This window comes from Hordeum vulgare, chromosome 7H (genome assembly GCF_904849725.1).
Source record: "Hordeum vulgare subsp. vulgare chromosome 7H, MorexV3_pseudomolecules_assembly, whole genome shotgun sequence".
Lineage (NCBI taxonomy): Eukaryota > Viridiplantae > Streptophyta > Magnoliopsida > Poales > Poaceae > Hordeum > Hordeum vulgare.
Genome location: NC_058524.1, coordinates 261843617 through 261987795, shown reverse-complemented (window position 1 = coordinate 261987795; position 144179 = coordinate 261843617).

Genomic DNA, 144179 nt, shown 5'->3' with positions numbered 1-144179 from the left:
TTAGTGAGTGCACACAAGGTGTTTGATCTGTGGTTAGGCTACCAGATGGATTTCAATGGCTATGAAACTTAACAGGATCGAATAATAGATGAAAATAGGCTTGCACACCAAATTTGGGATTTGCTGAAGAAGTTTACCAATGTAGACTTGAAAAACCCTAGAAATGGGCAGAAATGGGTTTCTCCTTAGAACCATATTCAGATAAATTCCCACAAATGCAATATTTGGTGTAGGGGCATTATTTGAGCATTAAGGCATGCCCAAAAAGTTTGAGGTCAATTAGAGAAACTTTATAATGTAAACTTTACCAAAGCCATAAATCAACAGAGAGGGTTTTGAGGGGCTTAGGAAAAGTTCCTCTATTGTCCTTGGTGCACCACTTGGTATGGATGCCTTATTGGAGTATTGGAAAATGTCCACCAAATTTCAGCACAATTGGAGACACTTCACAATGTAGAGTTGCTCAAATTTGATTCTCGACAGATAGGGTTTTAGAGTCATTAGGGGAGCCAAATCAACTTGGATTGAAATGAAACCTGGCAAGATCATCAACAATATCATAGATGACATGCTAGAATTTTACTAGAATTTGTTGAGTATATTTCTTGTTGAAATATTCCAAAAGCTTGAAATAGGCAGGAATGGTTTTGGAGAGATTTGCCCTATATTTTGAACATGACCATGTGTTGAAACTCATATATATGGAATAAATATATCCACTGAGTTCCCTAAATTTTCTTAAATATTTTGAAGGCAATAAAAATAACTTTTCTCCATAGGAGACCATTTCTGGCCTCACAGAAAGGCTTTTAAATAAAATAATAAAATAACTTTTAAAATAATAATGTGGTGGTTTTTGGAAGACATTTTGATAATATGTTTTAAATAAAGTAATTGGTGCAACAAGAAATTCCCTAATTTGAAGACTTGCAGTACAAACCACATCTGAGGGGTTTGAAAGTTTAATTCAAAAAAATGCCCTTTGGTGAAAATAATATTTTGTGAAAATAGATATTTATCCTAAGCACATGGCATAATCATTAGGCAGGAGATCTTGGGATGAGGAGGTGATTTGGAGAATGGCAAGGATAAATGGGGATCAATCACATGCATTCAAACAAACAGGCAAACAATTAGTCACTCCAAGCATCACAAGCTTTCACAAAAAAAGTTAATTGGTCCTAAATTTTGAAATAAGTTAATTAATCAGGAAAGCCAAAAACTGGGTGTGACAATAGGATAGCAATAAGTTACAATACTGGAATTCTATAAGGATTAATTTCTCTTTAGTTGTAGTGAAACATTTTTTCATTGGTAAGTTTTGACGCTTTCTTTGATCCAAAGGTTATGAAAATTGCATATACTGATCTCTCTAAGTTCCATTGGATAGCAATATGCATTTTCTTTATATGTTCCATTTGATAGTCAATTGAGGGTTTCTTGATCAATCCATAGGATATGAAAATACCATCGGATAGGAATATGTTACAATATTGAAATCCTATAGAGATCAATTCATAGGATATGGAAATTGCATAGAATAGCAATATGTTCCATTTGAATCGTTATGATAAATTTCTCTTTAGTTGTATTGAAACATTTTTCCTTGTTGCAGCAGTATGTTACATTTGTTTCATTTGAATTTGTTGATGTTGCACTAGTGAAAAGCATTGTCCCGAACTCAAGGACTTCCTCGCAGCGGCATACATTTCACTAGCGTTGACATATCGAACGACATGACGAATTAGAGGCGCAGCTTTGGTATTGAGATACCAGCTCAGTGCCACATTGATCTGCAAGGCCTATTCCAGTTTGATTCTCCAATTTCTTCAATGGCTCAAATGGCAGTCGCCTTGATCGATGAGGAGTACCATGATATGAAGAAGGGTTTCCCGAAGTCTCAGCACAAGAAGTGGGGGAAGAGCCCACTTGAACCTATCAACCTTGAGTATGCAGCAAAAGATTCATACGTTGCATACGAGTTGTACCGCAAGATTAGTTTTGTGAGATATGGCCAGCGTCACCTCGCAGAACCAGCTTTGGGACATTCTGATTCAGATTAAGATTCAGACGAGTAGCGTTCAGAACAGAGAACACTTGTATATATATGTATCCTAGCTATTATTATGTACTGCTTGCATGTATTATTATGTACTGCTTGGACCAATTTATATATATCTAGTTTCTGTTTGTGCCATTATATAGAGTTTCCAAATTTGAATGGTTATTTATCCCTTTCTTTATTCATTACCACTTTAGGTATTGTTGTGAACTAATTCTTTATTCATATTGGTGTAATATTTACTGTATTAAAACTTATCCATGGTTCATACCCCCTGATACAACCCACAGATTCATCGATATAAGCAAACAACACAAAGAAAACAGAATCTGTCAAAAATAGAATAGTCGGAAGTAATTTGTATAATTCGTATACTTATGTAACTCCAAAAATTAATAAAAATGAAGACAATCTAGGTAAATTGTATATGAATGTTGTGTAAAAAATTGAGATCAAAATCACATTCCGGTGAATTAAAAAAATTCATGGACTGAGGTCGAAAGTTTCTATTTTTTCAGCAAAATTAAATAGCAAACACCGTCACTACTGGAATTTATAATTTTGCCGTCTGCCATGGCTGACGGCAAAGGGTGGAACCACGTACGGCAAAGGCTTTGCCGACCATCAGCAAACGGAAAAGTAGACGGTAAAAGAAATCCGATGAAGAGGTTCTTTGCCGTCTTCTTTTGCAAAGCGGACGACAAAGAATCTTGGCCACGAGGGTCACACGACAAATTAAATGGGATGGCAGATCCACCAACGGTTCCGTTAAGTGTTAACGGCAGGCCTCCCCTCTTTGCCGTCTGCCCTCCCCCCTTTGCCATGAGGGGGCTGACGTTAAAGGGGGAACCAGCCCCTCTCTCTCCCCTCTTTGCCGTCTGCCCTCCCCCCTTTGCCATGAGGGGCCTGACGGCAAAGTGGGGAACCAACCCCTGTCTCTCCCCTCTTTGTCGTCTGCCCTCCCCCTTTGCCATGAGGGGGCTGACGGCAAAGGGGGGAACCAGCCCCTCTCTCTCCCCTCTTTGCCGTCTGCCCTCCCCCTTTGCCATGAGGGGGCTGACAGCAAAGGGGGGAACCAGCCCCTCTCTCTTCCCTCTTTGTCGTCTGCTCTCCACCCTTTCCCATGAGGGGGCAGACGGCAAAGGCTGAAAACAACCCCTTTTTATTTTATTTCTTATCATATCCAGCAATTTTCACAATAATCAGGACATATATATATATATATATGACAAAAATAAATTTGTTTCCGTACTCATAAGCATATTAAAATAACTTTCATCCATAGTACATACATATTATGCAAGTTGCAACCGTACAAAACCATATATTACACCAGTTTCATCCACATGCATACAAAGTTTCATATATATCCATATACTACAATAGTTTCAATACAAGCTTCCGTGAAGCCATGGTACAAGAAATCATATTCAAGCATTCCATCAATATAATCCAAGCTTCCCAGCAAGTGAATGTAATCTGCAAAATGATAAATAAGAAAGTTAGAAGAAGAATACTAGATGAAGAAGTATATATAGGTTATTTCGGAGAGAACTTAGCTATGTATAGGCCATTTAATAGCTAAGTTAGGTTGAATAGGTCATCTTGGAGCTACATAGCCTTATTATGTCATTTAGGAGAGAACTTAGCTTAGTATAGGTCATTCTAGAGCTAACTTGGATAAAATATCTCATTTTGTAGCCAACTATGATTATTAATCCATTTTGACCTTATTATGTCATTTTGGAGCTAAATTAGTCATTTTAATGATCTAACCAAGGTTCTTATGATGTTTTTACCTAACTATGCTAATTATGTCATTTTGGAGGATAATTAGCTAAGTATGTCTTCGTTGGGGAAAATAACCTACGTAGAAGAAGAAAGAGAAGAAGCAAGAAGAGAAGAAGCAAGAAGAGAATAAGAAGGAGAAGAAAAATAAGAAGAAGAAGGAGGAGGAGAAGGAGGAGGAGAAGGAGAAGGAAGAGGAGAAGAAGAAGAAAAGAAGAAGGAGAAGAAGACGGAGAAGAAGGAGGAGGAGAAGAAGAAGGACGCCTTCTCCTTCTTCTCCTCCTTCTCCTTCTCCTGCTTCTTCTCTTCTTCTTATCTTCTTCTTCTTCTTCCTTCTTTTCATTTTTCCTCTTTCTTCTCCTCTGGTCCCCTTCTTCGGGCTAAATTAGCTAATTATGCCTTTTTGGAGCTAATTATGTCATTTTGAGGAAAATTAGGTAAGTATACGTCATGTTTTATTAAATAGACCATTTTGGAGCTAAGTAAGCTAATTATGTCATTTAGGTGGAATCCTAGCTAATTATAGGTCGTTTCGGAGCTACTTGGGTAAAATATGTCATTTCGGAGCAAACTATGCTTATTAAGCCATTTTGGATCTAGCTAAGCTAATTATAGGCCATTTAATACCTAAGTTAGGGGCGAATAGGTCATCTTGGAGCTACGTAAGTATTATTATGTCATTTACGAGAGAACTTAGCTAACTATAGGTCATTTCTTATTAAATAGGTCATTTTGGAGCTAACTAAGCTAATTATGTCATTTAGGTGGAAGCCTAGCTAACTATAGGTCGTTTCGGAGCTCACTTCGGTTAAATGTATCATTTAGGAGCTAACTATGCTTATTAAGCCATATTGGAGCTAAATTGGCTAATTATATCATTTAGGTGGAAGCCAAGCTAAGTATATAATATTCATGAGCTAACCAAGGTTCTTATGCCATTTTGAGCTTATTATTTCATTATTTAGCTAAATTGGTCATTTTAATGAGCTAACCAAGGTTCTTATGATGTTTTCACCTAACTAAGCTAATTATGTCTTTTTGTAGGATAATTAGCCAATTTACTCTTTCTTGGATGAGTCTAAGCTCCGTAGAAGAAGAGAAACAGAAGAAGCAAGAAGAGAAGAAGAAGTAAAAGAAGAAGGAGGAGGAGGAGGAGGAGAAGGAGAAGAAAAGAAGAAGGACAAGAAGAAGGAGAAGAAGGAGGAAAAGAAGAAGAAGGAGCTTCTCTCCTCCTCCTTCTTCTCCTTCTTCTTCCTCCTTGTCCTTCTCCTTCTTCTTCTCTTCTTCTTCTTCTTCCTTCTTTTCATTTTTCCTCTTTCTTCTCATCTTGTCCCCTTCTTCGGGCTAAATTAGCTAAGAATGCCTTTTTGGAGCTAATTATGTCATTTCAAGGATAATTAGCTAAGTATAGGTCATGTTTTATTAAATAGACCATTTTGGAGCTAACTAAGCTAATTATGTCATTTAGGTGGAAGCCTAGCTAACTATAGGTCATTTCGGAGCTAACTTGGGTAAAATGTGTCATTCCGGAGCAAACTATGCTTATTAAGCCATTTTGGATCTAGATAAGCTAATTATAGGCCATTTAATACCTAAGTTACGGGGAATAGGTCGTCTTGGAGCTAAGTTAGCCTTATTATGTCATTTAGGAGAGAACATAGCTAAGTATAGGTCATTTTCTATTAAATGTGTCATTTTGGAGCTAACTAAGCTAATTATGTCATTTAGGTGGAAGCCTAGCTAACTATATATATGTCGTTTCGGAGCTAACTTGGGTTAAATATGTCATTTTGGAGGATAATTAGCTAAGAATGCCTTTTTGGAGCTAATTATGTCATTTCGAGGATAATTAGCTAAGTATATGTCATGTTTTATAAAATAGACCATTTTGGAGCTAACTAAGCTAATTATGTCATTTAGGTGGAAGCCTAGCTAACTATAGGTCATTTCGGAGCTAACTTGGGTAAAATATGTCATTCCGGAGCAAACTATGCTTATTAAGCCATTTTGGATCTAGCTAAGCTACTTATATGCCATTTAATACCTAAGTTAGGGGGAATAGGTTATCTTGGAGCTATGTTAGCCTTATTATGTCATTTAGGAGAGAACTTAGCTAAGTATAGATCATTTTTTATTAAATAGGTCATTTTGGATCTAACTAAGCTAATCATGTCATTTAGGTGGAAGCCTAGCTAACTATATGTCGTTTGAGAGCTAACTTGGGTTAAATATTTTATTTTAGAGGATAATTAGAGAAGTATATGTCATTTTGGACCTAATTATGTCATTTCGAGGATAATTAGCTAAGTATATGTCATTTTTATTAAAACACTAGAAATAACACACCATTATCATCATCACGGCGGTGAAGCACGGTGGCTCTGGTTTGTTTCACCTTGAGAAGGCGGCCCTGGAGAAGGCTCCACTGTAGAAGGGTCATGCAATGCGTTTCGGGAGATATTCTGCACCAAACATCGTTTGCAATGTGTCGTTAGCATGAGGACACTCCTAAGATCACTGCACTGAAATGAAACTCACCGTCCCTGCCATGTTAATGACTGGCATCGCCGGAGGGACTTGGACGGTCTTCTCGCACATAGACTGTACATTTGGTTTCCACAAGTCAAACTTTTTAGTTATTAATGAAATGGACATTAAAATGCAAGATTTTAAAAAGTATGAAGAAGAAACTTACCACGAAAAGCTCGTATATGGCCCTGTTAGACACATCATTCAGTGCCCTCTGCCTCCACCAATGCAGTCGTCTTCTCCTCCAGCTCCGTCATCTCCTTATCCTTCTCCGCCATAACCTCCTGCATTGCCTCTCTCTCTAACAGAATAGCAATCTACAACACAACTCATTGTTAGAATTGTAATCATATTGGTTCCAATGCACAACATAATGTGGAATTATCTGCCGGAGAGTGCTAGGACAACATATAAGGCCGTCTCCAATGGTGATCGAGCCATGGGGCCTCCCGTTGCCAGCTATCATCACCAGCTCTGGATCAATAGACCCCTGATACGTCTCCAACGTATGTATAATTTTTTATGGTTTCATGCTATTATCTTGTCAAACTTTGGATGTTTTGCATGCCTTTTATATATTTTTTGGGACTAACTTGTTAACTCACTACCAAGTGCTAGTTCTTGTTTTTTCCATGTTTATGACCCCTTTGAGAGGAGATTTTGAAACCGAGTCCAAACGGAATAACATCCGCGAAAAGAATTTTTGAATAACAGAAGAAGATCGGGAGACTTGAGAGCCAAGGAATGGTGTCCCCAGGGGCCCCACAAGCCCCCACACCGCGACCAGGGGATGCCGCGGCCCACAGGCTTGTGGGCCCCCTGAACCTCCTTTACCCTAGGTTTTGCGCCTATATATACCCAAAATTTCCACAAAAAATCACGAGATCATCGAAAGTACTTTTCCGCCGCCACAAGCTTCTGTCTCCGCAAGATCCCATCTGGGGCACGTTCTGGTGCCTTGCTTGAGGGGGATTCGGATACGGAGCGCTTCTTCATCAACACCGTGACCTCTCCGATGATGCGTCAGTAGTTCACGATAGACCTACGGGTCCATAGCTAGTAACTAGATGGCTTCTTCTCTCTATTGGATCTTCAATACAAAGTTCTCCATGATCTTTTTGGGATCTATCCGATGTAATCTTCTTTTGCGGTGTGTTTGTCGAGATCCGATGAATTGTGGATTTATGATCATATTATCTATGTATCTTATTTGAGTTTCTTCTGATCTCTCTTATGCATGATTTCATATCCTTGTAATTCTCTTCGAGTTGTGGGTTTTGTTTGGCCAACTAGATCTATGATTCTTGAAATGGGAGAAGTTCTTGGTTTTGGGTTCATACCGTGCGGTGACCTCACCTAGTGACGGAAGGGGTAGCGAGGCACGCATCGTGTTGTTGCCATCATGGGTAAAATGATGGGGTTTTCATCATTGGTTTGAGTTTATCCCTCTACATCATGTCATCTTCCTTAAGGCGTTACTCTGTTCGTCATGAACTCAATACAATAGATGCATGTTGGATAGCGGTCGATGTGTGGAGTAATAGTAGTAGATGCAGAAAGTATCTGTCTACTTGTCTCGGACGTGATGCCTATATGTATGATCATTGCCTTAGATATCGTCATGACTTTGCGCGGTTCTATCAATTGCTCGACAGGAATTTGTTCACCCACCGTGATATTTGCTATTTTGAGAGAAGCCTCTAGTGAACACTATGGCCCTCAGGTCTTCTCCACACCATATTTTCAGCCTTACACTTTTAACTTCGTTGCACTTTCCGCCTTTGGATCTCACTTTGCAAACAATCTTGAAGGGTTTGACAACCCCTTTGAAGCGTTGGGTGCAAGCTCGTTTGTGTTTGCGCAGGTACTCTGGACTTGACGAGGCTCTCCTACTGGATCGATACCTTGGTTCTCGAACTAAGGGAAATACTTACAGCTCCTTTGTTGCATCCCTCTTTCCTCTTCAAGGGAAAAACCAACGCAAGCAAGTCTCCGTCAAAGTGTCAATTTCTGGCATTGTTGTTTGAGAAGTAGCAAGAGGAATTTCTGGCACCATTGCCGGGGAGGAAGATCAAGTCAAGAACTCATCCAAGTAGGTGTCGCAAACTTATCTCTTGCATTTACTTTGTTTGCCAGTTGCCTCTCGTTTTCCTCTCCCCCACTTCACCAATTTGCCTTTTCCGTTTGCCTTTTCGTTCGCCCATTTTCTTGCTTGCTCTTTGTTCGCTTGTGTGCTTGCTTGCTTGCCGAAGTCACCATGAATGAAAACACCAAACTTTGTGACTTCTTGAATACTATGAATAATGATTTTATTAGTACTCCGATTGCTCCCGCCACTAGTGCGGAGTCATACGAAATCAATGCCGCTTTGCTGAATCTTGTTATGAAAGAGAAATTCTCCGGCCTTCCTAGTGAAGATGTTGCATCCCATCTCAATACCTTCATTGAGCTTTGCGATATGCAAAAGAAGAAAGATGTGCATAATGACGTGATAAATTGAAGCTTTTTCCTTTCTTGTTGCGAGATCGCGCATAGACTTGGTTTTCTTCTTTGCCCAAAAATAGTATCGATTTTTGGGATAAGTGCAAAGATGCTTATATATCCAAGTATTTTCCGCCAGCTAAGATCATCTCTCTCCGTAATGATATCATGAATTTCAAGCAACTTGATCATGAACATGTTGCACTATCTTGGGAGGGAATCAAATTGATGATTAGAAATTGTCCCGCTCATGGCTTGAGTCTTTGGATGATTATTCAAATATTTTACGCTAGCTTGAATTTCGCTTCTAGAAATATCTTGGACTCGCCTCAGGTGGAACGTTCATGAAAATCAAGTTAGGGGAAGCCACAAAGCTCCTAGAAAACATCATGACGAACTACTCTCACTGGCACACTGAAAGGTCACCTACTAGTAAGAAGGTACACACTATAGATGAAATTAACTCGTTGAGTGCTAAGATGGACGAGTTAATGAATTTGGTTTCTAGTAGAGGTGCTCCTTTGGATCCTAATTATATGCCCTTGTCTTCTTTGACTGAGAGTAGCAACGCTAGCTTGGACGTTAATTTTGTTGGTAGGAATAACTTTGGCAACAACAACGCTTTTAGAGGAAACTATTTTCCTAGAACTTTTCCTAGTAACTCCTCTAACAATTTTGGCAACTCCTACAACAACACTCATGGAAATTAGAATAGATTAACCTACGATCTAGAGAGTAATATCAAAGAGTTCATCAACTCTCAAAAGATTTTCAATGCGTCCATAGAGGAAAAACTACTCAAAATTGACGATTTGGCTAAGAGCGTTGATAGAATGTCTAGTGATGTTGATGCTTTGAAAGTTTGATGTGATCCTCCCAAGATCAACATGGATGAAACTTTGAAAGCTATGCGTGTTTCCATGATTGAGAGCCAAGAAAGAACCGCCCAAATTCGTACAAGACATGAATGGCTTAAAAAGGCGTTTTCCTGTGATAAGAATCACGAAGATCTTAAAGTGCTTCATGTGACTCCCATTGAATCTTTGTTTTCTTGTGTCAAACCTAATGATTATGGGGCTGGATATGAATCCACATTGGTTGAAAAGTTCCCCAATGATTCGGAGTCCATCTATCTTGATGCTAAAAGCATTGAAAGTGGAGTAGAAGATATTAAAACTTTGAGTAGTAATGAAATTAATATGATGAATTTGAAGGAATTAAATTATGATAGTTTCTCCTTGATTGAATGCATTTCTTTGATGCAATCCATGTTAAACTCTCCACACGCTTATAGCCAAAACAAGGCCTTTACCGATCATCTCGTCAAAGCTATGATAAAATCTCTTGAAGAGAATCTTAAATTGGAAGTCTCTATCCCTAGAAAGCTTCATGATGAGTGGGAACCTACCATCAAAATCAAAATAAAAAACTATGAATGCAATGCTTTGTGTGATTTGGGTGCTAGTGTTTCCGTGATTCCAAAGTCTTTACGTGATGTTCTGGGTTTTAATGAGATTGAAGAGTGTTCTTTTAATTTGCATCTTGCTGATTCTACTGTCAAGAAACCCATGGGAAGGATCAATAATGTTCTTATTATTGCAAATAGGAACTATGTACCCGTGGATTTCATTGTGCTTGACATTGACTGCAATCCTGCATGCCATATTATTCTTGGTAGACCTTTCCTAAGGACTATCGGTGCTATCATCGATATGAAGGAAGGGAATATTAGATTTCAATTTCCTTTAAGGAAGGGCATGGAAAACTTTCCTAGAAAGAAAACAAGATCTCCTTATGAATCCATGATGAGGTCCACTTATGGTTTGAGCACCAAAGACAACGATACGTGATTCTATCACTTTTATGCCTAGCTAAGGGCGTTAAACAATAGCGCTTCTTGGGAGGCAACCCGATGAATTTATCTTTTTCTTTCTGTTTTTTTGCGTACACACCATCATAATTATGTTGTGATTGTGTTTTTTGTGTTTCTTTTTGTGTTTGAGCCAAGCAAAACCTTCAGGACTAGCCTTGGTAATGGTTGTTTGATCCTGCTAAAAAAAGACAAAAACTTTTTGCTCACGAGTTGATTTTTCATTTTTATTCAGAAAGATATTTTGAGTTGATTCTTTTTTCTTCTGGTTTATATGCCTTTTTCCCAGGAATTCGTATTTTTTCAGATTTTTTGAGATACCAGAACTATGCGAATTATACAGATTGCTACAGACTGGTTTGTTTTTGACAGATTCTTTTTTGTTGAGTTGGTTGCTTGTTTTGATGAAACTATGGTTAGTATCGGGGGGTACTAGCCATGGAAAAGTGAGAATACAGTAGCCCCACACCAATATAGATGGAATTCAAGTTTGCTACAGTACCAAAAGAAGTGGTAGTTAGTTTTCTTGTGCTAATGTTATCAAGAGTTTCTGTTTAAGTTTTGTGTTGTGAAGTTTTCAAGTTTTGGGTGAAGTTCTCTTGGACGATGAGATACGGAGTAGAAAGAGCTCAAGCTTGGGTATGTCCAAGGCATCCCAAGCCAATTTCAAGGATACCAAAAAGCCTACGCTTGGGGATGCCCCCGGGAAGGCATCCCCTCTTTCGTCTTCAATCCATCGGTAACATTACCTGGAGTTATATTTTTATTCACCACATGATATGTGTTTTTCTTGGAGCGTCTTGTATCGTAGGAGTATTTTCTTTTTGTTGTGTCACAGTCATCCTTGCTGCACACCTTTTTGAGAGAGAGAGACATGCACTCATCATGATTTTGCTAGAATGCTCATGGTGCTTCACTTATATCTTTTGAGCTAGATACTTTTGCTCTATGTGCTTCACTTATATCGTTTAGAGCACGGCGGTGCGTGATTTTGTAGTTGGCTTATGCTATGAAAGTAGTCCCAAAGGTGATAGGTACCCAAAGAGGATACAAAAACCTCCATCTTCATGTGCATTGAGTAGAAAGAGAAGTCTTGATTCCTCTCAATTAGTTTTGAGATGTGGATTTGGTAATATTAAGACCTATGTTAGTAGGGTGTTGTGAATCTAGAAGTACTTGTGTTGAAGTTAGTGATTCCCGTAGCATGCTCATATGGTAAACCTCTATGTTAGGAAGTCGGAGCATAATTGATCTATTGATTGTCATCCTTTGTGTTGAGGTCGAGATCGCGCGATGGTTAACACCTACCAACCCTTCCCCTAGAAGTATGCATTTAGCACTTTGTTTCGATTACTAATAAAAACTTTCACAACAAGTATGTGAGTTCTTCATGACTAATGTGAGTCCATGGTATAGATTCACTTTCACCTTCCACCATTGCTAGCCTCTCTAGTGCCACGCAATTCTCGCTAGTACACAAACCTACCATATGCCTTCCTCAAAACATGCACCATACCTACCTACGATGGCATTTTCATAGCCATTCCGAGATATATTGCCATGCAACTCCCACTGTTCCGTCTCATGACTTGTGCCCTCACTCTCATATTGTCATTGCATGATCGTAAGATAGCTAGCGATATGTTTCATCGTCATACGCCAAGCTAGATCGTTGCACATCCCGGTACACCGCCGGAGGCATTTCCTATAGAGTCATCGTCATTTTGAGCTTTGAGCTATTAGTAAATAAAATTGTGATGATCATCATTATTAGAGCATTGTCCCATGTGAGGAAAAAAAGAAGAGCCCGAAAGAGCCAAAAAAAGAGAAAAGAAAAAAAAGAGGCCAAGAGCCCAAATAATAAAAGAGAGAAAAAGATATAAGGGACAATGCTACTATCTTTTTCCACACTTGTGCTTCATAATAGCACCATGTTCTTCATGATTGAGAGCTTCTTGCTTTGTTACTACCATATGCTTGTGGGAATCTTCATTCTATAACTTGGCTTGTATATTCCAATGATGGGCTTCCTCAAATTGCCCTAGGTCTTCGTGAGCAGGCAAGTTGGATTCACACCCACTAGTTATCCTTTTGATCTTTCACATACTTATAGCTCTAGTGCATCCCTTTTATGGCAATCCCTACTCATTCACATTGATATCTATTAATGGGCATCTCCATAGCCCTTTGATACGCCGAGTCAATGTGACCATCTCCTCCTTTTTGTCTCACAACCACCACCACACTCTATTCCACCTATAGTGCTATATCCATGGCTCACGATGATGTATTGCGTGACAGTTATAAAAGGTTTGAGAAAGTAAGGATGCGAAAACAATTACTTCGCCAATATCGGGGTTGTGCATGATTTACATTAGTTGTTTGAGGATGATGGAGCATAGCCAGACTATATATTTTTTTTGGGATAACTTTCCTTTGCCTTGTTATTTTGAAAGTTCATGATTACTTTGCTAGTTTGCTTGAAGTATTATTGTTTTCATGTCAATAGCAAACTATTGTTTCGAATCTTACGGATCTAAACATTCACGTCACGTGAAAGAAATTGCAAAGGACAACTATGCTAGGTAGCATTCCACATCAAAAATTCATTCTTTATCACTTCCCTACTCGAGGACGAGCAGGAGTTAAGCTTGGGGATGCTTGATACGTCTCCAACGTATCTATGATTTTTGATGGTTTCATGCTATTATCTTGTCAAACTTTGGATATTTTGCATGCCTTTTATATATTTTTTGGGACTAACTTATTAACTCAGTGCCAAGTGCCAGTTCCTGTTTTTCCATGTTTTTGACCCCTTTCAGAGGAGATTTTGAAACGGAGTCCAAACGGAATAAAACCCCCAAAAAGAATTTTTCCGTAACAGAAGAAGATCGGGAGACTTGAGAGCCAAGGCAGTGGATCCCCAGGGGCCCCACAAGCACCCACACCGGGGCCAGGGGGGGAGGTCGCGGCCCACAGGCTTGCGGGCCCCCTGGACCTCCTTTGCCATAGGTTTTGCGCCTATATATCCCCAAAAATTCCACAAAAAATCACGGGATCATCGAAAGTACTTTTCCGCTGCCGCAAGCTTCTGTCTCCGCAAGATCCCATCTGGGGCACGTTCTGGTGCCCTGCCGGAGGGGGGATTCGGATACGGAGGGCTTCTTCATCAACACCATGGCCTCTCCGATGATGCGTGAGTGGTTCAATACAAATACGAGTCCATAGCTATGACCTACGGGTCCAGAGCTGGTAACTAGATGGCTTATTGTCTCTCATGGATCTTCAATACAAAGTTCTCCATGATCTTCATGGAGATCTATCCGATGTAATCTTCTTTTGCGGTGTGTTTGTCGAGATCCGATGAATTGTGGATTTATGATCAGATTATCTATGAATGTTATTTGAGTTTCTTCTAATCTCTCTTATGCATGATTTCATATCCTTGTAATTCTCTTCGAGTTGTGGGTTTTGTTTGGCCAACTAGATCTATGATTCTTGCAATGGGAGAAGTGCTTGGTTTTGGGTTCATACCGTGTGGTGACCTCACCCAGTGACAGAAGGGGTAGCGAGGCACGCATCGTGTTGTTGCCATCAAGGGTAAAAAGATGGTATTTTCATCATTGGTTTGCGTTTATCTCTCTACATCATGTCATCTTGCTTAAGGAGTTACTCTGTTCGTCATGAACTCAATACACTAGATGCATGCTGGATCGCGGTCGATGTGTGGAGTAATAGTAGTAGATGCAGAAAGTATCGGTCTACTTGTCTCGGATGTGATGCCTATATGTATGATCATTGCCTTAGATATCGTCATGACTTTGCGCGGTCCTATCAATTGCTCGACAATACTTTGTTCACCCACCGTGATATTTGCTATTTTGAGAGAAGCCTATTGTGAACACTATGGCCCCCGGGTCTACTCCACACCATATTTTCAGCCTTACACTTTTTGCTTCGTTGCACTTTCCGGCTTCGGATCTCACTTTGCAAACAATCTTGAAGGGATTGACAACCCCTTTGAAGCGTTGGGTGCAAGCTCGTTTGTGTTTGCGCAGGTACTCTGGACTTGACGAGACTCTCCTACTGGATCGATACCTTGGTTCTCACACTGAGGGAAATACTTACTGCTCCTTTGCTGAATCACCCTTTCCTCTTCAAGGAAAAAACAAACGCAAGCAAGTCTCCGTCAACGTGTCAGTTTCTGGCGCTGTTGTTTGAGAAGTAGCAGCCCCTCGCTCGGGTTAAAGTCCTCCCCTTTCCTCGCCTTCCCGTCATCTCTATACTTCACGATCTTATGGTGGGAGGAGATGTTGGTGAAGTTTTATGGATGCTCGAGGTCAAACTCAGAGAATGCCTTGACCTTCTTGTATGAGGCAGTATGGGCCATCGCATATAGGTCGTACATCTTTGGCACCTCCATCTTATTGTGACGCGCCTAAAAGAGAGAGAGAGGAAAATTGTATTAGTAAAGGGCTCAAGATAGCATTAAGAATGAATTGCATGAGGCATGAAGCAAACCACATACCCAGTTCTCGCCAAATTGGATTAAGTTGACGCTTCCTTGATGGCGTGGCACACCAACCATTTTGCCACGCCTCTCCTTGGCGTTGTTGTGGCTGGCCTCCCACGTTTCGGAGCACCACTGATCCAACAAGGCCTACCAACAATCCATCTTATCCACACACCATCTCGGGGGCACCTAAGTTAATAAAGAGAAATTTGAGCGCGTAAGAACCAACTCAAGGAAACTAACTACAAAGCCTTAATAATATATAATTACCTTCATGTAATGCTCCTTCTCCATCTTAGAATCACGACACTTCGCCTCGTCCTTCCTAATATGCCGCGTGGCATAGTAGTCTCAAACAGCCTGCACCCGAGCCTCGTGCCGAAAGTTTTGAAGTAGGCGACGACATTCGGTTTCGATAACCTTTGCCGCGTCCTGCTCGTATCCCTCCTCACACCTGTAGTAGGTCTGCAAACGAGACAACACCAATTAGTACAATAACTAGCTATGGTTGACTTATAATTGTGTGAAGGACAAATTACCCAGAACTGTCAGATCACCATGTCGGCCCTCGTGTGGCACGAAACACCGTCGATCTCCACCTCCGGCGGGGCCGGGGCACCCAAGTAGTGCTCTCATGTCATTCGTACCTCTCGCTCCCGACGGGGCATCGTAACAAACCCTGGGAAGTTTTGACGGCAAAGCACACCAAGGACGCTGTTGGGCTTGCGGACACCCTTGGCAACAATCCAACCCCTACGGTTGGACAAATTAAAGCCAAAACATTAGATATTTGAGAAAACGTGAAGGCAAAAGGTTAAATAAGAGTAAATTAACTTACTTGTCCCCATTTGGCTTAATCGACCACCTCTGCTCGCGGTTTGCCGGCACGAGCGGGAGCCCCGAACTACCACGCTGGTAGACGGTAGCCGCCTCACTTAGCTCCTCGTCGCTACCAGCATGGCCACTTGGCTCAACCCAGGTATCCCGGTGGGTCTCTGGGATGTACCGTCATTCCTGCTTTGCTCCGGAGTCGCCCGAATGAAGCCCCTGGGACAAGTGTCTCGTGGGTTGAAGGCTCGTCGACCTGAGGCTCGTCGACCCGAGGTTCGTGAACCGGAGACCGTGTAGCCTCCACCTCAGAGGAATCCACCCTAGAACTCATGTGCTCAGGTGAATCAGCTTGGGGTGGTGGCGGAGACCGTGTAGCCTCCACCTCATAAGGCATGGCAGCCACCGCCCTACCTCTCCCACGGCCACGTGTACCTTTAGTACAACATAAATACCAACATGAGTAATAAAATTTATATAAATACCAATATGCATACAACATGAGTACAACATAAATACCAACATGAATACAACGTGTACCTTTAGTACCTCTCGGCTTCGCGGGGGGTCGACCTCCCCTCACGGGGGGCGCTCCTTGCAGAGTAGAGAGCAACGCTCTCCGAAGAGGCGAGGCAGGAATGGAAGTACCCATCCCACCACCCGCCGACGAAGAAGGAGCCGCGAAGTGCTCTCGACCCTTTCCCACCATCTTTGAACACTTGTCATGTAAAAGAGTAAATGAAATTAGTACAACAAAAATACCAACATGAGTAATAAAATGTATATAATTCAAGTGTATCATCGTCATAAATACCAACATGACTAATAAAAGTTGAATATATAACATGAACTCAAAATTTATATATAGTAATAGTTGAATACCTGACATGAACTAATAACAATCGTGCTCGTCTATATATGCTTCGGGGTCAATAAATGCATCATGATTATCACTATCATCAATGAATGCATCATCTTCATCACTATCAGAAAGAACATGTGGAAGGCGACCATTATGTAATCAGTCAAGAAGTGACAGGTCATCCGCAAGAGTAACCTCTTCTTCTTCCATCTCTTCCTGTTCTGGCTCAGGGGTTAAGACGGATTCATTGTCGCTGTCTACTTCAGTGTTCTTGGGTGAAGTAGAGCGGTTCTTAAAACGTTTCTTGGACATACGTGTTTCTTCGTAGAATTCTCCTTCATATGTGTTTGGGTTAATGTGAGGTTCGTAATCCTCTTCATTAGGGTAGGTCGTCTAAAATGTGGTGGCACTTCATAAACGACATCCCAACCTTTGAGATTTGGATCAGTCTGGCTGGCCCACGGTAGATAGAAAACTTGTGTCGCCCGTTGAGCCGTAATATAGACATCGGGAACATCTAAGTGGGTGTTTTGGTTGATTTCGACTAGTCCTATATGTTCATGAGTCCTTCTAGTGTCCCTCGGCTCAAACCAATAATATTTGAAGACTACGACGGTCGGTGGGTTTTCACCATAGAATAGAAGTTCATAAATTGCTTCAACTCTTCCGTAATACTCGGTGCCTCCTTCACCGATAGCAGAGACAGAACAATTTGTAGTCTTTAGGTCGGGCATAGATAGCTCTTTGCCAAAGGTACGAAAGTGATACCCGTTGATGTTGTCTTTATCAAATGAACGGACCTTATAGTCAAAACCATTAGCGAGTTGTCTCAACTCGGCGTCCCTAGACTCTGCATCAGCCTACAAGTTTAATACGAAAGAATGGATGCATTAGCCGCAAATTAGACCAAGAAATCAAATGGGCCCTTAATGGTAATTAATTACCCTTTGTTTGAACCAAGAGATGAAACCGGGATAGTCGCCTCCATGCTTTGCGAGAAGCTCATACTCTTCGACGGAATCCGTATCGATGACGGCTCCATCCGAGAATTCGGCGACGTATCGACTATATCAAATATCCGGGAATAAGAGTAGTTCAAAGCAATTAGAAGTTGCGGAACAATAATTTACCGAGAACTTACTCGATGTACGGCCGCACTTCTGTTAGGTTGGTGAAGATATATAATGAAATGTTCCGCCATTCTTCGACATCCAACGATTTCCCTTTCGAAGTACCGGATGGTGCGAGCTTACCTTTGAATAGGCTGTGGCTGGATCAAACTTTTTTTGGATTGCCATCATTGTACCGAGGCTTCGGGTTATGCAAATGATGATTTTTGGCTTCGTAGTGTGCTGTCACGAAGTTTGCCACCTCCTCAGTAATGAATGCCTCGACCATCGATGCTTCAATTCTACGTTTATTTTTACACTTAGCTCGAAGCGACTTCTGCATCCTCTCAGTTGAGTAGCACCATCGATTTTGAATGGGACCCCATTCTTGCCTCGGTAGGAGATGCAAAATCAAATGTTGCATTGGATTTTGAACGGGCCCCCCATTCATGCCTGGTCACGATATTTTCTAATATGCAGATCAACTCCGCCGCCAAATCTTCCATTTCATCTAGCACGCCAGGCGATAGTTCTTTCGCACAAAGAGAACGGGAGAAATAGCTCAGCTCTACCAGTACTAGCCATTCATCCTCAGGGATAAAGCCACGCAACATCACCGGCATTACTCACTCAATCCATATTTGCCAATCATGACTCTTGAGACCAAATATTTTCCATTTCTCAAGACTCGCTCCCCTCTTTAGATTCACAGCATACCCATCGGGGAACATCAACCGCATTTTCACCCACAATAGCATTTCCCTCATAGATGGCCTTTCAAGATTGAACCATGCCTTTGGATTCGCTATGATTTGCTTTGCTTTACGTTGTCGCAAGTTTTGCAACGGTCTATGACATAGAGCCTCCAGTTCAATTCTAGCCTTTGGATTATCTTTTGACTTCCCCTCTATGCCGAACAATGTACCAAAAATGGCGTCCGCAATATTCTTTTCAGTGTGCATCATGTCGATGCTGTGTGGGCAAAGGAGGTCTTTGAAGTAAGGCAGATCCCATAAGCATGACTTGTGAGTCCAGGCGTGTTCTGTATTATAACCTTTGAAGTATCCTGGACGCAAAGGATCAGGCTTGAGAGCGATTAACTGATCAAGGGTCTGTTGGACTATCAACGCAGCAGGTGAAGTGTTTTTGACAACTCTACCTTTGATGAAATTATTCTCGTCTTTTCTGAACTTATGGTCAGGATCCAGGAATTGTCTATGCATGTCGAAGCAAGAAAACTTGCGACCAGCCTGCAGCCAACGGAACTGAAGAGCTGCCTTGCATGTGGTGCACGGGAACCTTCCATGCGCACACCACCCAGCTAATAGCGCAAACGCCGGATAATCATGCGTCGAGTACATGTACCACACATGCATTTTTAAATTTGTTTTGGTAGCCGCGTCATAGGTCTTGATCCCATTATTCCAGGCTTCTTGCAACTCATCCTTAAGCGGCTGCATTTACACATTCATATTCTTCCCCAGATAGTTGGGCCGTGGAATTATCAACGTCGGGAAAATGTTCTTTCTTTTCATAATCTCTTCGGGTGGCAAATTGAGTGGAATGACAAATACAGGCCAACAACTGTATTGTGCTGCCGTCTTACCATACACATTGAACCCATCCGTGCTGATGGCAACTCTAGGTTGCCTTGGATCTTTCGATTTATCCTTATGTAATGCATCAATGTGCCTCCACGCAAAACCATCTGAAGTGTGTACCAACATCTTGTTCCCATCCGCATCTAGTTCGGTTCTTTTGCCCAATTTGTGCCATGTCATCTGTTTGGCCGTCTCTTCGACCATGAAAAGACGTTGAAGTCTAGGTACGATTGGCAGATACCGAAGAACACTAATGGGGATTTTGGTCTGATTCTTCTGACCCATACCGTTGTCTACCACAATATACCTGGAAGAATTGCAAATGGGGCAATAGTTCAAGCCCGCATACTCAAGGCTAAATAAGGCACATCCATTCTCACAGGCATGTATCTTCTCATAGGCCATCTTGAGTACACGGAGTATTTTCCCTGACTGGTACAGGTTTGCAGGAAGTATATGGCCTTTTGGTAGAAAGCGTCCAAATATCGCCATCATCGCGTCGTAGCATTCTCTGCCTAGGTTGAATTGAGCCTTCACAGCCATTACTTGTGCGATGGCATCCAGCTGACAATGCTCAGTCTGCACATGCAGAGGACGTTTTCAAGACTCCAACATTTCATAGAAGGCCTTTGCAGATTCCTCCATCTCATCGTCCGAATCCCGAGCATCATCAAAGTCTTGCACCATGTCTTCAATCCCGGTACCATGCTCGCCGGTGCGACGACGAATCACCTTAGCTCTGGCACGTTGGTCAGACTCACCATGAAAATTCCACACCGTATAATTAGGCGTAAAACCCCACTTCTGCAGGTGTTTACCCATTTCAAACTCTGTCTGCTTTTTCCAGTTGTCGCAGTTGGGACAGGGCCACCATGTTTTTTGCTGGCCATTTGCAAATGCGACTCTCTCAAACCCCCTGGTTTTTGTTAACCATTCATGGGTAATGTCTTTCTGACTAGGGTGACCAGTGTACATCCAAGCATGATCACTCATGTTGCCTAGATACCTATCAACGCACAAGAAAAAAATATATAATTCATCATCTATATTCATATGCTAATCAAGTTTGTTAGTTTTATTACGTCCATGCAACCTACACGCTAATAGGTAAAGATAGGTCTTAATCCCACTCTAGTACGTGTAGATTGGGTTCGTTTTCCCATGCTCTGCTCCAGATGCAACGCAGAATTTCGGCAGCACCTTCCCGCTGTTCTCCTGATACACGTCTCCGCAATAAGCAGAGAGGATGTGTACCCGGAGAACAACAGGGAGGCACTAAAGAAATTCTGCATCGGATCCAGAGCACAGCATACGGGAAAATGAACCAAATCTACACATACTCGGGCTGTCCATGGATAATGTTGGACAATTCGAAAGGATGGCGGTTATAAATATTGAAGAAACCTATAGCTAGCAAGTTTCATCAGCACGAAGACCGGGACAGAGAAAATTAAGGGGGTAGGAGGAGAAGTCATTTGTGCTCACCAACAAACGCAGGGGCGGAGCTCGTACAACGCACATGGAGGTCGTCGAACAACTGCACATTGAAATTCACAAGATCAACACAAATATGATGTTTTTATAATTAACATAATTAGAAAATATGTGACCTAACTCATAATTTAGAAAACTATGACCCCGTGGGCCTCTAGAAGGCCGAAAGCACCTTCTCATTCAACAATAAGTAGAAGAGGTGTCGGGGGTCGGGGCTTAGTGGTGTCGAGGGTCGGTGGTGTCTGGTGTCGGTAGTCAGGAGTCGGGTTAAATGCGTCGATGGTCGGGGGTCAGTGTTGTCGGGGGTCGAGGGTCACTAGAGTCGGGGGTTGGGGTCTTTTCGATCAGCAAGAGGCCAAAGAGGTGTCGGGGGTCCGGGGTTGGGGGTTAGTGGCGTCGGGGGTCGGTGGTAGGGAGTCGGGGGTCCGGGGTCGAGGGTCAGTGGCGTCGGGGGTCGGGGGTCAGGGGTCGAGGGTCACTAGCGTCGGGAGTCGAGGGTTAGTGGCGTCGGGCATCGGGGGTCGAGGGTCAGTGGCGTCGGGAGTCGAGGGTCAGTGGCGTCAGGCGTCGGGGGTCGTGGATTAGTGGAGTCGGTGGTCGGGGGTCGGGGTTCATTGGTGTCGGGCATCGAGGGTCGGGAGTCCGGTTAAATCCGTCGATGGTCGGGGGTCAGTGTTGTCGGGGGTCGAGGGTCACTAGAGTCGGGGGTTGGGGTCTTTTCGATCAGCAAGAGGCCAAAGAGGTGTCGGGGGTCCGGGGTTGGGGGTTAGTGGCGTCGGGGGTGGGGCGTAGGGGGTAGGGTGTCGGGGGTCAAGGGGCAATGGCATTGGGGGTCGGGGGTCGGGGGTCGAGGGTCAGTGGCGTCGGGAGTCGAGGGTCAGTGGCGTCGGGCACTGGGGGTCGAGGGTCGAGGATCAGTGGCGTCGGGAGTCGATGGTCAGTGGCATCGGGCGTCGGGGGTGGGGGCTTTTTGGAGTCGGGGGTCGGGATTCGGGGGTCGGGGGTCAGTGGTGTCGGGCGTCGGGGGTCGGGAGTCGGGTTAAATGCGTCGATGGTCGGCGGTCAGTGTCGTCGGGGTCGAGGGTCACTAGCGTCGGGGGTTGGGGTCTTTTCGATCAACAAGAGGCCAAAGATGTGTCGAGGTTCCGAGGTTGGGGCTTAGTGGCGTCGGGGGCCGGGGGTAGGGGGTCTGGGGTCGGTGGTCGATGGTTAGTGGCGTCGGGGGTCAGGGGTCGGGCTCGAGGGTTAGTGGCGTCGGGAGTCGAGGGTCATTGGCGTCGGGCATCGGGGGTCGGGCGTCGAGGATCAGTGGCGTCGGGAGTCGATGGTCAGTGGCTCCGGGAGTCGAGGGTCAGTGGCGTCGGGCGTCGGGGGTCGGGGGTTAGTGGAGTCGGGGGTCGGGAGTCATGGATCGGGGATCGGGGGTCAGTGGTGTCGGGCGTCGGGGGTCGGGAGTCGGGTTTCAGTGGCGTCGGGGGTCGGGGGTCGAGGGTCGGGGGTTGTTGGCGTCGGGCGTCGGGGGTTGGTGGCGTCCGGTGTCGCGGGTCATGGGCGGGAGGTCGGGGGTCGGGGGTCATGGGCGGGGGGTCGGGGGTCGGGGTCCTCTTCTTTCTTCTTCTCCTCTCTCTTCTTTTTTTTCTTCTTCTTCTTCTTCTTCTTCTTTATCATCTTATTACTATTATTATTATTATTCTTTTTTCTCCTCCTCCTCCTCCTCCTCTTCTAACAGTAACCTAATTAACACTAAACTAATAGTATCCTAATTAACCTAAACTAACAATAACATAATTAACACTAAACTAATAGTAAACTAATTAACCTAAACTAACATTAACCTAATTAACACTAACAGTAACCTAAACTAACAGATGCAATGAAATGAAAAAAAGAAAAAATGGAAGAAAATGAACTCACCAAAATGAGGGAGGAGGTGTGGTGGTGGGGGAGGAGGGCCGCAGTAGTGGACGGGAGGGCCGCGGGGAGGGGGTCGCCGCGGGGAGGGGGTCTCCGGTGGTGCTGGAGCGAGGCGGGGCAGCGGCGGGGGCGAGTGAGGTGAGGCCGGGAGAGAGAGACAGTGGGGGGGAGAGAGATAGTAAGCGAGGGGGAGGTGATGGCCATCATAGGGCGGCCCCTTTGCCGTCCGCCCCCCGACGGCAAAGGGCCCCATGGCAGACGTCAAAGGTCCCTGGATGGCAAAGTTTGCCTTCCGTCGGACACGGCACCCATGGGACCCACCCGTCCTCATTGCCGTCTGCCCTGGGTCTCTTTGTTGTCCGCTGGCAGACGACAAAGGGCCAACACATGGCAAATAGTATGTTTGTGCTACTGCGTCAACAGACCTTCCCTGGTACGGCGCCAGGAATCCTGCTGCTACGGCTAAGCCTTTAGGGACTTCCTTGGCAAATATTCGAAGGATTTCCTCGCGGCCTTGGAACCTTGCGTTGGTGTTCCCTTGAAGAGGAAAGGGTGATGTAGCACAGCGGCGGTAAGTATTTCCCTCGGTTTTGAGAACCAAGGTATCAATCCAGTGGGAGGATCTCATCCAGTCACAAGTACATGCACAAACACAAAGAGCTTGCACCCAACGCTATGAAGGTGTGGTCAATCCCTTATAGATTGTTTGCAAAGTGAGAACTGAAAGCAACAAAGTAAACAAGCAAAGTAAAAGTGAAAGTGGAAACGATAGTTGTGAATAGACCCGGGGGCCGTAGTGTTCACTAGTGGCTTCTCTCATGAAAGCAAGTAGATGGTGGGTGAACGAATTACTGTCGAGCAATTTATAGAACCGCGCAAAGTCGTGACGTTATCTAAGGCAATGATTATATCTATAGGCATCCCGTCCAAAAAAGTAGACTGATACTTTCTGCATCTACTACTATTACTCCACACGTCGACCACTATCCAGCATGCATCTAGTGTATTAAGTCCAAAAGAACAGAGTAACGCCTTAAGCAAGATGACATGATGTAGATGGACAATCTCATATCTGCGATAAAAGCCCATCTTGTTACCCTTGATGGAAACAACACAATGCGTGCCTTGCTGCTCCTTCTGTCAATGGGAAAGGTCATCACACGGTATGAACCCAAAACCAAGCATTTCACCCATTGCAAGAATCATAGATCTAGTTGGCCAAAAATACCCAAGACTCGGAGAGACTTACAAGGATATCAAATCATGCATATAAGAAATCAGCAAAGACTCAAATATAATTCATAGATAATCTGATCACAAATCCACAATTCATCGGATCTCGACAAACACACCACCAAAGAGGATTACAGCAAATAGATCTTCATGAAGATCATGGAGAACTTTGTATTGAAGATCCAAGAGAGAGAAGAAGCCATCTAGCTACTAACTACGGACCCGTAGGTCTGAAGTAGACTACTCACGAGTCATTGGAGAGGTGATGATGTTGATGTAGAAGCCCTCCAACTCCAAAGTCCCCTCTGGCACGGCACCGGGAAGAGTCTCCAGATGAGATCTCGCGGAAACGGAAGCTTGCGGCGGCGGAAAAGTGTTTTCATGGACGCCCTTATTTTTTCTGGATTTTTAGGGAATTTATAGGACAAAGAGCTAGGGCAGGGGAGCGCCAGGGAGGCCACAAGCCTGGTTGCCGCAGGCCCCCCTGGCCACGGCAACAAGGCTTGTGGGCTCCGTGTGAGCCCCCTGCCTTGGCCCTCAAGCCTCCTAATCTTCTTCCGTTTTGGTAAAATTTATTTCGGGGATTTTATTCCGTTTGGACTCCGTTCCAAAATCAGATCTGAAAAGAGTCAAAAACACAGAAAAAACAGGAACTCGCACTTGGCACTGAATTAATTAGTTAGTCCCAAAAAAAGATATAAAAGGTAAACAAAACATCCAAAGTTGACAAGATAACAGCGTGAAACCATCAAAATTATAGATACGTTTGAGACGTATCAAGCATCCCCAAGCTTAACTCCTGCTCGTCCTCGAGTAGGGAAGTGATAAAGAATGAATTTTTGATGCTTTCATGCTACCTAGCATAGATGTCCTTTGTAACTCCTCTTATGTGACGTTAATGTTCAGATCCATTAGATTCAAAACAATAGTTTGCTATTGATGTGGAGACAATAATAATTCAAGCAAACTAGCAAGGTAATCATGAACTTACAAAATAACAAGGCCAAAAGAAAGTTATCCCTACAAAATCATGTAGTCTGGATATGCTCTATCATCCTTGCACAACGAATTTAAATCATGCACAACCCCGGTATTGGCCAAGTAATTGTTTTCACACCTTTACTTTCTCAAAAAAATTGAACTCTCACGCAATACATGAGCGTGAGCCATGGTTTTAGCACTATGAGTGGTGTGGAGTGTGGTGGAGGTTGCAAGATAAACAAGGAGAAGATGATCACATTGACTAGGCATATCAATGAGTTGTGGAGATGCTCATCAATAGATATCAACGTGAATGAGTAGGGATTGCCATAGAAATGATGCACTAGAGCTAAGAGTATGTGAAAGCTCTTAAAGAAAACTAGTGGGTGTGCATCCAACTTCCTTGCTCACGAAGACGTAAGGCAATTTTGAGTAAGCCTATCATCGGAATATACAAGCCAAGTTATATAATGAAAATTTCCCACTAGCTATATGGTGGTGACAAAACGAGAGACTCTCAATCATGAAGTTCATGGTGCTTAATAAGCACATGTGTGGAAGGATAGTAGCATTGTCCCTTCTCTCTTTTTCTATCATTTTTTTGGTGGGCTCTTTGGCCTCTTTTTTTTATATATATTTTTTTGTTTTCATTTTTTATTTTGGTGCGCATCTTTGGCCTCTTTTATTTCCTCACATGGGACAATGCTCCATCGATGATGATCATCACACTTACAACTGAAATCTTATAGCAATGATGACTCTATATGGAATGCCTTCGGTTGTGTACCGTGACAATGATCTAGCATGGCATAGACATCGATGGAAACATCATGCTAGCTATCTTATGATCATGAAATGGCAATTTAGAAGTGGTGGCACATGTCATGGTGGTAGTCATATGGCTATATATCTCAGAATAGCTTTGAAAAGCCATAGTAGGTAGGTATGGTGGCTGTTTTGAGGGAGGCTGTTGGCGGGTTTTGTGCACCGGCAAAAGTTGCACGACACTAAAGAAGATAATGATGGTGGAAGGTAAAAGTCCATCTAAACCATGGACTCAATATTAGTCATGAAGAACTCATATACTTGTTGCAAAAGTTTTAGTAGTAATCGTAACAAAGCATTCAACGCATACTCCTAGGGGAAGGGTTGGTAGGTATAAACCATCGGGCGATCCCGACCGCCACACAAAGGATGACAATCAATAGACTAATCATGCTCAGACTTCATCACATAGCGGTTCACCATACATGCATGCTACGGGAATCACTAACTTCAAAACAAGTATTTATAGATCCACAACACCTTACTAGCATAACTTCAATATTACCACAACCACAACTCAAAACTAATTCAGATGAATCAAACTTCTCTAACTATTCAATGCACATGAAGGTGAAAGTTTTCATATCCCTTTGGATAACTACCCCTTTTCAGAGTACTTTCATAGCATAGATCAACTGCCAAGTCACGCACCGTTGTGCTCTAAAAGATATAAGTGAAGCACATAGAGCAAAATCAACTAGCTCAAAAGATATAAGTGAAGCACATGTGAGCTGAACTGTCAAACCGAAGGATATAAGTGAAGCTCGACAAAATCACGGTGAGTGCATGTCTCTCTCTCTAGGTGTGCAGCAAGGATGATTATGACACAAAAAAAATAAAAGACTCCTATGATACAAGACGCTCCAAGCAAAACACATAACATGTGGGGAATAAAAATATAGCCCTAAGTAACATTACCGATGGATTGAAGACGAAAGAGGGGATGCCTTCCCGGGGCATCTCCAAGCTTAGGCTTTTACGACATCCTTGAATCAACTTGGGGTGCCTTGGGCATCCCCAAGCTTGAGCTCTTGCCACTCTTTATCTTTTTTTCCATAAGAACTTCACCCAAAACATGAAACCTTCACAACACGAAACGTAAACAGAAACTCGTGATAACATTAGTATAAGAAAGCAAACCACATCTTCCTTAGGTACTGTAGCAAACTTAAATTCTACTTATGTTGATGTTGGGTTACTGTATTTTCAATCTTCCATGCCTAATACCGACCGATACTATCCATAGTTTCATCAAAATAAGCAACCAACTCAACAAAAATAGAATCCGTTAACAGCAGACCAGTCTGTAGAAATCTGTATACTTCGTATACTTCTGTTACTTCAAACATTCTGAAAAATTACGACAATATGAAGAATTTGCGTAGAAATTATCAGCAAAAACAATCAACTCAAAAGCTCTTACAGAACAAAAATGAAAATTCTTTTCGTGAGCAGAAAGTTTCTGTCTTTTCCAGCATGACCAAACGATCTTCCCCAAAACAAATCATAACGGTTTTGCTTGGCACAAACGCAAAAAGAAACACAAAAAACACAGTCATATCAGAATTATGAAAGTGTGGAAAATAAAAAAAAGAAAGAAAAAGGATAGATTCGTTGAGTTGCCTCCCAACAAGCGCTATTGTTTAATGCCCTTAGCTTGGCATAAGGTGATGGAATCACGTATAGTCATCTTTGGTGCTCAAACCATAAGTAGCCCTCATCATAGATTCATAAGGAAATCTTATTTTCTTTCTCGGAAAATTCTCCATGCCCTTCTTTAGGGGAAATTGAAATCTAATATTCCCTTCCTTCATATCGATGATAGCACCAATAGTCCTTAGGAAAGGTCTACCAAGAATAATGGGACATGAAGGATTGAATCTATGTCAAGTACAATGAAATCCACGGGTACATAGTTCTTATTTGCAACAATAAGAACATCATCGATCCTTCCAATAGGTTTCTTGACAGTAGAATCCGCAAGATGCAAATTAAGAGAACACTCTTCAATCTCATGAAAACCAAGAATATCACATAAAGACTTTGGAATAGCGGAAACACTAGCACCCAAATCACACAAAGCATTGCATTCATAGTTTTTGATTTTGATTTTGATAGTATGTTCCCACTCATCATGAAGTCTTCTAGGTATAGAGACTTCTAATTCGAGCTTCTCTTCAAGAGATTTATCATAGGATCTATGATATGAGCGGTAAAGGCTTTGCTTTGTCTATAAGCATGTGGAGAGTTTGCAATGGATTGCATTAAGGAAATGCATTCAAACAAGGAGAAACTATCATAATTGAATTCCTTGAAATCCAAAGTGGGACTTTCATTACTACCCAAAATTTTGATTTTTTCTACTCCTCTCTCCACACCTTTATCATCAAGATAGGTGGGCTCCAAATCATTGGGGCGTTTTTCAACCAAAGTGGATTCATATCCAGCCCCTTCATCAATAGGTTTGACACGCGAAAACAAAGATTCAAGAGGAGTCACACCAAGCACTTTAAGATCTTCGTGATTTGCATCACTAGAATACAACCTTTTAAACCATTCATGGCTAGCGCGAATTTGGGCGGTTCTTTCTCTGTTCTCATTCATGGAGACACGCATAGCTTTTAAAGTTTCATCCAAGTTGACCTTGGGAGGAGCACATCTAACTTTCAAAGAATCAATATCACAAGACATCCTATCAACGCTCTTAGCCAAATCGTCTATTTTGAGTAGTTTTTCCTCTATGGACGCATTGAAAATCTTTTGAGAGTTGATGAACTCTTTGATATTACTCTCTAAATCAGATGGTAATTTGTTGTGATTTCCATAAGTGTTGTTGTAGGAATTGCCATAATTGTTAGAGGAGTTACTAGGAAAAGGCCTAGGAACATAGTTTCCTCTAAAAGCATTGTTATTGCCAAAATTGTTCCTACCACCAAAATTACCATCCAAACTAGCGTTGCAACTCCCAATCAAGGAAGATAGTGGCATGTCATTAGGATCTAAAGGAGCATTTCTACTAGCAACCTGTGGGGACCCCGACTGGTAAGTCGAGATCGCCGTGCCCAATGATCCCAAGGATCAATGCTCACTGAACACAGATACTGAATAATAGAGTCTTACATCCATACATACCGTTTGATACAATAAATGACCACTTCGGTCGAGTCTTACATACATAGGGCCTTAATGGCCAAAGCGCCAAACTAGACCAATAGCGGAATTATTTGTTGAAAGCGTGAACCCATGCCATCAGCCTTAACCTACAGGCATTCTGACTGGGAAGCGTCCTAGCTCGCAAGAACGTCACCGAGTTAATCTTCACCATATCCTGCCTTTCACACCTGGTCAATGAAATAACCAGTGGCAAGCCAATGAGTACTTTGAATGTACTCGCAAACAGCCCATGATATGAACATTGATTGTGAAGAATAACAGTAACATATATCTTTGGTGGAATGCAATTTGGTGGGATGGTCAGGTATGTGCAACAAGTTAAAGAACTACTCTTCAAGAACAGGTTACAGATATCGACATATCTGACAAGGGTTGAACACACCGGGTTCACCCTATATGCCAAGTCATCAGACTTGTCATAATCTCAATTTATTAATGAGGGCTAAACCATCCGGGTTTACCCTATATGCCAAGTCACCGAACTTGGTCATTTTATTGTAATCATCATAACAACACCTTTTTAACACCACACACACACACTTGGTTTATGCGGAAACGCTGGACGTAGTTTAAGCGGCACCACCCAACTGTCCTTGACAATGGACACGGCTATTCGAATAGTTTACACTCTCCAGAGGTAGTACGCTGGACCCACGAGAAACGGGAAACTTCCGTGTCATCCACGACTCGCGGTGTATCACATATACCCGAGGTAAGTACCCGATCATCATCTTTCCCCTGACGATACTAGACAAAGAGGTCCACTCGATTGGTACCCAGCCCACATGTTGCACATCTTACGAGCACCGACTCTGGACTGTATCAACCATGCAGGGACCAACGGTGTGCCTGGAACTCATAATAATGGCATAGTCGTCCTACCTGCCACGACCCCATCACGAGAGTGACACCGATCACTCCCGCCACTAGTAATGTGGCTCTTTGCTAGCACCGACCAGAGTAATCAACAAAGCCCCGTCCCATAAAGGGGTATAATGGTCGTACTGGTAAGGTTGGGACGGTCGACACGTCATAAATCTAATCCCATATCCGAAACCATACTCACACAGAAACACCAGTGCATCACTTCACCAAAAGTGATCACCAACTCTTCATCACCCTCGGTTATTAGTGGCACCTGACGGGGTTTTCAAAAACTTTTTATTTAACTCATCATCATGTTCATGATAATATGCTCTATCTTTACTTGTCAACATGGTATAAATATGACCCTCAAGGGGTAGGGTCAAGCTCAGTGCAATGATCTAATTCTACTAGTCAGCCTGACACTAGCATGATCCTAATAGATGGTAGGGTCAAGCTCATCATGCTTGTGCTCCGAGGAGCCATGTGAATAACATCACTACCATGCAAGTGCTTCGAAGAAGCCTTCGGTACCATCACATCAATGATGAACCGGCACTGTGATCACATGCAACGGGAAAAGTACTTGCTATTCTAGCATGCATCATTTCATAAGTCATGGTCAAAGGCTGCTTGCCTTGCTCATGTAAGTCCTCGGGGTCTTGGAGGTCTTCTTCTCCTTCCCCGAATACTCCGTGTATCGTCAACTAACGTCGGAAACAACTATAGCAAGCCATATAGAAAGCAGAATAAAAGTGTATCTCACAAGGGTTGAACACACCGGGTTTACCCTATATGCCAAGTCATCAGACTTGTCATAATCTCAATGTATTAATGAGGGCTAAACCATCCGGGTTTACCCTATATGCCAAGTCACCGAACTTGGTCATTTTATTGTGATCATCATAACAACACCTTTTTAACACCACACACACACACTTGGTTTATGCGGAAACGTTGGATGTAGTTTAAGCGGCACCACCGAACTGTCCTTGGCCGTGGACACGGCTATTCGAATAGTTTACACTCTGCAGAGGTAGTACGCTAGACCCACGAGAAACGGGAAACTTACGTGTCATCCACGACTTGCGGTATATCACATATACCCGAGGTAAGTACCCGATCATTATCTTTCCCCTGACGATACTAGACAAAGAGGTCCACTCGATTGGTACCCAGCCCACATGTTGTACGTCTTACGAGCACTGACTCTGGACTATATCAACCATGCACGGACCAACGGTGTGCGTGGAACTCATAATAATGGCATAGTTGTCCTACTTGCCATGACCCTATCACGAGAGTGACACCGATCACTCCCGCCACTAGTAATGTGGCTCTTTGCTAGCACCGACCAGAGTAATCAACAAAGTCCCGTCCCATAAAGGGGTATCGTGGTCGTACTGGTAAGGTTGGGACGGTCGACACATCATAAATCTAATCCCATATCCGAAACCATACTCACACAGAAACACTAGTGCATCACGTCACCAAAAGTGATCACCAACTCTTCATCACCCTCGGGTATTAGTGGCACCCGACGGGGTTTTCATAAACTCTTTATTTAACTCATCATCGTGTTCATGATAATATGCTCTATCTTTACTTGTCAACATGGTATAAATATGACCATAAAGGGGTAGGGTCAAGCTCAATGCAATGATCTAATTCTACTAGTCAGCATGATAGTAGCATGATCCTAATAGATGGTAGGGTCAAGCTCATCATGCTTGTGCTCCAAGGAGCCATGTGAATAACATCACTACCATGCAAGTGCTTCGAAGAAGCCTTCAGTACCATCACATCAATGATGAACCGGCACTCTGATCACATGCAACGGGAAAAGTACTTGCTATTCTAGCATGCATCATTTCATAAGTCATGGTCAAAGGCTGCTTGCCTTGCTCATGTAAGTCCTCGGGGTCTTCAAGGTATTCTGCTCCGTCCCCGAATACTTCGTGTATCGTCAACTAACGTCGGAAACAACTATAGCAAGCCATATAGCAAGCAGAATAAAAGTGTATCTGACAAGGGTTGAACACACCGGGTTCACCCTATATGCCAATTCATCAGACTTGTCATAATCTCAATGTATTAATGAGGGCTCAACTATCTGGGTTTACCCTATATGCCAAGTCACCGAACTTGGTCATTTTATTGTGATCATCATAACAACACCTTTTTAACACCACACACACACACTTGGTTTATACGGAAACGCTGGACGTAGTTTAAGCGGCACCACCCAGCTGTCCTTGACCGTGCACACGGCTATTTGAATAGTTTACACTCTGCAGAGGTAGTACGCTAGACCCACGAGAAACGGGAAACTTCCGTGTCATCCACGACTCACGGTATATCACATATACCCAAGGTAAGTACCCGATCATCATCTTTCCCCTGACGATACTAGACAAAGAGGTACACTCGATTGGTACCCAGCCCACATGTTGTACGTCTTATGAGCACCGACCCTAGACTGTATCAACCATTCAGGGACCAACGGTGTGCCTAGAACTCATAATAATGGCATAGTTGTCCTACCTGCCACGACCCCATCACGAGAGTGACACCGATCACTCCCGCCACTAGTAATGTGGCTCTATGCTAGCACCGACCAGAGTAATCAACAAAGCCCCATCCCATAAAGGGGTATCGTGGTCGTACTGGTAAGGTTGGGACGGTCGACACATCATAAATCTAATCCCATTTCCGAAACCATACTCACACAGAAACACAAGTGCATCACTTCACTAAAAGTGATCACCAAGTCGTCATCACCCTCGGGCATTAGTGGCACCCGACGGGGTTTTCATAAACTCTTCATTTAACTCATCATCATGTTCATGATAATATGCTCTATCTTTACTTGTCAACATGGTATAAATATGACCCTCAAGGGGTAGGGTCAAGCTCAGTGCAATGATCTAATTCTACTAATCAGCATGACAGTAGCATGATCCTAATAGATGGTAGGGTCAAGCTCATGATGCTTGTGCACCGAGGAGCCATGTGAATAACATTACTACCATGCAAGTGCTTCGAAGAAGCCTTCGGTACCATGACATCAATGATGAACCGGCACTGTGATCACATGCAACGGGAAAAGTACTTGCTATTCTAGCATGCATCATTTTATAAGTCATGGTCAAAGGCTGCTTTCCTTGCTCACGTAAGTCCTCGGGGTCTTCGAGGTCTTCCGCTCCGTCCCCGAATACTCCGAGTATCGTCAACTAACGTCGGAAACAACTATAGTAAGCCATATAGCAAGCAGAATAAAAGTGTTCTATAAATAGAAGTTTTATTTTTCTTGGACCTCTCTGGTCATAAGAAAAATACGTGAAGCTTCTCACAGGAGATTTGAATCATCAAGGATTTTTGAATAGGTGAAAGGAGCAATGGTTGGCCATTGAATAAGCCAACAGAAATCATTCTGTTAAAAATGAGTGGAGGCACCCATTTAACAGAGAATGATTTTAGAAATATTTAGGAAGTGGTTTCACTGGATTTGGAGATGGTATGAATATTCTATAGATTTTACAAGGAGGAATAAATAGAAATAGGAGCTATTTATTTATTGCAACAGAAGTAAGCCACACAAAAATGTTGACCAGGGTTCGAAAAATGGAGAATGATTTTAGAAGGCTCTGGGAGGTTGAATCACTCCATTTGGAGTTCAAATGAAGCCTATGGGATTTTTGAAAGGGGGTGTTTAAAATGTCTAAATGGGCATTTAGATATTATTATCACAAGAAAGTATTTTGGAAAACGTTGCAATGCCCAGATCTGGATAGAACAGGATTTTAGAAACCTGCAGAATTTTGAATCAATAAATTTGGAGTTAGTATGAATTTGTAATGGAATTTAGAAGTTAAAGAGAAAGATAAAAGGAAAAGTGCTCAGCCTCTGGGAAAGGCTATCTTGCGCCACCAGGCGCTAGAGAAGGAGATGGGCCGACCCGGTTGCGCCGACTGCCTGGGAGGTTGCTCAAGTCAAAGGCGTAACCCAGCAAATACGCCTTCACGCGCGGTGGCACCAATCGGCCAGGGCCCCGCCCGTCAGCTCCTCCCCAAACCTCCCACTCAAGACGGGAGAGAGAGGAGGCCGAACAGGGCCGGGATCCGACGCAGCCTCCGGCGGCTCGGGCTACATCTGGCGTAGCTCCGGCCACCAGGGTGCTTGGGGGAGGGAGCCACATCGGCCTAGGGGTCCATCCCTGCTGGTTCTCTTCCTCCTCACGCTGGAGTAGAGGAGCCGTGGGAGAGGGAGAGCAAGCCGCGCGGTGTCGTGCCTCCGGTCGTCCCCTGACCAACGGAAAGGCACCAGCGAGCTCAGGGACCTCGCCGCTCCCCATTCCCACACAGGGTGTCCGCATAGGGACCGCGGGGGAAGCCGATGGCGGTGGTTGCGGGAGGTCGTCTACCCCCTGGCTTCGGCACCAGGAGCGAAGGGAGAGAGCAGGAGCGCTGGGAAGAAGCTGCGGTGGCCTGGGGGGTTGCCGGCAAGGCAAGCCAGCCCGAGCGGGGGCCGAAGCTCTACCCCTCGGCCATAGCTATGGCAGGAGGAGGGGAGGCTTGGGGAGGAAAAAGGGGAGCTTGAGAGGGGTTCCAGGGAGAGAGGGAGAGTTGCCCCTGGCTGCTAATGCTCAAGGGGAGGAGGAGGTGATGGAGGGAGAGGAGGGAGAGAGCTCTGGGCTCTCTGGAGCTCTGAGAGCACGGGGTAGACACGCGTCCCTGGGACGTCTTGGAGGCTAGCTAGTGTCGGGAGGAGGTTGGACCAGTCAATAGGGATACCCTGGTGCCCTGAGACATACTGGGACAAGCTGTTTCGCCAAGAAACGGTCGGGAGGGGACAAACTTGGTGCAGAGCACCCGGTTTGCACGCCAGGGTGGTGGTCACCACGGCCGCCCACGCCCACAGGTTTGCAAAGACCAGCCAAAGCTGTCCGGGAGGTGGGGCATGCTATCAGGAAGAGAACTCTGGAGTTTGGAGGCTAGTGGAGTTGATTTGAATGGCTCTTGACTGCCGCAAAGTTTCTTACAACAAACTTGGAGCTGATAAAAGTGGTTCTTAGGAGGGAAGCCTTGGGGAGAAATTATGTCTGGCAGTGTTAGGCATGAAAGGACTACCAGACTGCAAAGTTTCAGCTCAAGAAAGCATGTTTAGCTAGTACTTGCTGAACAAAGTCATGATTGAGCCAGAAATCCATTTGTAGAAGTGCTGCTCATATTCTCCACATGAGCATGCCACATCTTTGCTCTAAATGAAGCCTTGGCATATAATAGATGCTCTGAAAAGAGTTGGGTGTGATAGCTTAAGCAGAAGAATGGGAAGAAGGGTAAAACAGTGCTGCCAAGGGTAAAAATGAGAGAGAGTTACAAAGGGACGTTCTCCAATAATTGACCAGTGGCCATGGGAATGTTACTGGAGGTGAAATGTGACTATGAGAGGCTGTTGTAGAAAGTTGAGCTCAAGGAATAAAGTAGAAGGGGCAATAGAAGCCAAATTAGTGAGTGCACACACGGTGTTTGATCTGTGGTTAGGCTATTAGATGGAGTCCAATGGCTGTGAAACTTAACAGGATCAAATAATAGATGAAAATAGGCTTGCACTCCAAATTTGGGATTTGCTGGAGAAGTTTTCCAATGTAGACTTGAAAAACCCTAGAAAGGGGAAGAAATGGGTTTATTCTTAGAACCCTGTTCAAATAAATTCCCACAAATCCAATATTTGGTGTAGGGGCATTATTTGAGCATTAAGGCATGCACAAAAAGTTTGAGGTCAATTGGACAAACTTTATAATGTAAAGTTTGTCAAAGTCAGAAATCAACAGAGAGGGTTTTGAGGGTTTTAGGACAAGTCCCTCTATTCTCCTTGATGTACCACGTGGTGTGGATGCCTCATTGGAGTAATGGAACATGTCCACCAAATTTGAGCACAATTGGAGACACTTCACAATGTAGAGTTGCTCATATTTGATTCGAGACTGATAGGGTGTTAGAGTGATTAGGGGAGTCAAATCAACTTGGATTGAAACGAAACTTGGCAGGATCATCAAGAATAGCATAGATGACATGCTAGAATTTTACTAGAATTTATTGAGAATATTTCTTATAGAAATATTCCAAAAGCTTGAAACAGGCAGGAATAGTTTTGGAGGGGTTTGCCCAATATTTTGAACATGACCATGTGTTGAAACTCATAAATATGGTTTTCACAATTGGTGCAAAAGAAACTCCCTAATTTGAGGACTTGTAGTACAAACCTCATCTCAGGGGTTTGAAAGTTTAATTCAAAGAAAAGCTTTTTGGTGAAAGTAATATTTGGTAAATATAGACATTTGTCCTAAACACATGGTATGATCAATAGGCAGGGGATCATGGAGTGAGGAGGTGATTAGGAGAGTGACAGGATCTATGAGGTATCAAACACAATCATGCAAACAAGGAAGGCAAACAATAGTCACTCCAAGCATCACAAGTATTCACAAAAAAAATTAATTGGTCCTAAATTTTGAAATAAGTTAGTTAGTTAGGAAAGCCAAAAATTGCGGTGTGACACAACCAAATTCATCAACTCGTCCATCTTAGCACTAAGCGGGTTAATTTCTTCTATAGTGTGTACCTTTTTGCTAGCACGTGACCTTTCAGTGTGCCACTGAGTGTAGTTGGTCATGATATTGTCTAGGATTTTTGTAGTGTCTCCTAATGTGGTTTCCATGAACGTTCCACCTGAGGCAGAGTCCAAGGTATTGCGAGAAGCGAAATTCAAACCAGCGTAAAAGATTTGTATAATCATCCACCAACTCAAGCCATCAGCGGGACAATTTCTAATCATTAACTTCATCCTCTCCCAAGATTGTGCAACGTGTTCATGATCAAGTTGCTTGAAATTCATGATATCGTTACGTAGAGAGATAATCTTAGCCGGTGGAAAAAACTTGGATATGTAAGCATCTTTGCATTTATGCCAAGAATCCACACTATTTCTAGGCAATGAAGAAACCCAAGTTTTTGTGCGATCTCGCAACGAGAAAGGAAAAAGCTTCAACTTAATCACGTCATTATCCACATCTCTTTTCTTTTGCATATCGCAAAGCTCAATGAATGTATTGAGATGGGATATGTCATCTTCACTAGGAAGGCCAGAGAATTTCTCTTTCATAAAAAGGTTCAGCAAGGCAGCGTTGATTTCATACGTATCCGCACTAGTGGCGGGAGCAATCGGAGTACTAATAAAATCATTATTATTGGTACTCGAGAAGTCACAAAGTTTGGTGTTTTCAGCCATGATGACTTCAACAAACAAACAAGCACACAAGCAAGAAAGAAAACCGGCAAAGGAAAACGGCAAAGGGAAAAAGAAAATGGCAAAGGAAAACCGCAAAAAGGCAAATGAAAACGGCAAAGGAGAAAGGTAAATGAAAATGGCAAATGTGAAGTGGGGGAGAGGAAAACGAGAGGCAACTGGCAAAACAAACTAAATGCAAGAGATGAGTTTGTGACACCTACTTGGATAGATGACTTGATTTCTCCTCCCGGCGCGAGAAATCAGCACGTTGACGAGAGACTAGTCTTGACTTGATCCTCCCCAGCAACGGCGCCAGAAATCCTTCTGCTACTGCGACAACAGACCTTCCCTGGTACGGCACCAGGAATCCTGCTGTTACGGCTACGCCTTTAGGCACTTCCTTGGCAAATGTGCAAAGGATTTCACCGCGGCCTTGGAGTCGTGCGTTGGTGTTGCCTTGAAGAAGAAAGGGTGATGTAGCACAGCGGCGGCAGGTATTTCCCTCGGTATTGAGAACCAAGGTATCGATCGAGTGGGAGGATCTTGTCAAGTCACAAGTACGTGCACAAACACAACGAGCTTGCACCCAACGGTATGAAGGGGTTGTCAATCCCTTATAGATTGTTTGCAAAGTGAGAACTGAAAGCAACAAAGTAAACAAGCAAAGTAAAAGTGAAAGTGGAAACGATAGTTGTGAATAGACCCGGGGGCCGTAGTGTTCACTAGTGGCTTCTCTCATGAAAGCAAGTAGACGGTGGGTGAACGAATAAGTGTCGAGCAAGTGATAGTACCGCGCAATGTCGTGACATTATCTAAGGCAATGATTATATCTATAGGCATCACGTCCAAAACAAGTAGACTGATACTTTATGCATCTACTACTATTACTCCACATGTGTACAACTATCCAGCATGCATCTAGTGTATTAAGTCCAAAAGAACAGAGTAACGCCTTAAGCAAGATGACATGATGTAGATGGACAATCTCATATCTACAATAAAAGCCTATCTTGTTACCATTGATGGCAACAATATGATGCGTGCCTTGCTTCCCCTTCTGTCACTGGGAAAGGTCACCACACGGAATGAACCCAAAACCAATCACTTCTCCCATTGCAAGAATCATACATCTAGTTGGCCAAACAAAACCCAAGACTCGGAGAGACTTACAAGGATGTCAAATCATGCATATAAGAAATTAGCAAAGACTCAAATATAATTCATAGATAATCTGATCACAAATCCACAATTCATCGGATCTCGACAAACACACCGCCAAAGACGATTACATCGGATAGATGTCCATGAAGATCATGGAGAACTTTGTATTGAAGATGCAAGAGAGAGAAGAAGCCATCTAGCTACTAACTACGGACCCGTAGGTCTGAAGTAGACTACTCACGAGTCATTGGAGAGGCGATGATGTTGATGTAGAAGCCCTCCAACTCCAAAGTCCCCTCTGACAGTGCACCGGGAAGTGTCTCCAGATGAGATCTCGCGGAAACGGAAGCTAGCGGTGGCGGAAAAGTGTTTTCGTGGATGCCCTGATTTTTTCTGGATTTTTAGGCAATTTATAGGACAAAGACCTAGGGCAAGGGAGCGCCAGGGAGGCCACAAGCCTGGTTGCCGCGGGCCCCCTGACCGCGGCAACAGGGCATGTGGGCTCCCTGTGTGCCCCCTGCCTTGGCCCTCAAGCCTCCCGATCTTCTTCCGTTCTGGAAAAAATTATTTCGGGGATTTTATTCCGTTTGGACTCCGTTACAAAATTAGATCTGAAAAGAGTCAAAAACATAGAAAAAACAGGAACTGGCACTTGGCACTGAATTAATAAGTTAGTCCCAAAAAAAGATATAAAAGGTAAACAAAACATCCAAAGGTTACAAGGTAACAACATGAAACCATAAAAAAATATAGATACGTTTGAGACGTATCAGTTTGCCATCAGTCAGCCCTTTGTCGCTTGCCTTGTGTCAACTGACGACAAAGAGGTTCTTTGCCATCAGCCAGCAGACAGCAAAGAACTGGTTGACGACAAAGTACTAGATTCTAGTAGTGCATAGACTATCCCATAGGTCGTACTTGGAACAAACACAAAATGCTATGTGGGTGAAATTATGATACCAAGCCAACTTTCAACCTATTCAGAGTTCATTGGTAGTGCTTTTCAATTTCTGGGTCATTTAGCTCAAAATAAATCAGTAAATGCATGAAAAATACAAAATGAAGTTAGAAAAAGTTGGAAATTGATGATGTGGCCTTGAATGTTGCAATTTGAACATACAAAAGGTGTGGAGTTCAAATAATTCCAAAAAATGAAGTCCCTTTTGTAACAGATGAGTTTTCGTATGAAACCCTAATACTTCGAAAGAGATTGTCCAATTTGTACACGAAGTGCGTCTAGTTTTTTCCGCAACCCTCTAAACTTTTTAGCACATGCTATGTGGGTGAAATGTTGATACCATGCAAACTTTCAACCTATTGAGAGTTCATTTGTAGTTCTTTTCAATTTCTGGGTCATTTAGCTCAAAAAATCAATAAATACATTAAAAATACCAAATGAAGTCAGAAATAGTTAAAAATTGATGATGTGGCTTTGAATGGTGCACTTTGAACACACGAAAAGTCTGGTGTTCAAATAATTCCAGAAAATGAAATCCCTTTTTTAACAGATGAATTTTCGTATGAAACCATGATACTTCGAAAGAAGTTGTCCGATTTGTACACGTAGTGTATCCATTTTTTTGCCGCAACCCTCTCAACTTTTTAGCACATGCTATGTGGGTGAAATGATGATATCATGCCAACTTTCAACATTTTGAGAGTTCATTTGTAGTGCTTTTCCATTTATAGGTCATTTAGCTAAAAAAAGTCAATAAATGCATGAAAAATACCAAATGAAGTCAGAAATAGTTGAAAATTGATGATGTGGTTTTGAATGGTGCGTTTTGAACACACAAAAGGTCTGGAGTTCAAATAATTCCAAAAAATGAAAGAATCATTAAAAGCAGTAAGTAGGAACAAAAAACTATATTATTTAAAACCAACTAGACAGTTGTGTTAGGATTCAGGCCCGCACAAAGCCAAACAGCTAGTGACAGTTTAGGCCCGGAAGCGTGCATATGAGAGGAGCTCGATACAGTGTGCGCACAAGAGTTTATAAACCACCAAACTTCTCGCTCGGCTAGCGAGTTGGGACTAAACATGTAACCGCACCGCGGCTGTGCCAGACACAAGCCTTTCGTGTCTGTTTGTGGCAAAAACCGGGACGAGAGACAGAGTTTAGTGTCGGTTGGTGGCACAAACCGGGACAAATGGCACCCTTTCGTCCCGGTTGGTTCCGCAATCCGGGAGTAAAGGTATCTTCTTCTCCGCCATTCGGCAACTGAAAATTGACCTTCACTCCCGGTTTGTTGAGCCAACCGGGACGAAAGGGTGGTATTGGTGCTCGTTTGGGCCACCAACTGGGATAGAAGGTTTTCGCATATAGGCGGCAGTTGTCGAAATTTCCCCCAAAACTCTCCCATTGCTCGCCGTCGCCCCCCGAGCTAGTCCTCGTCGACGCCGCCCCCAATCCTGTCCTCCTCCTCGTCGCCATCACCCTCGAGCCCATTGCCGTTGCCGCTGCCCCGATCCAGTCCTTCTCGCCGCCGTCAACGCCCCGAGCACATCACTGTCGCCGCCCCTCAGCCCATCGTCGTCGCCTCGAGCCTGTTGCCGTTGCCCCGAGCCCATCGTCGTCACCGCCCCTTGCCCGTCATCATCGCCGCCCTAAGCCCGTCGTTGTCGCCACCCCGAGCCCGTTGGCCCCGGTGAGCTCCTCCTCTGCGCGTGCTCTGCTTGTCGCCACCGTCGCCCATCCGTATTGATGTTCATACAAATTTTGTTCATATATAGATTATACTAGAGATATATTCGAGATTAAATTCGAGATGTATTAAGTTGATTATTGGTTCTAACTGAAAGAAAACCTTTTTGCCTCTTGAGATCTATTGCATTATATATCACTAGTAAGCATCCCGTGCATTGCAATGGTAGAGGAGAACAATAATAATATCTTGTAACATGCAACTGTAGTAAAGTATAAAGAAGGATTCGTCGGTTCGACAAAAGTTCCCAATGGTGCAGCATACAAACAGTGTCATCCGGCGCCAGGGAGGCACATGCCAAAGTCTAGAAAAAATACATATCAAACGGAATTTTTAAACGACATTTTTGTAGGTGAAAGAGAAAACTTTATCTATTCTTGTCATGTAGCACTAAATGGATAATATAAGAAAGATACAATTATCTATTTTAATGTAGCTTGACAGATCGACCGGTGTTGTTTTATATCTGTATGTTGCTAGCTTTGAAATATTTGAGGTACCTGAGATTTAACAAAATCTTAATATATAAAATTTCATTATACTGAAAAAAAGTTGTTGGGGGAGATAATGCTCTGTGAAACTATATGGATCAAAGAGAATTGTTGTTGGGGGAGATAATGGTCGGCAATTATTTGTAGTATCTCAACGACACCGATGGTCTGGAAGAAGAGGATGACGGCTCGGATGATCGAACAATGGAGGAGGAAGGACATGATCATGATGGCTTCGGTGACCGTAGGCTGGAGGAAGAAGGAGACCATGATGACGGCTCCGATGATCGAACGGAGGAGGGAGATGTTGTAAAGTCCGGCGAGGAATATATATTAATTAAGCCTGAAGGTATGTACATATATTAAAACTTCATTCTTTCTTCTTTTATAGTCCTCCAGATCGAGCCATACTTAGGTAAAGAGACGAGGCCCGAAGAGAAGGTTGCGCATGGATGAAAAGTTCACAATCACAGCAATCGCGACCGATGGCCTACCGATTGAACCCAAGCTGACCAAGGATGCATTTTCGGCTCAGTGTGGAGCTATTGTTAGGGACAACATCCCGATCAGCGTCAAGTAATGGAAAAAGCCTAAGGGCGACGACGTCCTTGAAGGTGATTATGTCACCGATAGGCAGAAAGATGATCTTTGGACGGCGCTGAAGGCAAATTTCACCCTACTGCCAGAGGAGATCCGAATAAGCCAGTTATAGAGCCACTTGTCAAGGCGTGTGCTCTTAAAATCAATCTTTCTCGACAAAGGGAAGACTCCATAATTCGTCGGCCGATTTGAGAAGATAAGAGATTACTCGCCCACATTTGTGGCCTACAAGTCATCGGAGAAGAGTAAGAAAATGTCAGAGACAAACAAGAACAATGCCGCAAAGAAGCAGTATCACCATCAAATGGGGTCAGGTGGCTACCTCAAAGCCCGGCTGTTCTGGGACAAAGGTGACATTGACCTGATTGCTAAAGGGGTCCAACCACAGACATTGAACAGGCCAGAGCGTTCAAGGACTTGGTTCTTCGGGGTTGGGGGAACTTTGGATCCTGAAACAGGGAAGTGTTGTTGGACGGCTGAGCAACTTGCAATACCCATGATCAAGCTTCAGAAGTGTATTGCTGCAGCGCAGGAAGGGATGCTCATTCCAAACAGAGAGAATGATGAGCTGGCTGAGGCCCTAGGGAATGATGAGAACCCTGGATGAACACGAGGCACACCAGGCTCCGTTCCGTGGAAGTTTGGGTTTCCTAACGCAAGCGGTTGCAGAAGCCGGGAGAGAAAGAGGAAAGCGGAGCTGAGCGACATGCAGCAGATCAACGCAAGACTTCAAAACCTAGAGGAACTTGAAAGCCAGAGAGTTGCCGGCCAACCATCTCAGCGGCATGAAGCTATCCTAGAAGGTACCCACCATCTCAGCGGAGAAGCAGCGTGGCTTCCACGGAGCCCTTTCAGCATGACTTCAGGATCCTAGCTACCCCGTGGATACTATCACGGAGGCTCAACATTGCGAGCTTATGATGAATTGTCGGAATCTCACTTTTATGGCCGCTGTCGGCTTTGTTGAACCTACTCAACCCAACGGAACTTTTCATTGCCTTTCGATTCCACATGGCTATGCTGTTCTGATGGTCGATCAAGTAATGGAGAATTTTGAGCAGCTCGAGCTTGACCACCCTATAGGTGAAGGGGAGATTCATCTCGTTCGTGCTGTGGGGAGTACATGTCTATGGCAGAAGGAGTTCATCAAGCTTCCAAACTAGACGCCTCCGCCTCCTCCTCCGACGACGACGAGTCAGGGCACTCCGCCTCCTCCCCCACCCCCTCCTCCTCCTCCGGCGAGTGATCAGGGAACTCCACCTCCTTCTCCAGCTCCTCTGGTGCGTGAGGGCACTTCGTCTCCTCCTTTGCCTACTCCAGCGCGTCGGAGCAGTCCGCCTCCTCCTTCGCCTCGTTGGAAGACAAACGCCGCTGCTCCAGCTCATCCGGCGTGTTAGAGTAGTCCGCTTCCTTCTCTCAAGTGGAAGAGATACTCCTCCTTCTCTTTGGCGGCTAGCAGTACAAGCAGAGGCGGGAAATTCGGTCCATCTCTCAAGCCTTTGGAAAAGTTACCATATGAGAGGACCAAGGAGGAAAATGAGGAGATATGTCATGCAGAATTGAGGGCCCATTTTGGAAAGAAAACTCCACCTCCGAAAGAGAATCTAGATCCGGTGAGAGTGGAGCGCAATATCAATCAACTGCAGCATCCACCAGCGCCTCCGCCAGATTCCAACTATGACCGCATTCTCAAAAATACATATGCACAAGTGGTGCGGTCGGGAACTACTTCTAGTGATGCAAGGTTAGCAGAACGAAGAAGTGGGAAAACAATTCCCGAGCTCGATATCGTCGTCGCTAATCATCCAGAGATGGTGCCCGGTACCAATCCTAATGATTACTTGGGGGATGATGTAACAAAAGAACAATATAAATACGTGCACGGGAAGCCTCTCGTCAAACCTGGTCATCCTGCTCTAACAATGATGATGCACAGATTGCATGAGTGGTCCATGACAACCTGCAGGGAGTCTGGGAAAAGAGCTATGTATGTGGTAGTGAAACCAGAGCACAAATTCATTGGACTTCCCATGATTACTATTCACTTTGAGGAGTTATTTCAGTTATACAATCAAATGGCCCTCGACAAACAACTCATGGCTTCCTACTGTCTGTAAGTATTACTTCTATAGTTAAGTCTCTATCTCAGCTCGTTCATTGCATGTATATATAATTATCATCACTATATATATTATGCACATTGAAGATCGTCGAATTAAAAAAAGAGACCGAGAAGAACTTGCTAAACTTGTTCCTTATACATAAAAAAAGTGGAAATACACTACTAGAAAACAGTTTTTTGCCATCTGCCTATTCTTTGCCGTCTGCTAGCTGATGGCAAAGATTGTCCTTGCCGTCAGCTTCAGCAAAACAGACGACAAAGCACAGGCTGATGGCATAATGTCTTTTTGCCATCTGTCACATCTTTGCCGTCTGCTAGCGGACGACAAAGAGTCCAGAGGCAGACGGCAAAGATATAGATAGGCCCACCTGACCGCGGGGTGGCTAGGTCAAACTGGAGTCGGACCTTTGCCGTCTGCTAGCGGACAACAAAGAGTCCGGAGGCAGACGACAAAGAGTCTAGACTTTTGCCGTCCGTCGGCAGACGGCAACGCTCTAACAACGTTAACGGCTCCTTCCCCCCCCCCACACACCGCCCCTCTCTCTCTGTAACTGTCAACCCACGCGCCCCCCTCTTTCTCCACATCCCGCGCGCCCCTCTCTCTGTAACATCCACCGCCACCATCATCGCACCGCCGCCCCCGTCGCGACGCCGCCCCTGTCGCCCTCGCCGCCGCCCCTGTCGCCCCCACTGTTGCCCCTGTCGCCCCGCCGCCGCCCCTCTCTCTCTCCCCACCCCCCCCGCTCCCGCTGCCCCACCACCGTCGCTCCGCCGCCCCTGGTACCCCCGGCGCCGCCCAGCCACCCCCAACACCCCGGCCCCTCCACAGCCACCCCTCCCGGTGAGCCCCCACACCCCCACCCGCACCCCCACCCACATTATTTTTTAGTAGTTTTATTATTTTTTAGTAGTTTTAGTAGTTTTAGTAGTTGTTATTGTTAGTAGTTTTAGTGGTAGATTTAGTTAGGTTAGTAGTGTTAGTTAGGTTAGTTAGTTAGCTTGGTTAGTTAGGTGGAGTAGGAGAAGAGGAGAAGAAAAGGAGGAGGAGGACAAGAAGAGGAGAAGAAGAAGAGGAGTAGGAGGAGGAGGAGGAGAAGAAGAAAAAGAAGAAGAAGAAGAAGAACAGGAGAATAAAAAAATAAGAAGGAGAAGAAGAAGAAGAAGAAGAAAAAGAAGAGAAGAAAAAAATAAGAAGGAGAAGAAGTATTTAGTGGTAGCTAGATTCTTTTTTAGTTACTTAGTGGAAGATTTTGTTTTTGTTATAGTGGTATCTAGGTTTAGCGATAGGTTTTGTTATAGTTATTGTTTTTGTTATTTTTTTGCTGTTTAGTGCTATCTAGGTTTAGCGATAGGTTTAGTTAGCTTGGTTAGTTAGGTTAGTTAGTTAGTTAGCTTAATAGAAAGAATAGGAAGAAGAAGACGAGGAGGAGGAGGAGAAGAGGAGAAGAGGAGGAGAAGAAGAAGAAGAATAGGAGGAGAAGACAAAAATAAGAAGGAGAAGCAGAAAAGAAGAAGAAAATAAGAGAAGAAGAAGAGAAGAAGAGAAGAAGAATTCATTCTCCTCCTCTTTCTTCTCCTCCTTCTTCTCCTCCCCCTCCTTCTCCTTCTTCTTGATTTCTTCTTCTTCTCCTCCTCCTCCTCTTTCTTCTCCTCTATCTTATTCTCCTGACCTTATTTTCCCCAACAATGAGATAATTAGCCCATTTAGCTACAAAATGGCATAAAAACCTTGGTTAGATGATGAATATTATATTCTTAACTTGTTTTCCTCTAAAATGACATAATTAGCATATTTGTGTTGATCGGGTGGATTTACATGTGATAGTTGTCTCGTCGCTGTGAGGTCTGGTGTGCGAAGACCTGCCCGTGCGTTGTACGAGCTCCGCCCTGCATTCGTGGGTCAGTACAAATTTCATCTCCTCCTCGCCCCTTCATTTACTGTGGCTCGGTTTCCGGATGAAACTTTCTAGATTTAGGTAATTCAATTAATTTATCAGTATGCGTGACCAGTATGCGTCTCCTGTTCGAAAGGGCGACATCTATAAATATGCATGTCCTTGCATATTTATAACCACCATCCTTTCGAATTGTCCAACATTATCCATGGACAGCCCGAGTATGTGTAGATTCGGTTCGTTTTCCCATAAGTTGTGCTCTGGATCCGATGCGGAATTTCGTCAGTGCCTCCCTATCGATCTCCGGATGCACTTCCTCTCTGTTTATTGCGGAGACGTGTCTCAGGAGAACAGCCGGGAGGTGCTGCCGAAATTTTGCGTTGGATCCAGAGCAGAGCATGGGCAAACGAACCCAATCTACACATATTCGGGTGGGATTAGGACCTATCTTTACCTATTAGCGTGTAGGTTGCCTAGACGTAATAAAAATGGCGAACCTGATTAACTGATGAAAATAAATGCTAAATTATATATAAATATATTTCTTCTGTCTTTAGTAGCTACGCAAGATGAGTGGTCGTGCGTGGATGTATACCGGTCACCCTAGTGAGAAAGAGATGACGAAAGAATGGTTTGTAAAAACAAAGGAATTTGTGAAAGCCACATTCGCAAATGGCCAGGAAAGAAACTATTGCCACTGTCCTGGATGCGACAAATGTAAAAAGTTGACAGAGGTTGTAATGATTAAACACCTGTAGAGGAGGGGTTTTAAGCCTAATTATACGGTGTGGATATTTCATGGTGAGTCTATACAACGCACAAGAGCTGAGGTGGTCCGTCGTCGCACGGACGAGCATGGTACCGGGATCGAAGACATGGTGCAAGACTTTGATGATGCTCGGGATTCGGAAGATGAGATGGAGGAATCTGCAAAGGCCTTTTATGAAATGTTGGAGTCTTCAAAACGTGCTCTCCATGAGCACACTGAGCTCTGTCAGCTGGATGCAATTGCACAAGTAATGGCTCTGAAGGCCGAGTTCAACTTGGGAAGAGAATGCTACGACGCGATGATGACACTATTTGGACGTTTCCTACCCAAAGGCCATGTCATGCCTACAAACCTGTACCAGTCGGACAAAATACTTCGTGTACTTAAGATGCCCTATGAGAAGATATATGCATGTGAGAAAGGATGTGTCTTATTTAGGAAGGAGTATGCACACTTGGACTATTGTCCCAATTGTGAGTCTTGCAGGTATCTTGTGGTAGACAACGGTATGGGTGAGAAGAGGCAGACCAAAATCGCAGTTAGTGTTCTTCAGTATATGCCAATCGTACCAAGACTTCAATGTCTTTTCATGGTCGAAGAGACAGCTAGACAGATGACATGGCACAAATTGGGCAAAAGAACCGAACTAGATGTGGAAGGGAATAAGATGATGGTACACACATCGGATGGGGAAGCATGGAAACATTTCGATGGATTGCATCAGGATAAAGCGGCAGATCCAAGGAATCCTCGAGTCTGCGCCGCCACGGATGGTTTTAATCCCTTCGGCATGACGGCAACGCAATACAGTTGTTGGCCTGTATTTGTCATTCCACTCAATCTCCCCCCCCCCGGGCATATTATGCAAAGAAAGAACATATTTCTGACGTTGATAATTCCAGGGCCCAATTATCCGGGGAAGAATATGAATGTGTACCTGAAACCGCTTAAGGATGAATTGGAAGAAGCTTGGGATAATGGGGCAAGACATACGATGCCACTAGAAAAGAAAACTTCAAAATGCATGTGTGGTACATGTATTGTATGCATGACTTGCCAGCGTATGCGCTATTCTCTGGATGGTGTGTGCATGGAAGGTTCCTGTGCCCCCAATGCAAGGCAGCTCTTCAGTTTCATTGGTTGCAGGAGGGTCGGAAGTATTCTTGCTTTGACTTGCATAGACAGTTCCTGGATCCTGACCATCAGTTCAGAAAGGACAACAAGCACTTTACCAAAGGTAAAGTTGTCAAAAACTTGGCACCACCTGCGTTCACAGGCCAACAGATCCTGGATCAGTTAAACGCCCTCGAGCCTGATCCAGAGCGTCCAGGGTATTTCAAGGGGTATAATTCAAAACACGCCTGGACTCACAAGCCATGCTTCAGGGATCTGCATTACTTCAAAGACCTCCTTCTTCCACACAATATCGACATGATGCACACTAAAAAGAATATCGAAGAGGCTATTTTTGGTACATTGTTCGACATAGATGGGAAGACAAAGGATAATATTAAGGCTAGAGTCGATCAAGAGACACTATGTCATAGACCGTTACAAAACATGCGAGAAGGCAAAGGAAAGTAGAAGTGGTCGAAGCCAAAGGCCTCGTTCAATCTTGGAAGGCCAACTATGAGGGAAATTATCTTGTGGGTCAAAATGCACTTGATGTTCCCCGATGGAAATTATCTAAAGAGGGGAGCGAGTGTTGAAAAATTAAAAATATTTGGTCTCAAGAGTCATGATTGGCACATATGGCTAGAGCGGGTAATGCCGGTGATGTTACGTGGCTTTATTCCTGAGGATGAATGGCTAGTACTGGCGGAGCTGAGCTATTTCTTCCGTGTTCTTTGTGCGAAAGAATTGTCGCCTGGCGTAGTAGAAGACATGGAGGAGTTTGCACCAGAGTTGTTGTGAAAGTTAGAGAAGATCTTTCCATCGGGCTTCTTTAATCCAATGCAGCATTTGATCTTACATCTACCGACCGAGGCAAGATTGGGTGGGCCTGTGCAAGATCGTTGGTGCTATGCAACTCAGAGGATGCAGAAGAACCTTCGAGCTAAATGTAAAAATAAGCGTAGAATTGAAGCATTGATGGCTGAGGCATTCATTACAGAGGAGGTGGCAAACTTTGTGACAGCACACTACGAAGCCAAAAAATCATCATTTGCATAATCCGAAGCCTCGGCACAATGATGCAGACCCTAAAAAAGGTGGGTCCAACCTCAGCCTATTCAAAGGGAAGCTCACACCAGCCGGTGCTTCGAAACCAATAACGTTGGATGTCGAAGAATGGCGGAACATTTCGTTTTATATCTTCAACAACCTAACATAAGTGCGGTCGTACATCGAGTGAGTTCTCGGCACATTTTCCCGTAACTTCTAATTCATTTGAACTGCTCTTATTCCCGAATATTTCAAACAGCCGTTACGTCGTCAAATTCTCGGATGGAGCGGTGTTCGAAAATGATTTCATCGAAGAGTATGAGCTTCTGTCAAAGACAGGAGGCGGCTATCCAGGTTTCATCTCTTGGTTCAAACAAACGGTAATTATCAATAATGGACCATTTCATTCTTGGTCTAACTTGCGGCTAATGCAACAACCGTTTCGTATTAAACCTGTAGGCTAATTCAGAGTCTATGGACGCCGAATTGAGACAAGTCGCTAATGGTTTTGACTATAAGGTCCGTTCATTTGAGAAATACAACATCAACGGGTATCTCTTTCGTACCTTTGGCAAAGAGCTATCTATGCACGACCGGAAATCTACAAATTGTGGTGTCTCTACTATCGGCGAAGGTGTTATCGAGTATTATGGAAGAGTTGAAGCAATTTATGAACTTCAATTCTATGGTGAAAACCCACCGAACGTCGTAGTCTTCAAATGTTATTGGTTCCAGCCGAAAAAGACTAGAAGGACTCATGAACATATAGGACTAGTCGAAACCAATCCAAACACCCATTTAGATGTTCCCGATGTCTATACCCAAGTTTTCTATCTACTGTGGGCATGCCAAACGGATAAGAATTTGGAAGGTTGGTATGTTGTTTATGAAGTGCCGCCACATGTCAGACCACCTGTCCCAAATGAACAGGATTATGAACCTCACATTAACCCAGACACATATGATGGAGAATTCTTCCAAGAAACACGTCTTTCCAAGAAACGTATCAAGAACCGCCGTCCTTCACCCAAGAACATGGAAGTAGACAGCGACAATAAATCCGACTCCAGCCCTGAGCCAGAACCAGATGACCTGGAACTCGTAGATGTTACTGATGCGGATGACCTGTCAATGCTTCAACGATTAAAGGAAGGCCTTTCACATTTCACGCGGTTGAACCCAACGAGCACGTCATTGATGAACACATAGGTGATAGTGATGATGATGATGCATTTATTGATGATGATTATTAGTTTGTAAGATTCACAACTTAAATTATATATATTTGAATATTTATTATTCATGTACGTATTATTATTCATGTCAGTTATTCAATTTTTTTTATGTTGTACTAATTTCTTTTAATCTTTATCATGGCAGGTCACCAGGTGTGGAAAGATGGTGGGCGCTGGTCCAGATCGCTCGACGGGTTCTTCCCAGGCGCCCCGCACGAGGGGTGCTACTTCCCTTCCACCCCTATCTCTCCATAGAGCCTTGGCAGACAGTCTGCCGACACCACTCGTGGGTTCTTCTTCGTCGGCGGCATTGCCCACTGGGAGAGGTGCTCGTCGGGTAGGGAAGAAAGGGAAGGGTACAGGGAGAGGTGGGGGCTGCGGAAGATCCAGGAGGACTCCTGAGCCGTCCTCGCCACCACCACCAGCTCATTCACCCGAGCATAGGACTAGTATGGTCGACCCGTTTGCGGAGGAGGCTACGGGGACTCCGTTCCAGGAGCCTGTTGTTCACGGGCATTCGTCCCATGAGACTCCGGTCCAGGAGCAGGCTCGGGTCGAGGTGCATTCAGCCTAGGAGCAGCCGGAGGAGACTACGGTTCCGGAGGCTTCACCCGACGTGAGGCCCGGATGGGAGACCTCGCCGGATCGTACCGAGTTGCCGGATTAGACCGAGGGTCAAGGTGGCTCAGGGGGCGGGGATGGAGGGGATGAGCTTACGGATAGTGAGGGCGATGTGCAGGTGGACGGGGCCACCGTGTACAAGCGTGGTAGTACACGTCTCCCGGCTACCCGCGAGCAGAGGCCGGTGATTAAACCTGAAGGAGATAGGTGAGTATATTTACTAATTTTTTAGCTTTTGCCTTCAAGTTTGGTCAAATATCTAATGCGTTGACCTTATCATACTGCAGGGGATGGGTACACCCTCTTGGAGTCCGCAGGCCGAACTCCGTCCTTGGTGTGCTTTGCTGGACAAATTTCCCGGGGTTTGTCACGTTGCCTCGTGAGGGTCAGGTTCCTACACTAGGATTTTCCTGGGAGCACTACCAGGCTACGCAGGCCCCACCGGAGGAGATTATCGATGGTGTCTTGTGCCACACGAGGGCCGAGTTGGTGATCAAGAGCTTTTGGGTAAATTATCCTTTTACAGAATCTCAAATTAACAATATAGCTAATTATTGTACTAATCGGTGTTTTCACGTTTGATTGCAGACCTTCTATAGGTGTGAGGATGGATATGAGGAGGAGGCAGCCAGGGTTCTCAAGGCCGAGTGTAGGCGGTTACTACAGAACTTGCGCCACGAGGCTCGGCTGCAGGCTATTCGAGATTACTACGCCACACGTGGTATTAAGAAGCAGAAGAAGGATTGCCGCGGAAAGTTTCTGAAGAAGGAGCAGTACATGAAGGTAATTACCTATTCTTAAGTCCTTCTACGTAGTTTTCTTGATTTCATTCATAGGCGTAGAGCTGAAAATTCATTCTAATAAATTATAGGTGCCCCCGAGATGGTGTGCGGATAAGATGGATTGTTGGCAGGCGTTGGTTGATGAGTGGTGCACAAGCAGCTGGCGAGCCGTCCACGAGAATGCGAAGGATCGGCGTAGCCAAATGGTTGGTGTGCCACATCATCAAGGCAGTGCCAACTTACTTCAGTTTGGACCAAACTGGGTATGTGATTTGCTTCATGATTCATGCAATTCATTCTTGATGCTAATATTTTGTTCCTCTCTTTTACACGCATCACAATAAGATGGAGATGCCACACTTGTACGACATTTATGGCATGGCCCATACTGCCTCGTACAAGAAGGCGAAGGCATTCTCTGAGTCTGACCTGGATGATCCCAATAACTTCACCAACATATCATCCCACCAGAAGATCGTGGCATACAGGGACGCGGGGAAGGCTACGAAAGGGGATGACTTTAACCCTAGCCAGGAACCTTTGGATCCAGAGCTGGTGATGATATCTGGTGGAGGGAGGCCCCATGGCTCGATAGCCATTGGAGATGGGATAATACATTGTCCACTCACTCTTCTGGAGATCAAGGCGCACCAGTCGAGCAGCTGTCCTGAGATAATGCATCGTCCAAGGCCAGTTGAACATGCCATCGAGGTTAGTTGTACGGACTAAGAACACTTTCATACATTTCATTATGTGTGTCACCATAGATCATTACTGTGGTAACGGGGAATGGTGTTTCAGGCTGCTCTTCAGAAAGAGAGAGCGGCAAACCAGGCTGCTCTTGAGAAAGAGAGATTGGCAAGCCAGGCTGCTCTTCAGGCTGCTCCTGATGAGATGGACCAGACCACGGCACGATTGATTGAGGAGGAGAGGGCCCGGAATGAGGCGGGTCAACGGGCCCTGTACGAGCTTTTTGTGGTATGTTTTTTTTCACATTAGCCAAATCATGTGTGTAATGTCTGTTTCATTACTAACTAATACGACCCACTCTTCAGGGTCTGTGCGAGAAGAGCGGTCAAGTCCCTCCGCCGATGTCCGTCTTCTCTTCGATTGGCACGGTGAGTTTCATTATAAACTAGTATTAATAATTGAGTGTCATCATGGTAACTGAGACATCGCAAAATATCTTTCCTGCAGAATAACTCCCGAGCGGCATCGCACGACCTTCTCCAGGGCAACCGTCTCCAAACGAAGCCGCCGCGAGCAACCGTGGTGTTTCTCCTCCTTGATGACCACTACGGTAAGTTTCTCTTCTCCTATTTCATAATATCCTTGCTTTAATTTCCACAAAAAGACATAATTATCCCATTTAGCTCCAAAATGCCATAATAACCTCAAAATGGCGTAAGAACGTCGGTTAGCTCATCAATATTATATAGATAGCTTGTTTTCCTCTAAAATTAGATAATTAGCCCATTTAGCTCCAAAAAGACATAATTAGGTAATTTAGCTCCAAGAAGAGGAGAAGAGGAGAAGAGGAGAAGAAATAGGAAAAATGAAAAGAAAAAGAAGAAGAAGAAGAAGAGAAGAAGGAGAAGGAGGAGGAGGAGGAGGAGGAGGAGGAGAAGGAGAAGAAGGCCAAGGACCTTCTAGTCCTTCTCCTCCTCCTCCTTCTCCTCCTTCTTCTTGATTTCTTCTTCTTGTCCTCCTCCTCTTTCTTCTCCTCTTTCATATTATCCTTTCTTTAATTTCCCCAAAAATACATAATTAGCCCATTTAGCTCCAAAATGCCATAATAACCTCAAAATGGCATAGGAACCTTGGTTAGCTCATTAATATTATTTACTTAGCTTGTTTTCCTCTAAAATGAGATAATTAGCCCATTTAGCTCCAAAAAGACATAATTAGGTAATTTAGCTCCAAGAAGAGGAGAAGAAATAGGAAAAATGAAAAGAAATAAGAAGAAGAAGAAGAGAAGAAGGAGAAGGAGGAGGAGGAGGAGGAGGAGGAGAAGGCCAAGGACCTTCTAGTCCTTCTCCTCCTCCTCCTTCTCCTCCTTCTCCTCCTTCTTCTTGATTTCTTCTTCTTCTCCTCCTCCTCTTTCTTCTCCTCTTTCATATTATCCTTGCTTTAATTTCCCCAACAATGACATAATTAGCCCATTTAGCTCCAAAATGCCATAATAAGCACAAAATGGCAGAAAAACCTTGGTTAGCTCATGAATATTATATACTTAGCTTGTTTTCCTCTAAAATGGGATAATTAGCCCATTTAACTCCAAAAAGACATAGTTAGCTAGTTTAGCTCCAACAAAAGGAGAAGAAATAGGAAAAACGAAAAGAAATAAAGAAGAAGGAGGAGAAGGAGGATAAGGCCAAGGACTTTCTTGACCTTCTCCTCCTCCTCCTTCTCCTCCTTATCCTCCTTCTTCTGTTGTTCTTCTTCTCCTCCTCCTCCTCTTTCTTCTCCTCTTTCATATTATCCTTGCTTTAATTTCCCCAAAAATACATAATTAGCCCTTTTAGCTCCAAAATGCCATAATAACCTCAAAATGTCATTAGAACCTTGGTTTGCTCATGAATATTATATACTTAGCTTGTTTTCCTCTAAAATGAGATGATTAGCCCATTTAGCTCCAAAAAGACATAAATCGGTAATTTAGCTCCAAGGAGAGGAGAAGAGGAGAAGAGAGAACAAATAGGAAAAATGATAAGAAAGAAGAAGAAGAAGGAGAAGGAGGAGGAGGAGGAGGAGGAGGAGGAGGAGGAGAAGGAGGAGAAGGAGGAGAAGGCCAAGGACCTTCTAGTCCTTCTCCTCCTCCTCCTTCTCCTCCTTCTCCTCCTTCTTCTTGATTTCTTCTTCTTCTCCTCCTCCTCCTATTTCTTCTCCTCTTTAGTATTATCCTTGCTTTAATTTCCCTAACAATGACATAATTAGCCCATTTAGCTCCAAAATGCCATAATAAGCTCAAAATGGCATAAGAACCTTCGTTAGCTCATGAATATTATATACTTAGCTTGTTTTCCTCTAAAATGGGATAATTAGCCCATTTAGCTCCAAAAAGTCATAATTAGGTAATTTAGCTCCAACAAAAAGAGAAGAGGAGAAGAAATAGGAAAATTGAAAAGAAATAAGAACAAGAAGAAGAAGAGAAGAAGGAGAAGGAGGAGGAGGAGGAGGAGGAGAAGGCCAAGGACCTTCTAGTCCTTCTCCTCCTCCTCCTTCTCCTCCTTCTCCTCCTTCTTGATTTCTTCTTATTCTCCTCCTCCTCCTATTTCTTCTCCTCTTTCATATTATCCTTGCTTTAATTTCCCCAACAATGACATAATTAGCCCATTTAGCTCCAATATGCCATAATAAGCTCAAAATGGCATAAGAACCTTGGTTAGCTCATGAATATTATATACTTAGCTTGTTTCCTATAAAATGGGATAATTAGCCCATTTAGCTCCAAAAAGACATAATTAGGTAATTTAGGTCCAACAAGAGCAGAAGAGTAGAAGAAATAGGAAAAATGAAAAGAAAGAAGAAGAAGAAGAAGAAGAAGAAGAAGAGAAGAAGAAGGAGAAGGAGGAGGAGGAGGAAGAGGAGAAGGCCAAGGACCTGCTAGTCATTCTCCTCCTCCTCCTTCTCCTCCTTCTCCTCCTTCTTCTTGATTTCTTCTTCTTCTCCTCCTCCTCCTCTTTCTTCTCCTCTTTCATATTATCCTTCCTCTTATTTCCGCAACAATGAGATAATTAGCCCATTTAGCTCCAAAATACCATAATAAGCTCAAAATGGCATAAGAACCTTGGTTAGCTCATGAATATTATATACTTAGCTTGTTTTCCTTTAAAATGGGATAATTAGCCCATTTAGTTCCAAAAAGACATAATTAGGTAATTTAGCTCCAACAAGAGGAGAAGAGGAGAAGAAATAGGAAAAATGAAAAGAAAGAAGAAGAAGAAGAAGAAGAAGAAGAAGAGAAGAAGGAGAAGGAGGAGGAGGAGGAGGAGATGGAGAAGGCCAAGAACTTTCAAGTCCTTCTCCTCCCCCTCCTTCTCCTCCTTCTCCTACTTCTTCTTGATTTCTTCTTCTTCTCCTCCTCCTCCTCTTTCTTCTCCTCTTTCATATTATCCTTTCTTTAATTTCCCCAAAAATGACATAATTAGCCCATTTAGCTCCAAAATACCATAATAAGCTCAAAATGGCATAAGAACCTTGGTTAGCTCATGAATAATATATACTTAGCTTGTTTTCCTCTAAAATGGGATAATTAACCCATTTAGCTCCAAAAGGACATAATTAGGAAATTTAGCTCCAACAAGAGGAGAAGAGGAGAAGAAATAGGCAAAATGAAAAGAAAGAAGAAGAAGAAGAAGAAGAAGAAGAGAAGGAGAAGGAGGAGGAGGAGAAGGCCAAGGACCTTCTAGTCCTTCTCCTCCTTCTCCTCCTTCTTGATTTCTTCTTCTTCTCCTCCTCCTCCTCTTTCTTCTCCTCTTTCATATTATCCTTGCTTTAATTAACCCATTTAGCTCCAAAATGCCATAATAAGCTAAAAATGGCATAAGAACCTTGGTTAGCTCATGAATATTATATTCTTAGCTAGTTTTCCGCTAAAAATGACATAATTAGCTGAAAAACATCATATTTTGTTCTTCTTCTGACTTTCTTATTCACGTTTTTGCAGATTGGATATACTACATGCATGGAAGCTGGCATTCATGGAGTTGAACAATGTCGATGGATGAACTTTATATGTGTATCATCTAGTTTTAATTTGAGTTGATGAACAGTGTCGAACTATATGTATATGTATATATGGATAAACGGTGCAATACTTTGTATGTTGGTTCTTTCGATATATGGGGATGTACATTGATTTATATGTATATCATATATGTGTGGTGAATTATATATATGTGTTGGCAAGTATATGTGTGGTGAACTATATATCATATATGTGTGGTGAAATATATAAATGTGATGTCAAATATATATATATATATATATATGTTGTGAAATAATATAAAACAAAAAAAACAGGTACTATATGGGCTCTTTGCCGTCTGCCAGCTGATGGCAAAGACCTGTGCCATCAGCTGGCAGATGGCAAAGGTGCCACATGGCACCCAGCTGTGCATCCTATGGTGTCTATATAGGCTCTTTGCCGTCTGCCTCCAGGGTGGGCAGACGGCAAATAAGAGGGCACAGAGGAGGGGGGAGGAGGAGGCAGACGACAAATAGTGGAGGGGGGAGGAGGAGGAGGTAGACGGCAAAGAATAAGGGGGAGGTAGACGGCAAAGCCTCCGTTAACACCCTAACGGAGGCAACGACTGTCGGGTGCCGTCTCGAGCACTTTGCCGACTGCTCCTCAGGAAAGCTGACGACAAAGAGGTTTGCCGTCCACTTTGTGGGATCAGATGGCAAACAAGGTCCTATGCCGTTGTAGGCTGACACAGAAATTTTGCCGGCCGTGAGATTCTTTGCCGTCTCTGGTTTTCTCTTTGCTGTCCGAGATTTAGTCTTTTCCGTCTGTGATGGCAGACGGCAAAGAAGCTGATTCCTGTAGTGATAATGTTTACTTACAACTTCAAGTGAGTGTTGTTGTCTTCTTTGTAAAATCGGTTTCGCTTACTAGAGGTTAATTAAGTAATGTAATTGATCAGTTATATATGCGTGCGTAGAGACCACATTATTCTGCTTTCCATTAACGTTGGCAGGGCAATAGTGAATGTCTTAGACTCGAGACATAAATACGAAGAGGATTATGAGGACATTACTGCAATACTCTAGAAGTAAGTTCAGTCAATATACCGAGACCATATCGGCATGCAACTTTCGTTAATTTCCTAATATCAAGTAATCATTTTGTTTGCCTGGCAGGGTTTGGACGAATTTCGCCAATATGGTTCCCGGTCTAAACAAAGAGTTGCGATTTATGCATCCCAAAGTAAGTAGTATTAGCTAGTTCCGTGCATCTCTAATTTATTCCAATTTTCATCAATATATCATTACCATGCTTGCTTATCAGTTTGATTGAACTCTATTCTCGTAAAGTGTATGTACCAGAAAGAAGCCACTGTTTTATGTGCGTACTCGACCTCTGAGTGTGCCTTGCTGCCCCTATTGTCACTAGCAAAGGTCACCACATGGTAGAACCCAAAACCAAGCACTTATCCCATTGCAATAATCATAGATCCAGTTGGCGAAACAAAACCCAAGACTCAGAGAGACTTACAAGGATATCTAATCATGCATATAAGAAATCAGCAAAGACTCAAATATATATCATAGATAATCTGATCACAAATCCACAATTCATTGGATCTCGACAAAGACACCGCCAAATAAGATTACATCGGATAGATCTCCGTGAAGATCATGGAGAACTTTGTTTGAAGATCCAAGAGAGAGAAGAAGCCATCTAGCTACTAACTACGGACCCGTAGGTCTAAAGTGAACTACTCACGAGTCATTGGAGGGGCGATGATGATGATGAAGAAGCCCTCCAACTCCAAAGTCCCCTCCGGCATGGCGCCAGGAAGGGTCTCCAAATGAGATCTCACGGAAACGGAAGCTTGAAGCGGCTGAAACGTATTTTCGAGGCTCCCCTAATTTTTTGCTGAATTTTTGGGAATATATAAGCCAAGGATCTAGGTCACGGGGAGGCCAGGGAGGCCACAAGCCCTGCCACCGCCGCCTCCCCCCTCGTGGCAGAGTGGGAGCTTGTGGGCTCCCTGGAGCCCACCTGGTTTGGCCCAGAGGCCCACTGATCTTCTTCCGTTCAGGAAAAAATCATTTTGGGGTTTTTATTCCGTTTGGACTCCGTTCCAAAATCAGATCTGAAAATAGCCAAAAACACAGAAAAAACAGGAACTGGCACTTGGCACTGAATTAATAAGTTAGTCTGAAAAAAGATATAAAAGGTACATAAAACATCCAAAGATGACAAGATAACAGCATGAAACCGTCGAAAATTATAGATACTTTTGAGACGTATCACCAACTGAGACTAAAGTACCTCCTGCCCGGGCTACCCGTAGAGGCCACATGGAGACCCTTCGGTCCCGGTTAGTAAGGGAACCGGGACTAAAGGTTATGGGCTTTAGTCCCGACCCTTAAGTCCCGGTTCCAGAACCGGGCTAATGGGCCTGTGGAACCGGGACAAATGGGCCATTTTCTATTAGTGGTGTTAGAAATTGGAGGCTAAAGAGAAACAATTTGGGGGCTCTATGATGGAATGTAGACGTGAAAAACGTTAGAAATGGGCAAAAATGGCTTTGTGAAGATATACCTAGGCAAATTAATTCCCACTAATGCAGTACTTTGTGTGTTGACATTATTTGATTATTAGAGCATGCCCAAAAAGTTAGGGATCAATTGAAGAAACTTCACAATGTAAAATTTCCAAATTCTAGAAATCATAAGAAGGGGTTTGAGGGGTTTGGGGGCAAGTTCATCTATTCTCCTTGATGCACCACTTGGTGTGGATGTATTAATGGAGCATTAGAACATGCCCACAAATTTTGAGCACAATTGTAGTCAGTTTGTAATGTAGAGTTTCTCAAATTTGGTTCTAGACAAATAGGGTTTTGGAATTTTTAGGGGAATCAAATCAACTTGGATTGAGATGAAACTTGGCAAGATCATCACATATAGCATGTGTGGCATGCTAGAATTTTACTAGAATTTATGGAGTATATTTCTTATAAAAATATTTTAAAATCTTGAAATAGGCAGAAAGGGTTTTGTCCAATATTTTGAACATGACCACGTGTTGGAACTCTAATTTATGGAATATATATATCTAGAGAGTTTCCCTAAATTTTCTCCAATATTTTTAAATCAAGAAAAATATTTTTTTCTTCATAAAAGACCATTTCTGGTCCAAGAAAAAGGTATTCAAATAAAATAGGAAAACTAACTTTAAATATAATAATTTTGTGGTTTTGGGAAGTATTTTTGATAATATTGTCCAAATAAAATATTTGGGGGAAAACAACTTCCCTAATTTGAGGACTTTTAGTACAAATCCCAACTCAGGGGTTTTTGAAATCTTAAATTAAATAAATGCTTTTTGGTCACAATAATATTTGGTAAAAAATTGTTTTTGGTCCTATACACATGGTATGGTCACTGAACAAAGGTTTGGGACATGAAGATGAGTTAAGAGAGTAGGAGGAAGTTTTGTGATTTAGAACACAAGCAATCAAGCAAGCAAACATCAATCAGTTCAACCATCACATCACACAGAAAAGGTTTTAATTGGTCCTAATTTTTGGGCCATGTTAACTTAGCAAAGAAGGAAAAACACATGGTGTGACACCTACATCATAGGAGTTATGGATTTTCCTATGAACTGAGAAAAATAATACACAGAAGGAAAATGCACACTAGTGGCTCTAGCATTCGATACTCCCCTAGTTTCCTCGCAGTTAAGGTGAGGAGAAAATTATTGAATTTCTCAGGCTTAGGATCACGCACTTCCCCATCACAGGGAGGCAAACATATTTCACAAAATCGGTTTGGAGGGAGTTCATAAGTTTTTGCATATAGATTAAAACGTATTGTGGGAGCATCACGGGTGTTTATGAAATAAAAGTTGTGAATGAAGGAATTAGTGAGGAGGTAGTATTGGTCACACTCATTTGCCAAGAAGTTGGTCAGTCCGACATTCACGGTAAAAGTTGGGAAATTTTTGGGCCACAAAAATTATGTCAATAAAACTTTGCAATATTGGTTGCAACTACTCATATTGGTACTTAGAGGCTATATCAAGCATTAATGCTACTTGGAGCTCAAGGATTTTCACATGCAAGCTCATAATCTACAGCACCAAGTGAAGCAATTAAGAAAAATGTGAACTTATAAAGCAAAACTAATTAGAGCATTGGAGGAGTCACACACCAAGGAGCAATTCCCTCAAAACAGTTTTATAAATGGAGTTCTGAGCAAATAGATCAACAATTTCAGTTTCTAAGGGAAGAACACGGGAAGGAGAGTGCTAGGAAATGTTTTCTGGAGGTGGGAGATGAAGTGAGCTATAGAGATAAGGAAGGGGGCATGTGGGTCTTACAAGCTATCACGTCACGTCCCATACGTGTATCTTCCACCTGCACTTTTTATTCCAAAAAAGCTTATTTATTCCACAAAATGCGTGTTAATTTTGGAAGGTGAACTGAGAATTTTTATTTTTGGGTCATTTTATCATGCATGGAAAACTCAGAAAACTGTAATTCATGGCAGCTTATTTTGGTAAACGCTTCCACCCGGCACGTCGGTTGAATCGTTCGGCCGGTCGCGGGCGGGCCGCGCGCCTCGCTAGTCAGGTGCATGCAACATTTTTTCGTGAGATTTGCTGCAACCATGTGTGAATTTGCTTCAAATGTTGGTCATTTCGCTACATTTGGTCCATTCAAAAAGTTGCATCCACGGTTGGCTGCAACTCCAGTTCGTTGGATTTTTGCTACAACCGGCGTTTGACTTTTGCTACAACCGTGTTAATTTTTGCTACAACCGGCATCATTTTTTGCTGCAACAGTTCACTAAATAATTTGCATACACGTTCACGTAGAAATTTGCTACAACCGGCGTTTGACGTTTGCTACCACGCATCATCTTCTTCGTTTTTTGCTACGATCACGTAGATATTTGTACTGCTACAAGTTTTTTTTATTGCATCCGTTGACAAAAATTGTTGCATCATGCTGAAATTTGTTGCGTCGAGGAAAAAATGTTGCATGGATAGATCTAACGGTCCCCTCGCAGATGTGATGGTCACGCTGCGACCGGCGCGAGCGTTCGCGCTGGCGCGCCGACGCGTAGTACCGCCGTTTTATTTTTGTACACCTAGAAGAATAATAAGTAAACTAGGGTACACACAGATGTGGGAACTAAATTCATCAATGTCGTGTCTTTCGAAAAGGATCCATTAATAAGGTTTATCAAGTCTTATTAATAACCGATTCTGATTAACATGAAACAGAAGAACTTCCGTATGCCACTAAGTTACCTCAATGGGGATTTGTATGTCCCCAAGAACAAAATTATACTAATTTTTTCTCTTCGTAGTAGGTAGCGAGATTTGAAAATCTCCGATGATGACCATAGTGCAGGGATCAATCACGTTAATATTGTTTACCAAAATTTGCTTCTTGGGGAAATCCATACTATGTTGCTTTCAATGCACACTGAAGGTAACCTTGCTTTTCTTGCAATCAATACTAGCCCATGCATTATTCAAAAAGGGTCTACCAAGGATGATCGACATATTGTCGTCCTCAGGCATAACAAGTATAACAAAGTTTATTAAGATAGTAACATTTGCAACCACAACGGGAACATCCTCTCAAATTCCAATATGTAGAGAAGTGGATTTATCAGCCATTCGCAAAGATATCTCAGTGGGTGTATGCTTATTTAATTCAAGTCTTTTATAAAGAGAAAGAGGCATAACACTAACACCGGCTCCTAGATCACATAAATAAGTTTTTGTTGGGGAACGTTGGATGGGAAACAAAAATTTACTACGCACACGTAATACCTATCCATGGTGATGATCATCTATGATAAGGGAGAGTTAATATACATACCCCTGTAGATCAAAAAGCAGAAGTGTATATAACGCTGTTGATGTACTGGAACATCTTCGCGGTCCAAATCGTAGCCCGTCCCGCGATCTCATCACGATTGGTCCCGCGATCCCATCACGATCCATCCCGATCTTCTTAATCCAACAAGCGGGGTTGATAGGTAGATGAGTTCTCAAGCATGACGGCGTGGTGGTGGTGGTGGTGATCTAATCCAGCAGGGCTTCGCCTAAGCACCGCGGAACTGGACTAAAGGAGAAACAGATCTAGAGATAAGTAGAGGGAGCACGTGGGAATTGTTGTGTCTCAAAACCCTCAAAAGCTCTAGTATATATAGGAGGAGAGGAGGGAGGCTGCTGGCCCTAGGGCTTCCCCTTTGGCTCGGACGAAGTGGGAGGATAGGAGGAGTCCTCCTCCAATCCTACTCCTAGTAGGATTCCCCTTCCATTTGGAAACCTTTTCCACCTTTTGTATTTTCCCTTATCGCTTAATCCATCCGCATGCACACTTAGGGGTGGCTTTGGCCAGCCCACCAGGGGCTGGTTTGCCTCCTCTCTTGTCCCATGAATCCCTAGGGTCGTCACACCCCTCCCGGTGGTCCCCCGACACCCTCCCGGCACTCCTAGTACACTATCGATTACCCCGAATCCTTTTCGGTGACCAAAACAGGACTTCCTATATATCAATCTTTACCTTCGGATTATTCCGGAGCTCCTGGTGACATCCAAGATCTCATCCGGGACTCCGAACAACCTTTGGTCACCAACACCTATTACTTAACTATACCGAAACATCACCGAACCTTAAGGGCGCAGACCCTGCATGTTCGAGAACTATGCCTGCATGACCTGAGACATTCCCCGGTCAATCACCAATAGCGGGACCTAGATGTCCATATTGGCTCCTACATATTGTATGAAGATCTCTATCCGTTGAACCTCTATGTCAAGGATTCAGTCAATCCCGTATGTTGTTCCCTTTGTCCTTCGGTATGTTACTTGCCCGATATTCGATCGTTGGTGTCTCTGTACCTAGTTCAATCTCGTTACCGGCATGTCTCTTTACTTGTTCCGTAATACAAGATCCCATGACTAACTCCTGAGTCACATTGCTTGCAAGGCTTGTTGTGATGTTGTATTACCAAGTGGTCCCCGAGATACCTATCCGTCAAATGGAGTTACAAATCCCAGTCTTGATCCATGCCAACCCAACAGACACCTTCGGAGATACCTGTAGAGAAACTTTATAGTCACCCAATAACGTTGCAACGATTGATACACACAAGGTATTCATCCAGTGTCCGGGAGTTGCATGATCTCATTGTTAGAGGAACAAATACATTGACATGCAAAATACAGTAGCAATAAACTGACACGATCATACACTGCATTTATAGTTTGGGTCTTGTCCATCACATCATCTCCTAATGATGTAATCCCGTTATCAAGTGACAACACTTGTCTATGACCAGGAAACCTTGACCATCTTTGATCAACAAGCTAGTCAACTAGAGGCTCACTAGGGACAATGTGTTGTCTATGTATCCACACATGTATTTGAGTTTCCAATCAATACAATTATAGCTTGGATAGTAAACGATTATCATGAACAAGGAAATATAATAATAACTAATTTATTATTGCCTCTAGGGCATATTTCCAATAGTCTCCCACTTGCACTAGAGTCAATAATCTAGTTCACATCACTATGTGATTGCAATGAATCTAACGCCCATACAGTTCTGTAGTTCGATCTTGTCTTGCTTGTGAGAGAGGTTTTAGTCAACGGGTTTAAACCTTTCAAATCCGTGTGTGCTTTACAAATCTATATTTCATCCTATAGATGGTATTACCACGCGCCATTTGGAACTATTCCAAATGTCTGCTCCACTATACGAATCCGGTTAACTACTCAGAGTTATCCGGATTAGTGTCAAAGCTTGCGTCGACGTAACCCTTTACAACAAACTCTGTTATCACCTCCATAATCGAGAAAAATTCCTTAGTCCACTAGTTACTAAGGATAACTCTTGACTGTTGTCCAGTAATCCATTCCTGGATCACTTTTGTACCCCTTGACAAATCCATGGCAAGGCACACATTAGGTGCGCTACACAGCATAGCATACTATAGAGCCTTTGGTTAATGCATAGGGGACGACCTTCGTCCTTTCTCTTTCTTCTTCCGTGCTCAAGCTTTTGAGTCTTACTCAAATTCACACCTTACAACTCAGCCAAGAACTCCTTCTTTGCCGGTCTACTTTGAACTCCTTCAAAACATTGTCAAGGCACACATTTCATATTAAGCGTCTTAATCTATCTCCATTGATCTTGATGCTTAATGTTCAAGTAGCATAATCCACGGTTTCCTTTGAAAAACTGCTTTCAAACAACCCTTTATGCTTTCCAGAAATTCTACATTATTTCCGATCAACCATATGTGAGCCACATATACTCATCAGAAATTCTATCGTGCTCCCACTCACTTACATGGACATACAAGTTTCTCATAAAGTTTGTATAAATCCAAAAGCTTTGATCATCTCATCAAAGCGTATATTCCAACTCCTAGATACTTGCACCAGTCCATAGAAGGATCGCTAGAGCTTGCATACTTGTAAGCATCTTTAAGATCGACAAAACCTTCCGGTTGTATCACATACAACCTTACCTCAAGGAAAGCGTCGAGGAAACAATGTTCTGACATATTATCTGCAATATTTCATCAATAACGCAGCAACTGCTAACATAATTCCAGCACACTTTTAACATCGCTACGAGTGAGAAAGTCTCATCATAGTCAACTATTTGAACTTGTTAGAAATATTTTTGCGACAAGTCGAGCTTTCTTAATTGTGACTTTTCACCATCATCGTCTATCCTCCTTTTAAAGATCCATCTGTACTTATTAGTCTTACGACCATCAAGTAGTTCTTCCAAAGTCCACACTTTGTTTTTATACATGGATCCTCTCTCGGATTTCATGGCCTCCAGTCATTTGTCAGAATCCGGGCCCACCAACGCTTCTCCATAGCTCGTAGGTTTATTGTTGACTAGCAACATGGCCTCCAAGACACGATTACCGTACTACTATGGAGCAGTATGTTTCCTTGTCTCCCTACGAGGTTTGGTAGTAGCTTGATCCAAAGCTTCATGATCACTATCATCAGCTTCCACTTCAATTGGTGTAAGTGCCATAGGACCAACTTCATGTGCCCTACTACACACTGGTTGAAGTGACGGTTCAATAACCTAATCAAGTTTCCACCATCCTCCCACTCAATTCTTTCGAGAGAAACCCTTTCTCGAGAAAGGACCCGTTTCTAGAAACAAACACTTTGATTCCAGATCTGAGATAGGATGTATACCCAACTGTTTTGGGTCTCCTATGAATATGCATTTATCCGCTTTGGATTTGAGATTATCATGCTGAAACTTTTTCACATAACCGTTGGAGCCCCAAACTTCCAAGAAACGACATCTTAGGTTTCTCCAAACCATAGTTCATACCACGTCATCTCAACGGAATTATGTGGTGACCTATTTAAAGTGAATGCAATTGTCTCTAATGCCTAACCCATAAACAATAGTTGTAATTCTATAAGAGACATCATAGTATGCACCATGTAAAATAGGGTGCGACTATGACGTTTGGACACACCATCACAATTTGGTGTTCCAGGTGGCATGACATGTGAAACAATTTTCACATTGTCTTAATTATGTACCAAACTCGCAACTCAGATATTCATCTATATGATCATATCGTAGATACTTTACCCTCTTGTCAAGACGATCTTCAAATTCACTATGAAATTACTTGAACCTTTCAATAATTCAGACATGTGTTTCATCAAGCAAATACACTAGTATCTACTCAAATCATCTCTAAAGTAAGAACATAATGATATCCACCGCGTGCCTCAACACTCATTGGACTACTTACATCAAAATGTATTACTTCCAATAAGTTACTTTCTTGTTCCATCTCACTGGAAAACGAGGCTTCAGTCATCTTGCCCATGATTTGAATGTCTCAAGTGATTCAAAATCAAGTGAGTCCAAACGATCCATCTGCATGGATTTTCTTCATGCGTTCAAACCAATAAGCATGGTTCGCATGTCTCAAACGATTCAAAAACGAGTGAGTACAAAGATCCATCAGTGTGTAGCTTCTTCATGCGTTTTACACCAATATGACGCAAGCGGCAGTGCCACAAGTAAGTGGTACTATCATTACTACTTTGTATCTTTTGGCATCAAATATTATGAACATGTGTATCAGTACGATCGAGATTCACTAAACCGTTGAAGGTATTTATTCAAGCAAATAGAATAATCATTTTTCTCTTTAAATGAATAATCGTATTGCAATAAAAACGATCTAATCATGTTCATGCTCAACCAAATAATATTTATTTAGGTTCAACACTAATCCTGATGGTAGAGGGGGCGTGTGATGTTTGATCACATAAACCTTGAAATTTCTTCCAACACACATCATCATGTCACTTTTAGCTAGTATCCGTTTATTTCGTAGCTCCTATTTCGAGTTACTAACACTTAGCAATTGAACCAGTATCTAATACCCCGGTGCTACTTAGGAGTACTAGTAAAGTACATATCAATATCATGTATATCCAATATACTTTTGTCAACTTCGCCTTCCTTCTCATCTACCAAGTAACTAGGGTAATTCCGCTCTAGTGACCGTTCCCCTCATAATAGAAGCACTTAGTCTCGGGTTTGGTTTTAACCTTGGGTTTGTTCACTATAGCGGCAACTAGTTTTCCTTTCATGAAGTCTCCCTTCTTACCCTTGCCCTTCTCGAAACTAGTGGTTTTACTAACCATCAACACTTGATGCTTCTACTTGATTTCTACCTTCGCGGTGTCAAACCTCGCGAATAACTCAAGGACCACATTTCTATCCCTGATATGTTATATTTCATCACGAAGCTCCAGTAGCTTGGTGGCAGTGACTTTGGAGAACCATCACTATCTCATGTGGAAGATTAACTCCCACTCGATTCAAGTGATTACAACACTCACACAATCTGAGTACATGCTCAACGATTGAGCTTTTCTTCCTTACTTTGTAGACAAAGAATTTTCTCGGAGCTCTCATACCTCTCAACAAGGACACGAGCATGAAATCCTAATTTCATCTCTTGGAACATCTCATATCTTCCATGACGTTCAAAATGTCTTCGGTGCCTCAATTTTAAGCCATTAAGCATTACACACTGAACTATCATGTAGTCATAAAAAATGTCAATGTTAGATGTTCGCAACATCCATAGACAACGATCGAGGATCAACAAACCGAGCGGTGCATTAAGGACATAAGCCTACTGCGTAGTAATCAGGACAATCCTTAGTTTACGGACCCAGTCCGCATAATTGCTACTATCAACTTTCAACTAAATTTTCTCATCATCCATTGATCAACGACGTAGCCAACTAGAGGCTCACTAGGGACACATTGTGATATATGTATTCACACGTGTATTACGGTTTCCGGTTAATACACTTACAGCATGCATAATAGACAATTATCATGAACTGCAAATATAATAATAACCATTTTATTATTGCCAGTAGGGCACATTTCCAACATAAGTTTGGTAGGGAGGTACCAAAGTGATCCAGGAGCATATCATTGGACAGCGGTTAAGAACATCCTTAAATACCTGAAAAGGATTGAAGATATGTTTCTCATTTATGGAGGTTACATTGATGCTTGCTTTGACACAGATTCGGATGACTCCAAGTCACAAACCGGATACGTGTATATCTTGAATAATGGGGCAGTTAGCTGGTGCAGTTGCAAGCAAAGCATCGTGCCGGCATCTATATGTGAAGCGGAGTACATAGCTGCTTCGGAACCAGCACAGGAAGGAGTCTGGATGAAGGAGTTCATCACCGACCTAGGAGTAATTCCTAGTGCGTCGGGCCCGATGACTCTCTTTTCCCACAACACTGGTGGTATTGCCATTGCCAAGGATCCTATCTTTCACAAGAAGACCAAGCACACCAAGCGCCACTTCAACTCCATTCGTGGAGATATCCAGGATGGAGATATAGATATTTGTAAAGTACATATGGATCTGGATGTTGCAGATCCGTTGACTAAACCTCTTCCATGAGCGAAACATGATCAGCACCAGAACTCTATTGGTGTTTGATTCATCACAATGTAACTAGATTATTGACTCTAGTGCAAGTGGGAGACTGTTGGAAATATGCCCTAGAGGCCATAATAAAGTGGTTATTATTATATTTCCTAGTTCATGATAATTGTCTATTATTCAGGCTATAATTGTATTAACCGAAAACCGTAAGACATGTGTAAATATATAGATCACAATGTGTCCCTAGTGAGCCTCTAGTTGGCTGGCTCGTTGATCAATAGATGATCATGGTTTCCTGATCATGGACATTGGATGTCATTGATAACGGGATCACATCATTGGGGAATGATGTGATGGACAAGACCCATTTCTAAGCATAGCACTACATCGTATTGTTCGTCTGCTAAAGCTTTTCTAATGTCAAGTATCATTTCCTTAGACCATGATATTGTGCAACTCCTGGATAACGTAGGAGTGCTTTGGGTGTATCGAATGTCACAATTTAACTTCATGATTATAAAGGTGCACTACATGTATCTCTGAAAGTGTCTGTTGGGTTGTTACGAATCGAGACTGTGATTTGTCACTCCGTGTGATGGACAGGTATCTCCAGGCCCACTCGGTAATGCATCATCATACTGAGCTCAATGTGACTAAGGAGCTAGCCACGGGATGATGTGTTGCAGAACGAGTAAAGAGACTTTCCGGTAACGAGATTGAAAAAGGTATAGGGATAACGACGATCGAATCTCTGGCAAATATCATACCGGTAGACAAAGGGAATTGCATACGTGATTGATTGAATCCCCGACATAGTGGTTCATCCAATGAGATCATCGTGGAGCATGTGGGAACCAACATGGATATCCAAACCTCGCTGTTGGTTATGGACCAGAGAGGTGTCTCGGTCATGACTGCATGGTTGCCAAACCCGTAGGATCTACACACTTAAGGTTCATTGATGCTAGGGTTCTATTGGGAATAGTATACGTGGTTACCGAAGATTGTTCGGAGTCTCGAATGAGATCCCGAACGTCACGAGGAGTTCCGGAATGGTCCGGAGGAAAATATTCATATATAGGAAGTGAGGATTTGATCACCGGAAGGGTTTCGGGAATCGCCGGTAACGTACCGGGACCACCGGAAGGGTTTAGTGGGTACACCGGAAGGGCCACCAGCCCCAAAAGGTTACATGGGCCAAGGGTGCAAGGGAACCATCCCCTAGATGGGCTAGTGCACCTCCCACCTCAGGCCAAGGCGCACAAGAGGGGAAGGGTGGGCTAAACCTAGGCGTGGGGGCTGCCTTGGGTGCCAAGCCCACCCTAGGTAGCCGCCCCTCCTCCTGGCCGCCGCCCTTGCCCATCTAGGGCTCCCGCACCACCTAGGGTGGAAACCCAAGGGTTGCAGACACTCCTCCCTCTCCTCCTATATAAACCCAAGGGTTTAGCATTGTTGGACACACAAGTTTCATCTCTCCACCGCGCAGACCTACCCCTCCTCCTCCTCGTCCTCCATAGCCCTTGGCAAAGCCCTACCGGAGTACCACGCAGCTCCATCGTCACCACGCCATCATGCTGCCATAGCTCTCCCTCAACCTCTCCTCTCTCCTTGCTGGATCAAGGCGTAGGGGACGTCACCGAGCTGCATGTGTGTTGAATGCGGAGGCGTCGTTGTTCGGCGCTTAGATCAGAATCCACCGCGATCTGAATCGCTACGAGTACGACACGATCAACTGCGTTCTAGTAATGCTTCCTCTTAGCAATCTTCAAAGGTCTGAAGATGTTCTACCCCATTGCTTGTTGCTCGTTTCTCATAGATAGATCCTTGTGAAGCGTATGAATTTTTTTGAAATTACTGCGCCCCCCAACACTACACGGCCCCCATGACCGGCGAGGCTGACCGGGCGAGATGGCCTTGTAGCCATGATCACCCCTGCCTACTCCGTGAAGACCAGCGCGCTACCGCTGAGACGCATGGCTGGCAGGCCCCGCACCGGACAAGACTCGACAGCAGGCGGGCACCGGCCAGCCAGAGGTTGGTAGCCGGGTGTGTCGGTGGACTAAAGACTGGTGTTGCTAGTGCCCCGGACTTGTGCACGCGCACGAAGAGCCCCTGACGGTAGGGCGATGCACGATCCGGACAAGGTTCAACCCCCCACTCCTGGGTATCCAAGGCCCCGACAAGCCTGTCTTGCCGGGAAGACACCCAAGGCCGCGTCCGTCTAACGGACGTGATGACCGCACCTAGCGCATGGCCCCGACGAGCCTCCCTCACCAGAAAGACGGCCGAAGCCCCCGACAAGATTCCCTGCCGAGACGAAGCACCAAGGCCCCGGCAAGCACCCTTGCCGGGATTACGTGACAACACACTAGAGGGCAACCGCCCTAGCCACAGTGCCACCGCCCTTCGATTTCCAGCGCATTCCACACACACCGGCGGGGCATCCAGGTGTCGAAACACATGGACACATGTCTTCACTAGCACTTAGCTGAAATGGACAAGACGTGCATTTAATGCACCTGACAGCGGTAGATGGATAAGCACCGAGGTAGGTTCACTGTAACATCTCGTGAACCTACCATAGAGCACTTTAGGTGACCCCTTCGCCTATAAAAGGAGGCCCTTAGGTTCTTCACAAAGGGGTTAGACTCTTCGAAGATTGGCCAGAAGACGGTTACTCATATTGTAAACGAACAACAAAAGAACGCTTAATACGATAAGACGAGCATGACGTAGGGTTTTGCGCGTAAGCGGCCCGAACCTGGATAAAAAGGCTTGTCGGGTGTTGATCGTTAGGTTTGCTCTTGACGTAGTTCTTCCCGCCCTGCGATCACAAGGGTATCGTGTTGATCCCCATAGGTGTCGACCTAGCATCGCCGATAGGGTCCCACCTCCTAGTTTCTCCCATAAGTGTACATCCCAGGCAGCACTACAAAGCCTCATCTCAGACCCCAGAGAGGGGGCACAGGCCCCACACACTGACACACGCGCAACACCGAGGCAGCGAGCTCGGCAGCAAGAGCTTTGTCCCCCTCTTTATGAACATCTCGAGGAGCAGCATTTGTATTGTGATTTCATACAGTCACACATCCATGACTAGGGATTTTGTCGCACCGGAGGGCCCTGAACCTGGGTAGATCACTTTCATGTGTATTGCACCTACACCCGTTCCCAGATGCCGTCGGCACCCATTAGCTCCACACCACAATCAAATCCACCCCCTGGCATCTGCCGTGGAAATACCATGATAGTTGGCACCCATGTGGGAGGAAGCGAAGCCGACCGGAGTAACGTTCTGGGTGGGACCCTTCACCCCTTCTAGCAAGTGTGTGGCGCACGGCTTGGTCATGCGTTACAGCATGCTCGACTGCTCAATGACAACGTCCGCTGTCTCGAGGACGCGGACTTCCCCGTCGACGGCTGCATCGTATCCTTTGGCTCACACCACGTCTATGTCGTGGTTGTCGCCGACAAGTAGACCAACGAGGTGCTCAGCTGCGACGAGCTGCTACGGCGACAGAAACCTTCTGTCGTCTCTTGAGCTTGCGTTGGTTTTTCCCTTGAAGAGGAAAGGGCGATGCAGCACAGGAGCATTAAGTATTACCCTCAGTTTGAGAACCAAGGTATCAATCCAGTAGGAGAATCGTGTCAAGTCCAAAGTACCTACACAAACACAAAAGAGCTTTCACCCAACGCTATAAAGGGGTTGTCAATCCTTCCAAGATTGATTGCAAAGTGAGAACTGAAGGCGGAAAGTGCAACGAAGTAAAAGAGTAAGGCTGAAAATATGGTGTGAAGTAGACCCGGGGGCCATAGTGTTCACTAGAGGCTTCTCTCAAAATAGAAAATATTACGGTGGGTGAACAAATTACTGTCAAGCAATTGATAGAACCGCGCAAAGTCATGACGATATCTATGGCAATGATCATACATATAGGCATCACGTCCGGGACAAGTAGACCGATACTTTCTGCATCTAATACTATTACTCCACACATCGACCACTATCCAACATGCATCTAGTGTATTGAGTTCATGACGAACAGAGTAACGCCTTAAGCAAGATGACATGATGCAGAGGGATAAACTCAAAGCAGTGATGAAAACCCCATCTTTTTACCCTCGATGGCAACAACACGATGCGTGCCTCGCTACCCCTTATGTCACTAGGTGAGGTCACCGCACGGTATGAACCCCAAACCAAGAACTTCTCCCATTGCAAGAATCATAGATCAAGTTGGCCAAACAAGACCCACAACTCGAAGAGAATTACAAGGATATGAAATCATGCATATAAGAGATCAGAAGAAACTCAAATAAGATTCATAGATAATCTGATCATAAATCCACAATTCATTGGATCTCGACAAACACACCGCAAAAGAAGATTACATAGGATAGATGTCCATGAAGATCACGGAGAACTTTGTATTGAAGATCCAAGAGAGAGAAGAAGCCATCTAGCTACTAGCTATGGACCCGTAGGTCTATGGTGAACTACTCACGCATCATCGGAAAGGTCATGGTGTTGACACTACAAGAAATCGGTTAATCCATGACGGATTTCTGATGACATTTTTGAAAACTATCATGGATGGCCTGGTAGAGTCCCACAAGCCCGCTGAAGCCCGCCTTGTCGTCCTCGTATAAAATGATAACCCTAGGACTCCTCCTCAATCCCCTCCTATATCCCTTTCCCGCAACCTAACTCCTCTCTCTCTAGCGCTAGCCACCTCTCTCCCCCACGCAACTCCTCGCCCCCGCCGCTGCCGACCGTTTCGAGTAACTTACGGTCGCTATTGCTGGTGCGCAGCACACACTAATCTTCCACTCACTCCGCTCCATCCTCCCGTCCGTCTAGATTCACCGCTCCCGGTCGCCAATGCTCGTCCGCAATCCCTCGCCACAGTTAGGGTTTCGGTGACGGCGCTACTCCAGCGGATCCTCTCCGTCGCCTACCGCCCTGCTGGATGGCGCTCCTGGAACAGGAATCGCGAAGTCCCTCCTCCTCCCGCAAGATGTGCTGGCGTAGCGCACCCTGCATCGGCATGCTCGAGACGAGCGCGGGCGCGACGACCTCGTCCCACTCGAACATGGTGGCGGCGAACATCGGTGTACTTCTCTACGCGCGTTGATGCAACTCACACACCCTCCTCTTCAACCCCGTCCACGTCCACCCATCCGGTGATGTAAGCTCGTCTATCCCCATTTATCCCAAAATGTGGATTGCACTTGCATCTGTACGTACATACATATGAATAAGCACCATTGTTCGCTTCAGTCTGTATGCTCCAGTCTATAAGCTATCTGGATGGCACCTGCATCTGTTGATGCATAAAATAAGCACCATACTTTGGCCTAATTTCTATGTCTAAATTTGGTTTAACTTTCACTGAAAATATATACAAGTAAATATATATGATTGTTTCATTTAAGCATGCATAGATTTTGTTTTGATTACCTCCATTTTTTCCCACAACAAGCCAGCAAAGCAAAGATTCAGTGATGCTTGTTATGGCCTTTGAAAATTGTAATTGCACCTAGTCTTATAGGTTAATTATCTGAAAAACCCAAATATTTAGGGTGATTCATAGCTGCTGTTCAGGTCACTTCTTTATATGGTAACACTTGTTCCATCCATGCATATTTATGCAGGAAGTATTATGTAGAACACAGGAGAAAGGGCACATGATATCATCCGAGCTTGTTGGCAAACAGGCTCATTTCATTAGCTTTGCAAAGATGTGAGTTAAGTAGCTTTATACTATATAAAGTTTGCTGACCAGAGAGAGTTCTCTTCTCTGGTAGAAAAACATGGATGTGTTGCTGTAACAAAAAGCAAGATGTTGAGTACACTTTTTCTTTGCTTTCGTTGGACTACAAATCGACTATTATTAACGTTCTAATAAGTTTAGACATACTTGTTAATTCTGGCCATGCCTTGCTTAATTACTGTATTCACGGAATTTGTTTGTTGCATATGTTCGTACATGTTCGTATCTAATTTAATGTTTTCTAAAACTTCTGCCAATCGACATAGCACAACAAGCTTTAGAAGTAGCTTTCTTCGATCCGCAAAAGCTGAGACGGGGAAGGAGAGAGACACAAGTTTATAATTGAATAAGCTGCTTCCTGAGTGAGAGGTAGAGGCACCAGATTTACCACTGCATAAACTGCTCCACTAGGCACCATTTTTCTTTTATTTCTAAGTAACTGCTACTCTTCTCTAGCGTAGTTCTCCAGGACTCACCAATTCTGTTAGACTGAACCTGATTTATATGTTTGTATGCAGATTTCTCGAGCTGCAATTTTGATTCATGCCACCAGTCAACGAACTAACGGAATGAGAAAACGGACATCATGGAACTCTGATTCATGTCCCATTGTGATCGCGGTTGTCTTCTCCATCCATGATGCGCGTCTCATGAAGACAATGTTCATAAATCTGGTGCTTCTGTGCTGCTTCTCCCGGCTAGGTAATACTCATAGCCTGGATTTACCACTAAATAAGCTGCTCCATTTGACATGATTAACTAAGGATGGTAAATTTGCATCGCCAATATTAATTTATTTGCTAGTGTTCCTATAAAATACTAACTCAAAAAATTTATCAACCATGATCAATGTATTCGGTGACTTGTCTCTTTGGTTGAATTATTTTGCAGAACTATTATTTTTGTCGGATGGCTGTTTGAATGTGCGCGAACATGTTTGTCAAATTCTGCTCGTTCATTTACGTGTGCTATGTACAAGGGGGCTAGGCTTTGTAATATATTTCCTTGTAGGTAAGAAGATTTTTTAGCATTATGTTGATTGATTTTCTAGTAGCATAGTTATATTCGAGAACTTATTGTATGTTTGTACAACATACGTGATGATGGGAAGTGTCTTCTTTTTTGCGAAGAGATGGCAAGTTTCCTTCCATATGTGTTTTGTTTTGCACTTCTCAATCATAGGCTTCGTTTCATAAACTTTGTTTGATCACAACCATTCTTTTTAGCTCTTTTATTGTTACATCTATGTCGTTTGTTTTGTATCTTTTTATAATTATATAAGAGATTTTCATGGTTACATTTGTTGCAATTCTCCTGTTTGTACTATCTATTCATACCTAAAAATATCTAATTATCTTGTAAATATGCTAGGTATGACTGTGTACTGGGCTACTTGGTGCTGCCATCACAATTTGGATGACGTGATAGTTTCCATCAGGAGGGCCGACGACAAGAACTTCAATAGTTTAAGTGTTTTGTTTGTTCGAATTAGATTGCACTATTTTCTAAATTGTTGAGTGATATATTTTATCAATCTATATGTTGTAAATTATCATTTCATGAATGATTTTGTAAACTACTATGTTGTAGATACTTGCGGATGACAACATATTGATTCATACGTGTACGCATGACACTTTGTAAATACCTTTCCTTGGTCTAAAATTGTGACTACCATTTGTGTAATGCATTATGCTTAAAAATGTACTTGGTCAAAACTGGGTTGAATGAAATAGGCTAATGGAATGAATTAAATTTAAAAGGTTTCGAAATCCATGACGATTTCTGTGACGAAAATAGTGTCCATGTAGGCTGCCATGTCATTCAAGTTGGTCAATTGAATATAGAACGTGGCGTTGGTCCATGACGGTCTATTCCGTCACCTTGGTTTGGGCCTTGGGCGGGCCTACATCACATCCATGATGGACAAGAACCGTCGTGGACGACACGATGTCAAAATATGATGCGATATACATGACGGATTCTCAATCCGCCATTCTTGCGCACCCATGACAGTTTTGGGGTAACCCGTGACGGATTAGAACCGTCACGTATTAACAGATTTCTTATAGTGTGATGAAGAAGCCCTCCATATCAGAATCCTCTCTCCGACAGGGCACCAGAACGTGCCCCAGATGGGATCTTGCAGAGACAGAAGCTTGCGGCGGCGGAAAAGTACTTTCGATGATCTCCTGATTTTTTCTGGGATTTTAGGGAATATATAGGCGAAGGTGCTAGGGCAGAGGAGGCCCAGGGAGCCCACAAGCCTGTGAGGCGCGGCCCCCCTGGCCGCGCCATGAGGGCTTGTGGGGTCCCTAGTGACCCTCTGCCTTGGTTCTCAAGTCTCCCGATCGTCTTCTGTTTCCGAAAAAAATCTTTTCGGAAGTTTTATTCCGTTCGGATTCCGTTCAAAATCCTCCTCTGAAAAGGGTCAAAAACACGGAAAAAACAGGAACTCGCACTTGACACTGAGTTAATAAGTTAGTCCCAAAAAAGATAAAAAAGGCATACAAAACATCCAAAGTTGGACAAGATAATAGAATGAAACCATCAAAAATTATAGATACGTTGGAGACGTATCAAGCATCCCCAAGCTTAACTCCTGCTCGTGCTCGAGTAGGGAAGTGATAAAGACTGAATTTTTGATGTGGAATGCTACCTAGCATAGTTGTCCTTTGTAACTTCTTTCATGTGACATGAATGTTCAGATCCGTAAGATTCAAAACAATAGTTTTCTATTGACATGAAAACAATAATACTTCAAGCAAAATAGCAAGGTAATCATGAACTTTCAAAATAACAAGGCCAAAGAAAGTTATCCCTACCAAATCATAAAGTCTGGCTATGCTCCATCATCCCCACACAAATAATTTAAATCATGCACAACCCCGGTATTTTCCAAGTAATTGTTTTTGCACTCTTACTTTCTCAAACTTTTTATAACTATCACGCAATACATGAGCGTGAGCAATGGATATAGCACTATAGGTGTAATAGAGTGTGATGGTGGTTGTTAGATAAAAAAAAGGAGGAGATGGTCACATTGACTCGGCGTATCAAAGGGCTATGTATATGCCCATTAATAGGTATCAATGTGAATGAGTAGGGATTGCCATACAAAGGATGCACTAGAGCTATAAGTATGTGAAAGCTCAAAAGGAGAACTAGGGGGTGTGCATCCAACTTGCTTGCTCACGAAGACCTAGGGCAATTTGAGGAAGCCCTTAATTGGAATATACAAGCCAACTTATATAATAAAGATTCCCACTAGCATATGGTGGTGACGAAACGAGAGGCTCTCAATCATGAAGAACATGGTGCTATTATGAACCACAAGTGTGGAAAAAGATAGTAGCATTGTCCCTTCTCTCTTTTTCTCTTTTTTATTTGGTTGTGCTCTTTGGCCTCTTTTTTTTTCTATTCTCTCTTTTTTTTATTTGGGCTCTTTGGCCTCTTTTTCTTATTTCCTCACATGGGCAATGCTCTAATAATGATGATCATCACTCTTTTATTTGCTCACAGCTCAAAGCTCAGAACGAAGATGACTCTATAGAAAATTCCTCTGGCAATGTACCGGGATGTGCAACGATCTAGCTTAGCGTATGATGTTGAAACATCTCGCTAGCTATCTTACGATCATGCAATGGCAATATGAGAGTGACGGCACACGTCATGAGACGGAACGGTGGGAGTTGCATGGCAATATATCTCGTAATGGCTATGAAAATGCCATAATAGGTAAGTATGGTGGCTGTTTTGAGGAAGGCATATGGTGGGTTTTGCGCACCGGCGAGAATTGTGCGGTACTAGAGAGGCTAGAAATGGTGGAAGGTGAAAGTGCATCTATACCATGGACTCACATTAGTCATGAAGAACTCACATACTTGTTGCAGAAGTTTTTTTAGTGATCGAAACAAAGTGCTAAACGCATACTCCTAGGGGAAGTGTTGGTAGATGTTAACCATCGCGCGATCCCGACCGCAACACAAAGGATGAAAATCAATAGATCAATTATGCTCCGACTTCCTAACATAGCGGTTCACCATACGTGCATGTTACGGGAATCACTAACTTCAACACAAGTATTTCTAGATTCACAACACCCTACTAACATAACTCTTAATATTACCAAATCCATGTCTCAAAACTAATTGAGAGGAATCAAAACTTCTCTTTCTACTCAATGCACATGAAGATGGAGGTTTTTGTCTCCTATTTGGGTACCTATCATCTTTGGGACTACTTTCATAGCACAAGCCAACTACCAAGTCACGCACCGCCGTTCTCTAAAACATCTAAGTGAAGCACACACAGCAAAATTATCTAGCTCAAAAGATATAAGTGAAGCACGATGAGCATTCTAGCAAAATCACGATGAGTACATGTCTCTCTCAGAAGGTGTGCAGGAAGGATGATTGTAACACAACAATAAGAAAAGGCTCCTACGATACAAGACGCTCCAAGAAAAATACATATCATGTGGTGAATACAAATATAGCTCCAAGTCATGTTACAGATGGATTGAAGACGAAAGAAGGGATGCCTTCCCGGGGCATCCCCAAGCTTAGTATTTTTGGTGTCCTTGAATTTGGCTTGGGATGCCTTGGGCATCCCCAAGCTTGAGCTCTTTCCACTCTTTATCCCTTTGTCCATGAGAACATGACCCAAAACATGAAAACTTCACAACACAAAACTTCAATAGAAACTCGTGATATCATTAGTACAAGAAAAAAAACTAACACTTCTTTAGGTACTATAGCAAACTTGATTTATATTTATATTGGTGTTAGATTACTGTATTCTCACTTTTCCATCGCTAGTACCCCCCGATACTATCCAAAGTTTCATCAAAACAAGCAACCAACTCAACAAAAACAGAATCTGTCAAAAAACAGACCAGTCTGTAGCAATCTGTATACTTCGTGTACTTATGGTACCTCACAAATTCTAAAAAATTACGACAGCCTCGGAAAAAGGCATATCAACCAGCAGAAAAAAGAAGAAACTCAAAATCTCTTTCTGAATAAAAATTAAAAATAATTTCGTGAGTGAAAAGTTTCTGTCTTTTTCCAGCAGGATCAAACAACCATCACCAAACTAATTATAAAGGTTTTGCTTGGCTCAAAACACAAAAAGAAACACAAAAGACACAATCATAACAGAATTATGATGGTGTGGACGCAACAAAACAGAAAGCAAAAAGAAAATATAAATTCATTGGGTTGCATCCCAACAAGCTCTATTGTTTAACGCCCTGAGCTAGGCATAAGGATTTCAATGATGCTCACATAAAAGACAAGAATTGAAGCACAACGAGAGCATCATAAAGCATGTGAAAATCACATCTAAGTCTAACATACTTCTTATGCATAGGCATTTTATAGGAGAACAAATTTGCAAGACAACCAATAGTTACCAAATGCAAGGAAGAAGAAAGAGACAATAGCAATTTCAACATAACGAGAGGTAATTTGGTAACATGAAAGTTTCTACCACAATATTTTCCTCTCTCATAGCAATTACATGTGGGATCATAATCAAATTATACAATATAGCTATCACAAAGGATATTATTTTCATGATCCACATGCATGCAAAGTTGACGCTCTTAAAAAATAGTGGGATTATCATCAACTAAAGTCATGACTTCTCCAAACCCACTTTCAATAATATTGCAAATATCAAATTCATCATGAGGCTTAAACAAATTTTCAAGATCATAAGAAAAATTATTACCCCAATCACGATCATTGCAATAAGTAGTGGACATAGCAAAACTAGCATCCCCAAGCTTAGGGTTTTGCATATTTTTAGCATGATTGTCATTAATAGAACTTATAATGAAATCATTGCAATCATGCTTTTCATTCAAGGAGCCCTCGTGAATCATTTCATAAATTTCATCATCACGATTTTCAGATTCACGCATCTCAAGCAAAACTCCATAGAGAAAGTCAAGTGCACTCAACTCACTAGCAATGGGTTCCACATAAGTGGATCTCTTAAAGAGATTGGCAAGTGGGTGAGGATCCATATCACTAGATTTTCAGCAAGCGAAGATGCAAGCATATTGAAGGCACATAGCACACAAGCAAACAGAAAGCAAGCGAAAGAAAAGGGCAAATGAAAAAGGAAAACGAAAAAGGCAAACGAAAAGGGAAAACGAAGAAAAGGGAAAATTTATTTGTAAATTTTTGTTTTTTGGAAGTGGGGGAGAGGAAAACAAGAGGCGAAAAAAGTAAATGCAAGGGATGAGTTTGTGACACTTACTTGGATGAGTTCTTGACTTGATCCTCCCCGGCAACGGCGCCAGAAATTCTTCTGCTATGGCAACCGAAACCTTCTGTCATCTCTTGAGCTTGCGTTGGTTTTTCCCATGAAGAGGAAAGGGCGATGCAGCACAGGAGCATTAAGTATTTCCCTCAGTTTGAGAACCAAGGTATCAATCCAGTAGGAGAATCGCGTCAAGTCCAAAGTACCTACACAAACACAAAATAGCTTGCACCCAACGATACAAAGGGGTTGTCAATCCCTTCAAGGTTGATTGCAAAGTGAGATTTGAAGGCGGAAAGTGCAACGAAGTAAAAGAGTAAGGCTGAAAATATGTTGTGAAGTAGACCCGGGGGCCATAGTGTTCACTAGAGGCTTCTCTCAAAATAGCAAATATTACGGTGGGTGAACAAATTACTGTCAAGCAATTGATAGAACCGCGCAAAGTCATGACGATAGCTAAGGCAATGATCATACATATGGGCATCACGTCCGAGACAAGTAGACTGATACTTTCTGCATCTACTACTATTACTCCACACATCAACCACTATCCAGCATGCATCTAGTGTATTGAGTTCATGACGAACAGAGTAACTCCTTAAGCAAGATGACATGATGTAGATGGATAAAATCAAACCAATGATGAAAACCCCATCTTTTTATCCTTGATGGCAACAGCACGATGCGTGCCTCGCTACCCCTTCTGTCACTTGGTGAGGTCACCGCACGGTATGAACCCAAAAACAAGCACTTCTCCCATTGCAAGAATCATAGATCAAGTTGGCAAAACAAAACCCACACCTCGAAGAGAATTACAAGCATATGAAATCATGCATATAAGAGATCAGAAGAAACTCAAATAAGATTCATAGATAATCTGATCATAAATCCTCAATTCATCGGATCTCGACAAACACACCGCAAAAGAAGATTACACCGCATAGATCTCCATGAAGATCATGGAGAACTTTGTATTGAAGATCCAAGAGAGAGAAGAAGCCATCTAGCTACTAGCTATGGACCCATAGGTCTATGGTGAACTACTCACACATCATTAGAGAGGTCATAGTGTTGATGAAGAAGCCCTCCGTATCCGAAATCCCCCTCCGGCAGGGAACCAAAACGTGCCACAGATGGGATCTTGCGGAGACAGAAGCTCGCGGCGGCGGAAAAGTACTTTCGATGATCTCCTGATGTTTTCTGGGATTTTAGGGAATATATAGGCGAAGGAGCTATGGTAGAGGAGGCCCAGGGAGCCCACAACCCTGGGAGGCGCGGGCCCACTGTCCGCGCCATGAGGGCTTGTGGGGTCCGTGGTGACCCTCTGCCTTGGTTCTCAAGTCTCCCGGTCGTCTTCTGTTTTGGAAAAAATCTTTTTGGAAGTTTTATTCTGTTTGGACTCCGTTCAAAATCCTCCTCTGAAAAGGGTCAAAAACAAGGAAAAACAGGAACTGGCACGTGGCACTGAGTTAATAAGTTAGTCCCAAAAAATATAAAAAAGGCATACAAAACATCAAAGTCTTCCCTTGGGACTTGGCAAAGTAGCTATTTCCAAGGATAGGCATATGGACAAAGTGATGCTTGTTGAATCCCTTGGTTTTAACCTCATGTCAGTCTCGATGCTTTGTGATCTTGATATGATTGTTATCTTTGGTAGATATAGATGTGTAGTCATCATGGAATCTGACAGACCCAAAGTCTTCGAAGGTGTAAGAAGAGGGGATTTGTACATTGTTGACTTCCCTACAGGTCCTCAATTAGCCACTTGCTTACTAGCAAAAACCTCAGAAGGATGGCTGTGGCACCGAAGACTAGGTCATGCAGGCATGAGGAATTTGCACACACTTGCAAAGAAGAAGCATGTCATTGGCATCGAATCAGTCAAATTCCTCAAGGATCATCTCTGCGGTGCTTGTGAATCTAGGAAAATGACCAGATCCAAGCATCCCTCCAAAACCATCATGACCACTACATGTCCATTTGAATTGCTTCATATGGATTTATTTGGACCTACACACTATGCAACACTAACCAATGCAGCATCTCTATATGTCTTTGTCATAGTTGATGATTATTCCAGATACACGTGGGTGCATATTATAGTATATAAAACTGAAGTTTAGGAAATCTTCAAACGATCTTCTTCAAGGGCTTCGACGAACTTCGGCATCAAGATCAAACATATCAGGAGTGATAATGGAACCGAGTTCAAAAACACTGGTCTTGATGATTATCTTGATGAACTTGGTATTACTCACGAATTGTCTGCTCCTTATACTCCTCAGCAGAATGGTGTCGTCGAAAGAAAAAACAGGAGTCTGGTTGAAATGGCAAGAACTATGCTTGAAGAATATCAGACTCCTCGTCGCTTCTGGCCTGAAGCAATCAACACTGCATGTCATATCATCAACAGGGTATATCTTCACAAATTCCTCAAGAAAACCTCATATGAAGTCCTCACTGACAAGTTATTTCAAAGTCTTCGGTGCAAAATGCTGGATTAGAGATCCTCATCATAGCTCAAAATTTGCACCTAAGGCACATGAAGGTTTTATGCTCGGTTATGGAAAGGACTCACACACCTACAGAGTCTTCAACAACTATCACAACAAAGTTGTTGAGACTGTAGATGTTAGGTTCGATGAAACTAATGGCTCGCAAAGAGAGCAATTGCGTTCTGATCCAGATAAGCTGTCTCGTGAAGAAGCAATAAAGCTTGAGCCTACTGAAGACATTGTCCCCACTAAGGAAATTGACGAAGAAACGATCCCCATCGCTGATGAAAGCCAAGAAGATGCTCCTGAGGAAATTGCAACAACACCACTTCCTCAGCCCAGACAAAATCCTCAACCACCTCATCCGAGGAATGCAAATGAAGTAGAACTTGAAAAAATCCTCAACGACATCAACGCGCCAGGTCCTCTCACGCGCTCAAAAGCTTCACACTTAGTTAACTTTTATGGGCATTTTTCCTTTGTATCCATCACAGAACCCTCAAAAGTAGTTGAGGCTTTTCGGGAACCGGAGTGGATCCAAGCCATGCAAGACGAACTTCTTCAATTCGAGCTGAATGACGTATGGGAGCTCGTCAAACGACCAGATCCTCGCAAGCATAACATCATCGGCACCAAGTGGATTTTCCGAAACAAGCAAGATGAGGACGGTCAAGTGGTGAGGAACAAGGCACGACTTGTAGCCCAAGGCTATACCCACGTTGAAGGCATAGATTTCGATGAAACTTTTGGACCTGTTGCTAGACTTGAAGCTATTCGAATTCTACTTGCTTATGCTAATCATCATAACATCATCTTATATCAAATGGATGTGAAAAGTGCATTCCTCAATGGTAAGCTTGAGGAAGAAGTATATGTTGCTCAGCCCCCAGGTTTTGATGATCCAAAGAATCCAGACAAAGTCTTCAGACTCAAAAAGGCTCTGTATGGCCTCAAGCAAGCCCCTCGGACATTGTATGATACATTGAAGGAATTCCTCATGAAGAAAGGCTTCAAACCTAGTTCACTCGATCCAACTCTTTTCACAAAATCTTATGATAATGAGCTGTTTGAATGTCAAATATATGTTGATGACATCATATTTGGTTGTACTGACAAAAGATACAGTGATGAATTTGCCTATATGATGAGTGAAGAATATCAGATGTCCATGATGGGGGAGCTGAAACTCTTCTTAGGTCTTCAAATTCGTCAACAAAACAATGGAATCTTCATATCACAGGAGAAATACCTCAAGGATGTTCTGAGGAAATTCGACATGCATGAATGCAAAGGTGCCAAGACTCCAATGCCTACCAACGGTCACCTCGGCACTGATGAAAATGGTAAAGATTTCGATTAGCAGGTATACCGTTCTATGATTGGCTCTTTATTGTATCTATGTGCATCTAGGCCAAATATAATGCTTAGTGTTTGCATGTGTGCACGTTTTGAAGCAAAACCGAAGGAATCACACCATAAGGCTGTGAAACATATTCTTCGATACTTAGCTCACACACCAACACTAGGATTGTGGTATCCCAAGGGCTTCAATCTTCATCTGGTAGGGTATTCTGATTCAGACTATGCTGGTGACCGTGTGGATCGCAAGTCAACGTCTGGCACATGCCATTTCCTCGGAAGATCACTAGTTTGCTGGTCCTCAAAGAAGCCGAACTGCGTATCACTCTCCACTGCCGAAGCTGAGTACATTGCTGCTGGTTGTTGCTGTGCTCAATTACTATGGATGAAGCAAACCCTCAAGGACTACGGCATCAACATGAAGAATGTGCCTCTCTACTGTGACAGTGAGAGTGCTATCAAGGTTGCCTACAACCCAGTGCAGCACTCGAAGACCAAGCACATCCAGATTCGTCATCATTTTCTTCGGGACCATGTCCTCAAGGGCAATATCCTCATCGACCATGTGAAGACTGATGATCAACTGGCTGATATCTTCACTAAGCCCTTGGATGAGAAAAGGTTTTGCAAGTTGCGGTGTGAGCTAAATATCTTAGAGTCTTCAAATGTTTTGTAAAAACATGCACACATCCTAACACTTATGCAAAGTTGATCACTTAGATGTGCAACACATGATGAAACGATTTTCTTCAACTAATGAAGAAAGTCACTCTGAATGTGAAGAAATTAACGAAGAAATTGATTCTCAGGGCCCTACGACAATTGTACGCGGCGTCTGTAATCAACATTCTTGTATGGTGGGTAACGCCACCGCCCAATGTGAAATTCCTCAAGTTGATTTTCTTCAAATGATCAATTTCCTCACAATGCATTTTTCTTCAAAAAAATTGTTCTTCATTGTGATTATCTATTGCAAAATCTTCAAAAACACTTGATGACTTTCATTTGCCTAGGTAGACTGCGATTTCTAGTCCTCAACAGCATTCACTTATTGCTATTTCTTCAAGTTGATGTTTCTGCTAAGTGAATGTGATCGGACCCTACTTTCCCTCTATGCTATACTTATCCAGTCTATTCAATTCTTCATATGCGTTCTACTTGAAACTTTGTTCAAAATCCTCACTGTATCCTTGTCAGTTGATGATTTTGTAACAAAAATCCTCAAATCTTCAAAAATTGTTTTCTTTAAAAAGAACAGTAACTGAACTCCACTTCCCACGATCGGATAACCGCGATCTCCACAATCTCCACCGCATCGTACGGGAGCTACACGTGTCCTACGGAGACGTAGAGGCAAGGGCTATTCGGTCCGAAACTTTCGCGCCAAACCGTAACTTTCGGGCTATAAATAGGTCCTTATCCCCCTCGGTATCTTCTTCTTCGCCTCATCGCTCTCCTGCCATCACACTCTCCATCGAACCCTAGCGCCACCGCTGGTTGTCTTGTCTCCGGCAAGGAAGAGCTTCCCTGCCTCAACCTTTTCGCCGCCAGGATCACGCCGGAGTTGGAACATCTACGTCCGCCGCCGCCGTAGACGTCCTCTACTGCCAAGTTAGGGTGCATTAGACACTTGACCGAAGAGCCTCTCCAACACCACCTTTTGTGTTCTTCGCTCGCACCTTCTCGGGTAAATTTACTCCATTTTTACAGCAGCTCAGATCTGAAATTTTACCTCTCCCATGTGAAATCTGTTTTTCCTCAAGATACGATGTGCACATGATTCCTCAAACACTATCCATCACCACAATCATTGATGAACTAGCTAAGCATCTAAGATTTTCATGAGATTCCTCAATTATGTGAATTTTCGGATCTGTACAACTCTGGAAACCAATAACAGTATGCTTAAGCAAATTCCTCAACCACTGGTTATATTCCTCAAACTGTCAAACTTTTTCATTTTCTTCAAATCTGAGAACGCATATGACCTCTCCAAATTCCTCGCAACTATACTCTGTTCACAGGTACACACATGTCAGCTGATGAATCTCTCGGTTCTCATCACATTAACTCATTTGCAGCATTTCTGGAAGAAACTCTTCAAGGCTCATCAGAATCATCAAGAGTTCAAAATCATCAGCAAATTCCTCGTCTGATGAAAATGGAGGAAGAAAGGAAACAGAAGGGAGGAAAGAAACTGGAGCAGAACACAGCTGTTGATATTCCTGATGACATATACATGGACTATTGCACGCCTGATGAAGAACCTGAGACAATGGCTAAAAGAAAGATTAGGCTGCAGAAAATTGAACGCAGATGGGCAAAGGAGTGGAAGGAGTAGAGATTTGTGACTCCAAAATATGCGAAGAAATTCGCTTTGAAGCCTCCTGGCAGAAGGGCTCCACTTGAGGATCATCAAGTGGCTCATCCCTCAAGTCTTATGACACTTGATGACTACCCAGATGAAAAAGAAACAGCAGTGAAGAAATTTAATGAATCCTCAGCTGCTGCCTCCGGTGCTGCTCATTCCTCAGCAGCAGAAACTTCAGGATCAGAGATTCCTCAAAAGCAGTCTGCGCCATCAAAGCCAAAGGCTCCAAAGCCTCAAGAGAAGTCTGGACAGGCTTCTGTCACAAAACCCTCAGCTCCAAAACCCTCGGTTCCAAAACCTTCAACACCAAAACCATTAGCGCCAAAACTCTCAGCACCCATCTCATCTACACCAAAGTCCTCAGCTCCACCTCCAAAACCAATACAGAAGAAAGTCGTGAAGCCTACGACTGCCAGCTCCAGCTCCTCACTCCCAGCTGCAACTAGCTCGGAGACAAAGTCTTCAACACCCCTTGTGAAGACTTTGGCAACTACTGAACCTGCACCTCTGCCCAGCCCTGTCTGCATCAGAGGGAAGTGATGAGTATGATGATGAAACCTTGCAAGCCATCATCAGGAACAAGCAAAAACGGGTAACACAAGCACCAGGCAGTGCTATTCCTCTGGCCATGGACCCCAAGGTCCTCCTCGACTACATCAACATATGGTATGAGGACCCTAACACCCCCATTGATGGCTTGAAACTTCCTCCTGGCATCAGCCACATGGTGGCCACCTTCATAAACGAAGCCAAGTGGAAGGAACAGAAGGCCAAGCAGGCAAAGATTGCAAAGGCCAAAAACGAGAAATTCCTCAGGCAAAATCTCCTCAAGCTGACGCCTGAAGCATTGGTGTCAACCCAGGCAAAGCTGCAAGTCTTGACTGACAAGTGTGACAAATTGTCAGACCGCAAAAGCATCAAGCGCAATTTCATCAAGCTAGCCAATAGTGCTGTTGATGACTACAACAAACGACATCCACCACCAGCACCAACTCCTCAGCCCCTGGTTGAGCAGCCAGAAGATGTATCTCCTGATGAGGAGGAAATTCCTCAAGCTGAGGAACAACACCAAGAGCGCCGTGCTGATGAGCCGACCATTGAAGAAATCATCACCGAGACCGCCACTGATGAAATTGCAACCCTTGATGCAACTGCTCCTGATCCAGCTGCTTCACCAAAGCAGGCTGATGACTCTGTTCCAGCTGGTTCCTCACTACCAGCTGAAGAATCTGTAGAGAAAACACCTTCACCAAAAGCTTCAAAGGTGAAGAAGTTAATCCCGTCTGCATCAGACGCGAAAAAGACAAGAGCTGCTGAGAAGGAAGCGAAGAAGAGAATAGCTTCCTCAGCAGAAGAAAAGATTGAGGCAAAACGCCTCAAGGAAACTGAAGAATCTGCCCCTCTCGACCCGGTGCCTCTCAATGTTGCACCTTCATATGAAATGGTCTTCATTGTTGACCAAACTACAACGGCAGATGAGGAAATGAAGGATGCTGCCTCTGAGGAGCATACTGATGAGGAAATCTAGATTCATGAAAGTCCTCAACCTCATGTTCCTCAGACAGAGACTACTCAAGCTTCAGCTGCAGCAGCTGATGAATCTGCTTCTGCAACAAAGTCAGCTGATGAAAACCAAGCTGAAGAAAATGTCCAGTCTGAGCAGGCTCCTCCCACTGAACAGGCTGACCAAACTCCTCATGCTGAGAAGGAAGAAGAAATTCCTCAGCCTGAAACTCAGCCAGAGCAAGAAATACCAGCTGATGAAATTCCTCAACCTAAGGAAACTGCAGAAGAAAATGTTCCCGCCCCTGACAATGACTTCATTGTGCTCAACCCAGAGACTGCCATGGTTGTTTCCCCTCCCATTCCTCAGCACAATATCAAGCCAGTTCAGCGCCAGCCATTCTCGAAACGGCCAAAGTTTCAGAAAGAAAATTTCTTTGAGGAACGCATGTATTTCATCGGAGAGAATCCCTATGACAAGCCTCAAATGAGGCATCTGAAGTTTTGGACAAGGACTCAGATGAACTACTATGCTTCTGTTCTCTGTGGACGCAACAAGATATTCCAGCACAGGCACATTCCTCATGATGAACTTGAAGAAATTCCCTGCATGGAACCAGTCCTCGGTGTACTCCATGATGCAGGTTTGCTCCCTATGTGCTCAGACATATCAGATTGGAATAGTGAGCTTATTCTTCAGTTCTATGCAACTCTGCACATCTCTTGCAATGCTGATGACATCAACACTTGGGTGTTCGACTGGATGACCCAAAACACTCACTACAAGGCTCCAGCGTCTGAACTCCTCAGAGAACTGCCCGTACCAATTCCTTCAGACGGGGCAGTGAAGCTTTATGGTGAGCGTGAGCTGCCAAATGGAATGATGGAAGTCCTCATGAAGCCTTTGGCTGCAGGAAAACCCTCAAGATCCACATTCCTCATCCATGAGCTCAAGTACACACCCCGGTCTGTCTATTGCATTCTCTGCAGTGTGCTCGCGCCAATCAAAGGCCATGACGATGAAGAAGATGTTGTCGGCCTCATGAAGAATATCCTTTCAACATCATTCACGGTATCCCCATGAATATCCATGATTTCTTCATGAGGACTTTGGCTGACAATGCAATGTGCCCCTATGATCACAAAATTTATGCACCATGGATCATGAGATTCCTCACGACAAGGACAGGCATCAACTTCCACGCAGATTTTCCAGAACCATGTTGGTTATATGCCTCCTATCCGGGTCAACAAGAAGACTTTTGAGCCCATTGAGGGAAATGGAAAGTCTGTGATTGATGAAGGCAGCAGGCCTCTTGATGGTCAGTTTAAAGAGCCAGACGAATATTCTTCATGGGACGATACTGAGACTCGTCCACCCAGCCCTATTCCTCCTCTCGTGCTAAACACCAGAGAGCTTCTTCTCAGTCTTCATCAGAAGGTAGATCACAACCACAAATGGGTCAAACGCCAGTTTGGTGCCATTGTGAAAACCCTCACTGAGGCACAGAACTCTGTACTATCTGCATGAGGTTTTCGATCGCACCTGGGCTATTCTTGCACATCTGAAGACCCAGACTGAGCTTGAAGAAATGAACTTTGAGCAAGACTTTGAGTGTTCGTGGCCTCCCAAGAAGAAGTTCAGGCCCATTCCAGTGCCAGATCTTGAAGACAGCTCCTTCTCGTCATTCCGCACCACCGAATCTGATGAGGAACGACTCGACACCACAACAAGCCCAAGGAAGAAGACTACACCCAAGAAGCGCCAAGGATCTTCATCAAGCGCAAAGAAATGAAGTGTTCACGGGCGTTAGTCCTCAGTTTGTCCCTTTTTGTCACTTGATGACAAAGGGGGAGAAACTTGAGAGTTAGTCTTCAAACGGGATTTATTTTTGGGGCTTATGAACTATATTTAAGTTACAAAATCTTGGCTCTTCTGAAGTTTTTATGTAATGAGTTGTAACTTAAGCCCGATGGTACTCTGACGCTTTTTGAACGTTTTTTCTTCGCATGCTTATTCCTCAAGTTTTAATGCACGCATGCTGGAATTCGTCAGATACCATTTTCCATCATGCATCTTCATTTTCTTCATATGATATGTTATATGTATGCATGATTTACAAGATTCAGGGGGAGATCTCCATGATATAAATCATCAATGTGCATATGCTATAAAAGCAAAATCCTCAAGGTATGCACATCTTCAGGGGGAGTCTCTGTGAATCTTGTCTTCAAATTCCTCAATTGAGTATTTACACTTCATATTTTTCATCCCTGTTGAAGACTTAACCTAATTGTCATCAACCACCAAAAAGGGGGAGATTGTAAGTGCATCTAGTGCCCCTTAGTGATTTTGGTGGTTTGAAGACTTATAGGTTAAGTATCTAATGTGTTTATAAGTGTACACAGGATCTATAAGTCATTGAGGAGTTTGAGATATTTGAAGAATATCGACCCCTAAAAATGTATATCTTCAGTTGAAGAAATTGGTCTGAAGCTGAAGAAATGAATCGCGAGGAATCTGCGATGAAATTGATATTCCTCATGAAGATATTGATATTGAGAAGACCGGTGGTTCCTGAAGAAAATCATTTTGAAGAAATTGAAGCGTGAAGATCTTCGCTCTTTGTTTTACTTTCTTCGCATTTGATGAATAGGAACACCGTACTGTTAAAGGGGGTCAAAGTAACACTATGGGATGTATTTCCTCATGATGCTCAAGCCAAGCCAAATCCTACCAAAAGCCTCAAGTGAGGAATATGAGTGACATGAGGACTCTCACAGTTGAGGGTCCCGACCGTTTCGATAACCATGCCAAGTCATTGGTCTTATCCACTCCAACGGTCATATTATTTAAGGGCACTATTGTCAAATCATGTCAGGATGCTCCGAGGCTATAAATAGCCGCCCCCCACAACCACTAGCTGGTTGGCTACTCCGTTAGAAACTGACACTTGTCATAAGAGCAACTCAATTCCTCAGAGCCTTTGAGAGTAAATCATCAGTGAGGAAATACACCACCCACCGAAACCACAAACCAAACCTAGTGATTGAGCATCACTGAAGAAGTTGTTCCCGTGTGGGACTGAAGCCTTTTACATTTGAGGACCGTGCATCCTCCAGACGGTTAGGCGTCATGGTCTAGAGAAATCCAGCAGTCAATTGTGGATTGCCGGGTGACCGAGTTTGTGAGGGTTTGGAAGTCTACCCTGAAGACTTACCACGAGTGTTGGGCGAGGACTGTGTGTCCTTAGCTCAAGGAGAATACGGTAGGGACTGTGTGTCCCGGGACTGGGTGTCCTTTGGTTTCAATACCAAGCCGCTCCAAACCAGATGTACAACTGTCACAGCAGTTGGAACTGGGTCATCAACAACAGTCTTCATCAAGAATAGGGTTCTAATTCCTCAACTCTTTACATTCTCTGTATTATGTGTTGATGACTTTCACTGTGACTGTTTGAAGAATTTGCTGAAGACTTTCTCTGAATTTCCTCAACCCCAAATTCTACACTTGAGTTAATCATCATCTGTATTCTGCGTGCCTGCTTACTGTGCAATCTGTTTTCATAATCTTCACTCTGTAATACTGTTGAGGTGAACGTTTGCACGACTGATCCTTAACTTTTTCCGCTGTAAGTTAGTCATCAGTGAGGAATTTCCTCAAAAGGAATTTCCTCAGTGATGAAATTCTAGAAATCTCCTATTCACCCCCCTCTAGTTGATATAACGCACTTTCAGCCTCCATCTCCTTCATCAACCGGTCGCGGACGCAGGCGAGTGCAGGACGCAGCTCCTTTGCCTCAGCCTCGGGAAGGGCTCCCATTGCGCAAGCAATGAGTCAACAAACAACTCGGTGACAAAACAATACAAAGCAAAGAACATTTGTCCCGACTTCCACGAAGTCGCGCAGCTGACCCGAATTTCGGGGACTAGACCAAGTGGGTGCGCTCACGCGCACCCACCACATTGAAAACTTACCCTTGACCTTCTCCAGCTCGGCCATCCTGGCGTCGAGCTCCTTGCAGATCTTGAAGTAGGAGTTCTTGTTGTAGCGGTTCAACGCGACCACCTCCTGGAAGAGCGCATAACGCTTTGCCGTGTCGGCCTAAGGAAAGACAAGAAAGAATATCACAAGAAAAGAAGGTACTACACCCAGTGGGTGTGCTCGCACAGACCCACCACAATATACATGGAAAGAAAGCTTCCACAATAGCTTACGAGAACTGCCTTCTCCACCAGCATGAAGTTGCCCACCGCCGACTTGGCGATGATGGCTATCCCGTGGTTGTATCGGGCTATCACGTCGGCGGCCAAAGGCAGCACCACGGTCTACCCGTTGGTTGAAGAGCTTGCCCCAGCCTACATCGGGGCGCTGCTCAGCTTCCCCCAGTCCTCTAGAACGACCCATGTCGATCAGGTCACCCGGATGGCTCCGACAACACGAGGAGCCCCCGGCGCAACCTGGTTTGTTTGCTCCGTCAAAAGTACTAGGGCCTGACCGATGCCACTCCTGGCCAAGGAATTGGCCCGGCGCCCCTGGTCGGTCGCCGGACGCAACACCTCCTCGGCTGCCGGCTCCATAGTCGGCGGCACAACCATCTCCTGAACCGGCTCCTGATGCACCTTGACACACAACGACGAGGCTCCAACGGTAGGACCCTCACGGGCCATCGGCCTAGTGGTGCCGCTCGTCGCCCCGGCCAAGGGGCCACCCGAACCGGACACCCCAGCCGACGCGGCGATTGCTTTGGCCGCTACGGCGGACGCAGCCTTCGACTTGGCAGCATGAACTCGGACGACGCGCTCTCACTCGAGCCGTGTTGTCACCACGTGCTCCACAGCAAGCGGCACGATGCCCTCGGCCACAAGGACCGACGGCTCCAGCGGCAGAAGTTCGATGACATCCCTGTCAAAGGAAAGAGGGCACGAGCTCAACGCCACGCGGCAGAGAAAGGAAAAGAAAATAAAGAGAAATGACCTGCAATGATATATTACCCCAAAGCAAGGGGAACCTCGCGACCAGCCTGCCTAAGCATCCTCCACACCGGCGGAGGGGTGCCCATTGGCAGCGTGGCCGACCGAACTTTCTTGGGGGCGGCCAACGACCGGACCCTTGGCCGACCGTTTTTCTCTGCAGCGTACCTCCATCATCTGGAAACGGACCGGATGGCTGACAGTTGGCCGACACGTAGCCGGAAGCTCTGCACTCCTCCCTCGACGGTGGCCTCGAGGCAGCCCCACCACAACCGGTGGTGCCTCTACTATGCGCATGTCATTGTCATCGTCGTTGTCGTTGGTCCCATCCTTCATAGTCTCGTCGGGGCAGGGATTTATCGACGTCCCCTCCCCGCCGGCCTTAGCACCGGTCAGCTGCTCTTCCTCCTCCGCCTCCGCCTTTGCCTTCGACGCGTTCGGGTCCTCAGGGCCGGCACCCCCGGTCCGACTCAAGGCGCACGGTTCGGCTACAGGTTTTCCGGGTTCGGACCGTCCACCATATTCTGCCGAGCAAAGAGCCGAGGAGGCTCATGTCTTAAATTTGGTGATGCTGCGCCTGCAGCGGCAGCACTCGGTAGGTAATGAAGGCCGCCACCAGATCCGAGGCCACCAACTCCTGGGAACCCTTGACGTCCTTCAGCTGGCCCGCAATTGCTAGTAGCTCGTCGTTGTGCACCTAGAGGATCTAGTTCTCCCTAGTCGGCGGCATGTCAGTAAACGGCAGGAGGTTGACCCAGTCCCGCCCCTGAACGATGCTGCAGATTTGATCTACTTCATCTTCAGAAAAAGCTTGCCTTGCCGCCTATACACCACCACACCGTAATAGGAGTACGGCACATCGTCGTGCATCTAGGCATGGAAGTGGAAAAGGCTGCAAAAGAAAGAAGGAAAGGGCAAGAAACCTAGGTACGCCTTGCACAAGGTGGCGAAGCGTGCGAGGTACAACACCGAGTTTGGCCCCGGATGGTGCATCTGGAGCCTGTAGAACTCAAGAACTACCGAAGAAAGCAGATCGCCGCCAGACCGAAGCCAATGAGGAAGTGCGTGCGGAACACGGCCCGCTGGCCGATGCGGGGCTCTAGCATGTGCTCGCCGATCATCAGTCATGACGGAGCCCTCCCACAAACAGGCGGGTGGTCTGGCCATCTCTTTGCTCGCCCACGACAGAGCGGAGAAAAAGAGATGTGAAACACGGCCCCTGGCGGACCAACCGCAGGAAGGCGCTGCGGACGAAGGAAGGAGGGATGGCGACGGTTAGTGTTGTGGGCACGAGGAGGGAGTGATGGCGGTATCAGGCGTTGCGGGTGCGAGAAGGAAGGGCGACGGCGGCGAGCACGAGAGCAACAGCGAGCTGAGAGATGGAGTGTGGGAAGCCAATGGAGAACCGGCCTCCCCACCTCCCCCTTTTAAAGCCCAAGGGAGACGTGGGGAGTAAGATTAGTTACGCCCACGTACCCCACTATCGCATGATCCCCGTGCGCATTAAACTGCGTGGGGAACCCCAACCGGTGGCCCGGGGCCTGCAATCCAACACTACTAGAAAAAAGGCTGTTAGTGGCGCACCTATTGTGCCTATTAATGGCGCACTATAGGTGCGCCACTATTATCACGCCATTAGTAATTAATTTTTTTACATATTTTTTCCTTTTTGTCTTAATCTGGGGTCACTATGGCTTAGTCTCATGTCAGCATGCTTAATCTCAAGTCAAATCGCACTCCGTGGTCAAACTTCCCGGAAGGTCACCAATCCTCACAATACTCCAGCCCCAGCACACTTAACCTCTCAGTTCTATCCAACCCCAGCACCAGCTCACTTAACAGACACTTGTTGATATATCTATCATATCAATCCTATTAAACCTTGTTGATGTCTAGGACTTTGTTCATGTTATGAGTGTGAAGAAATTTTAAAAAAATATTTCATATTCCCGGTCATATTACGTATCACATTTTGAACATTTATTTCAAAAAAATAATTTGAAACCAATTATTTTTTTTTCTGTTACTAGTGGCGCACCTAGCAAATGGTGCGCCATTACTAAGTTTGATTTTTTTCCTATTTTCCCCCCTCTAGATCTTAAAAGCCTCGTATCTTTTATTCTGTTAGGTTTTTGGGGTTTCTAAAATTCTTAAATGGGGTTCTCCACGTTGAATTCGTATGTAACTTTTCGAGTAGATGATTTTTCATATAAAAAACTTTTTAATCCGAGTTCGTATGCAAAAGTTATGCCCATTTTACTAAATTCCAAAGAGATTTTGCAAATAAAGTCAAAATTCATATTTGTAAATTTTCCAACTAGACCACATATGACATGGGAAACTTATTTTCTTTTATTTTTTAAACATTTCCATCATTTTATTTTATTTTATTTTTAACTGAAAAGGCTGTCCAGGTTGGGTGGGGGTGCATATAGTAATAGCGCACCTATACAAAGTGCGCCATTACTATGTGTATGACTTGGTCAAACTTAGTAATGCGCACTTTGTATAGGTGCGTCATTACTAAGTTGACATAGTAATGGCGCACCTTTACAAAGTGAGCCATTACTAAGTTTGACTAAGGTTTGACCCAGTCATACACATAGTAATGGCGCACTTTGTGAAGACGCGCCATTACTATGTCAACTTAGTAATGGCGCACCTATACAAACTACGCCATTACTATGTGTATGACTGGGTCAAACCTTGGTCAAACTTAGTAATGGCGCACTTTTCACCTGGTGCGCCATTGCTATTTTGGTTACTAATGGCGCACCTACACATGGTGCGCCATTACTATTTAGTAATGGCGCACCACATGTATAGTGTGCCATTACTGTCCATATTGTCTACAGCTGTTTTTCTAGTAGTGCAAGGCGCGGCGACGGTCGGGTGGGCCACGGCCGACTGTCGTCCCAGCCGGCAAACGGACGCGTGGTTTCGCTCGCCGGCTCCGACGGGCGCATTGACTTCAACAAGAACTTCGGGCGCGGGACAAAATTGCTGGCTCCCCTCGTCCAAAGGCATCGGGACCCCAACGATTTTAGGGGCTACTGACGGGGATACAACCCGTGGGTATACCCAAGCGGAGGGAACCCATCTCCAAGACATTTGGGGCCGACTAGCCCCTCGGGCCAGCTCACGGTAGCCAGCCCGTTTGGAGGATGCATTGTCGGCCGACTAGCGGCATTCGGCCTGGCCGGCTGGCCTGATTTCAACCTGTCGGTCGGCTCCCATCCGATCCGACCGTACCCAGGCATGTGATGCAGACGTGCTCATGGTAGAAGTTCACACTAACAAGCTGGGTGTCGCCACGGGCCCAATGATGTAATGGTCAGCGAGGCTACAGGCCCCCCATCACCGCCAAGGCTGACCGGGCGAGATGGCCCTGTAGCCATGCTCACCCCTACCTACTCCCTGATGTCCACCGCGTTAGCCGCTGAGACAAGACACGACAGCCTGCGGGCCCACGGCCAACCAGAGAGGCTAGCAGCCGGGTCCCACCTCCTACTTTCTCCCATAACTGTACATCCCGGGCTGCACTATAAAGCCTTGTCTCAGCCCCCACGAGGGGGCACACGCCCCACACGTTGACACACACGCAAAACAGAGAAACACACACACCATCGAGGCAGTGAGGCCGGTAGCAAGAGCTCCATACCCCTCCTCACGAACAGCTCGAGGAGCACCAATTGTATTGTGATTTCATATAGTCACACAGTCAGGACTAGTGGTTTTACCTACACCCGTTCCCAGACGCCGGAACCTGGGCAGATTGTTATCGTGTGTATTGCACCTGCACCCGTTCCGAGACGCCGAAAGCACCCGTCGGCCCCAAACCACAATCTAAGCCACGCCTGGCATGTGCCGTGGAAATACCACGACACAAGCATACAAAATAATTACTCACTCTCGGTGGGAGCATCATGGTGGTTATGATGGCGAAGGGTTGGTGATGACGATGATGACGAATCGAACTCTCCGGAGCCCCAACAGGACTCCAGATCGGCCCTCCAGAGGAAGAACATGAGGTGGCGGCGGCTCCATCTCACAAAACGCGATGAAAACCTTGCTCCAATTTTTTGGTGAATGTGAATTTATAAGACTGGAATTAGGGTCAGAGGAGCCTCGAGGGCCCCACAAGCTATCAGGCAGCGGCCTGTGGGGGCAGCCTGATGGCTTGTGCCCCTAGAACTTCCCCTGTGGCAGGAGTTCGCTCCATACATCTTTATAAATCACAAAAATTATTCACAAATAGTTTCGTCCGATTTCGAGAACTTCTATTTCTACACAAAAATATCTTCAAGGTAGTTCTGCTGAAAGCAACATCACTCTGGGTTACTCAGAGCAAGAGTGTTTCGAAAAGTAGATACGTTGGAAATGTATCACATACATTCCTGCTGAGCGCACTTGTACTGTGAACACACACATAATCCACCTGAACATATGACATAGGGTTTTACGCGTCTGAGCGGCTTGAACCTGTCTGAAGCACCGTGCATGCAGCCATCGGTGATGCTCTTTGTGCACCCATAGTCCTTGTAGAACCATAGCAAAGGAGATTTGCTAGTCCCATAGATCATATAATCACCCCGACATCTTTGGCACTCCACGTAGGGGGATTTGGTGCATGAATCTTCTCCAACACTTCTTGTCTCCCCTAGCATCTTCAACGACTCCCATGGCACGCAAGAAGGCCAACGGAGCATCATCATATGTCACGTCTTTGTCCAAGCTGCCCACGTTGGCCTCTATGGTCAACGGAGGCGGGGACGGACATCGCACACTCTACACCGGAGAGCACATCCACAACACGGCACGAAGCTCTGCGAGCCACAACTTGGACCCAACCGTCGTGACACCTCAAGATGCACCGACGATATTCAAAGGTGGCATAGTAGTGCTATCGATGGTGAATGCCATGGCTAACGCCATGGCACATGTAGGGACACCTCCGACGCACACTTCACAAGACAACCGTAATCAGCGCCCTTTGGGAGGTGACCACTGTCGACACGCACACAAGACCCATCCGCTATAATCTCAGGGGCCGCAGGGCCAACCTCATCAACAACCCCCTGGCGAGAGTTGATAGCGGGCAACGGCGCGGGTAGGCACACCATCTAGCATTTCCAGGAGTCAGAGTTCCACCCATTCCCCGCATCGCTCCATGCCCAAAACCAGGGGAGGAGCCATCGCGCAGGCCTAGCTACTACTGCATTTCTTGCTCGGGCAAGAGAACATGCAAGATTGGAGGGCAACCGTATAGATCCTACTATGCTTCACAAAGCGTGGAAGGCAAGATGCAGCAAAAACATCACACGCACTTCAGGCGGCCACCACGGGCCCACCACCAGAAGAGGAGCACGGGGAGCACCTACGGTACATTCTCCCCCTCAACAGCAACAACCTACCTGCGGGATCGACGTGTAGGATGAGAATATTGGAAATATTCCTTAGAGGCAATGATAAAATAGTTCATATTATATTTCCTATTACAATATTATCGTTTTTTATCCATGCTATAATTGTATTGAGTGAAAACATAGATACATGTGTGGATACATAGACAAAACAATGTCCCTAGCATGCCTCTAGTTGGCTAGCTAGTTGATCAAGGATAGTCAAGGTTTTCTTACTATATGCAAGTGTTGTCACTTGATAACTGGATCACATCATTAGGAAATTCATGTGATGGACTACACCCAAACTATGAACGTAGCTTGTGATCGTGTCATTTTGTTGCTATTGTTTTATGCGTGTCAAGTATTTATTCCGATGACCATGAGATCATATAATTCACTGGCATGGAAGGAATACCTTATGTGTATCAAACGTCGCAACGTAACTCGGTGACTACAAAGGTACTCTACAGGTATCTCCGAAGGTGTCCGTTGAGTTAGTATGGATCAAGACTGGGATTTGTCACTCCGTGTGACGGAGAGGTATCTCGGGGTACACTCGGTAATACAACAGCACAAACAAGCCTTGCAAGCAATGTGACTAAGTGTAAGTCACGGGATCTTGAGTTACGGAACGAGTAAAGAGACTTCCCGGTAACGAGATTGAAATAGGAATGAGGATACTGACGATCGAATCTCGGGCAAGTAACATACCGAAGGACAAAGGGAATGGCATACGGGATTATATGAATCCTTGGCACTGAGGTTCAACCGATAAGACCTTCGGCTAATATGTAGGATCCAATATGGGCATCCAGGTCCCGCTATTGGATATTGACCGAGGAGTGTCTCGGGTCATGTCTACATAGTTCTCGAACCCGCAGGATCTGCATACTTAAGGTTCGATGATGTTTTAGTATAGTTGTCTTATATGTGTGGTTACCAAATGTTGTTCGGAGTCCCGGATGAGATCACGGACGTCACAAGGGTTTCCAGAATCGTCCGGAAACGAAGATTGATATATAGGATGGTTTCCATTGGACACCGGAAAGTTTAGGGCATTACCGGTAGAGTACTGGAAGTGACGAATGGGTTCCGGGTGTTCACCGGGAGGGGCCCACCCACCCGGGAGTGAACCCATGTCCTTAGGGTGGCACACGAGACCTTAGTGGGCTGGTGGAGTCAGCCCAAGAAGGCTATGGCACTACAAGTGAAAAAACCAAAGGAAAGAAAGAAAAAAAGGAAAGCGGGAGGTGCGAAGGAAGAGGAGGACTCCTCCTTCCCAAAACGAATCGGAGGAGGAGTCCTCCTCCACCTTCGGCCGGTGCACCCTTGGGGCCCTTGTGCCCCAAGGCTAGCCCCTCCCCTCCTCCTATATATATTGGTGGTTTAGGGATTTTTGTGACACGACTTTGCCACTTGCAACTCAGGCCTATTACACATAGTTTTGCCTCTAGATCGGTTTTCTGCGGACCTCGGGCGGAGCCCTGTAGGAGTAGATCATCACCACCACCGGAGTGCCGTCACACTTGCCGGAGAACTCATCTACTTCTCCGTCTCTTTTGCTAGATCAATAAGACCGAGATCATCATCGAGTTGTACGTGTGCTGAACGCGGAGGTGTCGTCCGTTCGGCGCTAGATCTGAACGGATCGTGGGACGACGGTGATTTGAATCACAAAGTTGTACCACTACATCAGTCGCATGTCTTAATGCTTCCCGCTTCGTGATCTACAAGGGTACATAGATCTAATCTCCTCTCATAGATGGACATCACCATGATAGGTCTTCGTGTGCGTAGGAAATTTTTTGTTTCCGATGCAACGTTCCCCAACAGTGGCATCATGAGCTAGGTTCATGCGTAGATGTTATCTCGAGTAGAACACAAAAGGTTTTGTGGACGTTGATTTTCGATTTTTTGCCCTCCTTAGTCTTTTCTCGATTCGTCGGTATTGTTGGATTGAAGCGGCCTGGACCGACATGTAACAGCTTGTGTTTAGCTTTCCTGACTAATTAACTTATTTCAAAAATTAGGACCAATTAAATTTTTTGTGAATGCTTGTGATGCTTGAATGGACTATTGGTTGCCTGCTTGCTCGTATGCTTGTGTTGATCCCCAAAGATTCTTGCTATTCTCCAACTCACCTCCTCATCCCATGTTCTCCTGCCTAATAATCATGCCATGTGTTTAGCACAAATATCTATTTTTACCAAATATTATTTTCACTTAAAAGCTTTTCTTTGAATTAAACTTTCAAACCCCTGAGATGAGACTTGTACCGCGAGTCCTCAAATTAGGGAATTTATTTTACATCAATTATTTTATTTAAAACCTATTATCAAGATGTCTTCCAGAAACCACAATATTATTATTTTAAAAGTTATTTTATTATTTTATTTAGATGCCTTTCTTTGAGGCCAGAAATGGTCTCATATGAAGGGTAGTTATTTTTATTACCTTCACAATATTTAAGAAAATTTAGGGAAACTCAGTGGATATATGTATTCCATATATATGAGTTTCAACACATGGTCATGTTCAAAATATTGGGTAAGCCCCTCCAAAACCCTTCGTGCCTATTTCAAGCTTTTGAAATATTTCTATAAGAAATATTCTCAATAAATACTAGTAAAATGCTAGCATGTCATCTATGATATTATTGATAATATTGCCAAGTTTCAACTCAAGCCAAGTTGATTTGACTCCCCTAATTATTCTAAAACCCTATCTGTCCAGATGAAAATTTGAGCAACTCTACATTGTGAACTGTCTTCAATGGTGCTCAAATTTGGTGGACATGTTCTAATACTCCAATAAGGCATCCACACCAAGTGGTACCTCATGGAGAATAGAGGAACTTGTCCTAAGACCCTCAAAACCCTCTCTGTTGAGTTCTGACTTTAGTAAACTTTACATTATAAAGTTTCTCTAATTGACCTGAAACTTTTTGTGCATGCCTTTTTGCTCAAATAAATCCCCTACACCAAATATTGGATTTGTGGGAATTGATTTGAATAGGGTTGTAATCAGAAAGCCATTTGTGCCGATTTTAGGGGTTTTCCACGTATACATTGGAAAACTTCTCCAACAAATCCCAAATTTGGTGTGCAAGCTTATTTTCATATATTATTTGATCCTGTTAAATTTCATAGCCATTGGAATCCATCTGGTAGCATAACCACAGACCAAACACCTTGTGTGCACTCACTAAATTGGCTTCTTTTGCCCCTTCCACTTTTACCCTTGAGCTCAACTTTCTAACACACCTATCTCTAGTTACATTTTACTTCTAGTAACACCCCCATGGCCACTGGTCAATTATTGGAGAAGGACCCTTTGTAACTATCTCTCATTTTACCCTTGGAATCACTATTTTTAGCCTCTTCTCTCACTTCTGCTTAACCCAAGGCTCCCAACTCTTTCCATAGCATCTATGGTATGCCAATGCTTCATTTTAAACCAAGAGATGGCATGCTCATGTGGAGAAAATGAGCAGCACATCTACAAGTTCATTTCTAGCTGAAAGGTAGCTTTGTACAGCAACTGCTAGCTACACTTCTTTTCTTGTGCTGAATTTTTGCAGATGTGTAGTCCTTCTATACCTAATACTCTAAAACATGGTTTCACCTCCCATCTCTGCGTGTAAAAACCACTTGTATCAGCCTCTAGTTTCTTGCTGAAATGTTTACAGCTGTCAAACCCCGGTCAAAACTGGTTCTCTTGGGTTCAAATTCCACCAGTGCTTCGTGGCACGCATGCCTTGCATGTTTCACACCTTGGCCTGGCAAGGGTGGCCCAGGACACCAAGTGGGGTTGTGACCACCTCCCTGGCGTGCAGAAACGGTGCTCTGCACCTTGTCTTCTTTCTCCAGGGCGTGTCCAGCCGTTTAATCGTGTCTCAGAGCACCGGGGTATCCCATTTAACTAGTCCATGCTCCTCCCGTCGCTGGCTAGCCTCCAAGACGCTCCAGAGACGCGTGTCTTCTCACATGTCAAACAGCTCCAGGAGCTCCCGAGCTCTCTCGGCCTCCATTCCCGCAAGCCGCATCTGCCGCGGCAGGAGCTGGCCGCGACCAGGATCCCCCGAGGTGTGGAGTCCTTTTCTCCCCGGGTCGCCGCCTCTCCTTGGGGCTCTAGGAGGCCGGGACTCGTCGAGCGCCGCGCAGAGCACCGTCTCCATCGGCGCCGGGACCCCATGACTCACCTCCAGTCAGTCGGCGGAAGGTTGAAGCAAGGCCGAGGGCCCCACGCGTCAGCTGGCAGGTGCAACCGCCAGGTGGGCCGTGCCAGTTAAGTGGCAGAGCCCCCACCCTTGCCGCCTCCCTGCAGCAGAGGCGCACTAGTCGAATAGGCCTCCGGTATGGCTATCGCGCGCCCCAGCCGCTTGAGTTGGGCCGCCCCTAAGGCCTATCCAACGCCCTGGGGGCAGGATAACCTCCAGAGGCTGAGCCTTTTCTCTTTTTCATTTTTACTCATAACTTATAAATTCCATTATAAGTTCATACCAACTCCAACTTGCTTGATTCAAATTTCTACAGGTTCATAAATTAAAGCTCTATCCACACATGTGCTTTGCACATTTTTCCAAGAATACTTTCTGTAGTGTTATTATTCAAATCCAAATCTGGATATTAATGTCCCAACTTTCAAAATTCCTAGCAGATTCAACTCAACTCCAAATGGAGTGATTCCAATTCCTAAGGCCATCTAGAACCATCCCGTATTTTTAGAACCTTGGTCAACATTTTATTTAGGATTTATTCTGTTACAAGAAATAAATAGATTCATGTTGCTATTTATTCCATATTAGAAAACTCCTAGAATATTCTTCTTAACTCCGAATCTAGTGAGACAACTTCCTAAATATTTCTAAAATCATGCTCTGTTCGTTGAGTGTCTCCACTCATTTTTAAGAGAATGATTTATGTAGGCTTCTTCAATAATCACCTATTCCTCTTTCCATCCATTCAAAAATACTTCATGATTCAAATCTCCTATGGAAAGCTTCAGTTGACGGGTAGGCGGAGTACTCGGAGTTGGAGTGGAAGACCTCGAAGACCTCGAGGACTTACGTGGGCAAGGTATGAAAGAATAGGATATGGTGAAGATTAACTTGGTGACATTCTTGTGAGCTAGGATGCTTACCAGTCAGAATGCGTGTAGGTTAAGACTGGTGGCACGGGTTCATGCTTTCAACCAATAATTCCGCTATTGGTCCATTTTGGAGTGTAGGCCTTTAAAGCCCTATATATGTAAGACTTGACCGAGGTGGTCATTTACTGTATCAAATGGTATGTATGGATGTAAGACTCTTGTATTCGGTATCTGTGTTCGGTGAGCATTGATCTCTGGGATCACTGAGCACGGCGATCTCGACTCGTAAGTCTGGGTCCCCACAGAGCTGGTATCAGAGCCTTCCTAACTGTAGGAAGCCCTTAGTTAGCACGGACGTTAGTTTAAGATAAAACTGCTTTCCAGATCCTTCAAAATACTTAAAAAACCTATATATTTTCTCGACTCTCCTAAAATGTTCAAAGAAGGTGAAGGTTATACTTTAGCCTTCCACTCTTATTTTCTTGAAACTCCTGGTCTACTTTTTCAAAACTGCAAATGGTCGCTAGTACCTTATGCCCTCTGACCAAGGGATAAATTGAAATCCTCGTGGGCAGCCTGGAAGGAAGTAACCTCTCCAGGGAAACACCTGTGCTGGAGGGCAAAGAAGATAACTCTGCGACCAGACGGCACCAATAGAAGTACCTCCATGAGGAACAAGGACATCGAGGCTTAGAAGATGGTGACACCCTAGTCACTGTTCCCAGTGTGATGCCACTTGCACCTACGGTAATCTGGACATGATATATGCAAACCATGATCTGCATCACTAATAGAGCGACCCTGTCAATTATAAGGATTGTGTCGACCACCACCGGTGGATGAGAACCTCGCCATTTGGTCCGCCTCACCTTAGTGAGCAGGAAAATGGTTCTCTTCATCCCTCGCTCTAGGTGACGATATCGCAATTAGTATGATTGACAGATAAGAACTCTATCATGTCTTGCAAATATCGGTGCATGAAGATGTCCACTTGAGACCCTTGAAGCCTCAGGAGACAAGAAGACACGGACGAGATCATGCAAACAAGGAGATCCTGTCAATGACAGCTATGAAGAACCACCTTCGTCTGCAACTTCCCAGACAAGAGGACAACAAGAGTTCTTTACAACTCAAGTGAATTGCTTCGACAAGCGACAACAAGACGCGTGACAACACTATGAGAAGTTCCAGAAGACTTAGCAGACTGCTCTCCGAGGCACGAAGCAAGCACGACTGTCGACTCCCAGAACCCTAGGTTGGGATGAGTCGTAAATCCCCTATGCGAAGTCGAGTCCATGAAATGGTTTGGATGGACCATGTTGTGTGTTGCTTGTTTTTGTTGTTTGTTCTTTGAGATAAGTCGCACTTTTGCTTAGAAAAACAAGCATGCGATTTTATCGCCTGTCTTATTTTGATGTTTGAAACGATTTTGGCACTTGTTTGAGTTGAATTTCCAATGCTTGTTTGACTGCACTAAGACCCTTAGACACTCCCCTCTATGATCTCACTCTCTCTCTCTCACCCGACAACTGAATACGGCAAGGCAAGATGCACCAAGGATCCACTTCAAAGGACGACTGACACTGAAGACACTGACTGTGCTATGCTTAACCGCACGTAACAGTAGTAGTCATGCTTTTCCCTTGAGATTGGAAGAACCTCACTAGACTACACTAACTTCCACAAGCCTTTTCGGCTCAAATTTTCTGGTCATGTGTCTAGTACACGGACTTGCCGGAACACGTGTACGTCCCCGATAAACCCCGCCTAGCACCGGGTTCCTAATGGAACGAGGGGTCGCAGTGAACAAGTATCCTTCAATCTTAAGCTAGCACTATAACCCTGATGCTATAAGAGGGCCGATCTCAGATATAAGATTATAGACTAAAGACTGTCGTGGTGATGATGATGATATGTGTCTTGAGGATATAGTTAGGCTATCTTGGTGGATCATAAGACCCTTATGAAGGTAGGTGAAGTTGGTGGAACAAGTTGATACAGTAGCATAACATACATATCCTTGGAGTAAGATTGGATTTAGTAGGACGATTATAATTGCGATCAACAATATTCTTGGTGGTATACATGACTTTAGCAAGTAGTTGGCATGAATTGATGCCTTTACCGTAATGAGTTGGAGTATGAAGCAGAATTCTTATTGGACTTGTGTCTTGGATTTACATAGGTAATCTTAATGGAGCATTGAGGATGGCAGAGACCACATGGTGCTGAGTAAATTGGATTTAGCCCGATAATCTCAATCATGATACCATGTTTCTCGATGGATATAGAGTACGTGTACTTGGAGTTGTCACACTGGTTTACAACCTATGTGGTTGGCCTTGGAGATTAGCTGGCCATGATTATTGAAGTTGGTGGATATACTATGACGCAATCCTTGCAGTAGTATGCGAATTATGAGGACTCCAAGAGATTATGTAGAACCCCATAAATTTTGGATTGTAGGAGTGATAGGTCCAGTAATGATTGATCGGATTGATCGATCACTTAATCGGATTCATAGAAAGGAAACAAGATATTGGATTCGTATACTATGTGTTTCCTCAATATAGTAATTTAGTACCCTGTCCATTGTATGATCTAGCTGGACATTGGATTTCTAGCATCCCAGTGCAACCTTAGGAGCTTATATACCTCCCCGAGGTTCTTGCATAAGAATGCATGTGCATCGTTGCTACACCATACCTGTAGTGTTTGGGTTTAGTTCTTCCCTCAACCGGGAATTGGCTAGCATCAACGGTGTGGAGTTGACCGATGTGGGATGGTATCTTGATGAGATGAGGTGATATCGTCTCGAGATTAGAGGTCGAGCTATTGGCATCAAAGGAATGTGCTTAGAAATAAGATGATAACTGTTCACCCACATCCTAAGTTCCACGAGACCCTAAAGCTTCGCCCATCGTGTCCGTGTCGAACATGGGCATGAAGGACCAGGTCATGTGGACCATAAAACCCCCTCGGCCAGCGATCCACCATAGCAAGTCCCCGTTCTCCTCATCCGACTCTTGAGCACTATGCTCATGTCTTGTTTGGGGTAAGTATGTGGTCATCCTCACTCATGACATACTTACTCACCCAGTAAGAGGAAGAACACCTTAGTCCTGTTTGGACGAGCCCCAGGAACGCCGATTGTTATGCCTCTTGAGGGTACAGTGTTATCTCAAGAAGGTGGGCTTCTCGAAGCAGTCCCAAGACAACGGAAGTCTATCCTACTCAAGTCAAGACGAAGAACCGCCGTGGCGAGGAAGCCACGACAATGACGATGAAGCAATAGAAATCACCAACGACCGTGCAACAACTCCATCAACAACGTCAAGAAGCCTCGACGATTCAAGATGATGAAGACTTTGGACAAGCGAAAGAACCAGACGACCTCTCCTTGTCCCAAATCAAGGACGCGAGTACTAGTAAGTCGTGGTGAAGACCTGCCAAAGGTGATTCACCCACTCGCCGAGTCGCAGACCTTGGGAATGGATGACTGATCTATACTCTTGGGTAGCCAGCTCATGCAGAACCCCTCGCAAACCCTCCTAGATAGCAGGACCATTCTGGGCTCTGAGCCTCCGAGCTTAGACTCATGCGTAAGACCCAACCCGGACCCTTTCACGAGAAGCCTTCGATGACCATTGCGACCATAGTTTGCCTGTCGTAAAGGAGTCAAAGACTTCCCCGTAAGCAGGAAACTACACGAAGACTTTGGCCGTGCAATCTAACACGAGACATCTTGATGTCACTAACCGGCGTGCGAAGCCCGAGGACCAGAAACCGGACACACCATCTTGCCACGTATTCTCACTTTGGAATACACTTGCAAGCCAGAACCTTGCACAGACTTAGCTCACCAAGCCCTTGACCCCGGTCAAGCATAACTTATTGCCAGACCCCACCCACGATCACGCAAGGACATGCGAACTTTCGAAGTTGTATCATCAAGCACCTCAAGATCACAATAGCAACATTGGGACATGAAGACCACCTCCGACTCAAGATTTTGTATCTCTCCAAACCCTAGCCTAGAAATCTCGGGGACGAGATTTTCTTAAGGGGTAAGGTCTGTAACACCCTGTCTTTAGCTTTCCTCACTAATTAACTTATTTCAAAAATTAGGACCAATTAAAATTTTTGTGAATGCTTGTGATGTTCGAATTGACTATTGGTTGTCTGCTTGCTGGTATGCTTGTGTTGATCCCCAATGATTCTTGCTATTCTCCAACTCACCTCATCATCCCATGTTCTCCTGCCTAATAATCATGCCATGTGTTTAGGACAAATATTGATTTTTACCAAATATTATTTTCACCTAAAAGCATTTCTTTGAATTAAACTTTCAAACCCCTAAGATGAGACTAGTACTACAAGTACTCAAATTAGGGAATTTATTTTCCACCAATTATTTTATTTAGAATCTGTTCTCAAAATTTCTTCCAGGAACCACAATATTATTATTTTAAAAGTTATTTTATTATTTTATTTAAATGCCTCTCTGTGAGGCCAGATATGGTCTCATATGAAGGGAAGTTATTTTTATTACCTTCAAAATATTTGAGAAAATTTAGGGAAACTCAGTGGATATATTTATTCCATATATATGAGTTTCAACACATGGTCATGTTCAAAATATTGGGTAAACCCGTCCAAAACCCTTCCTGCCTATTTAAAGATTTTGAAATATTTCTATAAGAAATATTTTCAATAAATTCCAGTAAAATTCTAGCATGTCATCTATGATATTATTGATGATATTGGCAAGTTTCACCTCAATCCAAGTTGATTTGACTGCCCTAATTATTCTAAAACCCTATCTGTCCAGATTCAAATTTGAGCAACTCAACATTGTGAAGTGTCTTCAATTGTGCTCAAATTTGGTGGACATGTTCTAATACTCCAATAAGGCATCCACACCAAGTGGTACCTCATGGAGAATATAGGAACTTGTCCTAAGACCCTCAAAACCCTCTCTGTTGATTTCTGACTTTGGTAAACTTTACATTATAAAGTTTCTCCAATTGACCTCAAACTTTTTGTGCATGCCTTAATGCCCCTACACCAAATATTGGATTTGTGGGAATTGATATGAGGGTTGTAATCATAAAGCCATTTCTGCCCATTTTAGGGGTTTTCCAAATATACATTTGAAATCTTCTCCAGCAATTCCCAAATTTGGTGTGCACGCTTATTTTCATATATTATTTGATCGTGTTAAATTTCATAGCCATTGGAATCCATCTGGTAGCCTAACCACAGACCAAACACCTTGTGTGCACTCACTAAATTGGCTTCTTTTGCCCCTTCCACTTTTACCCTTGAGCTCAACTTTCTACCACACATATCTCTAGTTACATTTTACCTCCAGTAACATCCTCAAGGCCACTGGTCAATTATTGGAGAAGGACCCTTTGTAACTGTCTCTCATTTTACCCTTGGAATCAATATTTTTACCATCTTGTCTCACTTATGCTTAACCCAAGGCTCCCAACTCTTTCCAGAGCATCTATCGTATGCCAGTGCTTCATTTTAAACCAAGAGATGACATGCTCATGTGGAGAATATGAGCAGCACATCTACAAGTTCATTTCTAGCTGAAAGGTAGCTTTGTACAGCAAGTGCTAGCTACAGTTCTTTGCTTGAGCTGAATTTTTGCAGATGTGTAGTCCTTCTATACCTCATACTCTAGGACATGCTTTCACCTCCCATCTCCGCGTGTAAAAACCACTTGTATCAGCCGCTAGTTTCCTGCAGAAATGTTTATAGTAGTCAAACCCTAGTTAAAACTGGCCCTCTTGGGTTCAAACTCCACCAATGCTTCGTGGCTCGCATGCCTTGCATGTTTGACACCTTGGCCTGGCCAAGGGGTGGACCAGGACACAAAGTGGGGTGGTGACTACCTCCCTGGCGTGCAAAAACGGTGCTCTGCACCTTGTCTTCTTTCTCCAAGGCGTGTCCAGACGTTTAATCGTGTCTCACAGCACCGGGGTATCCCATTTGACTGGTCCATGCTCCTCCCGACGCTGGCTAGCCTCCAGGACGCCCAGAGACGCGTGTCTGCTCGCATGTCAAAGAGCTCCAGGAGCTCCCGAGCTCTCTCGGCCTTCCCCTCCCTCAACTCCTCTCTCCCGAGCATCTCTGGCTCCCTCAAACCCTCCTCCTCTCTTCGTAGGAAGCCCGTCGAGCCCCCCTCTCCTCTCCCCATGGCCGCGGGGTAGAGCTCCGGCCTCCGCTCGGGCTAGCATGCCCAGAGCCTCCCCTCCTCCTCTGATGCACTCCACGGGGCCCCCTCGCCGTCTTGAGCCACCCCTGCCGCTTCCCTTTCCCCTCTGGTGACCATGGCGCCGCGCCTCCATCACCGCAAGCCGCATCTACCGCGGAAGGAGCTGGCCACGACCAGGATCCCCCTCGGCAGTGGAGCCCTTTTCTCCCCGGGTCGCCGCCTCTCCTTGGGGCTCCGGGAGGCCGGGCCTCATCGAGCGCCGTGCAGAGCACCGTCTCCATCTGCGCCGGGACCCCATGGCTCACCTCCAGTCAGTCGGCGGGAGGTTGAAGAAAGGCCGAGGGACCCATGCGTCAGCTGGCAGGTGCAGCCGCCAGGTGGGCCGTGCCACTTAATTGGCAGTGCCCCCACCGTTGCCGCCTCCCTGCAGCAGAGGCGCACTAGTCGAATACGCCTCCAGCGTGGCTCTCGCGCGCCCCAGGCGCATGAGTTGGCCCGGACAGAAGGCCTATCGAATGCCCTGGGGCAGGATAACCCCCAAAGGCTGTGCCTTTTCTCTTTTTTCATTTTTACTCATAACTTATGAATTCCATTATAAAATCGTACTAACTCCAAATTGCTTGATTCAATTTCTACAGGTTCATAAATTCAAGCTCTATCCACACATGTGCTTTGCACATTTTTCCAAGAATACTTTGTGTAGTGTTATTATTCAAATCCAAATCTGGATATAAATGTCCCAACTTTCAAAATTCCTAGCCGATTCAACTCAACTCCAAATGGAGTGATTCCAATTCCTAAGGCCTTCTAGAACCATCCCCTATTTTTAGAACATTGGTCAACGTTTTATTCAGGCTTTATTCTGTGGAAAGAAATAAATAGCTTCCTGTTGCTATTTATTCCATATTAGAAAACTCCTAGAATATTATTCTCAACTCCAAATCCAGTGAGACAACTTCCTAAATATTTCTAAAATCATGCTCTGTTTATTAAGTGCCTCCACTCATTTTTAAGAGAATGATTTCTTTAGGCTTCTTCAATAATCACCTATTCCTCTTTCCATCCATTCAAAAATCCTTCATGATTCAAATCCCGAGGACTTACGTTGATGGGTAGACGGAGTACTCGGAGTTGGAGCGGAAGACCTCGAAGACCCTGAGGACTTACGTGAGCAAGGTGTGAAAGAACAGGATATGGTGAAGATTAACTCGGTGACGTTCTTGCGAGCTAGGACGCTTTCTAGTCAGAATGTGTGTAGGTTAAGGCTGATGGCATGGGTTCACGCTTTCAACCAATAATTCCGCTATTGTTCTAGCTTGGAGTGTAGGCCTTTAAGGCCCTATATATGTATGACTCGACCGAGGTGGTCATTTATTGTATCAAACAGTATGTATGGATGTAAGACTCTTTTATTCGGTATCTGTGTTCGGTGAGCATTGATCTCTGTGATCAATGAGCACAGCGATATCGACTCGTAAGTCGGGGTCCCCACACGACATTACTCGTACGCTTACGAGAGACTAGTTTCATCGACTGACATGCAACTCATTGCATAAAGATGACTGGTAGGTGTCGGTTTCTTCAACTTTAGTTGAATTGGTTTTGACCGAGGCGGTCCTTGGAGAGAGGTTAAATAGCAATTTGCACATCTCCGTTGTGGTTTTTGCGTGAGTAAGATGCGATCGTACTAGATACCCATAGTAGCCACGTAAAACATGCACCAACAAATTAGAGGATGTATAACTTGTTTTTGCAGGGTATACTTGTGATATGATATGGCCAATGACGTGATGTGATATATTGGATGTATGAGACGATCATGTTGTAATAGTTAATATCGACTTGCACGTCGATGCTACGGCAACCGTCAGCAGCCATAGGGTTGTCTTGAAACTAATGTTTGTGTTTGCAGATGCGTTTACTATATTCCTAGGTCGTAGCTTTAGTAGTAATAGCATAGATAGCATGACAACCTCGATGGTGGCACGATGATGGAGATCATGGTGTGGCCCCGGTGACAAGAAGATCATGCGGGTGCTTTGGTGATGGAGATCAAGAAGCACAAGATGATGGCCATATCATGTCACTTATGAATTGCATGTGATGTTAATCCTTTTATGCACCTTATTTTGCTTAGAACGACGGTAGCATTATAAGGTGATCTCTCACTAAAATTTCAAGATGAAATTATGTTCTCCCCGACTGTGCACCGTTGCGAGAGTTCGTCGTTTCAAGACACCACGTGATGATCGGGTGTGATAGACTCAAGTATCACATACAACGGGTGCAAAATAGTTGTACACGCGGAACACTCGGGTTAAACTTGACGAGCCTAGCATGTGCAGACATGGCCTCAGAACACATGAGACCGAAAAGTCGAGCATGAATCGTATAGTTGATATGATTAGCATAGGGATGCCTACCACTGAAACTATTCTCAACTTACGTGATGATCGGACTTGAGTTAGTGAATTTGGATCGTGTACCACTCAAATGACTAGAGAGATGTACTATTTGCGTTGGAGTTTATCAGTAATTTGATTAGTTAAACTATAATTATCTTAAACATAGTCTAAGTCCACTTTGCAATATTTGTGTTGTAGATCAATGGCTCACGCAGTAGCAACCCTGAATTTTAATACGTTCCTAGAGAAAGATCAGTTCAAAGATGATGGAAGAAACTTTGTATACTGGGCTCGTAATCTAAAGCTGCTCCTGCAAGCTGGGAAGAAGGATTATTTCGTTAATGCTGCGCTAGGAGATGAACCACCCTCTACGTCTAGCCAAGATGTTTTGAACGCGTGGTTAACACGTAAGGAGGACTACTCAGTAGTTCAGTGTGCATTCTTGTATGGCTTAGAGCCGGGACTCCAACGTCGCTTTGAGCATCATGGAGCATATGAGATGTTCAAGGAGTTGAAGTTTATCTTTCAGAGGAACGCCCAGATCGAGAGGTATGAGACCTCTGATAAATTATATGCTTGCAAGATGGAGGAGAATTCGTCTGTCAGTGAACATGTGCTCAAAATGTCTGGGGTACTCGAACCATCTAGCTAAGCTGGGGATTGAACTCCCACAAGAGGTTATCACTGACAGAATTCTTCAATCACTACCACCTAGCTATAAGAGCTTTGTGTTGAACTATAACATGCAAGGGATGAACAAGTCACCCGACGAGTTATTCGCGATGCTGAAAGTCGCAGAGTCAGAACTCCAGAAAGAGCATCAAGTGTTGATGGCCAATAAGACCACTAGTTTCAAGAGAAACGACAAAGGCAAGAAGGGTAACTCCAAGAAGAGCGGCAAGCCTGTTGCCAATCCGACGAAGAACCCAAGGCTGGACCTAAGCCTGAAATAGAGTGTTATTATTGCAAGGGACTGGCTCACTGGAAGCGCAATTGCCCCAAGTATTTTGCTGATAAGAAGGCGGCCAAGTAAAAATTAAGTATATTTGATATACATGTTATTGATGTGTACTTAACCAACTCTCGTAGTAGTGTCTGGGTATTTGATACCGGTTCTGTTGCTCATATCTGCAACTTGAAGCAGGAACTTCAGAATAAACGAAGGCTGGCGAAGGATGAAGTGACGATGCGTGTGGGAAATGGTTCCAGGGTTGATGCAATCGCCGTCGGCACAGTTTCACTTCAATTACCATCAGGATTAGTTATGAACTTAAATAATTGTTATTTGGTGCCCGAGTTAAGCATGAACATTATATCTGGATCTTGTTTATTGCAAGATGGTTACTCGTTTAAGTCAGAGAATAATGATTGTTCTATTTCAATGAGTAATATCTTTTATGGTCATGCACCCAATGTGAGAGGATTGTTCATATTGAATCTTGATAGAGATGATACACATATACATAACATTGAGACCAAAAGATGTAGAGTTAACAATGATAGTGCCATGTTTTTGTGGCACTGCCGCTTAGGTCATATTGATGTAAAGCGCATGAAGAAACTCAATTCCGATGGGATTTTGGAGTAACTTGATTTTGAATGACTTGACACGTGCGAACCATGCCTCATGGGCAAGATGACTAAGACTCCGTTTTCCGGAACAATGGAGCGTGCAAGTGACTTGTTGGAGATCATACGTACCGATGTGTGTGGTCCGATGAGTGTGGAGGCGAGTGGAGGATATCGTTATTTTCTCACCTTCACTGATGATTTGAGTAGGTATGGATATATCTACTTGATGAAGCACGAGTCTGAAACATTTGAGAAGTTCAAGCAATTTCAGAGTAAAGTTGAAAATCATCGTAACAAGAAGATCTAGTTCTTACGTTCTGATCGTGGGGGGTGAATATCTGAGTTTCGAGTTTGGAGCTCACTTAAGACAATGTGGAACTGTTTCACAGTTGACACCGCATGGAACAACACAGCGTAATGGTGTGTTCGAACGTTGTAATCGTACTTGGTTGGAAATGGTGCGATCTATGATGTCTCTTACCGATTTGCCGTTACCCTTTTGGGGTTATGCATTAGAGATAGCTGCATTCACTTTAAATAGGGCACCATCAAAATCCGTTGAGATGACACCATACGAACTGTGGTACGGAAAAACACCGAAATTGTCGTTTCTTAAAGTTTGGGGATGTGATGCTTATGTAAAAATGCTTCAGCCTGAAAACTGGAACCCAAAGCGGAAAAGTGTGTCTTCATAGGTTACCCAAAGGAGACAGCTGGGTACACCTTCTATCTCAAATGTGAGGGCAAAGTGTTTGTTGCTAAGAATGGAGCTTTTCTTGAGAAGGACTTTCTCTTGAAAAATTGAGTGGGAGGAAGATAGAACATGATGAGGTTGTCGAACCTCTAGTCCATCTAGATGGTGGCGTAGGGCAAGGGGAAACCCCTATCGAAGCGATGCCACTTGAGGAGGAAGTTAATGACCATGATCTTGAATCTTAGGATCAAGTTACTATCGGACCTCAGAGGTTGACAAGATCACGTACTAGTCCTGAGTGGTACGGTAATCCTGTCTTATCAATAATGTTGTTAGACAACAATGAACTTGCGAATTTTGAAGAAGCAATGGTGGGCCTCGATTCCAACAAACGGCTGGAGGCCATGAAGTCCGAGATAGGATCTATGTATGAAAACAAAGTGTGGCCTTTGGAATTATTACCTGAAGGCCGCAAGGCTATTCAGAACAAATGGATCTTTAAGAAGAAACAGACGCAGACGGTAATGTGACTGTTTATAAAGCTCGACTTGTGGAAAAGGGTTTTTCACAAGTTCAAGGAGTTGACTACGATGAGACGTTCTCACCGGTAGCGATGCGTCAGTCCGTCCGAATCATGTTAGCAATAGCTGCATTTTTCGTTTTTAAAATCTGGTAGATGGATGTCAAAACGGCGTTCCTTAACGGTTTTCTTAAGGAAGAGTTGTATATGATGCAACCCGAAAGTTTTTTCAATCCAAAAAATGCTAACAAAGTGTGCAAGCTCCAGCGATCCATTTATGGACTGGTGCGAGCATCTCGGAGTTGGAATAAGCGCTTTGATGAGGTGATCAAAGTATTTGGGTTTATACAAGTGGTTGGAGAATCTTGTATTTACAAGAAAGTGAGTGGGAGCTCTGTGGCGTTTCTAATATTATATGGGGATGACATATTGCTGATTGGAAACAACGTGGAGTTTTTGGAGAGCGTAAAATATTACTTGAATAAAAGTTTCTCTATGAAGGACCTAGGAGAAGCTACTTACATTCTAGGCATTAAGATCTAGAGGGATATATCGAGACACCTGATAGGACATTCACAAAGCACATATCTTGATAAAGTTTTGAAGAAGTTCAAAATGGAAAAATCCAAGAAGGGGTCCTTGCAAGTGTTACAAGGTATAAAATTGAGTAAGACTCAGTGCCCAGCAACTGCGGAAGATAGAGAACAGATGAGTTCCGTCCCCTATGCTTCACCCATAGGTTCTATCATGTATGCAACGTTGTGCACTAGAACAGACGTCAGCTTGGCCTTAAGTACGGCAGGCAGGTTTCAAAGTTATCCAGGAGTGGATTACTAGACGGCGGTCAAGAATATTCTGAAGTACCTGAAAAGGACTAAGGAAATGTTTCTCGTTTATGGAGGTGACGAAGAGATCGTCATAAAGGGTTACGTCGACGCAAGCTTTGACACTGATCCGGATGACTCTAAGTCTCAAACAAGATATGTATTTATTATTAATGGGGGTGCGGTAAGCTGCTGCAGTTCCAAGCAAAGCGTCGTTGCAGATTCTATGTGAAGCAGAGTACATGGCTGCCTCGGAGGCAGCTAAGGAGGGGGTCTGTATAAAGCTGTTCATGATGGATCTTGGAGTTGTGCCGAATGCGCTAAATCCAATAACTCTGTTCTGTGACAACACTGGTGCCATTGCTTTAGCAAAGGAACCAATGTTTCACAAGAAGACCAGGCATATCAAACGACGCTTCAACCTCATCCGCGACTACGTAGTAGGAGAGGACGTAAATATTTGCAACGTGCACATGGATCTGAATGTAGCAGATCCGCTGACTAAACCTCTTCCACGGGCATAACCTGATCAACTCCAGAACTGTATGGGTGTTAGATTTATTACAATGTAAATCGCATGGAGATGTGAGGACTAGATTACTGACTCTAGTGCAAGTAGAAGACTATTGGAAATATGCCCTAGAGGCAATGATAAAATAGTTATTATTACATTTCCTGTTACAAGATAATCGTTTATTATCAATGCTATAACTGTATTGAGTGAAAACATAGATACATGTGGGGATACATAGACAAAACAATGTCCCTAGCAAGCCTCTAGTTGGCTAGCCAGTTGATCAAGGATAGTCAAGGTTTTCTGACTATATGCAAGTGTTGTCACTTGATAACTGGATCACATCATTAGGACAATCCTGTGATGGACTAGACCCAAACTATGAACGTAGCATGTGATCGTGTCATTTTGTTGCTATTGTTTTCTGTGTGTCAAGTATTTATTCCTATGACCATGAGATCATATAATTCACTGGCACCGGAGGAATACCTTGTGTGTATCAAACGACGCAACGTAACTTGGTGACAAAGAAGTTACTCTACAGGTATCTCCGAAGGTGTCCGTTGAGTTAGTATGGATCAAGACTGGGATTTGTCACTCCATGTGACGGAGAGGTATCTCGGGGCCCACTCGGTAATACAACATCACAAACAAGCCTTGCAAGCAATGTGCTAAGTGTAAGTCATGGGATCTTGTATTACGGAACAAGTAAAGAGACTTGCGGGTAATGAGATTGAAATAGGTATGCAGATACGGACGATCGAATCTCGGGCAAGTAACATACCGAAGAACAAAGGGAGTGACATACGTGATTATATGAATCCCTGGCACTGAGGTTCAACCGATAAGATCTTTGGAGAATATGTAGGATACAATATGGGCATCTAGGCCCCGCTATTGGATATTGACCGAGGAGTGTCTCGGGTCATGTCTACATAGTTCTCGAACCCGCAGGGTCTGCACACTTAAGGTTCGATGATGTTTTAGTATAGTTGCGTTATATGTGTGGTTGCCGAATGTTGTTCAGAGTCCCGGATGAGATCACGGACATCACAAGGGTTTCCGGAATTGTCTGAAAACGAAGATTGATATATAGGATGGTTTCATTTGGTCACCGGAAAGTTTCGGGCATTACAGGCAGAGTACCGAAAGTGACGAATGGGGTCCGGGTGTTCACCGGGAGGGGCCCACCACCCGGGAGTGAGCCCATGGACTTAGGGTGTCGCAGCAGCCCTTAGTGGGCTGGTGGAGTCAGCCCAAGAAGGCTATGCTGCCACAAGTGAAAAACCACAGGAAAGAAAGGAAAAAAAGGAAATAGAGAGGTGGGAAGGAAGAGGAGGACATCTCCTTCCCAAACCGAATTGGAGGAGGAGTCCTCCTCCATCTTCGGCCGGTGCACCCTTGAGGCCCTTGTGCGCCAAGGCTAGCCCCTCCCCTCCTCCTATATATATTGGTGTTTTAGGGATTTCTGTGACACAACTTTGCCACGTGCAACTCAATTCTATTCGACATAGTTTTGCCTCTAGATCGGATTTCTGCGGAGCTCAGGCAGAGCCCTGCACGAGTAGACCATCACCACCACCGGAGCATTGTGACGCTGCAAGAGAACTCATCTACTTCTCCATCTCTCTTGCTGGATCAAGAAGGCCGAGATCGTCATCGAGTTGTACGTGTGCTAAACGCGGAGGTGTTGTCCGTTCGGCGCTAGATCGGAACGGATCATGGGACGGATCATGGGAAGACGGTGATTTGAATCACGAAGCTGTACCACTTCATCAACCATGTTTCTTAACGCTTCCCGCTTCGCGATTTACAAGGGTACGTAGATCTAATCTCCTCTCGTAGATGGACATCACCATGATTGGCTTTCGTGTGCGTAGGAATTTTTTTGTTTCCCATGCAACGTTCCCCAGGAGAGAATACCCACGCCTCAACGTCAGGTCCTGAATGACAGGTGAAAGTAGATTGTGTGCACCACCATCGATAGGCGACAAGAGACACATCATGAATCAGATGGTGGCGCGGACCAAGTCGTCGTCGAGCCAACACTGGGAGCCCCCGACAACCTACCTTACGACGATTGTTACCCGGTGTTCATCCCCGAGGTGCTGCAACTCCGTTGGCCTTCTAGCAGAGCCTTCAAGCCGGAACTGCCAGACAAATAAGATGAAAAGATTAGCCCTTTATAGTTCCTTGGCATCTAGACCATAGCGGTGCAGGCTACTTGGGATGCGACGAGAAAGTGCTCACCAACTACTTCCCGCTGGCACTCAAGACTAAAATGTAGAGTTGACGGATGAACTTGTCAAAGGGTTCTATTTCCTCTTGGGCGTATCTATGCAACCAATTCATTAGTGCATACCACAAGGGCCATAAAATCCGAGGGAAGCCCACTGATTTGCATGTGATCCCTCATAGAGACAACGAGACCCTCCGTAAGTACATCCAAAGGTTCAGCCGTGTGCATTGATAATATCCGCAACATCCTACTTGACGCGATGATCGTTGTGTACCATAGGAACATACGCAATCGCTAGATGCACGAGGAGATGAGCATCGACAAGGTGTGGGACATCACTGAGCTCTACGCTCTGGCAGATAGATATGCGCAGATTGAAGAAGGAAAAATGCTCCCTGAAGAGGATGCTGGCACGAAGGACGACTCGAGCGACGATTATAAAGCGCCCACCTCCAAGGGGATGGGCCGGAATCTCAACAGGGAGTGCAAGGGCAAGGAATTTATGGCCGTCGAAGGCGCCAACAACTCAACTACCAGCAAGAAGACCAAGTCTGAGAGTTCGAGCAATGATTTTGTTGCCTCGTTCGGAGACGACGATGCTGCGGAAGGAGAGAACAAGGGCACTCCGTACTGCCAGATTCACCTCACCAAGGGACACGACATCATCCGAGTGTCGCCAAGTTGAGGAGCTTGCTAAGAAGTAGAAGCAAGAGTACAAAAGGTGTGCCAAGGAGAAGGGCCAGGGCAATGCGTGTGGATCTAGCAAGAATAACCATGTCGACCGTCATGGCAAGGCCAAGCAGAAGAAATAGGAACTTGCTCAAGGCCGAGACAAGAAATAGGATGATGAATGTCAAGGGATGCGATGATCTATGGGACCTATGAGGCCCTTTTATGGTTCCACAGGGGTATCCAAGTGTGCGAAGAGCATCAATCGGCCGGATCACGTGCAAGGGTTTATTCAGGTTTGGGCCGCTCGGGAGTGTAAAACCATACGTCATGTTCGTACATGGTTGATTAGGTGGGTTTAAGTACTGGAGCACAAGGACCCAGCAAGGATGCTCGAGAGGTGGAGCTCCACATTCAATTGAACATATTGTCGACCCTTCTAAAGGTAGCCATGGACCTAATTTTATAATGCAAGGGCTTACAACAGTGGCAATAATGGTCTTTTTACCAGGTCTACAGTACGTACTGCTATGACGGGAACTGTGTGTCAGGATAGGTAATGTGAAATACCTAACTCTGACGGACTGGGACATGTGGATTGAATGCGCCATGAGGTGGCGTGCTCGCAACGTTCCCCGGCACGAGTTGCCTCTCCTTTTGTGCAATCCGCCCAGCTACCTCCTATTTTTCTGCCATACCATGGGACGGGTATCATTATGGCTGCAACGTGTCTGCTGTTGCGGCCACGTGCCTGTGCCAGCCCCACCTGCCTGTCTACCCACTCGACACCTCAGCTGATGTAGACAATCAGCCCCTAGTGAGATAGAGCGGTGGTTCGGTGGGTTGGGATCTTGCCGGGCAGTGTGAGTGGACAACTATAGAGACTGGTGAGGGTCTCACCACCCTGCCTTGGTCTTGGTCATGACTTTCCTTGGGTCTCGGTGTGAGCTCGTCATGGAATTGTCAGCCGGGGGACCGTAGTTACCCGTGCCTAAGAATTGGGTACTAAGGACCCCATTTCTTAGTACACCAATGGTAGCCCCCGGGCCTAGGCCATACACGCGCACGTGAAACGTTGTTGGGCCAGGCCCAAAACAATGCACGGGGATGCATGGCCGCGCTTTCCTGCAATTACGATCACTGCAAACTTATTCCCATGATGCACATTTATCACGGGTTGTGGGAGTGATGGAGCGAGGCGATTGCCTCGAGGGGTTGCGTCTTGGAGGCCGGATTGCACGATGCTGGGGGAGGTGACCCTTGCGTTTTCCGTCAGTGTATATATAGTGGTTTTTGCAAAGGCACCGTTCTTCCCCATAGTCATGCTTCTGTTGCTCCATTTCTTCTTCCCTTTCGTCTTGACTTCTCGGCACAGCGCCCCCAAGCCCTTCTTTCCCCTGCTCCCACCGCAGCTCGCTTACGGGTCCGTCATGGCACCAACGCGCTCGGCCTCCTACGCTGGGACCGGTGCAGCAATCAAATCCAAGAGTATGACCGAAGCAGAGGTGAAGGAGGACCTGGAGAGGACGAGGAGGAACTCTGCCGTCTTTCACCCCTGTTCTTTGCGGACGCTCGAGTTCATCTCAAATTACGCGCCAATGTGGGGGAGGGACACGAAGGCACACCCGACTCTGGTGGTGCTTTCAGGGGATGTTTGCGCCAGCCCCGAGATGTACCTATTCTTCACAGCATACTTCTATTACGGGTTGGTTCCTCCCTTATGTGCTTTCTTCACAAATCCCATCCTGATCTATGGATTCCGACTGCTCGACATCACACCGAGCGCGGTGACCACCATGTGTGTTTTCGCACATTTGTGCAAAAACTTCATTGGGATAGCCCCCCATGTCTCCCTCTTCTTCCATTTCTTCTTTCCCTATGGGGACCCCGACATACGATTCGAGATCACCGATTGATTGTGTACAGTGATCCCGAAGATCAATGCTCACTGAACACACAGATACTGAATATCAAGAGACTTACATAAATGATTAACGTCTGATACAGATAAGGACCATTATGGTCAAGTCTTACATAGATAGAGCCATGAAGGCCAATCACACCAACTCAACTACTAGCGGAAATCTTGGTAGTAAAGAGGAACCCATGCCATTAGACTAACCAACATGCATTCTAACTGCGAAGCGTCCTAGTTCGCGTGTCCGTGTCCGACGATGAATTCTTCTCCATATTCTGGTGCCTCCATGTCTGGTCACTAAAATAACCAGTGGAAAGACAATGAGTACTTTGAATGTACTCGCAAACTTCCCATCATACGTGTAATGCAATTAAATGAAATATGATGGATAACGCAGCCTTTGCGGAAAGCAAGTGTTATAAGTGTATAAACATGGTCATGTATTTAGATAGTCATGCATCAATAAGTAAATAGTAACCATAAGAACAGGTTACAAATGTCAACATAAATATTCCGAGGACTGAACACTTCATGTTCATCCTCCATCTCAAGTCGCCAAACTTTACAAAGTAATCACTTTCTCATGTAACACCTCTATACACACGCACCCTTGGTTTATGCGGAAAACACTAGAAGTAGTTTAAGCAGCACCACCCAATTGTCCTTGACCGTGGACACAACTATTCGAATATTTTTACACTATGAAAAGGTCGTATATTATACCCATGAGATCCGGGAAACTTCCGTGTCATCCACGACTCGTGGTATATAACTATTGGGGAATGTAGCATGGGAAACAAAAAAAATCCTACGCACACGCAATACCTATCCATGGTGATGAACATCTACGAGAGGGGAGAGTGAATCTACATACCCTTGTAGTTGCTGAGCGGAAGCGCATATAACGCGGTTGATGTAGTAGAACATCTTTGTGATTTGAATCGCAGCCCTTCCCTCGATCTCATCATGATCCGTGCCGCGATCCCATCACGATCCATCGCGATCTAGTGTCGAACGGACGGCACCTCCGCGTTCAGCACACATACAGCTCGATGACGACCCCCGCCTTCTCTATCCAACAAGAGAGATGGGGAAGTAGATGAGTTCTCTGGTAGCGTGACGGCGCGCCGGTGATCGAGGTGATCTATTCCTGCAGGGCTTCGCTTAAGCACCATGGAAATCCGATCTAGAGGAAGAACTACAAACTAGAGGAGAGGGTAGCACGTGGCTGAAATTGTGTGTCACAACAACCATCATTACCTCTAGTATATATAGTAGGGAGGGAGGGGAGGAGGCAGCCTCAAACCTTCAAGGTTTGGTCAAAATTGGAGGTGGATGAGTCCTACTGCAATCCTACTAGGAGTAGGATTCCTCCTTTCCAATTGGAAACCCTTTCCAACTTTTCCACCTTTGGGTTTTTGCCTCTAAAACCTCATGAGACTTAGTGGGAGCTTATGTGAGCACACTAGGGGCTGGTTTGTATCCTCCCACAGCCCATAAGGCCCCTCGGGGCGTGGCACCACTCCCGATTGTCCCCGGTACCCTCCAGGCACTCCCGATACACTACCGATAAGCCCGAAACCTTTCCGGCGACCAAAACAGAACTTCCTATATATCAATACTTACCTTCGAACCATTTCGGACCTCCTTGTGATGTCCGGGATCTCATCTGGGACTCCGAACAACTTTCGGTTACCAACACCTATCATTCAACTATACCGAAACGTCACCGAACCTTACATGTCCAGACCCTGCGGGTTCGAGAACTATGCAGACATGACCTGAGACATTCTCTGGTCAATGTCCTACAAAGATCTCTATCACTTGAACCTCTATGTCAAGGATTCTGTTAATCCCGTACGTTGTTCCCTTTGTCCATCGGTATGTTACTTGCCCGAGATTCGTTCGTTGGTATCTCCATACCTAGTTCAATCTCGTTATCGACAAGTCTCTTTACTCGTTCCGTAATACAAGATCCCGTAACTAAATCCTTAGTCACATTGCTTGCAAGGCTTGTTGTGATGTTGTATTACCGAGTGGGCCCCAAGATACCTCTCCGTCACACAGAGTGACAAATCCCAGTCTTGATCCATGCCAACCAAACAGACACCTTTGGAGATACCTGCAGAGCACCTTTATAGTCGTCCAATAACGTTGCGACATTTGATACACATAGGGTATTCCTCCAATGTTCGGGAGTTGCATAATCTCATGGTCATAGGAATAGATACATTGACATGCAGAAAAACAGTAGCAATAAACTGACACGATCATATGCTACATTTATAGTTTGTGTCACTCTCCTAATCATGTGATCCTGTTATCAAGTGACAACACTTGCCTATGGCCAGGAAACCTTGACCATATTTGATCAACGATCTAGTCAACTAGAGACTCACTAGGGACAGTGTGTCGTTTATGTATCCACACATGTATTTTAGTTTCCAATCAGTACAATTCTAGCATGGATAATAAACCATTATCATGAACAAGGAAATATAATAATAACCAATTTATTATTGCCTCTAGGGCATATTTCCAACAGTCTGCCACTTGCACTAGAGTCAATAATCTAGTTCACATCACTTTGTGATTGTAATTAATCTAACACCCATACAGTTCTGGGGTTCAATGAAGTCTTGCTTGTGACAGAGTTTTTTTAGTCAACGGATCTGAACCTTTCAGATCCCTGTGTGCTTTAAAAATGTCTATGTCATCCTATAGATGCTGCTACTATACGTGCCATTCAGAACTATGCCAAATGACTGCTCCGCTATACGAATCCGGTTTACGACTCGTAGTTATTCAGATTAGTGTCAAAACTTGCATCGACGTAACCCTTTATGACGAACTCTTTAATCACCTCCATAATCGATAAAAATTCCTTAGTCCACTGGTTACTAAGGACAACTTTGATCGCCATTCAGTGATTCAATCCTGGATCACTCTTTGTACCCCCTAACAGACTCATGGCATTGCACACATCACGTGCGGTACACACGATGGAATACTTTAGAGCCTGCGGCTAAGGCATAGGGGACAACCTTCGTCCTTTCTCTTTCTTCTTACTCAAATTCACAACTTATAACACAACCAAGAACTCCTTCTTTGCTGATCTATGTTGAACTCCTTCAAAAACTTGTGAAGGCATGCATTTCATTGAATGTTCTATTTAGCATTTTGATCAATCTCTATAGATCTTGATGCTCAATGTTGAAGCAGCTCTATCCATCTTTTCCTTTGAAAAACTCCTTTCAAACAACCCTTTATGCTTTCCAGAAATTCTACATTACTTCTGATCAACAATATGTCAACCACATATACTTATCAGAAATTCTATAGTGCTCCCACTCACTTCTTTGGAAATACAAGTTTCTCATAAACCTTGTATAAACCCAAAGCTTTGATCATCTCATCAAAGCGTATATCCCAACTCCGAGATGCTTGCACCAGTCCATAGAAGGATCGCTAGAGCTTGCATACTTGTTAGCATCCTTAGGATCCACAAAACCATCTGGTTGTATCACATACAACCTTTCCTCAAGGAAATCGTCGAGGAAACAATGTTTTGACTTCCTATATGGAATATTTCAAAAATAATGCAGCAACTGCTAACATAATTCCAACAGACTTTAAGCATCGCTAAGAGTGAGAAAGTTTCATCATAGTCAACTCTTTGAACTTGTCAGAAACATCTTTGCGACAAGTCGAGCTTATCTTAATGGTGACTTTTCACTATCATCATCTGTCTTCCTTTTAAAGATCCATATGTATTTAATAGTCTTACGACCATCAAGTATTTCTTCCAAAGTCTACACTTTGTTTTAATACAAGCATCCTCTCTCGGATTTCATGGCCTCCAACCATTTGCCGGAATCCAGGCCCACCACCGCTTCTCCATAGCTCGTAGGTTCATTGTTGTCCAACAACATGACTTCCAAGACAGGGTTACCGTACCACTCTGTAGTAGTACGTTCCCTTGTCGACCTACGAGGTTTGTAGTAACTTGATCCGAAGTTTCATGATCTCTATCATTAGCTTCCACTTCAATTGGTGTAGGCGCCACAGGAACAACTTCATGCGCCCTGCTACACACTGGTTGAAGTGACAGTTCAATAACCTCATCAAGTTTCCACCATTCTCCCACTCAGTTCCTTCGAGATAATCTATTCCTTGAGAAAGGACTCGTTTCTAGAAACAAACACTTTGCTTACGGATCTGAGATAGAAGATGTACCCAACTGCTTTGGGTATCCTATGAAGATGCATTTGTCCGCTTTGGTTTCGAGCTTATCAGACTCAAACTTTTTCACATCAGCGTCGTAGCCCCAAACTTTTAAGAAACGACAGCTTAGGTTTCTCCAAACCATAGTTCATACGTTGTCATCTCAACAGAATTACGTGGTTCCCTATTTGATACATCATAGTATGCGCTATATCCAATAGGGCACGACTATGATGTTCGTTCACACCATCACACTATGGTGCTCCAGGTGGCATGAGTTGTGAAACAGGTTCCACATTGTCTTAACTGTGTACCAAACTCGCAACTCAGATATTCATCTCTATAATCATATCGTAGACATTTTTATCCTCTTGTCACGACGATCTTCACTCTAAAATAGCTTGAAGTTTTCAATATCCCAGACTTGTGATTCGTCAAGCAAATACTCCTGTATCAACTCAAATCGTCAGTGATGTAAGAACATAACGATATCCACTGCATGCCTCAGCACTCATTGGACTGTACACATCAAAATGCATTACTTCCAACAAGTTACTTTCTTGTTCCATCTCACTGGAAAAACGAGGCCTTCAGTCATCTTGCCCATGTGGTATGATTTGCATGCCTCAAGTGATTCAAAATCAAGTGAGTCCAAACGATCCATCGGCATGGAGTTTCTTCTTGCATTTATACCAATAGGCATGGTTTGGATGTCTCAAACGTTTCAAAAATGAGTGAGTACAAAGATCCATCAACATGGAGCTCCTTCATGCATTTTATACCAATATAACTCAAGTGGCAGTGCCACAAGTGAGGGGTACTATCATTACTACTTTGTATATTTTGGCATCAATATTTTGAACATGTGTACCACTACGACCGAGATTCAATAAACCATTGAATGTATTTATTCAAGAAAATAGAATAACCATTATTCTCTTTAAATGAATAATTGTATTGCAATAAACACGATCTAATCATGTTCATGCTCAACGCATACACTAAATAACAATTATTTAGGTTTAACACTAATCACTACTGGAATCAGAGATTTTGCCGTGTGCGAGCTGACGGCAAAGACACTCTTTGCCATCAGCTTCAGCAAAACTGACGGCAAAGAACTGGCTGATGGCAAAGAAGGTCTTTGCCAGCAGTCAACTCTTTGCCGTCTGCCGCAGACGGCAAAGAAGGCGCCAGCAGACGGCAAAGAAGCTCATCTGGCCGGGGGAACCTTAGGTCAACCTACTCCCTTCTTTGCCGTCTGCTGGCGGACGGCAAAGATGCCAGACGTAGACGGCAAAGCGTATAGACCCCTTTGCCGTCCGCCAGCAGACGGCAAAGGTCCTGAATCTACTAACGGTTGTCCCGCCCCCACCGCGGCCCTCTCTCTCTCAAACGGCACCTCCCTCTCTCTCCTCCCCCGACGCACAACGCCGCCACCACTGTTGCCCGGCCACCCCCGGCGCCGCCCCGGTGTCCCTGGTGCCGCCCCGAAGCCCCACAACCCCCCGACGCCGCCCCGGTGCCCCTGGTGCCGCCCCCGAAGCCCCACAACCCCCCGGCGCCCCGTGGTGCCACCCCTGAAGCCCCACTGCCGGCGCCCCGTGGTACCCCTGGTGCGCCCCCGCTACCCTACCCCCGGCGCCCCTGGTGCCGCCCCGACAGCCCCACCGCCGGCGCCGCCGGCCCAGCCACTGCCCCACAGGCCTCGGCGCCGCCCCCGCAGCCCCTCTGCCGGTAAGCCCATCCACCCCCGCCACCTTGTTCTTTATTTTTTGATTTTTTATTGTTTGGTATTTAGTTTTTTGGAATTAGATTATAACTACCGGCATGATTTTCTATTGTTGTTGTAGTAGTTGTTCTTGTTATTGTAGTTGTTGTTGTTATTGTAGTTGTTGTTGTTATTGTAGTTTAGTTGGTAGGTTAGTTAATTAGTAGTTTTAGTGGTAGTTTAGTTAGTTGGTAGATTTAGTTAGTTAATTAGTAGATCTAGTAGGTAGTTTAGTGGTAGATTTTGTTTTGTTATTTAGTGGTAGCTAGATTATTTTTTAGTTACTTAGTGGTAGATTCTGTTTTTGTTATTTTTTTCTGTTTAGTGCTATCTAGGTTTAGCGATAGGTTTAGTTAGCTTCGTGAGTTAGGTTAGTTAGTTAGTTAGCTTAATAGAAAGAATAGGAAGAAGAAGAAGAGGAGGAGGAGGAGAAGAGGAGAAGAGGAGGAGGATAAGAAGAAGAAGAAGAAGAAGAAGAAGAGGAGGAGGAGAAGACAAAAATAAGAAGGAGAAGAAGAAAAGAAGAAGAAAAGAAGAAGAGATGAAGAAGAGAAGAAGAGAAGAAGAATACCTTCTCCTCCTTCTTCTCCTCCTCCTCCTTTTCCTTCTACTTGATTTCTTCTTCTTCTTCTCCTCCTCCTCTCTCTTCTTCTCTATCTTATCCTCCTTACCTTATTTTTCCCAACAATGAGATACTTAGCCCATTTAGCTAAAAAATGGCCATTCTTGTCCTCTTTCATATTATCCTTGCTTTAATTAACCCAACAATGACATAATTAGCCCATTTAGCTCCAAAATACCATAATAAGCTCAAAATGGCATAAGAACCTTGGTTAGCTCATTAATATTATACACTTAGCTTGTTTTCCTCTAAAATGGGATAATTAGCCCATTTAGCTCAAAAAAGACATAATTACGTAATTTAGCTCCAACAAGAGGAGAAGAGGAGAAGAAATAGGCAAAACGAAAAGAAAGAAGAAGAAGAAGAAGAAGAAGAGAATAAGGAGGAGGAGGAGGAGGAGGAGAAGGAGGAGGAGGAGGAGAAGGCCAAGGACCTTCTGTCCTTCTCCTCCTCCGATCCTTCTCCTCCTCCTCCTCCTTCTTGATTTCTTCTTCTTCTCCTCCTCCTCCTCTTTCTTCTCCTCTTTCATATTATCCTTGCTTTAATTAAGCCAACAATGACATAATTAGCCCATTTAGCTCCAAAATTCCATAATAAGCTCAAAATGGCATAAGAACCTTGGTTAGCTTATTAATATTATATACTTAGCTTGTTTTCCTCTAAAATGGGATAATTAGCCCATTTAGCTCAAAAAAGACATAATTAGGTAATTTAGCTCCAACAAGAGGAGAAGAGGAGAAGAAATAGGCAAAATGAAAAGAAATAAGAAGAAGAAGAAGAAGAAGAAGAGAAGGAGAAGGAGGAGGAGGAGGAGGAGGAGGAGGAGGAGAAGGCCAAGGACCTTCTAGTCCTTCTCCTCCTCCTCCTTCTCCTCCTTCTCCTCCTTCTTCTTGATTTCTTATTCTTCTCCTCCTCCTCTTCTTTCTTCTCCTCTTTCATATTATCCTTGCTTTAATTTCCGCAACAATGACATAATTAGCCCATTTAGCTCCAAAATGCCATAATAACCTCAAAATGGCATAAGAACCTTGGTTAGCTCATGAATATTATATACTTAGCTTGTTTTCCTCTAAAATGACATAATTGGAATATTTGTGTTGATCGGGTGGATTTACATGTGATAGTTGTCTCGTCGCTGTGAGGTCTGCTGTGCGAAGACCTGCCCGTGCGTTGTACGAGCTCCGCCCCTGCATTCGTGGGTCAGTACAAATTTCATCTCCTCCGCGCCCCTTCATTTATGTGGCTCGGTTTCCGGATGAAACTTTCTTGATTTAGGTAATTCAATTAATTTATCAGTATGCGTGACCAGTATGCGTCTCCCGTTCGAAAGGGCGACATCTATAAATATGCATGTCTTTTCATATTTATAACCACCATCCTTTTGAATTGTCCAACGTTATCCATGGACAACCCGAGTATGTGTAGATTGGGTTCGTTTTCCCGTATGCTGTGCTCTGGATCCGATGCGGAATTTCGTCAGTGCCTCCCTGTTGTTCTCCGGATGCACATGCTCTCTGTTTATTGCGGAGACGTGTATCAGGAGAACAGCGGGGAGGTGCTGCCGAAATTTTGCGTTGGATCCGGAGCAGAGCATGGGAAAACGAACCCAATCTACGCATACTCGGGTGGGATTAGGACCTATCTTTACCTATTAACCGATGTAATAAAAATGGCGAACCTGATTAACCGATGAATATTAATGCTAAATTATATATAAATATATTTCTTCTGTCTTTAGTAGCTACGAAAGATGAGTGATCGTGCGTGGATGTATACCGGTCACCCTAGTCAGAAAGAGATGATGAAAGAATGGTTTTTAAAAACAAAGGAATTTGTGAAAGCCGCATTCGCAAATGGCCAGGAAAGAAACTATTGCCCCTGTCCTGGATGCGACAACTATAAAAAGACGACAGAGGCTGAATGATTAAACACCTGCAGAGGAGGGGTTTTAACCCTAATTATATGGTGTGGACATTTCATGGTGAGTCTATACAACGCACAAGAGCTGAGGTGGTCCGTCGTCGCACGCACGATCATGGTACCGGGATCGAAGACATGGTGCAAGACTTTGATGATGCTCGGGATTCGGAAGATGAGATGGAGGAATCTGCAAAGGCCTTTTATGAAATGTTGGAGTCTTCAAAACGTCCTCTCCATAAGCACACTGAGCTCTGTCAGCTGGATGCAATTGCACAAGTAATGGCTCTGAAGGCTCAGTTCAACTTGGGAAGAGAATGCTATGACGCGATGATGACACTATTTGGACGTTTCCTACCCAAAGGCCATGTCATGCCTGCAAACCTGTACCAGTCGGACAAAATACTTCGTGTACTTAAGATGCCCTATGAGAAGATAGATGCATGTGAGAAAGGATGTGTCTTATTTAGGAAGGAGTATGCACACTTGGACTATTGTCCCAATTGCGAGTCTTGCAGGTATCTTGTGGTAGACAATGGTATGGGTGAGAAGAGGCAGACCAAAATCGCAGTTAGTGTTCTTCGGTATATGCCAATCGTACCAAGACTTCAATGTCTTTTCATGGTCGAAGAGACAGCCAGACAGATGACATGGCACAAATTGGGCAAAAGAACCGAACTAGATGCGGATGGGAATAAGATGATGGTACACACATCGGATGGGGTAGCGTGGAAACATTTCGATGGACTGCATCAGGATAAAGCAGCAGATCCAAGGAATCCTCGAGTCTGCGCCGCCAAGGATGGTTTTAATCACTTCGGCATGATGGCAACCCAATACAGCTGTTGCCTGTATTTGTCATTCCACTAAATCTCCCCCCTGGGCAGATTATGCAAAGAAACAACATATTTCTGACGTTGATAATTCCAGGGCCCAATTATCCGGGGAAGAATATGAATGTGTACCTGCAACCGCTTAAGGATGAATTGGAAGAAGCTTGGGAAAATGGGGTCAAGACATACGATGGCGCTAGAAAAGAAAACTTCAAAATGCATGTGTGGTACATGTACTCTATGCATCACTTGCCAGCGTATGTGCTATTCTCTGGATGGTTTGTGCATGGAAGGTTCCCGTGCCCCCAATGCAAGGAAGCTCTTCAGTTTCATTGGTTGCAGGAGGGTCGGAAGTATTCTTGCTTTGACTTGCATAGACAGTTCCTGGATCCTGACCATCAGTTCAGAGAAGACAAGAAGAACTTTACCAAAGGTAAAGTTGTCAAAAACTTGGCACCACCTGCGTTCACAGGCCAACAGATCCTGGATCAGTTAAACGCCCTTGAGCCTGATCCAGAGCGTCCAGGGTATTTCAAGGGGTATAATTCAAAACACGCCTGGACTCACAAGCCATGCTTCTGGGATTTGCCTTACTTCAGAGACCTCCTTCTTCCACACAATATCGACATGATGCACACTGAAAAGAATATCGGAGAGGCTATTTTTGGTACATTGTGCAACATAGATGGGAAGACAAAGGATAATATTAAGGCTAGAGTCAAGCAAGAGACACTATGTCATAGACCATTACAAAACATGCGAGAAGGCAAAGGAAAGCAGAAGTGGTCGAAGCCAAAGGCCTGGTTCAATCTTGGAAGGCCAGCTATGAGGGAAATTATCTTGTGGGTCAAAATGCACTTGATGTTCCCCGATGGGTATGCAGCGAATCTAAAGATGGGAGTGAGTCTTGAAAAATTAAAAATCTTTGGTCTCAAGAGTCATGATTGGCACATATGGCTAGAGCGGGTAATGCCGGTGATGTTACGTGGCTTTATTCCTGAGGATGAATGGCTAGTACTGGCGGAGCTGAGCTATTTCTTCCGTGTTCTTTGTGCGAAATAATTGTCGCCTGGCGTGGTAGAAGACATGGAGGAGTTTGTACCGGAGTTGTTGTGAAAGTTAGAGAAGATCTTTCCACCGGGCTTCTTTAATCCAATGGAGCATTTGATTTTACATCTACCGACCGAGGCAAGACTGGGTGGGCCCGTCCAAGATCGTTGGTGCTATGCAACTGAGAGGATGGAGAAGACCCTTCCAGCTAAATGTAAAAATAAGCGTAGAATTGAAGCATCGATCGCTGAGGCATTCATTACTGAGGAGGTGGCAAACTTTGTGACAGCACACTATGTAACAACCAAACCTCGAAGGATTTGAGTCTCTGTGCTTTACTGTGCTAGTCCCTGGATCGACTCGCCAGCACACATAGTATAGATGAAAACCAGATATAGCAAGTGCATCATTTTTAATAACGTATGATCCAGAATTTATAAAATATAACAATCTGCATAGCACTTAGCTAGCTTTATTCTAATAAACAGTGGAAAAGTAGCAGAATAATAACGATGAGTCCCATCATAGCCCACTGGCGATGTTGAGTGAAGACTCGCGACCCCTGGCAGGAAAACGCCAAGGACCTTCTATCCTTCTCCTCCTCCTCCTCCTTCTTCTTGATTTCTTCTTCTTCTCGTCCTCCTCCTCTTCCTTCTCCTCTTTCGTATTATCCTTGCTTTAATTTCCGCAACAATGACATAATTAGCCCATTTAGCTCCAAAATGCCATAATAAGCTCAAAATGGCATAAGAACCTTGGTTAGCTCAGTAATATTATATACTTAGCTAGTTTTCCTCTAAAATGGGATAATTAACCCATTTAGCTCAAAAAAGACATAATTAGGTAATTTAGCTCCAACAACGGGAGAAGAGGAGAAGAAATAGGCAAAATGAAAAGAAAGAAGAAGAAGAAGAAGAAGAAGAAGAAGAGAAGAAGGAGAAGGAGGAGGAGAAGGAGGAGGAGGAGGAGAAGGCCAAGGACCTTCTATCCTTCTCCTCCTCCTCCTCCTTCTTGATTTCTTCTTCTTCTCCTCCTCCTCCTCTTTCTTCTCCTCTTTCATATTATCCTTGCTTTAATTAACCCAACAATGACATAATTAGCCCATTTAGCTCCAAAATGCCATAATAAGCTCAAAATGGCATAAGAACCTTGGTTAGCTCATGAATATTATATACTTAGCTTGTTTTCCTCTAAAATGACATAATTAGCCCATTTAGCTCAAAAAAGACATAATTAGGTAATTTAGCTCCAACAAATGATATATAGTTCACCACACATATACTTAGCTTGTTTTCCACTAAAAATGACATAATTATCTGAAAACATCATATTTTGTTCTTCTTCTAACTTTCTTATTCACATTTTTGCAGTTTGGATATACTAGATGCATGGAAGCTGGCATTCATGGAGTTGAACAATGTCGATGGATGAACTTTATATGTATATCATCTAGTTTTCATTTGAGTTGATGAACAATGTCGAACTATATGTATATGTATATATGGATAAACAGTGCAATACTTGGTATGTTGGTTCTTTGGATAAATGGGGATGTACATTGGTGAATCATATATGTGTGGTGAATTATATATATGTGTTGGCAAGTATATGTGTGGTGAACTATATATCATATATGTGTGGTGAATTATATAAATGTGTTGTCAAATATATACATACATATATATATATATATATATATATGCTGTGAAATAATATAAAACAAAAAAACAGGAATTATATAGTCTCTTTGCCGTCTGCCAGCTGATGGCAAAGACCTGTGCCATCAGCTGGCAGACGGCAAAGGTGCCACATGGCACCCAGCTGTGCATTTTGGGGTGTCTATGTAGTCTCTTTGCCGTCAGCCTCCAGGGTGGGCAGACGGCAAAGAACTGGGAACAGGGGAGGGGGGAGGAAGAGGCAGACGGCAAAGAGTGGAGAGAGGGGGGAGGGGAGGAGCTGGGAGACGGCAAAGATGGACGGGGAGGCAGACGGCAAAGATGGAGGGGGAGGGGAGGGGAAGAGAAGGCAGACGACAAAGATGGACGAGGAGGCAAACGGCAAAATGGACGGGGAGGCAGACGACATAGGCTCTGTTAACCCCTAACGGAGGCAACGCCTGTCGGCTGCCGTCTCGAGCACTTTGCCGACTGCTCCTAAGGAAAGATGACGGCAAAGAGCTTTGCCGTCCGCTTTGGGGGGCAGACGGCAAAGAAGGTCCTATGCCGTCGTAGGCTGACGCAGAAATTTTGCCGGTCGTGAGAATCTTTGCCGTCTGTGATATTGTCTTTGCCGTTTGTGATGGCAGACAACAAAGAAGCTGATTCCTGTAGTGAATCCCTATGGTAGAGGAAGTGTGCGATGTTTTGATCACATCAACCTTGGAAACACTTCCAACACATATCGTCACCTTGCCTTTAGCTAGTATCCATTTGTTCCGTAGCTTTATTTTGAGTTACTAACACTTAGCAACCGAACCGGTATCTAATACCCTCGTGCTACTAGGAGTACTAGTAAAGTACACATCAATACCATGTATATCCAATATACTTCTGTCGACTTTGCCAGCCTTCTCATCTACCAAGTATCTACGGTAGTTCCTCTTCAGTGACTGTTCCCCTCATTACATAAGCACTTAGTCTCGGGTTTGGGTTCAACCTTGGGTCTCTTCACTAGAGCAGCAACGGATTTTGCAGGTTCATGAAGTATCCCTTCTTGCCCTTGCCCTTCTTGAAACTAGTGGTTTTATTAACCATCAACAATTGATGCTCCTTTTGATTTCTACTTTCACAGTGTCAAACATCGCTAATAGCTCAAGGATCATCATATCTATCCCTGATCTGTTATAGTTCATCACGAAGCTCTCGTAGCTTGGTGCCAGTGATTTTGGAGAACCATCACTATCTCATCTGGAAGATTAGCTCCCACTCGATTCAAGCGATTGTAGCACTCAGACAATATGAGCACTTGCTCAACGAATGAGCTTTTCTCCCTTACTTTGTAGACAAGGAATCTTGTCAGAGGTCACATACCTCTCAACAAGGGCACAAGCATGAAATCCCAATTTCATTTCTTGGAACATCTCATATGTTCCGTGATGTTCAAAACGTCTTTTGGCACCTCAATTCTAAGCCGTTAAGCATTACGCACTGAACTATCACGTAGTCATCAAAAACGTGTATGTCAGATGTTCGCTACATCCACAAACGCGCTCGAGGTTCAGCACACCGAGCGGTGCATTAAGGACATAATCCTTCTGACATACACAGTTTACAGACCCAGTCTTTATAATTGCTACTATCATCTTTCAACTAAATTTTCTCTAGGAACATATTAAAAATGGTAGAGCTACAGCGGAAGCTACAACGTAATTTGCAAAGACCTTTTGACTATGTTCATGATAATTGCGTTTAGCTAATCATATTACTAATAACTTCCACTCAAATAGACATCCCTTTAATCATTCGAGTGGCGCATGATCCAAATCCACTAACTCAAGTCCGATCATCACATGAGTTGAATATAGTTTCAGTGGTCAACATCTCCATGTTGATCATATCAACTACATGATTCATGCTCGACCTTTCAGTCTCTTGTGTTCCTAGGCCATGTATGTACATGCTAGGCTCGTCAAGTTTAACCCGAGTGTTCCGCGTGGGCAACAGTTTTGCACCCGTTGTATGTGAATGTTGAGTGTATCACACCCGATCATCAGGTGGTGTCTTGAAACGATGAACTGTTGCAACGGTGCACAGTCGGGGAGAACACAATTTTATCTTGAAATTTTAGTGAGGGATCATCTTATAATGCTACCATTGTTCTAAGAAAAATAAGGTGCATAAAAGGATTAACATTACATGCAAATCATAGGTGACATGATATGGCCATGGTCTTGTGCTTCATGATCTACATCACCAAAGCACCGGCATGATCTTCATGGTCACCAGCGTCACACCATGATCTCCATCATGGTGCTGCATCGAGGTTGCCGTGCTATTATGCTATTACTACTAAAGCTACTACCTAGCAACATAGTAATCGCATCTGCAAGCACAAACATTAGTTTAAAGACAACCCTATGGCTCCTGCCGGTTTCCATAGCATCGACATGCAAGTCAATATTTAACTATTACAACATGATCACCTCATACATTCAATATATCATATCATGTGTTTGTCCATATCACATCACATGCATACCCTGCAAAAACAAGTTAGAAGTCCTCTAATTTGTTGTTCCATGTTTTACGTGGCTGCTATTGGTATCTAGTATGATTGCATCTTACTTACGCAAAGCCACAACAGTGATATGAAATTTGCTATTTAACCTTCTCTAAGGATTGCCTCGGTCAAATCCAATTCAACTAAAGTTGAAGAAACATACACGCGCAAGTCATCTTTATGCAACAAGTTGCACGTTAGTCGATGAAACCGGTCTCTCGAAAGCGTACGAGTAAGGTTGGTTCGCGCCGCGTCAATCCAACAATATCGCCAAATCATGTTCTACTCGAGAGGGCAACATCAAATATCAACGCCCACAAACTCTTTTTTGTTCTACTCGAGATATCATTTATGCATGAACCTAGGTAATGATGTCACTGTTGGGGAACGTAGCATGGGAAACAAAAAAAATTATATGCAGACGCAATACCTACCCATGGTGATGATCATCTACGAGAGGGGAGAGTGAATCTACATACCCTTGTAGATTGCTAAGCGGAAGCGTATATAACACGGTTGATGTAGTGGAACATCTTTGCGATTCAAATCGGAACCTGTCCCACGATCTCATCATGATTCGTCCCGCGATCCCATCACGATCCATCCCGGTCTAGTGCCAAACGGACGACATCTCCGCGTTTACCACACGTACAACACGATGACGACCCCCGCCTTCTTGATTCAGCAAGAGAGACGGGGAAGTATATGATTTCTCCGACAACGTGACGGCGCGCCGGTGATGATGGTGATTGATAGGTCTCAAACGTATCTATACTTTTTGATGGTTTCACGCTGTTATCTTGTCAACTTTGGATGTTTTGTTTACCTTTTATATCTTTTTTGGACTAACTTATTAACTCAGTGCCAAGCGCCAGTTCCTATTTTTTCTATGTTTTTGACTCTTTTCAGATCTGATTTTGGAACGGAGTCCAAACGGAATAATTATTTCGTGATGATTTTTTATGGAAAATATCAAAAATACCGGAAGAAAAAGATACCGTAGGGGGTCCCGAGGGCGCCACAAGCCCTGTCGGCGCGACCCCCCCCCCTAGGTCGCGCCATTCAAGCTTGTGGGCCCCTCGGGGGCCCACTTGATGCAACTCCACCTCCATATGTTCTTATAAATCCAGAAACCTCGAGAAGGAAACCTAGATCGGGAGTTCCGCCGCCGCAAGTTCCTGTTTCCGCGAGATCTCATCTGCAGACCCTTCCCGGTGCCCTGCCGGAGGGGACTTTGGAGTTGGAGGGCTTCTTCATCAACATCATCGCCCCTCCAATGACTCATGAGTAGTTCACTTCAGACCTACGGGTCCGTAGTTAGTAGCTAGATGGCTTCTTCTCTCTTTTGGATCTTCAATACAAAGTTCTCCATGATCTTCATGGACATCTATCCGATGTAATCCTCTTTGTCGGTGTGTTTGTCGAGATCCGATCAATTGTGGATTTGTGATTAGATTATCTATGATATATATTTGAGTCTTTGCTGATTTCTTATATGCATGATTTGATATACTTGTAAGTCTCTCCGAGGCTTGGGTTTTGTTTGGCCAACTTGATCTATGATTCTTGCAATGGGAGAAGTGCTTGGTGTTGGGTTCTTACCGTGTGGTGACCTTTCCCAGTGACAGTAGGGGCAGCAAGGCACACATCGTGTAGTTGCCATCAAGGGTAACAAAGGTGGGATCCATGGTAGATATGAGATTGTCCATCTACATCATGTCATCTTGCTTAAGGCGTTACTCTGTTCTTTTGGACTTAATACACTAGATGCATGCTGGATAGCGGTCGACGTCAGGAGTAATAGTAGTAGATGCAGAAAGTATCGGTCTACTTGTTTTGGACGTGATGCTTATAGATATAATCATTGCCATAGATATCTTCACGACTTTGCGCGGTTCTATCAATTGCTCGACAGTAATTCGTTCACCCACCGTCTACTTGCTTTCATGAGAGAAGCCACTAGTAAACACTACGACCCCCCGGTCTATTCACACCTATCGTTTACACCTCCGCTTTTACTTTGCTTTGTTACTTTGTTGCTTTTAGTTCTCACTTGGCAAACAATCTATAAGGGATTGACAAGCCCTTCATAGCGTTGGGAGAAAGCATTTTGAGTTTGTGCACGCACTTGTGATACTCCTTCACTGGATCGATACCTTGGTTCTCAAACTGAGGAAAAATTACCACCGCTGCGCTACATCACCCTTTCCGCTTCGAGGGAACACCAACGAAAGGCTCCAAGGCCACGGGGAAATCCTTTGCATATTTGCCTAGGAAGTCCCTAAAGGCGTAGCCGTAGCAGAAGGATTCCTGGTGCCGTTGCTGAGGAGTATCAAGAGCAGTCTCCCGTCAGCACGTGTTTCTGGCGCCGTTGGAAGGTGTTTTGTTGCATCAGCAGAAGTATTTCTGGCGCCGTTGCCGGGTAAGGAGAGATCTATCCAAGTAGGTGTCACAAACTCATATCCTGCACTTACTTTTTTGCCAGTTGCCTCTCTTTTTCCTCTCCCCCACTTCACATTTGTCGTTTTCATTTGCCTTTCTCTTTTGCCTTTTTTCCTTTCTCTCTTGCCGTTTTCCTTGTGCCCGTTTCACTCTCCCTCTTCCTGCTCGTTTGTGTGTGAGATAGTCCATCGATGGCTAGACCTACCACTCCAAACGATACCCCTGAGAATGAAGTTCTCAATTTTAGGCACCATGAGGAAGAAAATTTAAAGGATGCTTGGTACAGGATTTATAATGCTCAAAGTAGATCTACTCGTAAGCAATCCACTACCGTTCTTCTTCGCAGTTTCTATGTTGGAATTTCTCCTTGGAATAGGTATATCCTTGTACCATTGTAGGCGGGAATTTTTTGGGGAGCCATACTATTGACTCCTATGGAGCTATCATGAATTTGGTCGGCTCACCCCCCCTCATGGTTAATGGAACTACCTTAACCTTGGAACACGTGATGCAAAGCCTTGACGCTATTGAAAACAAAATTCCCACAGTTGAACTTATTGAGGGTTTGGATAGAAAGATCCACAATCAAATTACTCAGTACGGATCCAAAGTGGGAATTTTTTTGAAAAATTTGGGGGGAAAGGAACTTATAGTTAATGATTCCTCTAGAATTGGCAAACTAGAAGATGTCATAACCAACTTGGGTTCCGCTTTTGTCGGTGTGCAAAATACTCCAAATCTCACTCCCAAAAAGACCGTCAAGTCTGTTTTTGTTCCTAAAGCTAGTAGTGAGTCAACCAATAAAGATGAAGATCTTAAGATGATAAATGATCACACTACTTATGGTTTAAGCACCAAAGATGACTATACGTGATTCCATCAACTTATGCCTAGCTAAGGGCGTTAAACAATAGCGCTTGTTGGGAGGCAACCCAACGGACCTATCCTTTTTCTTTTTCTTTTTTTCCACACTTTCACTATTCTGATATGATTGTGTTTTTTGTGTTTCTTTTTGCGTTCGTCCCATGCAAAACCGTTATGATTAGTCTTGGGGATGATCAGTTGGTCATGCTGGAAAAGACATAAACTTCCTGCTCACGAAAAGAATTTTCATTTTTTTTCTGTAAGAGCTTTTGAGTTGATTCTTTTTGCTGCTGATCTCTACGCAAATTCTTCAGACTGGTCTGCTGTTAACAGATTCTGGTTTTGTTGTGTTGGTTCCTTATTTTGATGAAACTATGGATAGTATCGGGGGGTATTAGCCATGGAAGATTGAAAATATAGTAACCCAACATCAGCATAAGTAGAATTCAAATTTTCTACAGTACCTAAGAAAGTGGGGGTTTGCTTTCTTATACTAATGTTACCACGAGTTTCCGTTTAAGTTTCGTGTTGTGAAGTTTTCAAGTTTTGGGTGAAGGTCTTATGGACAAAAAGATAAAGAGTGGCAAGAGCTCAAGCTTGGGGATGCCCAAGGCACCCCAAGATATTCAAGGATGCCATAAAAGCCTAAGCTTGGGGATGCCCCGGGAGGCATCCCCTCTCTCGTCTTCAATCCATTGGTAACGTTACTTGGGGCTATATTTTTATTCACCACATGTTATGTGTTTTGCTTGGAGCGTCTTGTATCGTAGGAGTCTTTTATTTTTGTTGTGTCACAATCATCCTTGCTGCACACCTAGAGAGAGAGAGACATGCACTCACCGTGATTCTGTCGAACTTCACTTATATCCTTTGGTAGACAATTCAGCTCATATGTGCTTCACTTATATCTTTTGAGCTAGTTGATTTTGCTCTATGTGCTTCACTTACATCTTTTAGAGCACAGCGGTGCGTGGCTTGGTAGTTGATCTATGCTACGAAAGTAGTCTCAAAAGGGGTGGTTATCCAAAGGGATATGAAAACTTCCACCTTCATGTGCATTGAAAACTTAGAGAAGTTTGATTCATCTCAACTAGTTTTGAGTTGTGGTTATGGTAATATTGAAGTTATATTTGGATGGTGTTGTGAATCTAAAAATACTTGTGTTCAAGTTAGTGATTCCCGTAGCATTCACGTATGGTGAACCGCTATGTGATGAAGTCTGAGCATGATTAGTCTATTGATTGTCATCCTTTGTGTGGCTGTCGGGATCGCGTGATGGTTTGTACCTACCAACCCTTCCCCTAGGAGTATGCGTTGAATGATTTGTTTCAATTACTAATAAAACTTTTGCAACAAGTATATGAGTTCTTCATGACTAATGTCGAGTCCATGGTTTAGATGCACTTTCACCTTCCACCATCACTATCTTCTTTAGTGCCGTGCAACTTTTGCCGGTACAAAAAACCCACCATTAGCCTCACTCAAAATAGCCACGATACCTACGTACTATGGCTTTTTCAAAGTAATTCCGAGATATATTGCCCTGTAACTACCACCATGACATGTGCCACCACGTCTACATTGTCATTGCATGATCATAATTAGCTAGCATGATGTTTCCATTTATGTCTATGTCGTGCTAGATCATTGTCACGGTACACTACCGAAGGCATTTCATATAGAGTCATCGTTGCTCCATGTTTTGAGTTGTAAGTGTGATGATCATCATTGATGGAGCATTGTCCCATGTGAGGAAATAAAAGAGGCCAAAGATGCCCAGCAAAAAAAAAGAGGCCAAAGAGCCCATCCAAAAAAAAGAGAGAAGGGACAATGCTACCACCTTTCCACAGTTGTGCATATTAAGCACCGTGATCTTCATGATTGAGAGTCTCTCGTTTTGTCACCACCATATAGCTAGTGGGAAATTTTCATTATAAAACTTGGCTTGTATATTCCAATGATAGGCTTCCTCAAAATTTCCTTAGGTCTTCGTGAGCAAGCAAGTTGGATGCACACCCACTAGTTTTCTTTAAGAGCTTTCACATACTCTTAGCTCTAGTGCATCATTTGTATGGCAATCCCTACTCATTCACATTGATATCTATTGATGAGCATCTCCACAGCTCACTGATATGCCTAGTTAATGTGACCATCTTCTCCTTTGTTGTCTTGCAACCTCCAACACACTCCACACCACTTATAGTGCTAAAACCATGGCTCACGCTCATGTATTGCGTGAGAGTTGAAAAGGTTTGAGAAAGTAAAGTTGTGAAAACAATTACTTGGCCAATATCGTGGTTGTGCATGATTTAAATTCGTTGTGCAATGATGGTAGTTCATAGCCAGATTATATGATTTTGTAGGGATAACTTTCTTTTGGCCTTGTTATTTTGAAAGTTCATGATTACCTTGCTAGTTTGCTTGAAGTATTATTGTTTCCACGTCAATAGCAAACTATTGTTCTAAATCTAATGGATCTGAACATTCACCTCGCATAAGAGGAGTTACAAAGGACATCTATGTTAGGTAGCATGAAAGCATCAAAAATTCATTCTTTATCACTTCCCTACTCGAGGACGAGCAGGAGTTAAGCTTGGGGATGCTTGATACGTCTCAAACGTATCTATAATTTTTGATGGTTTCACGTTGTTATCTTGTCAACTTTGGATGTTTTGTTTACCTTTTATATCTTTTTTGGGACTAACTTATTAACTCAGTGCCAAGCGCGAGTTCCTGTTTTTTGTGTGTTTTTGACTCTTTTCAGATCTGATTTTGGAACGGAGTCCAAACGGAATAATTCTTTTGCGATGAATTTTTATGGAAAATATCTAAAATACCGAAAGAAAAAGATACTGGAGGGGGGTCCTGAGGGCGCCACAAGCCCTGTCGTCGCGACCCCCCTAGGTCGCGCCAATCAAGCATGAGGGCCCCTCGGGGGCCCACTTGATGCAACTCCACCGCCATATGGTCCTATAAATTCAGAAACCTCCGGAAAGAAACCTAGATCGGGAGTTCCGCCACCGCAAGTTCATGTTTCTGCGAGATCTCATGTGGAGACCCTTCCCGGTGCCCTGTCGGAGGGGACTTTGGAGTTGGAGGGCTTCTTCATCAACATCATCGCCCCTCCAATGACTCGTGAGTAGTTCACTTCATACCTACGGGTCCGTAGTTAGTAGCTAGATGGCTTCTTCTCTCCCTTGGATCTTCAATACAAAGTTCTCCATGATCTTCATGGAGATCTATCCGATGTAATCCTCTTTGGCGGTGTGTTTGTCGAGATCTGATGAATTGTGGACTTGTGATCAGATTATCTATGATATATATTTGAGTCTTTGCTGATTTCTTATATGCATGATTTGATATCCTTGTAAGTCTCTCCGAGTCTTGGGTTTTGTTTGGACAACTAGATCTATGATTCTTGTAGTGGGAGAAGTGCTTGGTTTTGGGTTCTTACCACGTGGTGACCTTTCCCAATGACAGTAGGGGCAGCAAGGCACACAATGTGTAGTTTCCATCAAGGGTAACAAGGTGGGCTCTGTCGTAGATATGAGATTGTCCATCTACATCATGTCATCTTGCTTAAGACGTTACTCTGTTCTTTTGGACTTAATACACTAGATGCATGTTGGATAGCGGTCGACGTGTGGAGTAATAGTAGTAGATGCAGAAAATATCGGTCTACTTGTTTTGGACGTGATGCCTATAGATATAATCATTGCCATAGATATCGTCACGAATTTGCGCGGTTCTATCAATTGCTCGATAGTAAATCGTTCACCCACCGTCTACTTGCTTTCATGAGAGAAGACACTAGTAAACACTACGACCCCCGGGTCTATTCACACCTATCATTTTACACCTCCGCTTTTACTTTGGTTTGTTACTTTATTGCTTTCAGTTCTCACTTGTCAAACAATCTATAAGGAATTGACAACCCCTTCATAGTGTTGGGAGCAAGCTTTTTGAGTTTGTGCAAGCACTTGTGATACTCCTTCACTGGATCGATACCTTGGTTCTCAAACTAAGGGAAATACTTATCACCGCTGCGCTACATCACCCTTTCCGCTTCGAGGGAACACCAACGCAAGGCTCCAAGGCCACGGGGAAATCCTGTGCATATTTTCCTAGGAAGTCCCTAAAGGCATAGCCGTAGCAGAAGGATTCCTGGTGCCGTTGCTGAGGAGTATCAAGAACAGTCTCCCGTCAACACGTGTTTCTGGCGCCGTTCGAAGGTCTTTTGTTGCATTAGCAGTGATCTATTCCTGCAGGGCTTCGCCTAAGAACCACAGAAATCCGATCTAGAGGAACAACTACAAACTAGAGGAGAGGGTAGCACGTGGCTGAAATTGTGTGTCACAAAAACCCTCAATACCTCTAGTGTATATAGGATGGAGGGAGGGGAGGAGGCAGCCTCAAACCCTCAAGGTTTGTATGAAATTGAAGTTGGAGGAGTCCTACTCCAATCCTACTAGGAGTAGGATTCCTCCTTTCCAATCGGAAACCCTTTCCACCTTTTCCACCTTTGGGTTTTTCCCTCTAAAACCTCATGGGACTTAGTGGGAGCTTATGTCAGCACACCAGGGGCTGGTTTGTATCCTCCCACAGCCCATAAGGCCCCGCGGGGCGTGACACCCCTCCCGATGGTCCCCGGTACCCTTCCAGCACTCCCGGTACACTATGATGAGCCCGAAACATTTCCGGTGACCAAAACAGGACTTCCTATATATCAATCTTTACCTCCGGAC